This window comes from Xenopus tropicalis, chromosome 3 (assembly GCF_000004195.4).
Source record: "Xenopus tropicalis strain Nigerian chromosome 3, UCB_Xtro_10.0, whole genome shotgun sequence".
Taxonomy (NCBI): Eukaryota; Metazoa; Chordata; class Amphibia; order Anura; family Pipidae; genus Xenopus; species Xenopus tropicalis.
Genome location: NC_030679.2, coordinates 153,404,034 through 153,535,897, shown reverse-complemented (window position 1 = coordinate 153,535,897; position 131,864 = coordinate 153,404,034). Strand labels below are relative to the sequence as shown.

Sequence of the window (131,864 nt, the reverse complement as noted above, 5' to 3'; positions counted from 1 at the left end):
TCCATTAATATACACGGTAGGCAGCTCTCTCATTAATATACACGGTAGGCAGCGCTCTGCTCATTAATATACACGGTAGGCAGCTCTCTGCTCATTAATATACACGGTAGGCAGCGCTCTGCTCATTAATATACAAGGTAGGCAGCTCTCTGCTCATTAATATACAAGGTAGGCAGCTCTCTGCTCATTAATATACAAGGTAGGCAGCTCTCTGCTCATTAATATACAAGGTAGGCAGCTCTCTGCTCATTAATATACAAGGTAGGCAGCTCTCTGCTCATTAATATACAAGGTAGGCAGCTCTCTGCTCATTAATATACACGGTAGGCAGCTCTCTGCTCATTAATATACACGGTAGGCAGCTTCTGCTCATTAATATACACGGTAGCAGCTCTCTCCTCATTAATATACACGGTAGGCAGCTCTCTCCTCATTAATATACACGGTAGGCAGCTCTCTGCTCATTAATATACACGGTAGGCAGCTCTCTGCTCATTAATATACACGGTAGGCAGCTCTCTGCTCATTAATATACACGGTAGGCAGCTCTCTCCTCATTAATATACACGGTAGGCAGCTCTCTGCTCATTAATATACACGGTAGGCAGCTCTCTGCTCATTAATATACACGGTAGGCAGCTCTCTCCTCATTAATATACAAGGTAGGCAGCTCTCTGCTCATTAATATACAAGGTAGGCAGCTCTCTGCTCATTAATATACAAGGTAGGCAGCTCTCTGCTCATTAATATACACGGTAGGCAGCTCTCTGCTCATTAATATACACGGTAGGCAGCTCTCTGCTCATTAATATACACGGTAGGCAGCTCTCTCCTCATTAATATACACGGTAGGCAGCTCTCTGCTCATTAATATACAAGGTAGGCAGCTCTCTGCTCATTAATATACACGGTAGGCAGCTCTCTGCTCATTAATATACACGGTAGGCAGCTCTCTGCTCATTAATATACACGGTAGGCAGCTCTCTCCATTAATATACACGGTAGGCAGCTCTCTGCTCATTAATATACACGGTAGGCAGCTCTCTCCTCATTAATATACACGGTAGGGACAGCTCTGCTCATTAATATACACGGTAGGCAGCTCTCTGCTCATTAATATACACGGTAGGCAGCTCTCTGCTCATTAATATACACGGTAGGCAGCTCTCTCCTCATTAATATACACGGTAGGCAGCTCTCTGCTCATTAATATACACGGTAGGCAGCTCTCTGCTCATTAATATACACGGTAGGCAGCGCTCTGCTCATTAATATACACGGTAGGCAGCGCTCTGCTCATTAATATGTACGGTAGGCAGCTCTCTGCTCATTAATATACAAGGTAGGCAGCTCTCTGCTCATTAATATACACGGTAGGCAGCTCTCTGCTCATTAATATACACGGTAGGCAGCTCTCTGCTCATTAATATACACGGTAGGCAGCTCTCTCCTCATTAATATACACGGTAGGCAGCTCTCTGCTCATTAATATACACGGTAGGCAGCACTCTGCTCATTAATATACAAGGTAGGCAGCTCTCTGCTCATTAATATACACGGTAGGCAGCTCTCTCATTAATATACACGGTAGGCAGCGCTCTGCTCATTAATATACACGGTAGGCAGCTCTCTGCTCATTAATATACACGGTAGGCAGCGCTCTGCTCATTAATATACAAGGTAGGCAGCTCTCTGCTCATTAATATACAAGGTAGGCAGCTCTCTGCTCATTAATATACAAGGTAGGCAGCTCTCTGCTCATTAATATACAAGGTAGGCAGCTCTCTGCTCATTAATATACAAGGTAGGCAGCTCTCTGCTCATTAATATACAAGGTAGGCAGCTCTCTGCTCATTAATATACACGGTAGGCAGCTCTCTGCTCATTAATATACACGGTAGGCAGCTCTCTGCTCATTAATATACACGGTAGGCAGCTCTCTCCTCATTAATATACACGGTAGGCAGCTCTCTGCTCATTAATATACACGGTAGGCAGCTCTCTCCTCATTAATATACACGGTAGGCAGCGCTCTGCTCATTAATATACACGGTAGGCAGCTCTCTGCTCATTAATATACACGGTAGGCAGCTCTCTGCTCATTAATATACACGGTAGGCAGCTCTCTCCTCATTAATATACACGGTAGGCAGCTCTCTGCTCATTAATATACACGGTAGGCAGCTCTCTGCTCATTAATATACACGGTAGGCAGCAACTCTGCTCATTAATATACACGGTAGGCAGCACTCTGCTCATTAATATACACGGTAGGCAGCACTCTGCTCATTAATATACAAGGTAGGCAGCTCTCTGCTCATTAATATACACGGTAGCAGCACTCTGCTCATTAATATACAAGGTAGGCAGCTCTCTCATTAATATACACGGTAGGCAGCTCTCTGCTCATTAATATACACGGTAGGCAGCTCTCTGCTCATTAATATACACGGTAGGCAGCTCTCTGCTCATTAATATACACGGTAGGCAGCTCTCTGCTCATTAATATACACGGTAGGCAGCTCTCTGCTCATTAATATACACGGTAGGCAGCTCTCTCCTCATTAATATACACGGTAGGCAGCGCTCTGCTCATTAATATACACGGTAGGCAGCTCTCTGCTCATTAATATACAAGGTAGGCAGCTCTCTGCTCATTAATATACAAGGTAGGCAGCCTCTCATGCTCATTAATATACACGGTAGGCAGCTCTTTGCTCATTAATATACAAGGTAGGCAGCTCTCTCATTAATATACACGGTAGGCAGCGCTCTGCTCATTAATATACACGGTAGGCAGCGCTCTGCTCATTAATATACACGGTAGGCAGCGCTCTGCTCATTAATATACACGGTAGGCAGCTCTCTGCTCATTAATATACAAGGTAGGCAGCTCTCTGCTCATTAATATACACGGTAGGCAGCTCTCTGCTCATTAATAACCGGTAGGCAGCTCTCTGCTCATTAATATACACGGTAGGCAGCTCTCTGCTCATTAATATACACGGTAGGCAGCTCTCTGCTCATTAATATACACGGTAGGCAGCTCTCTCTCATTAATATACACGGTAGGCAGCGCTCTGCTCATTAATATACACGGTAGGCAGCTCTCTGCTCATTAATATACAAGGTAGGCAGCTCTCTGCTCATTAATATACAAGGTAGGCAGCTCTCTGCTCATTAATATACACGGTAGGCAGCTCTCTGCTCATTAATATACAAGGTAGGCAGCTCTCTCATTAATATACACGGTAGGCAGCGCTCTGCTCATTAATATACACGGTAGGCAGCGCTCTGCTCATTAATATACACGGTAGGCAGCGCTCTGCTCATTAATATACACGGTAGGCAGCTCTCTGCTCATTAATATACAAGGTAGGCAGCTCTCTGCTCATTAATATACACGGTAGGCAGCTCTCTGCTCATTAATATACACGGTAGGCAGCTCTCTGCTCATTAATATACAAGGTAGGCAGCTCTCTGCTCATTAATATACACGGTAGGCAGCTCTCTGCTCATTAATATACACGGTAGGCAGCGCTCTGCTCATTAATATACACGGTAGGCAGCGCTCTGCTCATTAATATACACGGTAGGCAGCTCTCTGCTCATTAATATACACGGTAGGCAGCTCTCTGCTCATTAATATACACGGTAGGCAGCTCTCTGCTCATTAATATACACGGTAGGCAGCTCTCTGCTCATTAATATACAAGGTAGGCAGCTCTCTCATTAATATACACGGTAGGCAGCGCTCTGCTCATTAATATACACGGTAGGCAGCGGCTCTGCTCATTAATATACACGGTAGGCAGCTCTCTGCTCATTAATATACACGGTAGGCAGCTCTCTGCTCATTAATATACACGGTAGGCAGCGCTCTGCTCATAATATACCGGTAGGCAGCTCTCTGCTCATTAATATACAAGGTAGGCAGCTCTCTGCTCATTAATATACACGGTAGGCAGCTCTCTGCTCATTAATATACACGGTAGGCAGCTCTCTCCTCATTAATATACACGGTAGGCAGCGCTCTGCTCATTAATATACACGGTAGGCAGCGCTCTGCTCATTAATATACACGGTAGGCAGCTCTCTGCTCATTAATATACACGGTAGGCAGGCTCTCTCTCTCATTAATATACACGGTAGGCAGCTCTCTCCTCATTAATATACACGGTAGGCAGCTCTCTGCTCATTAATATACACGGTAGGCAGCTCTCTGCTCATTAATATACACGGTAGGCAGCTCTCTCCTCATTAATATACACGGTAGGCAGCGGCTCTTGCTCATTAATATACACGGTAGGTGCAGCGCTCTGCTCATTAATATACACGGTAGGCAGCTCTCTGCTCATTAATATACACGGTAGGCAGCTCTCTCCTCATTAATATACACGTAGGCAGCGCTCTGCTCATTAATATACAAGGTAGGCAGCTCTCTGCTCATTAATATAACACGTAGGCAGCTCTCTCCTCATTAATATACACGGTAGGCAGCGCTCTGCTCATTAATATACACGGTAGGCAGCTCTCTGCTCATTATATAACACGGTAGGCAGCTCTCTGCTCATTAATATACACGGTAGGCAGCTCTCTCTATTAATATACACGGTAGGCAGCTCTCTGCTCATTAATATACAAGGTAGGCAGCTCTCTCATTAATATACACGGTAGGCAGCGCTCTGCTCATTAATATACACGGTAGGCAGCTCTCTGCTCATTAATATACAGGTAGGCAGCTCTCTGCTCATTAATATACACGGTAGGCAGCTCTCTGCTCATTAATATACAAGGTAGGAGCTTATTAAATATACACGGTAGGCAGCGCTCTGCTCATTAATATACACGGTAGGCAGCGCTCTGCTCATTAATATACACGGTAGGCAGCTCTCTGCTCATTAATATACACGGTAGGCAGCTCTCTGCTCATTAATATACACGGTAGGCAGCGCTCTGCTCATTAATATACACGGTAGGCAGCTCTCTGCTCATTAATATACACGGTAGGCAGCGCTCTGCTCATTAACTATACACGGTAGGCAGCGCTCTGCTCATATAAATGTAAAGGTAGGCAGCTCTCTGCTCATTAATATACAAGGTAGGCAGCTCTCTGCTCATTAATATACACGGTAGGCAGCGCTCTGCTCATTAATATACACGGTAGGCAGCTCTCTGCTCATTAATATACACGGTAGGCAGCTCTCTGCTCATTAATATACACGGTAGGCAGCTCTCTCCTCATTAATATACACGGTAGGCAGCTCTCTGCTCATTAATATACACGGTAGGCAGCACTCTGCTCATTAATATACAAGGTAGGCAGCTCTCTCCTCATTAATATACACGGTAGGCAGCGCTCTGCTCATTAATATACACGGTAGGCAGCTCTCTGCTCATTAATATACAAGGTAGGCAGCTCTCTGCTCATTAATATACACGGTAGGCAGCTCTCTGCTCATTAATATACAAGGTAGGCAGCTCTCTGCTCATTAATATACACGGTAGGCAGCTCTCTCCTCATTAATATACACGGTAGGCAGCTCTCTGCTCATTAATATACAAGGTAGGCAGCTCTCTGCTCATTAATATACAAGGTAGGCAGCTCTCTGCTCATTAATATACAAGGTAGGCAGCTCTCTGCTCATTAATATACACGGTAGGCAGCTCTCTGCTCATTAATATACAAGGTAGGCAGCTCTCTTATTAATATACACGGTAGGCAGCCTCTGCTCATTAATATACACGGTAGGCAGCGTCTGCTCATTAATATACACGGTAGGCAGCGCTCTGCTCATTAATATACAAGGTAGGCAGCTCTCTCCTCATTAATATACACGGTAGGCAGCTCTCTGCTCATTAATATACACGGTAGGCAGCTCTCTGCTCATTAATATACAAGGTAGGCAGCTCTCTGCTCATTAATATACACGGTAGGCAGCTCTCTGCTCATTAATATACACGGTAGGCAGCTCTCTGCTCATTAATATACAAGGTAGGCAGCTCTCTGCTCATTAATATCACGGTAGGCAGCTCTCTGCTCATTAATATACACGGTAGGCAGCGCTCTGCTCATTAATATACACGGTAGGCAGCTCTCTGCTCATTAATATACACGGTAGGCAGCGCTCTGCTCATTAATATACACGGTAGGCAGCTCTCTGCTCATTAATATACACGGTAGGCAGCTCTCTGCTCATTAATATACACGGTAGGCAGCGCTCTGCTCATTAATATACACGGTAGGCCAGAGCTCTCTGCTCTTATATGTACGTGAGCAGCTCTCTGCTCATTAATATACACGGTAGGCAGCGCTCTGCTCATTAATATACACGGTAGGCAGCTCTCTGCTCATTAATATACACGGTAGGCAGCGCTCTGCTCATTAATATACACGGTAGGCAGCGCTCTGCTCATTAATATGTACGGTAGGCAGCTCTCTGCTCATTAATATACAAGGTAGGCAGCTCTCTGCTCATTAATATACACGGTAGGCAGCGCTCTGCTCATTAATATACACGGTAGGCAGCGCTCTGCTCATTAATATACACGGTAGGCAGCTCTCTCCTCATTAATATACACGGTAGGCAGCTCTCTGCTCATTAATATACACGGTAGGCAGCTCTCTGCTCATTAATATACAAGGTAGGCAGCTCTCTCATTAATATACACGGTAGGCAGCTCTCTGCTCATTAATATACAAGGTAGGCAGCTCTCTGCTCATTAATATACACGGTAGGCAGCTCTCTGCTCATTAATATACACGGTAGGCAGCTCTCTGCTCATTAATATACACGGTAGGCAGCTCTCTGCTCATTAATATACACGGTAGGCAGCTCTCTGCTCATTAATATACACGGTAGGCAGCTCTCTGCTCATTAATATACACGGTAGGCAGCTCTCTGCTCATTAATATACAAGGTAGGCAGCTCTCTGCTCATTAATATACACGGTAGGCAGCTCTCTCCTCATTAATATACACGGTAGGCAGCGCTCTGCTCATTAATATACCGGTAGGCAGCTCTCTGTCATTAATATCACGGTAGGCAGCTCTCTGCTCATTAATATACAAGGTAGGCAGCTCTCTGCTCATTAATATACACGGTAGGCAGCTCTCTGCTCATTAATATACAAGGTAGGCAGCTTCTCATTAATATACACGGTAGGCAGCTCTCTCCTCATTAATATACACGGTAGGCAGCTCTCTGCTCATTAATATACACGGTAGGCAGCTCTCTCTCATTAATATACACGGTAGGCAGCTCTCTGCTCATTAATATACACGGTAGGCAGCTCTCTGCTCATTAATATACAAGGTAGGCAGCTCTCTGCTCATTAATATACAAGGTAGGCAGCGCTCTGCTCATTAATATACACGGTAGGCAGTCTGCTCATTAATATACACGGTAGGCAGCCTCTGCTCATTAATATACACGGTAGGCAGCTCTCTGCTCATTAATATACAAGGTAGGCAGCTCTCTGCTCATTAATATACACGGTAGGCAGCTCTCTCCTCATTAATATACAAGGTAGGCAGCTCTCTCCTCATTAATATACAAGGTAGGCAGCGCTTGGCTCATTAATATACAAGGTAGGCAGCGCTCTGCTCATTAATATACACGGTAGGCAGCTCTCTCCTCATTAATATACAGGTAGGCAGCTCTCTCCTCATTAATATACACGGTAGGCAGCTCTCTGCTCATTAATATACACGGTAGGCAGCTCTCTGCTCATTAATATACACGGTAGGCAGCTCTCTGCTCATTAATATACAAGGTAGGCAGCTCTCTGCTCATTAATATACAAGGTAGGCAGCTCTCTGCTCATTAATATACACGGTAGGCAGCTCTCTGCTCATTAATATACACGGTAGGCAGCTCTCTGCTCATTAATATACACGGTAGGCAGCTCTCTCCTCATTAATATACACGGTAGGCAGCTCTCTGCTCATTAATATACAAGGTAGGCAGCGCTCTGCTCATTAATATACACGGTAGGCAGCGCTCTGCTCATTAATATACAAGGTAGGCAGCTCTCTCATTAATATACACGGTAGGCAGCGCTCTGCTCATTAATATACACGGTAGGCAGCGCTCTGCTCATTAATATACACGGTAGGCAGCGCTCTGCTCATTAATATACACGGTAGGCAGCTCTCTGCTCATTAATATACAAGGTAGGCAGCTCTCTGCTCATTAATATACACGGTAGGCAGCTCTCTCCTCATTAATATACAAGGTAGGCAGCTCTCTGCTCATTAATATACAAGGTAGGCAGCTCTCTGCTCATTAATATACACGGTAGGCAGCGCTCTGCTCATTAATATACAAGGTAGGCAGCTCTCTCCTCATTAATATACACGGTAGGCAGCGCTCTGCTCATTAATATACACGGTAGGCAGCTCTCTGCTCATTAATATACACGGTAGGCAGCTCTCTCCTCATTAATATACAAGGTAGGCAGCGCTCTGCTCATTAATATACAAGGTAGGCAGCGCTCTGCTCATTAATATACACGGTAGGCAGCGCTCTGCTCATTAATATACACGGTAGGCAGCGCTCTGCTCATTAATATACAAGGTAGGCAGCTCTCTGCTCATTAATATACACGGTAGGCAGCTCTCTGCTCATTAATATACAAGGTAGGCAGCTCTCTGCTCATTAATATACACGGTAGGCAGCGCTCTGCTCATTAATATACACGGTAGGCAGCGCTCTGCTCATTAATATACACGGTAGGCAGCTCTCTGCTCATTAATATACAAGGTAGGCAGCTCTCTGCTCATTAATATACACGGTAGGCAGCTCTCTCCTCATTAATATACAAGGTAGGCAGCTCTCTGCTCATTAATATACAAGGTAGGCAGCGCTCTGCTCATTAATATACACGGTAGGCAGCTCTCTGCTCATTAATATACACGGTAGGCAGCTCTCTCCTCATTAATATACAAGGTAGGCAGCTCTCTCCTCATTAATATACACGGGGGTAGCAGCTCTCTCCTCATTAATATACACGGTAGGCAGCTCTCTGCTCATTAATATACACGGTAGGCAGCGCTCTGCTCATTAATATACAAGGTAGCAGCTCTCTCATTAATATACACGGTAGGCAGCTCTCTGCTCATTAATATACAAGGTAGGCAGCTCTCTGCTCATTAATATACACGGTAGGCAGCTCTCTCCTCATTAATATACACGGTAGGCAGCTCTCTGCTCATAATATACACGGTAGGCAGCTCTCTGCCTCATTAATATACAACGGTAGGCAGCTCTCCTGCTCATTAATATACACGGTAGCAGCTCTCTGCCTCATTAATATACACGGTAGGCAGCTCTCTGCTCATTAATATACACGGTAGGCAGCCTCTGCTCATTAATATCAAGGTTAAAAGCAGCTTCTCTCATTAATATACACGGTAGGCAGCTGCTCTGCTCATTAATATACAAGGTAGGCAGCTCTCTGCTCATTAATATACAGCGGTAAGGCAAGCTCTCTGCTCATTAATATACAAGGTAGGCAGCTCTCTGCTCATTAATATACACGGTAGGCAGCTCTCTCCTCATTAATATACACGGTAGGCAGCTCTCTGCTCATTAATATACACGGTAGGCAGCGCTCTGCTCATTAATATACAAGGTAGGCAGCTCTCTCATTAATATACACGGTAGGCAGCTCTCTGCTCATTAATATACAAGGTAGGCAGCTCTCTGCTCATTAATATACAAGGTAGGCAGCGCTCTGCTCATTAATATACACGGTAGGCAGCGCTCGCTCATTAATATACACGGTAGGCAGCGCTCTGCTCATTAATATACACGGTAGGCAGCTCTCTGCTCATTAATATACACGGTAGGCAGCTCTCTCCTCATTAATATACACGGTAGGCAGCTCTCTCCTCATTAATATACACGGTAGGCAGCTCTCTGCTCATTAATATACAAGGTAGGCAGCTCTCTGCTCATTAATACACAAGGTAGGCAGCTCTCTCCTCATTAATATACACGGTAGGCAGCTCTCTCCTCATTAATATACAAGGTAGGCAGCTCTCTGCTCATTAATATACACGGTAGGCAGCTCTCTGCTCATTAATACACATAGGCAGCGCTCTCCTCATTAATATACAAGGTAGGCAGCTCTCTGCTCATTAATATACAGGTAGGCAGCTCTCTGCTCATTAATATACACGGTAGGCAGCTCTCTGCTCATTAATATACAAGGTAGGCAGCTCTCTGCTCATTAATATACACGGTAGGCAGCTCTCTCTCATTAATATACAAGTAGGCAGCTCTCTGCTCATTAATATACACGGTAGGCAGCTCTCTGCTCATTAATATACAAGGTAGGCAGCTCTCTCCTCATTAATATACACGGTAGGCAGCTCTCTGCTCATTAATATCGGTAGGCAGCTCTCTCCTCATTAATATACACGGTAGGCAGCTCTCTGCTCATTAATATACACGGTAGGCAGCTCTCTGCTCTTATATACAAGTGGCAGCTCTCTCTCATAATATACAAGGTAGGCAGCTCTCTCTCATTAATATACAAGGTAGGGAGCTCTCTGCTCATTAATATACACGGTAGGCAGCGCTCTCCTCATTAATATACACGGTAGGCAGCTCTCTGCTCATTAATATACACGGTAGGCAGCTCTCTGCTCATTAATATACACGGTAGGCAGCTCTCTGCTCATTAATATACACGGTAGGCAGCTCTCTGCTCATTAATATACAAGGTAGGCAGCTCTCTCCTCATTAATATACACGGTAGGCAGCTCTCTGCTCATTAATATACACGGCAGGCAGCTCTCTGCTCATTAATATACACGGCAGGCAGCTCTCTGCTCATTAATATACACGGCAGGCAGCTCTCTGCTCATTAATATACACGGTAGGCAGCTCTCTGCTCATTAATATACACGGTAGGCAGCTCTCTGCTCATTAATATACACGGCAGGCAGCTCTCTGCTCATTAATATACACGGTAGGGTCTCCTGATCTCTCCGTATGTTTGTGTTTCTCAGGTAGCCCAGGAGGTCACTCTCGGCCCGGCCCACTTTTGTCAGATCGAGCCAAGCAGATGTTTGGGCCCCCAGTCATTGCTGTAAGTCATATAAATCTGCCCCCTCCCCCTAATCATTGTGCCCTTCCCTTGTGATTACCCCCTTTTGCCTCTTACCCTTACTGTTCTGTTACAGGGGGGCTAACCCACAGCAATGCGGGGGGCTAACCCGCAGCGATACGGGGGGCTAACCCGCAGCGATTCGGGGGGCTAACCCACAGAGATACGGGGGGGCCAACCCACAGAGATACGGGGGGGCCAACCCACAGAGATACGGGGGGGCTAACCCACAGAGATACGGGGGGGCTAACCCACAGAGATGGGGGGGGGCTAACCCACAGAGATACGGGGGGGGCTTACCCACAGCGATACAGGGGGGCTAACCCACAGAGATACATGGGGGCTAACCCACAGAGATACGGGGGGGCTAACCCACAGAGATACGGGGGGGGGCTTACCCACAGCAATACAGGGGGGCTAACCCACAGAGATACATGGGGGCTAACCCACAGAGATACGGGGGGGCTAACCCACAGAGATACGGGGGGGGGCTAACCCACAGAGATACATGGGGGCTAACCCACAGAGATACGGGGGGGCTAACCCACAGAGATACGGGGGGGGGCTAACCCACAGAGATACGGGGGGGCTAACCCACAGAGATACGGGGGGGGGCTTACCCACAGCAATACAGGGGGGCTAACCCACAGAGATACATGGGGGCTAACCCACAGAGATACGGGGGGGCTAACCCACAGAGATACGGGGGGGCTAACCCACAGAGATACATGGGGGCTAACCCACAGAGATACGGGGGGGCTAACCCACAGAGATACATGGGGGGGCTAACCCACAGTGATGGAGATGGGGTATAAGTTATACAGATATTAGATAAATATTGGGTGATGGGGGGCAGACCATAGAAGACTTCTCCCCTCCATTTCCTCCCTCTTGGACTCTCCCTGTCTCACCATATCTTCCCTACCCCCCCCCCCCATATACTGATTTTGCCTCTCTCCCCCCCTCAGGGGCGCCACTACCCTTCCCAGACCTCCTTCAGCCCCACAGCAGCAGAGCATGGCCAGTACCAGAGCAGCCAATCCAGCCACAGCCCTTACACTGTAAGCCAATCACAGCATAGCTTTGGACCAGGACAGGCCGGCCCAGTCAATTATGCAGGGAGTCAGCCAATAAGAGGTAAGAACCTACCATTCTTGGTTTTTCCAATGAAAGGCCCTGTCTGTGTTTGTAAATATAACTCTTACTGTGTAACTGCTGCTCCTGACTCTCTAATCAATGTTGCAACAGTCAGACCCTCCGGCACAGACAGGTCCCCGTGCTACATTGGTGCAACTGTCAGACCCTCCAGCACAGACAGGTCCCCGTGCTACATTGGTGCAACAGTCAGACCCTCCGGCACAGACAGGTCCCCGTGCTACATTGGTGCAACAGTCAGACCCTCCGGCACAGACAGGTTCCCCCCCGTGCTACATTGGTGCAACAGTCAGACCCTCCGGCACAGACAGGTCCCCGTGCTACATTGGTGCAACAGTCAGACCCTCCGGCACAGACAGGTTCCCCCCCGTGCTACATTGGTGCAACAGTCAGACCCTCCGGCACAGACAGGTCCCCGTGCTACATTGGTGCAACAGTCAGACCCTCCGGCACAGACAGGTTCCCCCCCGTGCTACATTGGTGCAACAGTCAGACCCTCCGGCACAGACAGGTCCCCGTGCTACATTGGTGCAACAGTCAGACCCTCTGGCACAGACAGGTCCCCGTGCTACATTGGTGCAACAGTCAGACCCTCCGGCACAGACAGGTTCCCCCCCGTGCTACATTGGTGCAACAGTCAGACCCTCCGGCACAGACAGGTCCCCGTGCTACATTGGTGCAACAGTCAGACCCTCTGGCACAGACAGGTCCCCGTGCTACATTGGTGCAACAGTCAGACCCTCCGGCACAGACAGGTCCCCCCCGTGCTACATTGGTGCAACAGTCAGACCCTCCGGCACAGACAGGTCCCGTGCTACATTGGTGCAACAGTCAGACCCTCCGGCACAGACAGGTCCCGTGCTACATTGGTGCAACAGTCAGACCCTCCGGCACAGACAGGTCCCCGTGCTACATTGGTGCAACAGTCAGACCCTCCGGCACAGACAGGTTCCCCCCGTGCTACATTGGTGCAACAGTCAGACCCTCCGGCACAGACAGGTCCCCGTGCTACATTGGTGCAACAGTCAGACCCTCCTGCACAGACAGGTCCCCGTGCTACATTGGTGCAACAGTCAGACCCTCCAGCACAGACAGGTCCCCGTGCTACATTGGTGCAACAGTCAGACCCTCCGGCACAGACAGGTCCCCGTGCTACATTGGTGCAACAGTCAGACCCTCCGGCACAGACAGGTTCCCCCCCGTGCTACATTGGTGCAACAGTCAGACCCTCCTGCACAGACAGGTCCCCGTGCTACATTGGTGCAACAGTCGGACCCTCCGGCACAGACAGGTCCCCGTGCTACATTGGTGCAACAGTCAGACCCTCCGGCACAGACAGGTCCCCGTGCTACATTGGTGCAACAGTCAGACCCTCCGGCACAGACAGGTCCCCGTGCTACATTGGTGCAACAGTCAGACCCTCCGGCACAGACAGGTCCCCGTGCTACATTGGTGCAACAGTCAGACCCTCCGGCACAGACAGGTCCCGTGCTACATTGGTGCAACAGTCGGACCCTCCGGCACAGACAGGTACCGTGCTACATTGGTGCAACAGTCAGACCCTCCGGCACAGACAGGTCCCCGTGCTACATTGGTGCAACAGTCGGACCCTCCGGCACAGACAGGTCCCCGTGCTACATTGGTGCAACAGTCAGACCCTCCCCTGTGTGAATAATTATTAACCGTTTGACTGCTGCTAGAAATAAAGCTTGTGTTTAAATGACATTAACTCCATGTTCCCTGTTTGCCCTTTGTATAAAGTACAGAATCCTTTGATGCAACATTAACCCCTTTCTCTCCTTTCTGTGAATAAATTTAACCCGTCTCTCCCCTGTGTCCCCCTGTGCAGGACCCTCGGCCTTCCAGACCATGCAGTACCTCTCCCACCAGCAGCCGGGATTCGCCGTACACAGTCACTATACTGGGGCCCATGCAGGTGAGCGGCCGCGTCTCTCACTTACCCTTTACTGCCCCAGGGCAACATTGTGGGGAGAAACACGAGGGAAGAATTTGCCAATCCGAGGCTTTAGTAGCCATGTCATGTGACCCTAAGGCCTAGAGACTAAATCTTCACCCGTGGACTAATGGGCCCCACAGAGCCCAAATATGTCAGGTCCAGAATCACCCCCAGCTCATCTCTATTACAGGATTGCCCACGTGCCACAAGGCAGAATCACCTCTAACCCCCAGCTCATCTCTATTACAGGAGTGCCCACGTGCCACAAGGCAGAGTCACCTCTAACCCCCAGCTCATCTCTATTACAGGATTGCCCACGTGCCACAAGGCAGAGTCACCTCTAACCCCCAGCTCATCTCTATTACAGGATTGCCCATGTGCCACAAGGCAGAGTCACCTCTAACCCCCAGCTCATCTCTATTACAGGAGTGCCCACGTGCCACAAGGCAGAGTCACCTCTAACCCCCAGCTCATCTCTATTACAGGAGTGCCCACGTGCCAGATTTAGGCAACAGTATCTAAGTTACTTGCCCTCTGAGCTGTGACTGGGGCAGTGAGCAGTAAGGAACCCTATGAGACTGGCAGGGGCAGAAATAAGTAATAATGCGGGTTGGCACTAGGTGGCAGTGTGCCCTTCCCACCATGTGATCTGACAGTCCATTTATAGCCCCCGACAGCCGGCACATTTCTATTTATACGGCCAGGGCTTAATTGTACCTCAGTTCAGCTTTTATTGGCTTAATGGTGACTAAAGGAACAGGGAGTGATTCCTAAACTCTGCCCATCCAATCAGATTTCAGCTGTAACCATGTGATCTCCTCCAACCAGCGTTGGTCCCTACTTACTCCATCTTTTTCTTCCTGACTTCCTGATGCCTTGGTCCCTACTTCCTGGTGCCTTGGTTCCCTACTTCCTGGTGTCTTGGTCCATCTTTTTCTTCCTGATGCCTCTGACCCTACTTACTCCATCTTTTTCTTACCGACTTCCTGATGCCTCGGTCCCTACTTCCTGGTGCTTCAGTCCCTACGTGCTGGTGCCCCTGTCCCTACTTCCTGATGCCCCTGTTCCTACCTCCTGTGCCCCTGTCCCTACTTCCTGATCCCTTTGTTCCTACTTCCTGATGCCCCTGTCCCTACTTCCTGATAGCTCTGCCTCTACTTCCTGTTCCCTTTGTTCTTACTTCCTAATGCCTCTGTCCCTACTTCCTGCTGCCTCAGTCCTTACTTCCTAATGCCTCTGTCCCTACTTCCTGATGCCCCTGTCCCTACTTCCTGGTTCCTCGGTCCTTACATCCTGGTGCCTCAGTCCTTTCCTGATGCCTCTGTCCCTACTTCCTGGTGCCTCTGTCCCTACTTATTGGTGCCTCAGTCCTTACTTCCTGATGCCTCAGTCCCTATTTCTCCATCTTTTTCTTCCCTACTTCCTGATGCCTCTGTCCCTACTTCCTGATGCCCCTGTCCCTACTTCCTGATGCCTCTGTCCCTACTTCCTGATGCCTCTGTCCCTACTTCCTGATGCCTCTGTCCCTACTTCCTGATGCCCCTGTCCCTACTTCCTGATGCCTCTGTCCCTACTTCCTGATGCCTCTGTCCCTACTTCCTGATGCCTCTGTCCCTACTTCCTGATGCCTCTGTCCCTACTTCCTGATGCCCCTGTCCCTACTTCCTGTACCCATATTACCTTTAGTCCTACTTCCTGGTGTGTATGTCGGTGCTTCCTGGCGATGCTTAGTTGCTGCACCATAGAAGTCTCCCAGCTCTGTGCCTCCCTGTCTCTATATCATTTCTTTTCCCTTGTGACCCCTCTCACTATATTCTAATACTTGTGGCGCTCTCTCTTTCCTTCTCTCTCCATTTCATGTTGGCTGTCTCTTCACTTCCTACTGATACCCAGTGCCCAATGTATTTGCCACTGCCCACAGACCCTTCTCACTCTCACCCCCTGTACGTTTTGCTGTCTCGCAGGTTTCATGCCCACGAGCACTGGCATCCCCCTACAGAAGCAGCTGGAACACGCCAACCAGCAGTCTGGATTCACCGACTCCGTGAGTGCCAACCTCTCCCCCCTGTCCTACAGCTGCTAGGAGACCCCCGGCCAATTACAGTACAGGGAGGCTGCTAATAGTCCAATCTCTTCTCTCTCTCCCCAGTCCACCCTGCGTCCCATGCACCCCCAGGCTCTGCACCCGGCGCAGACTCTCCTTCCCGCTCCGCAGATAGCGGTGCCCATGCAGCCGGCCAAGGTAAGCCTGCCCCCTCAGCCTGGCATTACTGTGGGCACAATGGCGGGCATCTCACCCTGTGTGGGAACCCGTTTATTGTGTGCCACTGACTCCGCTTGATTGTGTAGTCTCCGCCCACATTCACCTTTGCTATGGGCACAGAGACCCCCAGTCAGTGTGGCATCTTGGTGCTTCTCAATACTCCTCCCCCCATTAAAGCCCCTCAGCTAAATGGGCCAACCAGGTTTCTATTAACTGCCACCTATGGGGCTCTTCTCCTCCCACCTAAGGCAACAACATCAGGATACTTTCCTTATCCACCAAGTCATGTGACATTGTTGCCCCACCCACCAAGGACAAACATGGAGCTTGGCCACCCACCTAACCAACTACATGGAGTGTCTTCCCACTACTAACCAACTACACTGAGTTTCTGCCCCCTTACTTACCCAACTGAAATACCCGGAGTTCCTCTAACTCACATCTAAACAATCCCAGCTGAGTTCCTACTCCACCCACCTAAGCCAACCATACGGAGTTCCTGTCACATGGCACGGCGGCCCATCCCCACATACTGAGAGTCCCGCCTAAGCCAACCATACGGAGTTCCTGTCACATGGCACGGCGGCCCATCCCCACATACTGAGAGTCCCACCTAAGCCAACCATACGGAGTTCCTGTCACATGGCACGGCGGCCCATCCCCACATAATGAGAGTCCCACCTAAGCCAACCATACGGAGTTCCTGTCACATGGCACGGCGGCCCATCCCCACATAATGAGAGTCCCGCCTAAGCCAACCATACGGAGTTCCTGTCACATGGCACGGCGGCCCATCCCCACATACTGAGAGTCCCACCTAAGCCAACCATACGGAGTTCCTGTCACATGGCACGGCGGCCCATCCCCACATACTGAGAGTCCCACCTAAGCCAACCATACGGAGTTCCTGTCACATGGCACGGCGGCCCATCCCCACATAATGAGAGTCCCACCTAAGCCAACCATACGGAGTTCCTGTCACATGGCACGGCGGCCCATCCCCACATACTGAGAGTCCCACCTAAGCCAACCATACGGAGTTCCTGTCACATGGCACGGCGGCCCATCCCCACATACTGAGAGTCCCACCTAAGCCAACCATACGGAGTTCCTGTCACATGGCACGGCGGCCCATCCCCACATAATGAGAGTCCCACCTAAGCCAACCATACGGAGTTCCTGTCACATGGCACGGCGGCCCATCCCCACATACTGAGAGTCCCGCCTAAGCCAACCATACGGAGTTCCTGTCACATGGTACGGCGGCCCATCCCCACATACTGAGAGTCCCACCTAAGCCAACCATACGGAGTTCCTGTCACATGGTACGGCGGCCCATCCCCACATACTGAGAGTCCCGCCTAAGCCAACCATACGGAGTTCCTGTCACATGGCACTGCGGCCCATCCCCACATACTGAGAGTCCCACCTAAGCCAACCATACGGAGTTCCTGTCACATGGCACGGCGGCCCATCCCCACATAATGAGAGTCCCGCCTAAGCCAACCATACGGAGTTCCTGTCACATGGCACGGCGGCCCATCCCCACATAATGAGAGTCCCGCCTAAGCCAACCATACGGAGTTCCTGTCACATGGCACGGCGGCCCATCCCCACATACTGAGAGTCCCACCTAAGCCAACCATACGGAGTTCCTGTCACATGGCACGGCGGCCCATCCCCACATACTGAGAGTCCCACCTAAGCCAACCATACGGAGTTCCTGTCACATGGCACGGCGGCCCATCCCCACATACTGAGAGTCCCACCTAAGCCAACCATACGGAGTTCCTGTCCCACCCACATGGACATCCACCAATAGCCATTTAGACATGTATCGGCACGTGCTTATTGGCTCTCAGTTCCTCCAGTAGTAGGAGTGTGTGGCACTTCTCTCCCCAACTGTCAGTCTCTTCTTCATTGCTCCGCCCTCTTATCTCTACCTCATTTCTATTCTACACCCACTCTCCTGGTTTTACCCCAAATACCCCATTTTGCTCCACTTTCCTAAACCTCCTTGTGCCCTGTGCCACCTCTTTACCCCATATATTTATTTGCCTCCCATACTAAATGCCTCTGTTGTGTTCTCTCTGCAGTCTGCCCTGTCCTACACCCACCCTTCCCGCTCCGCCTCCCCCGGCGGGTACCCCCATGGGACGCCCCCTCAGCAGCCGCACACGGTAAGATTCCCGCCTCCATGGTTTCCCTGGGCTGGTGCTTGGTGCCCCTGTGTGAGTGCCCCCATTAGCTGCCATACTAAGCCTGCCCCTGTGTGAGTGCCCCCATTAGCTGCCATACTAAGCCTGCCCCTGTGTGAGTGCCCCCCTTAAGCCTGCCCCTGTGTGAGTGCCCCATTAGCTGCCATACTAAGCCTGCCCCTGTGTGAGTGCCCCCCATTAGCTGCCATACTAAGCCTGCCCCTGTGTGAGTGCCCCCCATTAGCTGCCATACTAAGCCTGCCCTGTGTGAGTGCCCCCATTAGCTGCCATACTAAGCCTGCCCCTGTGTGAGTGCCCCCATTAGCTGCCATACTAAGCCTGCCCCTGTGTGAGTGCCCCCATTAGCTGCCATACTAAGCCTGCCCCTGTGTGAGTGCCCCCATTAGCTGCCATACTAAGCCTGCCCCTGTGTGAGTGCCCCCATTAGCTGCCATACTAAGCCTGCCCCTGTGTGAGTACCCCCATTAGCTGCCATACTAAGCCTGCCCCTGTGTGAGTGCCCCCATTAGCTGCCATACTAAGCCTGCCCCTGTGTGAGTGCCCCCATTAGCTGCCATACTAAGCCTGCCCCTGTGTGAGTGCCCCCATTAGCTGCCATACTAAGCCTGCCCCTGTGTGAGTGCCCCATTAGCTGCCATACTAAGCCTGCCCCTGTGTGAGTGCCCCCCATTAGCTGCATACTAAGCCTGCCCCTGTGTGAGTGCCCCCATTAGCTGCCATACTAAGCCTGCCCTGTGTGAGTGCCCCCCATTAGCTGCCATAATAAGCCTGCCCCTGTGTGAGTGCCCCCCATTAGCTGCCATACTAAGCCTGCCCCTGTGTGAGTGCCCCCCATTAGCTGCCATACTAAAGCTGCCTGCCCCTGTGTGAGTGCCCCCCATTAGCTGCCATACTAAGCCTGCCCCTGTGTGAGTGCCCCCCATTAGCTGCCCCCATTAGCTGCCCCCATTAGCTGCCATACTAAGCCTGCCCCTGTGTGAGTGCCCCCATTAGCTGCCATACTAAGCCTGCCCCTGTGTGTGTGCCCCCCATTAGCTGCCATACTAAGCCTGCCCCTGTGTGAGTGCCCCCCATTAGCTGCCATACTAAGCCTGCCCCTGTGTGAGTGCCCCCATTAGCTGCCCCCATTAGCTGCCATACTAAGCCTGCCCCTGTGTGAGTGCCCCCCATTAGCTGCCATACTAAGCCTGCCCCTGTGTGAGTGCCCCATTAGCTGCCCCCATTAGCTGCCATACTAAGCCTGCCCCTGTGTGAGTGCCCCCATTAGCTGCCATACTAAGCCTGCCCCTGTGTGAGTGCCCCCCATTAGCTGCCATACTAAGCCTGCCCCTGTGTGAGTGCCCCCATTAGCTGCCATACTAAGCCTGCCCCTGTGTGAGTGCCCCCCATTAGCTGCCATACTAAGCCTGCCCCTGTGTGAGTGCCCCCCATTAGCTGCCATACTAAGCCTGCCCCTGTGTGAGTGCCCCCCATTAGCTGCCATACTAAGCCTGCCCCTGTGTGAGTGCCCCCCATTAGCTGCCATACTAAGCCTGCCCCTGTGTGAGTGCCCCCATTAGCTGCCATACTAGCCTGCCCCCCATTACTATGCCAGCTGGGTAAGGAGGGGTACTTAAGTGGCAGAATGATGGCGCAGTGGGTGGAGCTTCGCACTAATTTCTCTCTCTCTCTCTCAGTCTGGGTTCCAGGCTTCCCCCCAGCAGAACCCCCGTCTCCCCTTCATGCAACATGGACAGAACCAGCGCTTTTACCACAAATAATGGCTCCAGGCTCCTACTGACTCCTGATTGGGCAGGAGTTTGTCCCTCTCTCTGTCCCCCAGCGTCTCACTTCTTGCCTACGTCTGTGCCGTGTCGGACTGGGGTGCCAAGGGACCAGCGAAGAACCCCATTGGCCCACTCTCCCCCACCCTCAAGTACCCAAGTCTCTTCCCTTTCCGCCATTTATTCTTCCCTGTAGCCTCCTGCTTCCCATACAGATATAGGGACTGATGGTTAGAAGCAGGAGGGCCCCCGGGAGTTTACCTGGTATCTCCTGACACCCCCTCTCTGTGAGCTCTGCACCCCCAGACCCACGGTCTCCATGCAGATGAGGGTCTTACACTGAATAAAGTGCTTCTACCCAGCCTGGCCGAGTGTACTTCTTTATTACAGGCGTGGCCTATCATGGATAGCCACACCCACTCTTTTACACTTAGGTTTTGCCACACCCACTTGAAGAATAACTTGAGTAAGCCACACCCACTGATGTAATAAGCCTCGCCCACCAACACTCTCTGGTTTGGCCAAGTGGGCGTGTGTATATTCATTTATAACCAATAGGATTGTACAGTCTTTTAACAACATGGGTTAGAGAGTAAAAATAGGGTCAGAGAGCACTAGTCACAAGAGCTTACACTCTAACAGCTTCAGGTTTAGAGGTAGGAACCGTAGAGTGCAGTGTGGGGTGGGTTCTGGTTGGAAGTAGGAACCGGACAGTGCCGTGGGGGGGTCTGGTTGGAGGCAGGAACAGTAGAGTGCAGTGTTGGGTGGGGGGGGTTCTGGTTGGAAGTAGGAACCGGACAGTGCCGTGGGGGGGTCTGGTTGGAGGCAGGAACCGTAGAGTGCAGTGTGGGGGGGTTCTGGTTGGAGGCAGGAACCGTAGAGTGCAGTGTGGGGGGGGTTCTGGTTGGAGGCAGGAACCGTAGAGTGCAGTGTGGGGGGGGGGGGGGTTCTGGTTGGAGGCAGTTACCGTAGAGTGCAGTGTGGGGGGGGGGGTTCTGGTTGGAGGCAGGAACCGTAGAGTGCAGTGTGTGGGGTGGTTCTGGTTGGAGGCAGGAACCGTAGAGTGCAGTGTGGGGGGGGGGGTTCTGGTTGGAGGCAGGAACCGTAGAGTGCAGTGTGGGGGGGGGGTTCTGGTTGGAGGCAGTTACCGTAGAGTGCAGTGTGGGGGGGGGGGTTCTGGTTGGAGGCAGGAACCGTAGAGTGCAGAGTGTGGGGGGGTTCTGGTTGGAGGCAGGAACCGTAGAGTGCAGAGTGTGGGGGGGTTCTGGTTGGAGGCAGGAACCGTAGAGTGCAGTGTGGGGGGGGTTCTGGTTGGAGGCAGGAACCGTAGAGTGCAGTGTGGGGGGGGGTTCTGGTTGGAGGCAGGAACCGTAGAGTGCAGAGTGTGGGGGGGTTCTGGTTGGAGGCAGGAACCGTAGAGTGCAGTGTGGGGGGGGTTCTGGTTGGAGGCAGGAACCGTAGAGTGCAGTGTGGGGGGGGGTTCTGGTTGGAGGCAGGAACCGTAGAGTGCAGTGTGGGGGGGGGTTCTGGTTGGAGGCAGGAACCGTAGAGTGCAGTGTGTGGGGGGGTTCTGGTTGGAGGCAGGAACCGTAGAGTGCAGTGTGGGGGGGTTCTGGTTGGAGGCAGGAACCGTAGAGTGCAGTGTGGGGGGGGTTCTGGTTGGAGGCAGGAACCGTAGAGTGCAGTTTGGGGGGGGGGTTCTGGTTGGAGGCAGGAACCGTAGAGTGCAGTGTGGGGGGGTTCTGGTTGGAGGCAGGAACCGTAGAGTGCAGTGGGGGGGGGGGGGTTCTGGTTGGAGGCAGGAACCGTAGAGTGCAGTGTGGGGGGGGGGGTTCTGGTTGGAGGCAGGAACCGTAGAGTGCAGTTTGGGGGGGGTTCTGGTTGGAGGCAGGAACCGTAGAGTGCAGTGTGGGGGGGGGTTCTGGTTGGAGGCAGGAACCGTAGAGTGTGGGGGGGGGGTTCTGGTTGGTGCTTCTCAATACTCCTCCCCCCATTAAAGCCCCTCAGCTAAATGGGCCAACCAGGTTTCTATTAACTGCCACCTATGGGGCTCTTCTCCTCCCACCTAAGGCAACAACATCAGGATACTTTCCTTATCCACCAAGTCATGTGACATTGTTGCCCCACCCACCAAGGACAAACATGGAGCTTGGCCACCCACCTAACCAACTACATGGAGTGTCTTCCCACTACTAACCAACTACACTGAGTTTCTGCCCCCTTACTTACCCAACTGAAATACCCGGAGTTCCTCTAACTCACATCTAAACAATCCCAGCTGAGTTCCTACTCCACCCACCTAAGCCAACCATACGGAGTTCCTGTCACATGGCACGGCGGCCCATCCCCACATACTGAGAGTCCCGCCTAAGCCAACCATACGGAGTTCCTGTCACATGGCACGGCGGCCCATCCCCACATACTGAGAGTCCCACCTAAGCCAACCATACGGAGTTCCTGTCACATGGCACGGCGGCCCATCCCCACATAATGAGAGTCCCACCTAAGCCAACCATACGGAGTTCCTGTCACATGGCACGGCGGCCCATCCCCACATAATGAGAGTCCCGCCTAAGCCAACCATACGGAGTTCCTGTCACATGGCACGGCGGCCCATCCCCACATACTGAGAGTCCCACCTAAGCCAACCATACGGAGTTCCTGTCACATGGCACGGCGCCCATCCCCACATACTGAGAGTCCCACCTAAGCCAACCATACGGAGTTCCTGTCACATGGCACGGCGGCCCATCCCCACATAATGAGAGTCCCACCTAAGCCAACCATACGGAGTTCCTGTCACATGGCACGGCGGCCCATCCCCACATACTGAGAGTCCCACCTAAGCCAACCATACGGAGTTCCTGTCACATGGCACGGCGGCCCATCCCCACATACTGAGAGTCCCACCTAAGCCAACCATACGGAGTTCCTGTCACATGGCACGGCGGCCCATCCCCACATAATGAGAGTCCCACCTAAGCCAACCATACGGAGTTCCTGTCACATGGCACGGCGGCCCATCCCCACATACTGAGAGTCCCACCTAAGCCAACCATACGGAGTTCCTGTCACATGGTACGGCGGCCCATCCCCACATACTGAGAGTCCCACCTAAGCCAACCATACGGAGTTCCTGTCACATGGTACGGCGGCCCATCCCCACATACTGAGAGTCCCGCCTAAGCCAACCATACGGAGTTCCTGTCACATGGCACTGCGGCCCATCCCCACATACTGAGAGTCCCACCTAAGCCAACCCATACGGAGTTCCTGTCACATGGCACGGCGGCCCATCCCCACATAATGAGAGTCCCGCCTAAGCCAACCATACGGAGTTCCTGTCACATGGCACGGCGGCCCATCCCCACATAATGAGAGTCCCGCCTAAGCCAACCATACGGAGTTCCTGTCACATGGCACGGCGGCCCATCCCCACATACTGAGAGTCCCACCTAAGCCAACCATACGGAGTTCCTGTCACATGGCACGGCGGCCCATCCCCACATACTGAGAGTCCCACCTAAGCCAACCATACGGAGTTCCTGTCACATGGCACGGCGGCCCATCCCCACATACTGAGAGTCCCACCTAAGCCAACCATACGGAGTTCCTGTCCCACCCACATGGACATCCACCAATAGCCATTTAGACATGTATCGGCACGTGCTTATTGGCTCTCAGTTCCTCCAGTAGTAGGAGTGTGTGGCACTTCTCTCCCCAACTGTCAGTCTCTTCTTCATTGCTCCGCCCTCTTATCTCTACCTCATTTCTATTCTACACCCACTCTCCTGGTTTTACCCCAAATACCCCATTTTGCTCCACTTTCCTAAACCTCCTTGTGCCCTGTGCCACCTCTTTACCCCATATATTTATTTGCCTCCCATACTAAATGCCTCTGTTGTGTTCTCTCTGCAGTCTGCCCTGTCCTACACCCACCCTTCCCGCTCCGCCTCCCCCGGCGGGTACCCCCATGGGACGCCCCCTCAGCAGCCGCACACGGTAAGATTCCCGCCTCCATGGTTTCCCTGGGCTGGTGCTTGGTGCCCCTGTGTGAGTGCCCCCATTAGCTGCCATACTAAGCCTGCCCCTGTGTGAGTGCCCCCATTAGCTGCCATACTAAGCCTGCCCCTGTGTGAGTGCCCCCCATTAGCTGCCATACTAAGCCTGCCCCTGTGTGAGTGCCCCCATTAGCTGCCATACTAAGCCTGCCCCTGTGTGAGTGCCCCCCATTAGCTGCCATACTAAGCCTGCCCCTGTGTGAGTGCCCCCCATTAGCTGCCATACTAAGCCTGCCCCTGTGTGAGTGCCCCCATTAGCTGCCATACTAAGCCTGCCCCTGTGTGAGTGCCCCCATTAGCTGCCATACTAAGCCTGCCCCTGTGTGAGTGCCCCCCATTAGCTGCCATACTAAGCCTGCCCCTGTGTGAGTGCCCCCATTAGCTGCCATACTAAGCCTGCCCCTGTGTGAGTGCCCCCATTAGCTGCCATACTAAGCCTGCCCTGTGTGAGTGCCCCCCATTAGCTGCCATACTAAGCCTGCCCCTGTGTGAGTGCCCCCCATTAGCTGCCATACTAAGCCTGCCCCTGTGTGAGTGCCCCCCATTAGCTGCCATACTAAGCCTGCCCCTGTGTGAGTGGCCCCCATTAGCTGCCATACTAAGCCTGCCCCTGTGTGAGTGCCCCCATTAGCTGCCATACTAAGCCTGCCCCTGTGTGAGTGCCCCCATTAGCTGCCATACTAAGCCTGCCCCTGTGTGAGTGCCCCCATTAGCTGCCATACTAAGCCTGCCCCTGTGTGAGTGCCCCCATTAGCTGCCATACTAAGCCTGCCCCTGTGTGAGTGCCCCCATTAGCTGCCATACTAAGCCTGCCCCTGTGTGAGTACCCCCATTAGCTGCCATACTAAGCCTGCCCCTGTGTGAGTGCCCCCCATTAGCTGCCATACTAAGCCTGCCCCTGTGTGAGTGCCCCCATTAGCTGCCATACTAAGCCTGCCCCTGTGTGAGTGCCCCCATTAGCTGCCATACTAAGCCTGCCCCTGTGTGAGTGCCCCCATTAGCTGCCCCCATTAGCTGCCATACTAAGCCTGCCCCTGTGTGAGTGCCCCCCATTAGCTGCCATACTAAGCCTGCCCCTGTGTGAGTGCCCCCATTAGCTGCCATACTAAGCCTGCCCCTGTGTGAGTGCCCCCATTAGCTGCCCCCATTAGCTGCCATACTAAGCCTGCCCCTGTGTGAGTGCCCCCCATTAGCTGCCATACTAAGCCTGCCCCTGTGTGAGTGCCCCCATTAGCTGCCATACTAAGCCTGCCCTGTGTGAGTGCCCCCCATTAGCTGCCATAATAAGCCTGCCCCTGTGTGAGTGCCCCCCATTAGCTGCCATACTAAGCCTGCCCCTGTGTGAGTGCCCCCCATTAGCTGCCATACTAAGCCTGCCCCTGTGTGAGTGCCCCCCATTAGCTGCCATACTAAGCCTGCCCCTGTGTGAGTGCCCCCCATTAGCTGCCCCATTAGCTGCCCCCATTAGCTGCCATACTAAGCCTGCCCCTGTGTGAGTGCCCCCATTAGCTGCCATACTAAGCCTGCCCCTGTGTGTGTGCCCCCCATTAGCTGCCATACTAAGCCTGCCCCTGTGTGAGTGCCCCCCATTAGCTGCCATACTAAGCCTGCCCCTGTGTGAGTGCCCCCATTAGCTGCCCCCATTAGCTGCCATACTAAGCCTGCCCCTGTGTGAGTGCCCCCCATTAGCTGCCATACTAAGCCTGCCCCTGTGTGAGTGCCCCCATTAGCTGCCCCCATTAGCTGCCATACTAAGCCTGCCCCTGTGTGAGTGCCCCCATTAGCTGCCATACTAAGCCTGCCCCTGTGTGAGTGCCCCCCATTAGCTGCCATACTAAGCCTGCCCCTGTGTGAGTGCCCCCCATTAGCTGCCATACTAAGCCTGCCCCTGTGTGAGTGCCCCCATTAGCTGCCATACTAAGCCTGCCCCCCATTACTATGCCAGCTGGGTAAGGAGGGTACTTAAGTGGCAGAATGATGGCGCAGTGGGTGGAGCTTCGCACTAATTTCTCTCTCTCTCTCTCAGTCTGGGTTCCAGGCTTCCCCCCAGCAGAACCCCCGTCTCCCCTTCATGCAACATGGACAGAACCAGCGCTTTTACCACAAATAATGGCTCCAGGCTCCTACTGACTCCTGATTGGGCAGGAGTTTGTCCCTCTCTCTGTCCCCCAGCGTCTCACTTCTTGCCTACGTCTGTGCCGTGTCGGACTGGGGTGCCAAGGGACCAGCGAAGAACCCCATTGGCCCACTCTCCCCCACCCTCAAGTACCCAAGTCTCTTCCCTTTCCGCCATTTATTCTTCCCTGTAGCCTCCTGCTTCCCATACAGATATAGGGACTGATGGTTAGAAGCAGGAGGGCCCCCGGGAGTTTACCTGGTATCTCCTGACACCCCCTCTCTGTGAGCTCTGCACCCCCAGACCCACGGTCTCCATGCAGATGAGGGTCTTACACTGAATAAAGTGCTTCTACCCAGCCTGGCCGAGTGTACTTCTTTATTACAGGCGTGGCCTATCATGGATAGCCACACCCACTCTTTTACACTTAGGTTTTGCCACACCCACTTGAAGAATAACTTGAGTAAGCCACACCCACTGATGTAATAAGCCTCGCCCACCAACACTCTCTGGTTTGGCCAAGTGGGCGTGTGTATATTCATTTATAACCAATAGGATTGTACAGTCTTTTAACAACATGGGTTAGAGAGTAAAAATAGGGTCAGAGAGCACTAGTCACAAGAGCTTACACTCTAACAGCTTCAGGTTTAGAGGTAGGAACCGTAGAGTGCAGTGTGGGGTGGGTTCTGGTTGGAAGTAGGAACCGGACAGTGCCGTGGGGGGGTCTGGTTGGAGGCAGGAACAGTAGAGTGCAGTGTTGGGTGGGGGGGGTTCTGGTTGGAAGTAGGAACCGGACAGTGCCGTGGGGGGGTCTGGTTGGAGGCAGGAACCGTAGAGTGCAGTGTGGGGGGGGTTCTGGTTGGAGGCAGGAACCGTAGAGTGCAGTGTGGGGGGGGTTCTGGTTGGAGGCAGGAACCGTAGAGTGCAGTGTGGGGGGGGGGGTTCTGGTTGGAGGCAGTTACCGTAGAGTGCAGTGTGGGGGGGGGGGTTCTGGTTGGAGGCAGGAACCGTAGAGTGCAGTGTGTGGGGGGGTTCTGGTTGGAGGCAGGAACCGTAGAGTGCAGTGTGGGGGGGGGGGGTTCTGGTTGGAGGCAGGAACCGTAGAGTGCAGTGTGGGGGGGGGGGTTCTGGTTGGAGGCAGTTACCGTAGAGTGCAGTGTGGGGGGGGGGTTCTGGTTGGAGGCAGGAACCGTAGAGTGCAGAGTGTGGGGGGGTTCTGGTTGGAGGCAGGAACCGTAGAGTGCAGAGTGTGGGGGGGTTCTGGTTGGAGGCAGGAACCGTAGAGTGCAGTGTGGGGGGGGTTCTGGTTGGAGGCAGGAACCGTAGAGTGCAGTGTGGGGGGGGGTTCTGGTTGGAGGCAGGAACCGTAGAGTGCAGAGTGTGGGGGGGTTCTGGTTGGAGGCAGGAACCGTAGAGTGCAGTGTGGGGGGGGTTCTGGTTGGAGGCAGGAACCGTAGAGTGCAGTGTGGGGGGGGTTCTGGTTGGAGGCAGGAACCGTAGAGTGCAGTGTGGGGGGGGGTTCTGGTTGGAGGCAGGAACCGTAGAGTGCAGTGTGTGGGGGGGTTCTGGTTGGAGGCAGGAACCGTAGAGTGCAGTGTGGGGGGGTTCTGGTTGGAGGCAGGAACCGTAGAGTGCAGTGTGGGGGGGGTTCTGGTTGGAGGCAGGAACCGTAGAGTGCAGTTTGGGGGGGGGGTTCTGGTTGGAGGCAGGAACCGTAGAGTGCAGTGTGGGGGGGTTCTGGTTGGAGGCAGGAACCGTAGAGTGCAGTGGGGGGGGGGGGGGTTCTGGTTGGAGGCAGGAACCGTAGAGTGCAGTGTGGGGGGGGGGGTTCTGGTTGGAGGCAGGAACCGTAGAGTGCAGTTTGGGGGGGTTCTGGTTGGAGGCAGGAACCGTAGAGTGCAGTGTGGGGGGGGGTTCTGGTTGGAGGCAGGAACCGTAGAGTGCAGTGTGGGGGGGTTCTGGTTGGAGGCAGGAACCGTAGAGTGCAGTGTGGGGGGGGGGGTTCTGGTTGGAGGCAGGAACCGTAGAGTGCAGTGTGGGGGGGTTCTGGTTGGAGGCAGGAACCGTAGAGTGCAGTGTGGGGGGGGGGTTCTGGTTGGAGGCAGGAACCGTAGAGTGCAGTGTGTGGGGGGGGGTTCTGGTTGGAGGCAGGAACCGTAGAGTGCAGTGTGGGGGGGTTTCTGGTTGGAGGCAGGAACCGTAGAGTGCAGTGTGTGTGTGTGGGGGGGGTTCTGGTTGGAGGCAGGAACCGTAGAGTGCAGTGTGGGGGGGGGGTTCTGGTTGGAGGCAGGAACCGTAGAGTGCAGTGTGTGTGGGGGGGGGGGTTCTGGTTGGAGGCAGGAACCGTAGAGTGCAGTGTGGGGGGGTTCTGGTTGGAGGCAGGAACCGTAGAGTGCAGTGTGGGGGGGTTCTGGTTGGAGGCAGGAACCGTAGAGTGCAGTGTGGGGGGGGGGGGGGGGGTTCTGGTTGGAGGCAGGAACCGTAGAGTGCAGTGTGGGGGGGTTTCTGGTTGGAGGCAGGAACCGTAGAGTGCAGTGTGGGGGGGTTCTGGTTGGAGGCAGGAACCGTAGAGTGCAGTGTGGGGGGGTTCTGGTTGGAGGCAGGAACCGTAGAGTGCAGTGTGGGGGGGGTTCTGGTTGGAGGCAGGAACCGTAGAGTGCAGTGTGGGGGGGGTTCTGGTTGGAGGCAGGAACCGTAGAGTGCAGTTTGGGGGGGGGTTCTGGTTGGAGGCAGGAACCGTAGAGTGCAGTGTGGGAGGGTTCTGGTTGGAGGCAGGAACCGTAGAGTGCAGTGTGGGGGGGGGGGGGTTCTGGTTGGAGGCAGGAACCGTAGAGTGCAGTGTGGGGGGGTTCTGGTTGGAGGCAGGAACCGTAGAGTGCAGTTTGGGGGGGGTTCTGGTTGGAGGCAGGAACCGTAGAGTGCAGTGTGGGGGGGGGTTCTGGTTGGAGGCAGGAACCGTAGAGTGCAGTGTGGGGGGGGTTCTGGTTGGAGGCAGGAACCGTAGAGTGCAGTGTGGGGGGGGGGTTCTGGTTGGAGGCAGGAACCGTAGAGTGCAGTGTGGGGGGGTTCTGGTTGGAGGCAGGAACCGTAGAGTGCAGTGTGGGGGGGGGGTTCTGGTTGGAGGCAGGAACCGTAGAGTGCAGTGTGTGTGGGGGGGGGGGGGTTCTGGTTGGAGGCAGGAACCGTAGAGTGCAGTGTGGGGGGGGTTCTGGTTGGAGGCAGGAACCGTAGAGTGCAGTGTGTGTGGGGGGGGGTTCTGGTTGGAGGCAGGAACCGTAGAGTGCAGTGTGGGGGGGTTCTGGTTGGAGGCAGGAACCGTAGAGTGCAGTGTGGGGGGGGGGGGGGGGTTCTGGTTGGAGGCAGGAACCGTAGAGTGCAGTGTGGGGGGGTTCTGGTTGGAGGCAGGAACCGTAGAGTGCAGTGTGGGGGGGTTCTGGTTGGAGGCAGGAACCGTAGAGTGCAGTGTGGGGGGGTTCTGGTTGGAGGCAGGAACCGTAGAGTGCAGTGTGGGGGGGGGGGTTCTGGTTGGAGGCAGGAACCGTAGAGTGCAGTGTGGGGGGGTTCTGGTTGGAGGCAGGAACCGTAGAGTGCAGTGTGGGGGGGTTCTGGTTGGAGGCAGGAACCGTAGAGTGCAGTGTGGGGGGGGGGGGTTCTGGTTGGAGGCAGGAACCGTAGAGTGCAGTGTGGGGGGTTCTGGTTGGAGGCAGGAACCGTAGAGTGCAGTGTGGGGGGTTCTGGTTGGAGGCAGGAACCGTAGAGTGCAGTGTGGGGGGGGGGTTCTGGTTGGAGGCAGGAACCGTAGAGTGCAGTGTGGGGGGTTCTGGTTGGAGGCAGGAACCGTAGAGTGCAGTGGGGGGGTTCTGGTTGGAGGCAGGAACCGTAGAGTGCAGTGTGGGGGGGTTCTGGTTGGAGGCAGGAACCGTAGAGTGCAGTGTGGGGGGTTCTGGTTGGAGGCAGGAACCGTAGAGTGCAGTGTGGGGGGGTTCTGGTTGGAGGCAGGAACCGGACATATGCAAATCTGGAGATACTGGACAGACTGCCTTGGTACCCCAGTCCCCTTTGCCCCAGGTGACCCCCCCCCCCCGACAGCTACTGCCCCCTAGTAAATTCCCCAAGACTCTCAACCATACAGAACTTCTCAGGGTTTGGACTCTTAGTATCACCGGCATTCATTTTCTACCAGTGCTATTTTTGTATGTCTTGTTGTTCAATAAAGATATTATTTGGGGGGGAAAAAAAAGTGATGGGACCAGGGCAGTTTCAATAAAGGGGCAAAGGGGGCATTTGCCCAGGGCCCACCAGTATAGGGGCCCCGCTAGTACCCATCTAGGGTAACATTTGGCAGGACCCTCATGTAAATCAATAAGAAGAAATCTACGGTTTATTTTAACTTTCCCTTTTTCTGTGGGCGGCACCATTTTGTTCTGCCCCCGGGGCTGTTGGGGCAGGTGGCACAGCCGGGCATCATGCCCACTTCAGTAAGCCCAGCCCATTATTCTCCCTGCCCCAATTCCAGCACCGATTGAGTCATCTGGGGGCAATGTGGGGCAGGTAGGGCATCAGAATCTCACTCTAAATGAAGCTCCGCCCCTGATGGGCAAAGTGGGGAGGGGCAGTACCCCCTACTCCATGTGAACTGCTGGTGCCCCAAAGTGGTTGTTGAGAAGGGATCTTGCCCCATGGGGCCCCTCCCACAGGAAGTGCCGAGTCCGACTCATGGGGCATTTCTCTAGCTGAGGGCAATAAGGAAGATCAATGTGGCACAAGTACAATAATATGTTGATGGGTGAGACCCCCTTAGTGCCCCTGTGTTTCACTGAGACAAATACAATTTATTAGCAGGGTTTAGTTTCCCTTTAATGCGCTGAGGGGCAGCAGACACACCCATAATATCCATTCAGAGGGAAAAGGGCGGGCCTCAGGCTCTGAGGAAGAGGTTATTGGCCTGACAGGAGGGGGCGGGGACATCTTGGCGTCACATGTCTGGCCGCAGCCAATCAGCTTGCAAAGCTTTCCCACCTTACCTGCGCCACGCGTGTGGCGGTTGCGTCTGAGGATTTGTAATTCCCGCCTTCCCTGCGCAGAACCAATCATAAGAGTGAAAGGCGGAGCCAATCGGAAGATCTCCCAATGGAAGGGCGCTGTTGTGTGACGGACAGCTGTGCGGCCAGTGAAATCCTTCTGGCGGTTAGACTCAGGTATATAAGGCGGGTACGCAGGTGGGGCCGGGCTCTCCGTTACAGGTGGGGGGAGGGGCCCAGAGAGCGACAAACGCCGGTACCGTCACCCCGAGGAGGAGCATGAGTGAGGCGGAACCCCGGGAGCCCGAACCGGTGCTGGAACCGGAATCGGCACCAGAGATCCAAAAGCCAACGATATCCGCGGCTCGGAACCAGCCCAACAAGAAAGTCCTGGGTGAGTGGCGCCGTCGGGTGCGTAGGGGGGCAGTAAGGGAGGGGGGCAGTAAGGGAGGGGGCAAATAATACTTGCACTGTAGCTTGGTACCCCATGGGGCGGGGCGTACACTTGCACGGGGGCGGGGCGTGGGCGGGACCCGCGTCTTTCTAGTCGGGCTTCTCTCATTGGTTGGGATGTTGCTCCTCCTTTATTCCTCTATTTATAGGGAGAATTAGAGATCCCACCCCTTTAACCATTTATTGACGGTGTCCCTTTAACTCTGTGACCCCTTCCCATTAACTATTTATGTACCGGTTTGTTCCTTTATGGATAGAGAATAAGCCCCTTCCCATTAACTATTTATGTACCGGTTTGTTCCTTTATGGATAGAGAATAAGCCCCTTCCCATTAACTATTTATGTACCGGTTTGTTCCTTTATGGATAGAGAATAAGCCCCTTCCCATTAACTATTTATGTACCGGTTTGTTCCTTTATGGATAGCGAATAAGCCCCTTCCCATTAACTATTTATATACCTGTTTGTTCATTTATCTCCATGAATAGAGAATAAGCCCCTTCCCATTAACTATTTATGTACCGGTTTGTTCCTTTATGGATAGAGAATAAGCCCCTTCCCATTAACTATTTATGTACCGGTTTGTTCCTTTATGGATAGAGAATAAGCCCCTTCCCATTAACTATTTATGTACCGGTTTGTTCCTTTATGGATAGAGAATAAGCCCCTTCCCATTAACTATTTATATACCTGTTTGTTCATTTATGGATAGAGAATAAGCCCCTTCCCATTAACTATTCATATGCCGGTTCCATTAGCCATTTTTTCACCTGGTTTTGGGAATGTATTCCTTTAACTCTATAGAGACTAAACCCCTCCCCAAGTCGCTTGGCCCCGCCCTCACTGTATGAACTGCCCCCATGTGAGTCTCACTAACTGTCGCTTTGCTTTGCAGCCACCCAAGTGCAAGGGACAGTGAAGTGGTTTAACGTTCGGAATGGCTACGGATTTATCAACAGGTATGGGACTTACCCGCGGCTCCGCCCAATCAGTGCACTTGTAGTGTGACTGTGAGGCACCAATCCGCTGTGGGCAACGGGTTTAGCTACTGGGGGGTAGAGATAAGCTGGGGCAATAGTTTTAGTGGGGCTTTATGTACCTTAGTTGTGGGGCAAGTGTCAGCTCCTGTGGCTGCCGCAGCCGTTAATGACTAAATGCATGGATTGGTCCCTCTGGGCTCCCTTACTCACCTGTTGGCTTTTCCTCACAGAAACGACACCAAGGAAGATGTGTTTGTGCATCAGGTAAGTGCCTCGTCCTCTTCATACAGGTTCTGGGGCGCCTCCATGTGTCATGGCTTCTGGGCAATCTGTGTGACTAGCCTAGGGGCTTCCCCTGTACGCTGCTCCTATTGGCACTGAGAATGGCATGCTGGGTACCGGGGGCACTGTATCCGTACGTCTGTCTCATTGGGCCCCGCATGGCATTCTCTTGGCTCCCAGTGAGCTTGGGTAACTGGCCCCTAGGCCTGCCAGTGAGTCTGTGCAGTGATTCATTGGGGTGGGGAGGAAAGGAGATCTCACCATCAGCATAGGAAGGGGTTCCTTACTGTAAGGGCAGTCGGGTTATGGGATTCCCTACCCAGAGAGGGGGAATGAGTGATACATTGGGGGTGGGGAGGAAAGGAGATCTCACCATCAGCATAGGAAGGGGTTCCTTACTGTAAGGGCAGTCATGTTATGGGGTTCCCTACCAAGAGAGGGGGAATGAGTGATACATTGGGGGTGGGGAGGAAAGGAGATCTCACCATCAGCATAGGGAGGGGTTCCTTACTGTAAGGGCAGTCAGGTTATGGGGTTCCCTACCCAGAGAGGGGGAATGAGTGATACATTGGGGGTGGGGAGGAAAGGGGATCTCACCATCAGCATAGGAAGGGGTTCCTTACTGTAAGGGCAGTCGGGTTATGGGGTTCCCTACCCAGAGAGGGGGAATGAGTGATACATTGGGGGTGGGGAGGAAACGGGATCTCACCATTAGCATAGGAAGGGGTTCCTTACTGTAAGGGCAGTCAGGTTATGGGGTTCCCTACCCAGAGAGGGGGAATGAGTGATACATTGGGGGTGGGGAGGAAACGGGATCTCACCATTAGCATAGGAAGGGGTTCCTTACTGTAAGGGCAGTCAGGTTATGGGGTTCCCTACCAAGAGAGGGGGAATGAGTGATACATTGGGGGTGGGGAGGAAAGGGGATCTCACCATCAGCATAGGAAGGGGTTCCTTACTGTAAGGGCAGTCAGGTTATGGGATTCCCTACCTAGAGAGGGGGAATGAATGATACATTGGGGGTGGGGAGGAAAGGGGATCTCACCATCAGCATAGGAAGGGGTTCCTTACTGTAAGGGCAGTCGGGTTATGGGGTTCCCTACCAAGAGAGGGGGAATGAGTGATGCATTGGGGGTGGGGAGGAAAGGGGATCTCACCATCAGCATAGGAAGGGGGTCTTTACTACCAAAGAGGCCCCTGGGGGACTGACTGTGTGACATGGAATTGCTGATGTTCTGTCCCCCCCCCCCCCCAGACTGCAATAAAAAGGAACAATCCGCGGAAGTTTCTGCGCAGTGTGGGTGATGGCGAGACGGTGGAGTTTGATGTGGTAGAAGGAGAGAAGGTGAGAGCTGCCCCAGTGCATGGTGGGATAGGCCCCTGAGCGCTGCGGCCCCCAATCATCTCTTCCTTCCCATGCAGGGAGCAGAGGCGGCCAATGTGACCGGCCCCGGGGGGGTCCCAGTGAAAGGAAGCCGCTTTGCCCCAAACAGACGAAGGTTTCGCCGACGTTTCTACCGCCCGCGTGCGGATACTGCGGGGGAGTCTGGCGGGGAAGGGGTTAGTCCGGAACAGATGAGTGAAGGGGAGAGAGGGGAGGAGGGGTCCCCCCAGCAACAGCAGAGACCCCAGCGTCGGCGCCCCCCTCCTTTCTTCTATAGAAGGCGTTTCCGGAGGGGTCCCCGGCCCCCCAACCAGCAGAGCCAGGGATCGGAGGTAAGTGTGTCTGGGGGGAACCTACTGACAGAATGGGGCTCCGGCACCTCCATTGGCAAAGGGGAATGTTTATTCAGGGCACAGACAGCCAACGTTTCGCCCCTTCTCATATATGTGTGTGTATGCTATGATATATACACTTCTAATTGCAGCCATAGATTGTAAGCTCTTGGGAGAAGCCCCCATCCTGTAACCTTCATTAAATGAGCTCTCTCCTTTGTAGGCCAATGACCAATCAGAGAATAAGGATCCGGCTGCTCCAGTGTCGGAAGTCTCGGCTAGTGGTGACGACCAGCAGAGACCGCCCCCTCGCAGGTTCCGACAGAGATTTCGCAGGTTTGGCCCCTATATGGGGCAGCGGCTAGCTGGGGTATGGGGCAGCGGCTAGCTGGGGTATGGGGCGGGGGCTAGCTGGGGTATGGGGCTAGCTGGGGTATGGGGCTAGCTGGGGTATGGGGCGGGGGCTAGCTGGGGTATGGGGCGGGGGCTAGCTGGGGTATGGGGCGGGGGCTAGCTGGGGTATGGGGCTAGCTGGGGTATGGGGCGGGGTCTAGCTGGGGTATGGGGCGGGGCAGGGGCGAGCTGGGGTGTGGGGCAGGGGCAATATCTCTACCCCAGGTTTGCCCCCCTAGCTAGGGTATGTAGAGGGACATGGTCTCCGTAGCAACATCCTAACGCTGCCACCCCCAATGACAGGCCATTCCGCCCTCGCCCCTCACCTCAGCAGACCCCAGAAGGGGGTGATGGAGAGCCCAAAGCTGCCCCGGGGGAAGGCCCCCGCCCGGAGCCCCAGCGGCAACGCACCAGACCGTATTTTCAGCGGCGCAGGCGCCAAGGAGCGGCCCCAGTGCAGCCCACAGCCCAGGTGTGTTGGTTACTGGGAATCATGGGAGAGGAGGCGGGGCCTATATGATGCACTTACTGACTTATCCCCATTCTGTAGGGTGACGGCAAAGCGGAACCAACGCAGCACCCTGTTTCCGAAGGGCCCCCCGCTGACTCCCCCACAGATGGTGACGCAGCAGATCAGGTATGAGGTGGGGCCCTCGGCCGGGGGGGGTACCAAGCGGGGCGTGGGAGGGGCCTGTATTGCACTTACTCTGCTTTGTTCTGTTAGACCTCTGCACCGGAGCCCGGGATGGCAGATACCCCTGCCCCAGAGTGACCGCCTCCACCGCTAGACATGGGGCATCTTTCAGGGGCAACAGGTAGGAACATTTCCCACAGTTATGTTATTGCCCCATACTGGCTGATTTGTGTTGCTTGTACCCCTTCCACCCTGTGTTTGTGCCCCATCCCACGGAATTCACCCCCTCGATCATGTGCTTCTCTGTATGGTCCCCTTTGCCCCAGGGCAGGGCAGTTTGTCAGTATGGCCCCCTTTGCCCCAGGGCAGGGCAGTTTGTCAGTATGGCCCCCTTTGCCCCAGGGCAGGGCAGTTTGTCAGTATGGCCCCCTTTGCCCCAGGGCAGGGCAGCTTCTCTGTATGGTCCCCTTTGCCCCAGGGCAGGGCAGCTTCTCTGTATGGTCCCCTTTGCCCCAGGGCAGGGCAACTTCTGTGTATGGTCCCCTTTGCCCCAGGGCAGGGCAGCTTCTGTGTATGGTCCCCTTTGCCCCAGGGCAGGGCAGCTTCTCTGTATGTTCCCCTTTGCCCCAGGGCAGGGCAGCTTCTCTGTATGGTCCCCTTTGCCCCAGGGCAGGGCAGCTTCTCTGTATGGTCCCCTTTGCCCCAGGGCAGGGCAGTTTGCCTGTATGTTCCCCTTTGCACCAGGGCAGGGCAGCTTCTGTGTATGGTCCCCTTTGCCCCAGGGCAGGGCAGCTTCTGTGTATGGTCCCCTTTGCCCCAGGGCAGGGCAGCTTCTCTGTATGTTCCCCTTTGCCCCAGGGCAGGGCAGTTTGCCTGTATGTTCCCCTTTGCTCCAGGGCAGGGCAGCTTCTCTGTATGGTCCCCTTTACCCCAGGGCAGGGCAGTTTCTCTGTATGGTCCCCTTTGCCCCAGGGCAGGGCAGCTTCTCTGTATGGTCCCCTTTGCCCCAGGGCAGGGCAGCTTCTCTGTATGGTTCCCTTTACCCCAGGGCAGGGCAGTTTCTCTGTATGGTCCCCTTTGCCCCAGGGCAGGGCAGCTTCTCTGTATGGTCCCCTTTGCCCCAGGGCAGGGCAGTTTCTCTGTATGGTCCCCTTTGCCCCAGGGCAGGGCAGTTTCTCTGTATGGTCCCCTTTGCCCCAGGGCAGGGCAGTTTCTCTGTATGGTCCCCTTTGCCCCAGGGCAGGGCAGTTTCTCTGTATGGTCCCCTTTGCCCCAGGGCAGGGCAGTTTCTCTGTATGGTCCCCTTTGCCCCAGGGCAGGGCAGTTTCTCTGTATGGTCCCCTTTGCCCCAGGGCAGGGCAGCTTCTCTGTATGGTCCCCTTTGCCCCAGGGCAGGGCAGTTTCTCTGTATGGTCCCCTTTGCCCCAGGGCAGGGCAGCTTCTCTGTATGGTCCCCTTTACCCCAGGGCAGGGCAGTTTCTCTGTATGGTCCCCTTGCCCCAGGGCAGGGCAGCTTCTCTGTATGGTCCCCTTTGCCCCAGGGCAGGGCAGTTTCTCTGTATGGTCCCCTTTGCTCCAGGGCAGGGCAGCTTCTCTGTATGGTTCCCTTTACCCCAGGGCAGGGCAGTTTCTCTGTATGGTCCCCTTTGCCCCAGGGCAGGGCAGCTTCTCTGTATGGTCCCCTTTGCCCCAGGGCAGGGCAGTTTCTCTGTATGGTCCCCTTTGCACCAGGGCAGGGCAGCTTCTCTGTATGGTCCCCTTTGCCCCAGGGCAGGGCAGTTTCTCTGTATAGTCCCCTTTGCCCCAGGGCAGTTTGCCTGTATGTTCCCGTTTGCCCCTGGGGGGTCCCTGAGTACAAGAGCTGACGCTCCTTTCTTTCCTTATGCAGGTTCCAGCGCATTTCCGTCTTCGGCTGCACCGGGTTCGTGGGAATTCTTGGGGTACTGCAATCGTTCACTTTAAATAGGGGGGTGTCCCCCCCACACTGTTTGTATTGGTGGGAGGGGCTTGTTTGCACTTTGTTTGGGGGTTATGTTTTATTGCACAGGGGGTGCAGCAGTAAAGATGGAACTGCAGATCCCGTGTCCGTGTCTTTCTTGCCCTGGGGGGGGGGGGGGGGGCTGTGTGGCACAATGAGTTGGATCTGAATGGGCAGCAGGGCACCTACCCCCCAGCTGCGAGTGGGGGGGGGGGCGCCTGAGGCTGCGGGTGCGAGTGGGGGGGGCGCCCGAGGCTGCGGGTGCGAGTGGGGGGGGGGCGCCCGAGGCTGCGGGTGCGAGTGGGGGGGGCGCCCGAGGCTGCGGGTGCGAGTGGGGGGGGGGCGCCCGAGGCTGCGGGTGCGAGTGGGGGGGGGCGCCCGAGGCTGCGGGTGCGAGTGGGGGGGCGCCCGAGGCTGCGGGTGCGAGTGGGGGGGGGGGGGGGGCGCCCGAGGCTGCGGGTGGGGGGGGGGGCGCCCGAGGCTGCGGGTGCGAGTGGGGGGGGGGGGGGGGGCGCCCGAGGCTGCGGGTGCGAGTGCGAGTGGGGGGGCTGCCCTTGGTCCTCTGATGCCTCTTGGGGTTAAGGCAGGGGTCAGGAACCTTTTTGGCAGAGAGAGCCATAAACACCACATAATTTAAAATGTAATTCCGTGAGAGCCAAACAATATGATTGGCCGCGGGTCCCAAGGATGCCGGATGTGGAGGAGGGCGTGGCCTGTGCTTGGCGGATAGAAGACGTGTTCTAAGGCTTAAAACACATCTATCTGCCAAGCGCAGGCCACGCCCCCGTTGTTGTTTTTTTTATTAAAGATTTGGCAGCGAGCCAGATGCAGCCATCAAAGAGCCACAGGCCCCCTGCCCCTGCCCCCGCCCCTGCCCTTGGGCTCCTAGTTGGCGCCATTATCTACAGGCATTTCCCAGACTCCATTAGGGGCCACTTGTTGGGTTTCTTGCTCCAATTAAGGTTTTGGGCCCTATGTTCTGTTTGTATATGTGCCCCCCCCCCCAATTAGTTGGGTCTGGGTGGTGAATGGCAGTGAGTTGGGGTATTATTGGGTTTTCCCGCTTTCGGGGTCTCCCTGGCCCCCAGGGGCTGCTGTGCCTGAGTGACCCCTCTCTGGTCCCCCCTTGCCATTATGGGTGGGTAGATTGGGGGGGCATGTGGGTGGCTCAATAAAATGATACGAGGTAGCCCTCCCCCTTAGTCACGGTGGGTCCGGCCCTGCAGCTTAGGGAGCCAAGCAGGAATACAGGGGGGCAGCAGGCTCCTTCATGCAGTTGGTCTTTATGTTCTAGTGCAAATACTGATCGTTCATGTGTGAGGTTCCCCCTTAGCAACCCCCCTTAGCAACCGGGGTTTCACAGAATAGCAGTTTTGTTGCTGGTTCTGATAACTAACTGCAGGGTTGCTCAGCCTCCCAGAGTGCATTGGGGTTCCGGCAGGCAGCTCCTCAGGTAGGGGGCGCTGCTGGGTAACGGATCTGTGGAGAAATGATCTGATCTGGTTAAAGGAACAGTAACACCAAAAAATGAAAGTGTATAAAAGTAACTAAAATATAATGTGCTGCTGCCTGCACTGGTAAAAGTTGTGTGTTTACTTCAGAAACCCTACTATAGTTTATATAAATACCCCGCTGTGTAGCCCCGGGGGCAGCCATTCCTGCACTGGTACAGCTGGGGTGTTTGCTACAGAAACCCTACTATAGTTTATATAAATACCCCGCTGTGTAGCCCCGGGGGCAGCCATTCCTGCACTGGTACAGCTGGGGTGTTTGCTACAGAAACCCTACTATAGTTTATATAAATACCCCGCTGTGTAGCCCCGGGGCAGCCATTCCTGCACTGGGTACAGCTGGGGTGTTTGCTACAGAAACCCTACTATAGTTTATATAAATACCCCGCTGTGTAGCCCCGGGGGCAGCCATTCCTGCACTGGTACAGCTGGGGTGTTTGCTACAGAAACCCTACTATAGTTTATATAAATACCCCGCTGTGTAGCCCCGGGGGCAGCCATTCCTGCACTGGTACAGCTGGGGTGTTTGCTACAGAAACCCTACTATAGTTTATATAAATACCCCGCTGTGTAGCCCCGGGGGCAGCCGTTCAAAGGAGAAAAGGCACAGGCACACAGCAGATAACAGATAGAACACTATTGTATTCTACAGGACTTATTAGTTATCTGCTATGTAACCTGTGCCTTTTCTCCTTTTTTCCAGCTTGAATGGCTGCCCCCGGGGCTACACAGCGGGGTATTTATATAAACTATAGTAGGGTTTCTGTAGCAAACACCCCAGCTGTACCAGTGCAGGAATGGCTGCCTCCCCCCCCGGGGCTACACAGCGGGGTATTTATATAAACTATAGTAGGGTTTCTGTAGCAAACACCCCAGCTGTACCAGTGCAGGAATGGCTGCCCCCGGGGCTACACAGCGGGGTATTTATATAAACTATAGTAGGGTTTCTGTAGCAAACACCCCAGCTGTACCAGTGCAGGAACGGCTGCCCCCGGGGCTACACAGCGGGGTATTTATATAAACTATAGTAGGGTTTCTGTAGCAAACACCCCAGCTGTACCAGTGCAGGAATGGCTGCCTCCCCCCCCGGGGCTACACAGCGGGGATTTATATAAACTATAGTAGGGTTTCTGTAGCAAACACCCCAGCTGTACCAGTGCAGGAATGGCTTGCCTCCCCCCCGGGGCTACACAGCGGGGTATTTATATAAACTATAGTAGGGTTTCTGTAGCAAACACCCCAGCTGTACCAGTGCAGGAATGGCTGCCCCCGGGGCTACACAGCGGGGTATTTATATAAACATATAGTAGGGTTTCTGTAGCAAACCACCCCAGCTGTACCAGTGCAGGAATGGCTGCCCCCGGGGCTACACAGCGGGGGTATTTATATAAACTATAGTAGGGTTTCTGTAGGCAAACACCCCAGCTGTACCAGTGCAGGAATGGCTACCCCGGGGCTACACAGCGGGGTATTTATATAAACTATAGTAGGGTTTCTGTAGCAAACACCCCAGCTGTACCAGTGCAGGAATGGCTGCCTCCCCCCCGGGGCTACACAGCGGGGTATTTATATAAACTATAGTAGGGTTTCTGTAGCAAACACCCCCAGCTGTAACCGGTGCAGGAACGGCTGCCCCCGGGGCTACACAGCGGGGTATTTATATAAACTATAGTAGGGTTTCTGTAGCAAACACCCAGCTGTACCAGTGCAGGAATGGGCTTGGCCCCCGGGCTACACAGCGGGGTATTTATATAAACTATAGTAGGGTTTCTGTAGCAAACACCCCAGCTGTACCAGTGCAGGAATGGCTGCCCCCGGGGCTACACAGCGGGGTATTTATATAAACTATAGTAGGGTTTCTGTAGCAAACACACCCCAGCTGTACCAGTGCAGGAATGGCTGCCTCCCCCCCCGGGGCTCCACAGCGGGGTATTTATATAAACTATAGTAGGGTTTCTGTAGCAAACACCCCAGCTGTACCGGTGCAGGAATGGCTGCCCCCGGGGCTACACAGCGGGGTATTTATATAAACTATAGTAGGGTTTCTGTAGCAAACACCCCAGCTGTACCAGTGCAGGAATGGCTGCCCCCGGGGCTACACAGCGGGGTATTTATATAAACTATAGTAGGGTTTCTGTAGCAAACACCCCAGCTGTACCAGTGCAGGAATGGCTGCCCCCGGGGCTACACAGCGGGGTATTTATATAAACTATAGTAGGGTTTCTGTAGCAAACACCCCAGCTGTACCAGTGCAGGAATGGCTGCCCCCGGGGCTACACAGCGGGGTTATTTATATAAACTATAGTAGGGTTTCTGTAGCAAACACCCCAGCTGTACCAGTGCAGGAATGGCTGCCCCCGGGGCTTACACAGCGGGGTATTTATATAACTATAGTAGGGTTCTGTAGCAAACACCCCAGCTGTACCAGTGCAGGAATGGCTGCCCCGGGGGCTACACAGCGGGGTATTTATATAAACTATAGTAGGGTTTCTGTAGCAAACACCCCAGCTTGTACCAGTTGCAGGAACGGCTGCCCCCGGGGCTACACAGCGGGGTATTTATATAAACTATAGTAGGGTTTCTGTAGCAAACACCCCAGCTGTACCGGTGCAGGAACGACTGCCCCCGGGGCTACACAGCGGGGTATTTATATAAACTATAGTAGGGTTACTGTAGCAAACACACCAGTTTTGCCAGTGCAGGAATGGCTGCCCCCGGGGCTACACAGCGGGGTATTTATATAAACTATAGTAGGGTTACTGTAGCAAACACACCAGTTTTGCCAGTGCAGGGCAACAGTGCATTATATTTTTATTACTTTAACGCTCTTTCATTTTTTAGTGTTACTGTTCCTTTAAGGCTGGATCCAGGGTGGCTCTGTGCAGCCAATGAGAATCAGAGAACACTGCCCTATGGGAAATACCCCTGGATGTGAAACTACCCAGCATTCCCTGTAAGTCAGAGCTCCATGTGGGGGCCCAGCACATTCATCTTACTGGCAGTACCTGGGGCAGCCAATTGGGTGTGTCGCCCTGTGGTGGGAGGGGCCGACTCCCAGCATCTGTGTGTCGCCCTGCGGTGGGAGGGGCCGACTCACAGCATCTCTGTGTGTCACCCTGCGGGGGTAAGGGCCAACTCCCAGCACCCTGCCACAGCTATCAGTCCCCCCCCCCCCCACATTTCCATGCCAGCAGGCCGTTCCTCCATGTGACCAATGGCCGCAGGCGCAGTGAGTAATTCCTGGTGCCACGTTGGGTCACGCCCCCTGGCCAATCAGGTTGTGCCATTTCCCAGTGGCGGGATTCTCATGCTGAAGGGCCCTCAGTTTGGCACTGGCACAGGTTGGTACCCACAGGTGTCACTGTGTCACCGTGTCACCCTGCAGGGGGTGGGGAAAGAGGTGTAGCCTTTGCGAAGGAGGCGGGACTTATTCCTCATATAACAGATATATTTGGCACTAGTGAGAAGCACACATAATAACAATAATATATATATATATATATGTACATAAAATAATAATAATATATACCTGACTGTACCCCAGGCCCCACCCTCATACATATATACTGCCCCTGGGGGGGACAAAGGCAGGAAAGTGAGTCCCATTAGCGCTCAGTCCCTTCTCTGTAAGGAAGGTACGGTGGCTCCGAGGGCTCAGTGCCTGAATGTTCCGCCCCAGGCTGGGCCTATGCGTCGTCGGGGCCCCCCAGGCTCTCCATCTCCGTACTGGCCTTCACCTCATGGTCCAGCAGAGACGGGTTCCGCCTGCGGAAGGCGTGGGAAATCTCATCGAATGATCGGCCCCGAGTCTCCGGCACCCGGAAATACGTGAAGATGAGGAAGGCGAAGAGTAAGGCCCCGAACAGCAGGAACACGTAAGGGCCACACAGCTCCTAGGGGCCACAGAGAGGGAACGTGAGTGGGCACAGTATGTACATGGCCAACTGGGCAACTACTGGCCCTCCTGTCACTGTCATAATGACTTGTGTTTGTGTGGCTGTTCCTCAGTGCCACCTACTGCCCAAACCCACTCCCTATAGCCACTCCCCAAGCCACTCCCCAAACCAGCTCCCATAGCCACTCCCCAAACCAGCTCCCATAGCCACTCTCATACCCACTGCCCTTACCCACTGCCCAAATTGTACCGTCTCCCATAGCCACTCCCACAGCCTCTCCCCAAATCAACTCCCTATATCCAGTCCCTATAGCCACTCCCATACCCACTCCCCATACCCACTCCCTATATCCAGTCCCATACCACTCCCTACAGCCACTCCCATACCCACTCCCTATATCCAGTCCCATACCACTCCCTACAGCCACTCCCATACCCACTCCCTATATCCAGTCCCATACCACTCCCTACAGCCACTCCCATACCCACTCCCTATATCCAGTCCCATACCACTCCCTACAGCCACTCCCATACCCACTCCCCATACCCAGTCCCATACCACTCCTACAGCCACTCCCATACCCACTCCCATACCCACTCCCTATATCCAGTCCCATACCACTCCCTACAGCCACTCCCATACCCACTCCCCATACCCACTCCCCATACCCACTCCCTATATCCAGTCCCATACCACTCCCTACAGCCACTCCCATACCCACTCCCCATACCCACTCCCTATATCCAGTCCCATACCACTCCCCATACCACTCCCCATACCCACTCCCTATATCCAGTCCCATACTCACTCCCCATACCCACTCCCTACAGCCACTCCCTACAGCCACTCCCTATAGCCACTCCCTATAGCCACTCCCTATATCCAGTTCCATACTCACTCCCTACAGCCACTCCCCATACCCACTCCCTATAGCCACTCCCTATAGCCACTCCCTATAGCCACTCCCACAGCCTCTCCCCATACCCACTCCCTATAGCCACTCCCTACAGCCACTCCCCATACCCACTCCCTATAGCCACTCCCCATACCCACTCCCTATAGCCACTCCCCATACCCACTCCCTATAGCCACTCCCTATAGCCACTCCCATACCACTCCCCATACCCACTCCCTATAGCCACTCCCATACCCACTCCCTATAGCCACTCCCCATACCCCACTCCCTATAGCCACTCCCACAGCCTCTCCCCATACCCACTCCCTATAGCCACTCCCACAGCCTCTCCCCATACCCACTCCCTATACCCACTCCCTATAGCCACTCCTTATATCCAGTCCCATACCCACTCCCTACAGCCACTCCCATACCCACTCCCCATACCCACTCCCTATAGCCACTCCCCATACCCACTCCCTATAGCCACTCCCCATACCCACTCCCTATAGCCACTCCCCATACCCACTCCCTATAGCCACTCCCTATAGCCACTCCCACAGCCTCTCCCCATACCCACTCCCTATACCCACTCCCTATAGCCACTCCCACAGCCTCTCCCCATACCCACTCCCTATACCCACTCCCTATAGCCACTCCTTATATCCAGTCCCATACCCACTCCCTACAGCCACTCCCATACCCACTCCCTATAGCCACTCCCCATACCCACTCCCTATAGCCACTCCTTATATCCAGTCCCATACCCACTCCCTACAGCCACTCCCATACCACTCCCCATACCCACTCCCTATAGCCACTCCTTATATCCAGTCCCATACCCACTCCCTACAGCCACTCCCATACCACTCCCATACCCACTCCTATAGCCACTCCCATACCCACTCCCTATATCCAGTCCCATACCCACTCCCTATAGCCACTCCCTATAGCCACTCCCATACCCACTCCCTATAGCCACTCCTTATATCCAGTCCCATACCCACTCCCTACAGCCACTCCCATACCCACTCCCCATACCCACTCCCTATAGCCACTCCCCATACCCACTCCCTATAGCCACTCCCCATACCCACTCCTATAGCCACTCCCCATACCCACTCCCTATAGCCACTCCCTATAGCCACTCCCACAGCCTCTCCCCATACCCACTCCCTATACCCACTCCCTATACCCACTCCCTATAGCCACTCCCACAGCCTCTCCCCATACCCACTCCCTATACCCACTCCCTATAGCCACTCCTTATATCCAGTCCCATACCCACTCCCTACAGCCACTCCCATACCCCACTCCTATAGCCACTCCCATACCCACTCCCTATAGCCACTCCTTATATCCAGTCCCATACCCACTCCCTACAGCCACTCCCATACCACTCCCCATACCCACTCCCTATAGCCACTCCTTATATCCAGTCCCATACCCACTCCCTACAGCCACTCCCATACCACTCCCCATACCCACTCCCTATAGCCACTCCCATACCCACTCCCTATATCCAGTCCCATACCCACTCCCTATAGCCACTCCCATACCACTCCCCATACCCACTCCCATACCACTCCCCATACCCACTCCCTATAGCCACTCCCATACCCACTCCCTATAGCCACTCCCCATACCCACTCCCTATAGCCACTCCCTATATCCAGTCCCATACCCACTCCCTACAGCCACTCCCATACCACTCCCCATACCCACTCCCCATACCCACTCCCTATAGCCACTCCCATACCCACTCCCTATAGCCACTCCTTATATCCAGTCCCATACCCACTCCCTATAGCCACTCCCTATATCCAGTCCCATACTCACTCCCCATACCCACTCCCTATAGCCACTCCCATACCCACTCCCTATAGCCACTCCTTATATCCAGTTCCATACCCACTCCCTATAGCCACTCCTTATATCCAGTCCCATACTCACTCCCCATACCCACTCCCTATAGCCACTCCCATACCCACTCTGTATAGCCACTCCCATACCCACTCCCCATACCCACTCCCTATATCCAGTCCCATACCCACTCCCTACAGCCACTCCCATACCACTCCACATACCCACTCCCTATAGCCACTCCCTATATCCAGTCCCATACCCACTCCCTATAGCCACTCCCACAGCCTCTCCCCATACCCACTCCCCATACCCACTCCCTATAGACACTCCCCATACCCACTCCCTATAGCCACTCCCTATAGCCACTCCCTATATCCAGTCCCATACCCACTCCCTATAGCCACTCCCACAGCCTCTCCCCATACCCACTCCCTATAGACACTCCCCATACCCACTCCCTATAGCCACTCCCTATAGCCACTCCCTATAGACACTCCCTATAGACACTCCCCATACCCACTCCCTATAGACACTCCCCATACCCACTCCCTATAGCCACTCCCTATAGCCACTCCCCATACCCACTCCCTATAGCCACTCCCTATATCCAGTCCCATACCCACTCCCTATAGCCACTCCCACAGCCTCTCCCCATACCCACTCCCCATACCCACTCCCCATACCCACTCCCTATAGACACTCCCCATACCCACTCCCTATAGCCACTCCCTATATCCAGTCCCATACCCACTCCCTACAGCCACTCCCATACCACTCCCCATACCCACTCCCTATAGCCACTCCCCATACCCACTCCCCATACCCACTCCCTATAGCCACTCCCATACCACTCCCCATACCCACTCCCTATAGCCACTCCCACAGCCTCTCCCCATACCCACTCCCTATAGCCACTCCCCATACCCACTCCCTATAGCCACTCCTTATATCCAGTCCCATACCCACTCCCTACAGCCACTCCCATACCACTCCCCATACCCACTCCCTATAGCCACTCCCTATAGCCACTCCCTATATCCAGTCCCATACCCACTCCCTACAGCCACTCCCATACCACTCCCCATACCCACTCCCTATAGCCACTCCCTATAGCCACTCCCATACCACTCCCCAAACCCACTCCCTATAGCCACTCCCTATATCCAGTCCCATACTCACTCCCTATAGCCACTCCCATACCCACTCCCCATACCCACTCCCTATAGCCACTCCCTATATCCAGTCCCATACCCACTCCCTACAGCCACTCCCATACCACTCCCCATACCCACTCCCTATAGCCACTCCCTATAGCCACTCCCATACCACTCCCCAAACCCACTCCCTATAGCCACTCCCTATATCCAGTCCCATACCCACTCCCTACAGCCACTCCCTATATCCAGTCCCATACCCACTCCCTACAGCCACTCCCATACCACTCCCCATACCCACTCCCTATAGCCACTCCTTATATCCAGTCCCATACCCACTCCCTACAGCCACTCCCATACCACTCCCCATACCCACTCCCTATAGCCACTCCCATAGCCACTCCCTACAGCCACTCCCATACCCACTCCCTATAGCCACTCCCATACCACTCCCATACCCACTCCCTATAGCCACTCCCATACCACTCCCCATACCCACTCCCTATAGCCACTCCCTATAGCCACTCCCATACCACTCCCCATACCCACTCCCTATATCCAGTCCCATACCCACTCCCTACAGCCACTCCCACAGCCTCACCCCATACCCACTCCCTATAGCCACTCCCATAGGCACTTCCTAAAATGGCTTCCCATTAGCACTAGTACAAATTGAACCTTCACCCGCACACCCTTAGCTCCCCAACAATCACTCACCGCTCGGTGCACAATGCTCAGGGGGACCGGCACCCCCTCCACAAACTCCAGACAAACAAACGGCACTCAGGAGCTTCCGACGGGACTGAGCCCTTAAAAATCTTTATTGCGGAAAAATGCAACGTTTCGAGGCAAGAACTGCCCCTTTGTCAAAGCCTCGAAACGTTGCATTTTTCCGCAATAGCCACTCCTATACGCCCTTGGCTACATGCCGTAATGCCCCCCACTGTGCCACTACCTAGGGCTCCTAACTGCCACTTACCGCCACGTACTGGAAGCCCATTCCTATGATGAAGTTTGAGGTCCAGTTGGTACAACCTGCAATCGCCATGGCAGCCGGCCGGGGGCCCTGGCTAAACAGCTCCGCCACAATGAACCATGGAATTGGGCCAGGGCCAATCTCAAAGAAGGCCACAAAGCCAAAGATGGCGGCCATGCTGAGATAGCTGAGAGATGGCACGCTCTCCTGCCGAGAGAAACAGAGTCTGTCTGAGATACAGGGTTGGCCATTTGGGCACCTCGGCCCCCTACCAGCATTTATATTGTCATCTCTCTCTCTCTAATCATAACTGTATCCCCCTCTCTCTCTCTCCTCATAATTGTATCCTTCCCTCTCTCTCTCCTCATAACTGTATCCCCCTCTCTCTCTAATCATAACTGTATCCTTCCCTCTCTCTCTAATCATAACTGTATCCTTCCCTCTCTCTCTAATCATAACTTTATCCTTCTCTCTCTCTCTCCTCATAACTGTATCCCCCTCTCTCTCTCCTCATAATTGTATCCTTCCCTCTCTCTCTCCTCATAACTGTATCCCCCTCTCTCTCTAATCATAACTGTATCCTTCCCTCTCTCTCTCTCCTCATAACTGTATCCTTCCCTCTCTCTCTAATCATAACTGTATCCTTCCCTCTCTCTCTCCTCATAACTGTATCCCCCTCTCTCTCTCTCCTCATAACTGTATCCTTCCCTCTCTCTCTAATCATAACTGTATCCTTCCCTCTCTCTCTCCTCATAACTGTATCCCCCTCTCTCTCTCTCCTCATAATTGTATCCTTCCCTCTCTCTCTCCTCATAACTGTATCCCCCTCTCTCTCTAATCATAACTGTATCCTTCCCTCTCTCTCTCTCCTCATAACTGTATCCTTCCCTCTCTCTCTAATCATAACTGTATCCTTCCCTCTCTCTCTCCTCATAACTGTATCCCCCTCTCTCTCTCTCCTCATAATTGTATCCTTCCCTCTCTCTCTCCTCATAACTGTATCCCCCTCTCTCTCTCCTCATAACTGTATCCCCCTCTCTCTCTCTCCTCATAATTGTATCCTTCCCTCTCTCTCTCCTCATAACTGTATCCCCCTCTCTCTCTAATCATAACTGTATCCTTCCCTCTCTCTCTCTCTAATCATAACTGTATCCTTCCCTCTCTCTCTAATCATAACTGTATCCTTCCCTCTCTCTCTAATCATAACTGTATCCTTCCCTCTCTCTCTCTAATCATAACTGTATCCTTCCCTCTCTCTCTCTCCTCATAACTGTATCCTTCCCTCTCTCTCTCTTCATAACTGTATCCTTCCCTCTCTCTCCTCATAATTGTATCCTTCCCTCTCTCTCTCCTCATAACTGTATCCTTCCCTCTCTCTCTCCTCATAACTGTATCCTTCCCTCTCTCTCTCCTCATAACTGTATCCTTCCCTCTCTCTCTAATCATAACTGTATCCCCCTCTCTCTCTCTCCTCATAATTGTATCCTTCCCTCTCTCTCTCCTCATAACTGTATCCTTCCCTCTCTCTCTAATCATAACTGTATCCTTCCCTCTCTCTCCTCATAACTGTATCCTTCCCTCTCTCTCTAATCATAACTGTATCCTTCCCTCTCTCTCCTCATAACTGTATCCCCCTCTCTCTCTCTCTCCTCATAATTGTATCCTTCCCTCTCTCTCTCCTCATAACTGTATCCTTCCCTCTCTCTCTCCTCATAACTGTATCCTTCCCTCTCTCTCTAATCATAACTGTATCCTTCCCTCTCTCTCTAATCATAACTGTATCCTTCCCTCTCTCTCTAATCATAACTGTATCCTTCCCTCTCTCTCTCTAATCATAACTGTATCCTTCCCTCTCTCTCTCTCCTCATAACTGTATCCTTCCCCTCTCTCTCTCTCCTCATAACTGTATCCTTCCCTCTCTCTCTCTCCTCATAACTGTATCCTTCCCTCTCTCTCTAATCATAACTGTATCCTTCCCTCTCTCTCTAATCATAACTGTATCCTTCCCTCTCTCTCTAATCATAACTGTATCCCCCTCTCTCTCTCTCCTCATAACTGTATCCCCCCCCCTCTCTCTCTCCTCATAACTGTATCCTTCCCTCTCTCTCTAATCATAACTGTATCCTTCCCTCTCTCTCTAATCATAACTGTATCCTTCCCTCTCTCTAATCATAACTGTATCCTTCCCTCTCTCTCTCTCTAATCATAACTGTATCCCCCTCTCTCTCTCTCTCCTCATAACTGTATCCTTCCCTCTCTCTCTAATCATAACTGTATCCTTCCCTCTCTCTCTCTCCTCATAATTGTATCCTTCCCTCTCTCTCTCCTCATAACTGTATCCCCCTCTCTCTCTCCTCATAACTGTATCCCCCTCTCTCTCTCTCCTCATAATTGTATCCTTCCCTCTCTCTCTCCTCATAACTGTATCCCCCTCTCTCTCTAATCATAACTGTATCCTTCCCTCTCTCTCTCTCTAATCATAACTGTATCCTTCCCTCTCTCTCTAATCATAACTGTATCCTTCCCTCTCTCTCTAATCATAACTGTATCCTTCCCTCTCTCTCTCTAATCATAACTGTATCCTTCCCTCTCTCTCTCTCCTCATAACTGTATCCTTCCCTCTCTCTCTCTTCATAACTGTATCCTTCCCTCTCTCTCCTCATAATTGTATCCTTCCCTCTCTCTCTCCTCATAACTGTATCCCCCTCTCTCTCTAATCATAACTGTATCCTTCCCTCTCTCTCTCTCTAATCATAACTGTATCCTTCCCTCTCTCTCTCCTCATAACTGTATCCTTCTCTCTCTCCTCATAACTGTATCCTTCCCTCTCTCTCTAATCATAACTGTATCCCCCTCTCTCTCTCTCCTCATAATTGTATCCTTCCCTCTCTCTCTCCTCATAACTGTATCCTTCCCTCTCTCTCTAATCATAACTGTATCCTTCCCTCTCTCTCCTCATAACTGTATCCTTCCCTCTCTCTCTAATCATAACTGTATCCTTCCCTCTCTCTCCTCATAACTGTATCCCCCTCTCTCTCTCTCCTCATAATTGTATCCTTCCCTCTCTCTCTCCTCATAACTGTATCCTTCCCTCTCTCTCTCCTCATAACTGTATCCTTCCCTCTCTCTCTAATCATAACTGTATCCTTCCCTCTCTCTCTAATCATAACTGTATCCTTCCCTCTCTCTCTAATCATAACTGTATCCTTCCCTCTCTCTCTCTAATCATAACTGTATCCTTCCCTCTCTCTCTCTCCTCATAACTGTATCCTTCCCTCTCTCTCTCTCCTCATAACTGTATCCTTCCCTCTCTCTCTAATCATAACTGTATCCTTCCCTCTCTCTCTAATCATAACTGTATCCTTCCCTCTCTCTCTAATCATAACTGTATCCCCCTCTCTCTCTCTCCTCATAACTGTATCCCCCCCCCTCTCTCTCTCCTCATAACTGTATCCTTCCTCTCTCTCTAATTCATAACTGTATCCTTCCCTCTCTCTCTAATCATAACTGTATCCTTCCCTCTCTCTAATCATAACTGTATCCTTCCCTCTCTCTAATCATAACTGTATCCCCCTCTCTCTCTCTCTCCTCATAACTGTATCCTTCCCTCTCTCTCTAATCATAACTGTATCCTTCCCTCTCTCTCTCTCCTCATAATTGTATCCTTCCCTCTCTCTCTCCTCATAACTGTATCCCCCTCTCTCTCTCCTCATAACTGTATCCCCCTCTCTCTCTCTCCTCATAATTGTATCCTTCCCTCTCTCTCTCCTCATAACTGTATCCCCTCTCTCTCTAATCATAACTGTATCCTTCCCTCTCTCTAATCATAACTGTATCCTTCCCTCTCTCTCTAATCATAACTGTATCCTTCCCTCTCTCTCTAATCATAACTGTATCCTTCCCTCTCTCTCTCTAATCATAACTGTATCCTTCCCTCTCTCTCTCTAATCATAACTGTATCCTTCCCTCTCTCTCTCTCCTCATAACTGTATCCTTCCCTCTCTCTCTCTTCATAACTGTATCCTTCCCTCTCTCTCCTCATAATTGTATCCTTCCCTCTCTCTCTCCTCATAACTGTATCCTTCCCTCTCTCTCTCCTCATAACTGTATCCTTCCCTCTCTCTCTCCTCATAACTGTATCCTTCCCTCTCTCTCTAATCATAACTGTATCCCCCTCTCTCTCTCTCCTCATAATTGTATCCTTCCCTCTCTCTCTAATCATAACTGTATCCCCCTCTCTCTCTCTCCTCATAATTGTATCCTTCCCTCTCTCTCTCCTCATAACTGTATCCTTCCCTCTCTCTCCTCATAACTCTATCCTTCCCTCTCTCTCTAATCATAACTGTATCCTTCCCTCTCTCTCCTCATAACTGTATCCCCCTCTCTCTCTCTCCTCATAATTGTATCCTTCCCTCTCTCTCTCCTCATAACTGTATCCTTCCCTCTCTCTCTCCTCATAACTGTATCCTCCCCTCTCTCTCTAATCATAACTGATATCCTTCCCTCTCTCTCTAATCATAACTGTATCCTTCCCTCTCTCTCTAATCATAACTGTATCCTTCCCTCTCTCTCTCTAATCATAACTGTATCCTTCCCTCCTCTCTCTCTCTCTCATAACTGTATCCTTCCCTCTCTCTCTAATCATAACTGTATCCTTCCCTCTCTCTCTAATCATAACTGTATCCTTCCCTCTCTCTCTAATCATAACTGTATCCCCCTCTCTCTCTCTCCTCATAACTGTATCCCCCCCTCTCTCTCTCCTCATAACTGTATCCTTCCCTCTCTCTCTAATCATAACTGTATCCTTCCCTCTCTCTCTAATCATAACTGTATCCTTCCCTCTCTCTAATCATAACTGTATCCTTCCCTCTCTCTCTCTAATCATAACTGTATCCCCCCCTCTCTCTCTCTCCTCATAACTGTATCCTTCCCTCTCTCTCTAATCATAACTGTATCCTTCCCTCTCTCTCTAATCATAACTGTATCCTTCCCTCTCTCTCTAATCATAACTGTATCCTTCCCTCTCTCTCTAATCATAACTGTATCCTTCCCTCTCTCTCCTCATAACTGTATCCTTCCCTCTCTCTCTCCTCATAACTGTATCCTTCCCTCTCTCTCTAATCATAACTGTATCCTTCCCTCTCTCTCTAATCATAACTGTATCCTTCCCTCTCTCTCTAATCATAACTGTATCCTTCCCTCTCTCTCTAATCATAACTGTATCCTTCCCTCTCTCTCTAATCATAACTGTATCCTTCCCTCTCTCTCTAATCATAACTGTATCCTTCCCTCTCTCTCTAATCATAACTGTATCCTTCCCTCTCTCTCTAATCATAACTGTATCCTTCCCTCTCTCTCTAATCATAACTGTATCCTTCCCTCTCTCTCTCCTCATAACTGTATCCTTCCCTCTCTCTCTAATCATAACTGTATCCTTCCCTCTCTCTCTAATCATAACTGTATCCTTCCCTCTCTCTCTAATCATAACTGTATCCTTCCCTCTCTCTCTCATCATAATTGTATCCTTACCTCTCTCTCTCTCTAATCATAACTGTATCCTTCCCTCTCTCTCTCCTCATAACTGTATCCTTCCCTCTCTCTCTCCTCATAACTGTATCCTTCCCTCTCTCTCTAATCATAACTGTATCCTTCCCTCTCTCTCTCCTCATAACTGTATCCTTCCCTCTCTCTCTCTCTAATCATAACTGTATCCTTCCCTCTCTCTCTCCTCATAACTGTATCCTTCCCTCTCTCTCTCCTCATAACTGTATCCTTCCCTCTCTCTCTAATCATAACTGTATCCTTCCCTCTCTCTCTCCTCATAACTGTATCCTTCCCTCTCTCTCTAATCATAACTGTATCCTTCCCTCTCTCTCTAATCATAACTGTATCCTTCCCTCTCTCTCTAATCATAACTGTATCCTTCCCTCTCTCTCTAATCATAACTGTATCCTTCCCTCTCTCTCTAATCATAACTGTATCCTTCCCTCTCTCTCTAATCATAACTGTATCCTTCCCTCTCTCTCTAATCATACTGTATCCTTCCTCTCTCTCTAATCATAACTGTAATCCTTCCCTCTCTCTCTAATCATAACTGTATCCTTCCTCTCTCTCTCCTCATAACTGTATCCTTCCCTCTCTCTCTAATCATAACTGTATCCTTCCCTCTCTCTCTAATCATAACTGTATCCTTCCCTCTCTCTCTAATCATAACTGTATCCTTCCCTCTCTCTCCTCATAACTGTATCCTTCCTCTCTCTCTCCTCATAACTGTATCCTTCCCTCTCTCTCTAATCATAACTGTATCCTTCCCTCTCTCTCTAATCAAAACTGTATCCTTCCCTCTCTCTCTAATCATAACTGTATCCTTCCCTCTCTCTCTAATCATAACTGTATCCTTCCCTCTCTCTCTAATCATAACTGTATCCTTCCCTCTCTCTCTAATCATAACTGTATCTTCCCTCTCTCTCTAATCATAACTGTATCCTTCCCTCTCTCTCTAATCATAACTGTATCCTTCCCTCTCTCTCTAATCATAACTGTATCCTCCCTCTCTCTCTCCTCATAACTGTATCCTTCCCTCTCTCTCTAATCATAACTGTATCCTTCCCTCTCTCTCTAATCATAACTGTATCCTTCCTCTCTCTCTAATCATAACTGTATCCTTCCCTCTCTCTCTAATCATAACTGTATCCTTCCCTCTCTCTCTCATCATAATTGTATCCTTACCTCTCTCTCTCTCTAATCATAACTGTATCCTTCCTCTCTCTCTCCTCATAACTGTATCCTTCCTCTCTCTCTCCTCATAACTGTATCCTTCCCTCTCTCTCTAATCATAACTGTATCCTTCCCTCTCTCTCTCCTCATAACTGTATCCTTCCCTCTCTCTCTCTCTAATCATAACTGTATCCTTCCCTCTCTCTCTCCTCATAACTGTATCCTTCCCTCTCTCTCTCCTCATAACTGTATCCTTCCCTCTCTCTCTAATCATAACTGTATCCTTCCCTCTCTCTCTCCTCATAACTGTATCCTTCCCTCTCTCTCTAATCATAACTGTATCCTTCCCTCTCTCTCTAATCATAACTGTATCCTTCCCTCTCTCTCTAATCATAACTGTATCCTCCCTCTCTCTCTAATCATAACTGTATCCCTCCCTCTCTCTCTAATCATAACTGTATCCTTCCCTCTCTCTCTAATCATAACTGTATCCTTCCCTCTCTCTCTCCTCATAACTGTATCCTTCCCTCTCTCTCTAATCATAACTGTATCCTCCTCTCTCTCTAATCATAACTGTATCCTTCCCTCTCTCTCTAATCATAACTGTATCCTTCCCTCTCTCTCTAATCATAACTGTATCCTTCCCTCTCTCTCTCATCATAATTGTATCCTTACCTCTCTCTCTCTCTAATCATAACTGTATCCTTCCCTCTCTCTCTCCTCATAACTGTATCCTTCCCTCTCTCTCTCCTCATACTGTATCATTCCCTCTCTCTCTCTCTAATCATAACTGTATCCTTCCCTCTCTCTCTCCTCATAACTGTATCCTTCCCTCTCTCTCTCATCATAATTGTATCCTTACCTCTCTCTCTCTCTAATCATAACTGTATCCTTCCCTCTCTCTCTAATCATAACTGTATCCTTCCTCTCTCTCTAATCATAACTGTATCCTTCCCTCTCTCTCTAATCATAACTGTATCCTCCCTCTCTCTCTAATCATAACTGTATCCTTCCCTCTCTCTCTCCTCATAACTGTATCATTCCCTCTCTCTCTAATCATAACTGTATCCTTCCCTCTCTCTCTCCTCATAACTGTATCCTTCCCTCTCTCTCTCCTCATAACTGTATCCTTCCCTCTCTCTCCTCATAACTGTATCCTTCCCTCTCTCTCTCCTCATAACTGTATCCCCCTCTCTCTCTAATCATAACTGTATCCTTCCCTCTCTCTCTCCTCATAACTGTATCCTTCCCTCTCTCTCTAATCATAACTGTATCCTTCCCTCTCTCTCTCCTCATAACTGTATCCTTCCCTCTCTCTCTCTAATCATAACTGTATCCTTCCCTCTCTCTCTCCTCCATACTGTATCCTTCCCTCTCTCTCTCCTCATAACTGTATCCTTCCCTCTCTCTCTAATCATAACTGTATCCTTCCCTCTCTCTCTCCTCATAACTGTATCCTTCCCTCTCTCTCTAATCATAACTGTATCCTTCCCTCTCTCTCTCATCATAATTGTATCCTTACCTCTCTCTCTCTCTAATCATAACTGTATCCTTCCCTCTCTCTCTCCTCATAACTGTATCCTTCCATCTCTCTCTAATCATAACTGTATCCTTCCCTCTCTCTCTAATCATAACTGTATCCTTCCCTCTCTCTCTAATCATAACTGTATCCTTCCCTCTCTCTCTCATCATAAATTTTTTTTTTTTTTGTATCCGTACCTCTCTCTCTCTCTAATCATAACTGTATCGCTTCCTCTCTCTCTAATCATAACTGTATCCTTCCCTCTCTCTCTCATCATAATTGTATCCTTACCTCTCTCTCTCTCTAATCATAACTGTATCCTTCCCTCTCTCTCTCCTCATAACTGTATCCTTCCCTCTCTCTCTAATCATAACTGTATCCTTCCCTCTCTCTCTAATCATAACTGTATCCTTCCCTCTCTCTCTCCTCATAACTGTATCCTTCCCTCTCTCTCTCCTCATAACTGTATCCTTCCCTCTCTCTCTAATCATAACTGTATCCTTCCCTCTCTCTCTCCTCATAACTGTATCCTTCCCTCTCTCTCTCCTCATAACTGTATCCTTCCCTCTCTCTCTAATCATAACTGTATCCTTCCCTCTCTCTCTAATCATAACTGTATCCTCCTCTCTCTCTAATCATAACTGTATCCTTCCCTCTCTCTCTAATCATAACTGTATCCTTCCCTCTCTCTCTAATCATAACTGTATCCTTCCCTCTCTCTCTAATCATAACTGTATCCTTCCCTCTCTCTCTAATCATAACTGTATCCTTCCCTCTCTCTCTAATCATAACTGTATCCTTCCCCTCTCTCTCTAATCATAACTGTATCCCCTCTCTCTCTAATCATAACTGTATCCTTCCCTCTCTCTGTAATCATAACTGTATCCTTCCCTCTCTCTCTCCTCATAACTGTATCCTTCCCTCTCTTCTCTAATCATAACTGTATCCTTCCCTCTCTCTCTAATCATAACTGTATCCTTCCCTCTCTCTCTAATCATAACTGTATCCTTCCCTCTCTCTCTAATCATAACTGTATCCTTCCCTCTCTCTCTCATCATAATTGTATCCTTACTCTCTCTCTCTCTCTCTAATCATAACTGTATCCTTCCCTCTCTCTCTCCTCATAACTGTATCATTCCCTCTCTCTCTCCTCATAACTGTATCCTTCCCTCTCTCCTAAATCATAACTGTATCCTTCTCTCTCTCTCCTCATAACTGTATCCTTCCTTCTCTCTCTCTAATCATAACTGTATCCTTCCCTCTCTCTCTCCTCATAACTGTATCCTTCCCTCTCTCTCTCCTCATAACTGTATCCTTCCCTCTCTCTCTAATCATAACTGTATCCTTCCCTCTCTCTCTCCTCATAACTGTATCCTTCCCTCTCTCTCTAATCATAATGTATCCTTCCCTCTCTCTCTAATCATAACTGTATCCTTCCCTCTCTCTCTAATCATAACTGTATCCTTCCCTCTCTCTCTAATCATAACTGTATCCTTCCCTCTCTCTCTAATCATAACTGTATCCTTCCCTCTCTCTCTAATCATAACTGTATCCTTCCCTCTCTCTCTCCTCATAACTGTATCCTTCCCTCTCTCTCTAATCATAACTGTATCCTTCCCTCTCTCTCTAATCATAACTGTATCCTTTCCTCTCTCTCTAATCATAACTGTATCCTTCCCTCTCTCTCTAATCATAACTGTATCCTTCCCTCTCTCTCTCATCATAATTGTATCCTTACCTCTCTCTCTCTCTAATCATAACTGTATCCTTCCCTCTCTCTCTCCTCATAACTGTATCCTTCCCCTCTCTCTCTCCTCATAACTGTATCCTCCTCTCTCTCTCTCATCATAATTGTATCCTTACCTCTCTCTCTCTCTAATCATAACTGTATCCTTCCCTCTCTCTCTAATCATAACTGTATCCTTCCCTCTCTCTCTAATCATAACTGTATCCTTCCCTCTCTCTCTAATCATAACTGTATCCTTCCCTCTCTCTCTAATCATAACTGTATCCTTCCCTCTCTCTCTCCTCATAACTGTATCCTTCCCTCTCTCTCTAATCATAACTGTATCCTTCCCTCTCTCTCTAATCATAACTGTATCCTTCCCTCTTCTCTCCTCATAACTGTATCCTTCCCTCTCTCTCTCCTCATAACTGTATCCTTCCTCTCTCTCCTCATAACTGTATCCTTCCCTCTCTCTCTCCTCATAACTGTACCCCCTCTCTCTCTAATCATAACTGTATCCTTCCCTCTCTCTCTCCTCATAACTGTATCCTTCCCTCTCTCTCTAATCATAACTGTATCCTTCCCTCTCTCTCTCCTCATAACTGTATCCTTCCCTCTCTCTCTCTAATCATAACTGTATCCTTCCCTCTCTCTCTCCTCATAACTGTATCCTTCCCTCTCTCTCTCCTCATAACTGTATCCTTCCCTCTCTCTCTAATCATAACTGTATCCTTCCCTCTCTCCCCCCTCATAACTGTATCCTTCCCTCTCTCTCTAATCATAACTGTATCCTTCCCTCTCTCTCTCATCATAATTGTATCCTTACCTCTCTCTCTCTCTAATCATAACTGTATCCTTCCCTCTCTCTCTCCTCATAACTGTATCCTTCCCTCTCTCTCTAATCATAACTGTATCCTTCCTTCCCTCTCTCTCTAATCATAACTGTATCCTTCCCTCTCTCTCTAATCATAACTGTATCCTTCCCTCTCTCTCTCATCATAATTGTATCCTTACCTCTCTCTCTCTCTAATCATAACTGTATCCTTCCCTCTCTCTCTCCTCATAACTGTATCCTTCCCTCTCTCTCTAATCATAACTGTATCCTTCCCTCTCTCTCTAATCATAACTGTATCCTTCCCTCTCTCTCTCCTCATAACTGTATCCTTCCCTCTCTCTCTCCTCATAACTGTATCCTTCCCTCTCTCCCATCTCTTTCCATCTGTCTCCTCTAATGTCTCTTTCATTCTCTCTCTCTTTCTCTCTCTCATCCAGCCATCTCGCTACTGATATTTTAATTCACCCGTTCGTCTCTCTGTTTCACGTCTCTGCCCATCGCTTTCTCTCTAGTGATGGAAAAATCTGATGTTTTAGTAACGAGTATGTGGGACCCCCAGGCTCAGCCGAGTTATTACCTGTAGCACCATCGCCGCCGTCATTAGTAATGCGCAAACGATCATTCCAGCCAATCCCAGGAGCTGCAGTGTGCGCCGTCCCGCCCTCTCTACTAGGAATAACTGCCAGCAAGAGACAACTGTCAGTAATAAGCGGTACCACTGGGAGGCCCATTCCCCACCCGGCAGATAATATGCCGGTACCACTGGGAGGCCCATTCCCCACCCGGGAGATAATACGCCGGTACCACTGGGAGGCCCATTCCCCACCCAGGAGAAAATACGCCTGTACCACTTCGAGGCCCATTCCCCACCCAGGAGATAATATGCCGGTACCACTGGGAGGCCCCTTCCCCACCCAGCAGAAAATACGCCGGTACCACTGGGAGGCCCATTCCCCACCCGGGAGATACTATGCCGGTACCACTGGGAGGCCCATTCCCCACCCGGGAGATACTATGCCGGTACCACTGGGAGGCCCATTCCCCACCCAGGAGATAATACGCCGGTACCACTGGGAGGCCCATTCCCCACCCAGGAGATAATACGCCGGTACCACTGGGAGGCCCATTCCCCACCCGGGAGATAATACGCCGGTACCACTGGGAGGTCCACTTACCGATACCACAGTAAATGCTGTGTTGACGATTCCGGCGCCGATCGTGGCATAGATTGGCTGCTCCACTCCCGCCTTAGAGAAAATATCCGTGGAGTAATAGAATATCTGGAGGCAAATGATATTGAGTTACTCCTTGTTGGGAGGGGCAAGTTAGTAGCCCCGGGGGCCAGTGACCCTGCTGGTACTCACAGCGTTAATGCCCGACAGTTGCTGGGACAGTTGCAGGACGATGGCCACCAGGATTGGCTGCCTGTAGTTGCGGGAGCGGAAGATTTGCAGGATGGAGACCTTTGGCTCCGAGTCCATCTGCCTCTTCTCCTCCTTCATGTCCGACAGGTCGTCCGTAACGTCGGGGAGCCCAGTGAGGCGCCGCAGGCCTGAGGGGGGGATAGAGAGAATTGGGGTACCCATAAAGCCTTACAGCAGGGGGCACCCCCCATATATACATACAGGCTCTATATAATATCAAATGCCCTCCCCGGGGCAATAAGGAGCCGCCCCCACATGGAATGCATTGGGCTCCAACAAGGATGAACTGGAACCCACAGAACCCAACTCCTAGGAACCAGGTCACTCGTAAGGCCCCTCACTCAGTATCGAGGGCACTCAATCCGTATCAAGGGCACTCACTCATTATCAAGGGCACTCACTCCGTATATAGGGCACCCACTCAGTATCAAGGGCGCTCACTTAGTATTGAGGGCACTCAGTATCAAAGGAGCTCACTTAGTATCAAGGGCACTCACTCAGTATCAAGGGCGCTCACTCATTCTCGAGGGCACTCACTCAGTATCAAGGGCGCTCACTCAGTATCAAGGGCGCTCACTTAGTATCAAGGGCGCTCACTTAGTATCAAGGGCGCTCACTCAGTACCAAGGGCGCTCACTCAGTATAAAGGGCACTCACTCAGTATCAAAGGCACTCACTCAGTATCAAAGGCACTCACTCAGTATCAAGGGCACTCACTCAGTATCAAGGGTGCTCACTTAGTATCAAGGGCGCTCACTTAGTATCAAGGGCGCTCACTCAGTAACAAGGGCGCTCACTCAGTATAAAGGGCACTCACTCAGTATCAAAGGCACTCACTCAGTATCAAAGGCACTCACTCAGTATCAAAGGCACTCACTCAGTATCAAGGGCACTCACTCAGTATAAAGGGCACTCACTCAGTATCAAGGGCACTCACTCAGTATAAAGGGCACTCACTCAGTATCAAGGGCGCTCACTCATTCTTGAGGGCACTCACTCAGTATCAAAGGCACTCACTCAGTATCAAGGGCATTCACTCAGTATCAAGGGCACTCACTCAGTATCAAAGGCGCTCACTCAGTATCAAGGGCATTCACTCAGTATCAAGGGCATTCACTCAGTATCAAGGGCACTCACTCAGTATCAAGGGCACTCACTCAGTATCAAGGGCATTCACTCAGTATCAAGGGCACTCACTCCGTATCAAGGGCACTCACTCAGTATCAAGGGCACTCACTTAGTATTGAGGGCACTAACTCAGTATCAAGGGCGCTCATTAAAGTATCAAGGGCACTCACTCCGTATCAAGGGCATCACTCAGTATCAAGGGCACTCACTCCGTATCAAGGGCACTCACTCCGTATCAAGGGCATTCACTCAGTATCAAGGGCACTCACTCAGTATCAAAGGCACTCACTCAGTATCAAGGGCATTCACTCAGTAATCAGGGCACTACATCGTACTAAGGGCACTCACTCAGTATCAAGGGCACTCACTTAGTATGAGGGCACTAACTCAGTATCAAAGGGCGCTCACTAAGTATCAAGGGCACTCACTCAGTATCAAGGGCGCTCACTTAGTATTGAGGCACTCAGTATGCAAAAGGAGCTCCACTCTTAGATCAAGGGCACTCACTCAGTATCAAGGGCGCTCACTCAGTATCAAGGGTGCTCACTAGTATCAACGGCACTCACTTAGTATCAAGGGCGCTCACTTTAGTATCAAGGGCATTCACTCAGTACCAAGGGCGTTCACTCAGTAATAAAGGGCCTCACTCAGTATAAGGGCACTCACTCAGTATCAAAAGGCACTCACTCAGTACCAAGGGCGCTCACTCAGTATCAAGGGCACTCACTCAGTATCAAGGGCACTCACTCAGTATCAAGGGCACTCACTCAGTATAGAAGGGCACTCACTCAGTATCAAGGGCATTCACTCAGTATAAAGGGCACTCACTCAGTATCAGGGCACTCACTCAGTAATAAGGGCACTCACTCAGTATCAAGGGCGCCACCTCCAATTCACTCAGTATCAAAGGCACTCACTCAGTATCAAGGGCATTCACTCAGTATCAAGGGCACTCACTCAGTATCAAAGGCACTCACTCAGTATCAAGGGCATTCACTCAGTATCAAGGGCACTCAATCAGTATCAAAGGCACTCACTCAGTATCAAGGGCATTCACTCAGTATCAAGGGCACTCACTCCGTATCAAGGGCACTCACTCAGTATCAAGGGCACTTACTCAGTATCAAAGGCGCTCACTTAGTATCAAGGGCATTCACTCAGTATCAAGGGCGCTCACTTAGTATTGAGGGCACTCACTCAGTATCAAGGGCGCTCACTTAGTATCAAGGGCACTCACTCAGTATCAAGGGCGCTCACTTGTATCAAGGGCGCTCACTCAGTATCCAAGGGCACTCACTTAGTATTGAGGGCATTCACTCAGTATCAAGGGCGTCACTTAGTATTGAGGGCACTCACTCAGTATCAAGGGCACTCACTAGTATCAAGGGCACTCACTCAGTACCTAAGGGCGCCTCACTCAGTATAAAGGGCACTCACTCAGTATCGGGCGCTCACTCAGTAAAGGGCACTCACTCAGTATCAAGGGCACTCACTCAGTATAAAGGGCACTCACTCAGTATCAAGGGCGCTCACTCAATAAAGGCACTCACTCAGTATCAAGGGCGCTCACTTAGTATCAAGGGCGCTCACTCAGTATCAAGGGCACTCACTTAGTATCAAGGGCACTCACTCAGTATCAAGGGCACTCACTTAGTATCAAGGGCACTCACTCAGTATCAAGGGCACTCACTTAGTATCAAGGGCACTCACTCAGTACCAAGGGCACTCACTTAGTATAAAGGGCACTCACTCAGTATCAAGGGCACTCACTTAGTATCAAGGGTGCTCACTTAGTATCAAGGGCGCTCACTCAGTATCAAGGGCACTCACTCAGTATCAAGGGCGCTCACTCAGTATCAAGGGCACTCACTCAGTATCAAGGGCGCTCACTCAGTATCAAGGGCACTCACTCAGTATCAAGGGTGCTCACTCAGTATCAAGGGCACTCACTTAGTATCAAGGGCACTCACTCAGTATCAAGGGCACTCACTTAGTATCAAGGGCACTCACTTAGTATCAAGGGCACTCACTTAGTATCAAGGGCACTCACTCAGTATCAAGGGCACTCACTTAGTATCAAGGGCACTCACTCAGTATCAAGGGCACTCACTTAGTATCAAGGGCACTCACTCAGTATCAAGGGCGCTCACTCAGTATCAAGGGCACTCACTCAGTATCAAGGGCGCTCACTCAGTATCAAGGGCGCTCACTCAGTATCAAGGGCGCTCACTTAGTATCAAGGGCACTCACTTAGTATCAAGGGTGCTCACTTAGTATCAAGGGCATTCACTCAGTATCAAGGGCGCTCACTCAGTATCAAGGGCGCTCACTTAGTATCAAGGGCACTCACTTAGTATCAAGGGTGCTCACTTAGTATCAAGGGCACTCACTCAGTATCAAGGGTGCTCACTTAGTATCAAGGGCATTCACTCAGTATCAAGGGCATTCACTCAGTATCAAGGGCACTCACTCAGTATCAAAGGCACTCACTCAGTATCAAGGGCATTCACTCAGTATCAAAGGCACTCACTCAGTATCAAGGGCACTCACTCAGTATCAAAGGCACTCACTCAGTATCAAGGGCATTCACTCAGTATCAAGGGCACTCACTCAGTATCAAAGGCACTCACTAAGTATCAAGGGCATTCACTCAGTATCAAAGGCACTCACTCAGTATCAAAGCGCTACTCATGTAATAGCAACTCACTCAGTATCAAGGGAATTCACTCAGTATCAAAGGCACTCACTCAGTATCAAGGGCACTCACTCAGTATCAAGGGCACTCACTCAGTATCAAGGGCATTCACTCAGTATCAAGGGCACTCACTCAGTATCAAGGCGCTCACTCAGTATCAAAGGCACTCACTCAGTATCAAGGGCATTCACTCAGTATCAAAGGCACTCACTTAGTATCAAGGGCATTCACTCAGTATCAAGGGCACTCACTCAGTATCAAAGGCACTCACTCAGTATCAAGGGCATTCACTCAGTATCAAGGGCACTCACTCAGTATCAAAGGCACTCACTCAGTATCAAAGGCACTCACTCAGTATCAAGGGCACTCACTCAGTATCAAGGGCACTCACTCAGTATCAAGGGCACTCACTCAGTATCAAGGGCACTCACTCAGTATCAAGGGCATTCACTCAGTATCAAAGGCGCTCACTCAGTATCAAAGGCACTCACTAGTATTCAAGGCATTCACTCAGTATCAAAGCACTCACTAAGTATCAAGGGCATTCACTCAGTATCAAGGGCACTCACTCAGTATCAAGGGCAATCACTCAGTATCAAGGGCACTCACTAAGTATCAAGGGCAACTCCACTCAGTATCAAAGGCACTCACTAAGTATCAAGGGCATTCACTCAGTATCAAGGGCACTCACTCAGTATCAAGGGCATTCACTCAGTATCAAGGGCACTCACTAAGTATCAAGGGCACTCACTCAGTATCAAAGGCACTCACTCAGTATCAAGGGCATTCACTCAGTATCAAAGGCACTCACTAAGTATCAAGGGCACTCACTCAGTATCAAAGGCACTCACTCAGTATCAAGGGCATTCACTCAGTATCAAGGGCACTCACTCAGTATCAAAGGCACTCACTCAGTATCAAGGCGCCTGCACTTAGTATCAAGGCAATTCACTCAGTATCAAGGGCACTCACTCAGTATCAAAGGCACTCACTCAGTATCAAGGGCATTCACTCAGTATCAAGGGCACTCACTCAGTATCAAGGGCACTCACTTAGTAATCAAGGCCTCACTAAGTATCAAGGGCGCTCACTTAGTATCAAAGGCGCTCACTCAGTATCAAAGGACACTGTCACTCAGTATCAAGGGCACTCACTCAGTATCAAAGGCACTCACTCAGTATCAAGGGCATTCACTCAGTATCAAGGGCACTCACTCAGTATCAAAGGCACTCACTCAGTATCAAGGGCATTCACTCAGTATCAAGGGCACTCACTCAGTATCAAAGGCACTCACTCAGTATCAAGGGCATTCACTCAGTATCAAGGGCACTCACTCAGTATCAAGGGCACTCACTCAGTATCAAAGGCACTCACTCAGTATCAAGGGCACTCACTCAGTATCAAAGGCACTCACTCAGTATCAAGGGCACTCACTCAGTATCAAGGGCACTCACTCAGTATCAAAGGCACTCACTCAGTATCAAAGGCACTCACTCAGTATCAAAGGCACTCACTCAGTATCAAGGGCATTCACTCAGTATCAAGGGCATTCACTCAGTATCAAAGGCGCTCACTCAGTATCAAAGGCGTTCACTAAGTATCAAGGCATTTCACTCAGTATCAAGGGCATTCACTCAGTATCAAAGGCACTCACTCAGTATCAAGGGCACTCACTCAGTATCAAAGGCACTCACTCAGTATCAAGGGCACTCACTCAGTATCAAGGGCATTCACTCAGTATCAAGGGCACTCACTCAGTATCAAAGGCACTCACTCAGTATCAAAGGCACTCACTCAGTATCAAGGGCATTCACTCAGTATCAAGGGCACTCACTCAGTATCAAGGGCATTCACTCAGTATCAAAAGGCAACTCACTCAGTATCAAGGCCTCACTCAGTATCAAGGGCATTCACTCAGTATAAAGGGCGCTCACTTAGTATCAAGGGCGCTAACTCAGTATCAAGGGCGCTCACTCAGTATCAAGGGCACTCAATTAGTATCAAGGGCGCTCACTTAGTATCAAGGGCACTCACTCAGTATCAAGGGCACTCACTTAGTATCAAGGGCACTCACTCACTCACTCAGTATCAAAGGCACTCACTCAGTATCAAGGGCGCTCCTTAGTATCAAGGGCACTCACTCAGTATCAAGGGCGTCCATCAAGGCACTCACTCAGTATCAAGGGCGCTCACTCAGTATCAAGGGCAGTCACTCAGTATCAAGGGCACTCACTCAGTATCAAAGGCACTCACTCAGTATCAAGGGCACTCACTCAGTATCAAGGGCGCTCACTCAGTATCAGGGCACTCACTCAGTATGAGGCCATCTCATCAAGAGCGCTCACTCAGTATCAAGGGCGCTCACTTAGTATCAAGGGCACTCACTCAGTATCAAGGGCGCTCACTTAGTATCAAGGGCACTCACTCAGTATCAAGGGCGTCACTCAGTATCAAGGGCGCTCACTCAGTATCAAGGCACTCACTCAGTATCAAGGGCGCTCACTTAGTATCAAGGGCACTCACTCAATATCAAGGGCACTCACTCAGTATTGAGGGCACTCACTCAGTATCAAGGGCGCTCACTCAATATCAAGGGTGCTCACTCAGTATCGATGGCACTCACTCAGTATCAAGGGCACTCACTCAGTATTGAGGGCACTCACTCAGTATCAAGGGCACTCAGTTAGTATCAAGGGCACTCACTCAGTATCAAGGGCGCTCACATAGTATCAAGGGCACTCACTCAGTATTAAGGGCACTCACTCAGTATCGAGGGCACTCACTCAGTATCAAGGACGCTCACTTAGTATCAAGGGCACTAACTCAGTATTAAGGGCACTCACTCAGTATTAAGGGCACTCACTCAGTATCAGGGCACTCACTCAGTATCAAGGGCACTCACTTAGTATCAAGGCCGCTCACTCAGTATTGAGGGCGCTCACTCAGTATCGAGGGCACTCACTCAGTATCGAGGGCACTCAGTCACTATTGAGGGCACTCACTCAGTATCAAGGACGCTCACTTAGTATCAAGGGCACTCACTCAGTATTGAGGGCACTCACTCAGTATTGAGGGCACTAACTCAGTATTGAGGGCACTCACTCAGTATCAAGGGCACTCACTTAGTATTGAGGGCACTCACTCAGTATCAAGGGCACTAACTCAGTATTGAGGGAACTCACTCAGTATCGAGGGCACTCACTCAGTATCGAGGGCACTCAGTCACTATTGAGGGTACTTAGTATCGAGGGCACTTAGTATTGAGGGCACTCACTCAGTATCGAGGGCGCTCACTCAGTATCAAAGACGCTCACTTAGTATCAAGGGCGCTCACTTAGTATCAAGGGCACTCACTCAGTATCAAGGGCACTCACTTAGTATCAAGGGAACTCACTCAGTATCAAGGGCGCTCACTTAGTATTAAGGGCGCTCACTTAGTATTAAGGGCACTCACTTAGTATCAAGGGCACTCACTCAGTATCAAGGGCACTCACTCAGTATCAAGGGCACTCACTCAGTATCAAGGGCGCTCACTTAGTATTAAGGGCACTCACTCAGTATTAAGGGCGCTCACTCAGTATCAAGGGCGCTCACTCAGTATCAAGGGCGCTCACTCAGTATCAAGGGCTCTCACTCAGTATCAAGGGCACTCACTCAGTATCAAGGGCACTCACTCAGTATCAAGGGCACTCACTCAGTATCAAGGGCACTCACTCAGTATCAAGGGCGCTCACTTAGTATCAAGGGCGCTCACTTAGTATCAAGGGCATTCACTCAGTATCAAGGGCACTCACTCAGTATCAAGGGCATTCACTTAGTATTGAGGGCACTCACTCAGTATCAAGGGCACTAACTCAGTATTGAGGGCGCTCACTCAGTATCGAGGGCACTCACTCAGTATCGAGGGCACTCGGTCACTATTGAGGGTACTTATTATCGAGGGCACTTAGTATCGAGGGCGCTCACTCAGTATCGAGGGCACTCAGTCACTATTGAGGGTACTTATTATCGAGGGCACTTAGTATCGAGGGCGCTCACTTAGTATCAAGGGCGCTCACTCAGTATCAAGGGCGCTCACTCAGTATCAAGGGCGCTCACTCAGTATCAAGGGCGCTCACTCAGTATCAAGGGCGCTCACTCAGTATCAAGGGCGCTCACTCAGTATCAAGGGTGCTCACTCAGTATCAAGGGCACTCACTCAGTATCAAGGGCACTCACTCAGTATCAAGGGCATTCACTCAGTATCAAGGGTGCTCACTCAGTATCAAGGGCGCTCACTCAGTATCAAGGGCGCTCACTCAGTATCAAGGGCACTCACTCAGTATCAAGGGCGCTCACTCAGTATCAAGGGCACTCACTCAGTATCAAGGGCGCTCACTCAGTATCAAGGGCGCTCACTCAGTATCAAGGGCGCTCACTCAGTATCAAGGGCACTCACTCAGTATCAAGGGCACTCACTCAGTATCAAGGGCGCTCACTCAGTATCAAGGGCGCTCACTCAGTATCAAGGGCACTCACTCAGTATCAAGGGCGCTCACTCAGTATCAAGGGCACTCACTTAGTATCAAAGGACGCTTACTCAGTATAAAGGGCGCTCACTCAGTATCAAGGGCGCTCACTCAGTATCAAGGGCACTCACTTAGTACTGAGAGCACTCACTCAGTATCAAGGGCACTAACTCAGTATTGAGGGCGCTCACTCAGTATCGAGGGCACTCACTCAGTATCGAGGGCACTCAGTCACTATTGAGGGTACTTATTATCGAGGGCACTTAGTATCGAGGGCACTCACTTAGTATCAAGGGCGCTCACTCAGTATCGAGGCGCTCACTCAGTATCGAGGGCGCTCACTCAGTATCGAGGGCGCTCACTCAGTATCGAGGGCACTCACTCAGTATCGAGGGCACTCAGTCACTATTGAGGGTACTTATTATCGAGGGCACTTAGTATCGAGGGCACTCACTTAGTATCAAGGGCGCTCACTCAGTATCGAGGGCGCTCACTCAGTATCGAGGGCGCTCACTCAGTATCGAGGGCGCTCACTCAGTATCAAGGGCGCTCACTCAGTATCGAGGGCGCTCACTCAGTATCGAGGGCGCTCACTCAGTATCGAGGGCGCTCACTCAGTATCAAGGGCGCTCACTCAGTATCAAGGGCACTCACTCAGTATCAAGGGCACTCACTCAGTATCAAGGGCATTCACTCAGTATCAAGGGTGCTCACTCAGTATCAAGGGTGCTCACTCAGTATCGAGGGCGCTCACTCAGTATCGAGGGCACTCACTCAGTATCGAGGGCACTCACTTTTCTTGGCCTGTGCCTCCTGCTCGCACACAATGTAGAGGAACCGGGGGCTCTCGGGGCAGAACGGGAGCATCAGACACTGAAGAGCCGCGGGGATCAGAGTCACCCAGAAAAGCGCCGGCCATCTTGTATTGGTTCCCAGGAACAGCTCCAGTCCCAGCACCTAGGGAGGCAAATGGCCCCAGGGAGTGTGAGTAGATAATGATGTCTCTCTAGGGAATGCCCTGTGGGGGCAGAATCCCTTTATTCTAACAAGTTTATTGGAAGGAGGGCAAGATGGAGGGGTAAGAGACAGCTGGGAGGGGTGAGTGAGACGTACCTGAGCTACCAGAATGCCAATGACAAGAGACAGCTGATGTAGGGTCCCCATGGCTCCGCGTAGGTGGGTCGGAGAGATTTCTCCCACGTACATTGGCACCAACCCAGACGCCAGACCTGGAAAAGGGGAGAACAACTCTATATGAGTGGGAAAATGTAAGTCAGATAGGAAAGGGTTAATAGAAAATATTCCCTTAAGGCCGATGCTCTGCAGGTTCCATATAATGAGATATATACTGGCAGAAGGCTCTGCGGGTTCCCTATAATGAGATATATACTGGCAGAAGGCTCTGCGGGTTCCCTATAATGAGATATATACTGGCAGAATGCTCTGCGGGTTCCATATAATGAGATATATACGGGCAGAATGCTCTGCGGGTTCCATATAATGAGATATATACTGGCAGAACGCTCTGCGGGTTCCATATAATGAGATATATACGGGCAGAATGCTCTGCGGGTTCCATATAATGAGATATATACTGGCAGAATGCTCTGCGGGTTCCATATAATGAGATATATACGGGCAGAATGCTCTGCGGGTTCCATATAATGAGATATATACGGGCAGAATGCTCTGCGGGTTCCATATAATGAGATATATACGGGCAGAATGCTCTGCGGGTTCCCTATAATGAGATGTATACTGGCAGAATGCTCTGCAGGTTCCATATAATGAGATATATACGGGCAGAATGCTCTGCAGGTTCCATATAATGAGATATATACTGGCAGAACGCTCTGCGGGTTCCATATAATGAGATATATACGGGCAGAATGCTCTGCGGGTTCCATATAATGAGATATATACTGGCAGAATGCTCTGCGGGTTCCATATAATGAGATATATACGGGCAGAATGCTCTGCAGGTTCCATATAATGAGATATATACTGGCAGAATGCTCTGCGGGGTCCCTATAATGAGATATATACTGGCAGAATGCTCTGCAGGTTCCATATAATGAGATATATACGGGCAGAATGCTCTGCAGGTTCCATATAATGAGATATATACGGGCAGAATGCTCTGCGGGTTCCATATAATGAGATATATACGGGCAGAATGCTCTGTGGGTTCCATATAATGAGATATATATGGGCAGAATGCTCTGCAAGGCTCATTACCTGAATATACACCAATCAGAAACCGTCCCACAATCATCATCTCATACGACTGACAGACCTGGGAGAGGCCCATGAAACTCCCGGCAAGGAAAGCAAAGACGTTGTTGATAACCATCGCCCGCTTCCTGTGGCGCCGCGTGGGGAGGGAAAGAGAAATTCATCATTAGCCGCGGTGAGAAACAGAGCCCGGCACATCCCGAATCTACTGATCTACAGATGGGAGCCCGGCACATCCCGAATCTACTGATCTACAGATGGGAGCCCGGCACATCCCGAATCTACTGATCTACAGATGGGAGCCCGGCACATCCCGAATCTACTGATCTACAGATGGGAGCCCGGCACATCCCGAATCTACTGATCTACAGATGGGAGCCCGGCACATCCCGAATCTACTGATCTACAGATGGGAGCCCGGCACATCCCGAATCTACTGATCTACAGATGGGAGCCCGGCACATCCCGAATCTACTGATCTACAGATGGGAGCCCGGCACGTACTGTATCTACTGATCTACAGATGGGAGCCCGGCACATCCCGAATCTACTGATCTACAGATGGGAGCCCGGCACATCCCGAATCTACTGATCTACAGATGGGAGCCTGGCACGTACTGTATCTACTGATCTACAGATGGGAGCCCGGCACATCCCGAATCTACTGATCTACAGATGGGAGCCCGGCACATCCCGAATCTACTGATCTACAGATGGGAGCCCGGCACGTACTGTATCTACTGATCTACAGATGGGAGCCCGGCACATCCCGAATCTACTGATCTACAGATGGGAGCCCGGCACGTACCGAATCTACTGATCTACAGATGGGAGCCTGGCACGTACTGAATCTACTGATCTACAGATGGGAGCCTGGCACGTACTGTATCTACTGATCTACAGATGGGAGCCTGGCACGTACTGTATCTACTGATCTACAGATGGGAGCCCGGCACATACCGAATCTACTGATCTACAGATGGGAGCCCGGCACATCCCGAATCTACTGATCTACAGATGGGAGCCCGGCACATCCTGAATCTACTGATCTACAGATGGGAGCCCGGCACGTACTGTATCTACTGATCTACAGATGGGAGCCCGGCACATACCGAATCTACTGATCTACAGATGGGAGCCCGGCACATCCCGAATCTACTGATCTACAGATGGGAGCCCGGCACGTACTGTATCTACTGATCTACAGATGGGAGCCCGGCACGTACTGTATCTACTGATCTACAGATGGGAGCCCGGCACATCCCGAATCTACTGATCTACAGATGGGAGCCCGGCACATCCCGAATCTACTGATCTACAGATGGGAGCCCGGCACGTACTGTATCTACTGATCTACAGATGGGAGCCTGGCACGTACTGTATCTACTGACTCTACAGATGGGAGCCCGGCACGTACTGTATCTACTGATCTACAGATGGAGCCCGGCACGTACTGTATCTACTGATCTACAGATGGGAGCCTGGCACGTACTGTATCTACTGATCTACAGATGGGAGCCCGGCACGTACTGTATCTACTGATCTACAGATGGGAGCCCGGCACGTACTGTATCTACTGATCTACAGATGGGAGCCCGGCACGTACTGTATCTACTGATCTACAGATGGGAGCCCGGCACGTACTGTATCTACTGATCTACAGATGGGAGCCCGGCACGTACTGTATCTACTGATCTACAGATGGGAGCCTGGCACGTACGTGTTATTGGCTGAGTTGGGGGCGACACCTATAGAGTCAGGGTGCTAGTGCTATTATTGGCTGAGTTGGGGGCGACACCTATAGAGTCAGGGTGCTAGTGCTATTATTGGCTGAGTTGGGGGTGACACCTATAGAGTCAGGGTGCTAGTGCTATTATTGGCTGAGTTGGAGGTGACACCTATAGAGTCAGGGTGCTAGTGCTATTATTGGCTGAGTTGGGGTGACACCTATAGAGTCAGGGTGCTAGTGCTATTATTGGCTGAGTTGGGGTGACACCTATAGAGTCAGGGTGCTAGTGCTTTTATTGGCTGAGTTGGGGTGACACCTATAGAGTCAGGGTGCTAGTGCTATTATTGGCTGAGTTTGGGGTGACACCTATAGAGTCAGGGTGCTAGTGCTATTATTGGCTGAGTTGGGGGCGACACCTATAGAGTCAGGGTGCTAGTGCTTTTATTGGCTGAGTTGGGGGTGACACCTATAGAGTCAGGGTGCTAGTGCTTTTATTTGCTGAGTTGGGGGTGACACCTATAGAGTCAGGGTGCTAGTGCTATTATTGGCTGAGTTGGGGTGACACCTATAGAGTCAGGGTGCTAGTGCTATTATTGGCTGAGTTGGGGTGACACCTATAGCGTCAGGGTGCTAGTGCTATTATTGGCTGAGTTGGGGTGACACCTATAGAGTCAGGGTGCTAGTGCTATTATTGGCTGAGTTGGGGGTGACACCTATAGCGTCAGGGTGCTAGTGCTATATTGGCTGAGTTGGGGTGACACCTATAGAGTCAGGGTGCTAGTGCTATTATTGGCTGAGTTGGGGGTGACACCTATAGAGTCAGGGAGCTAGTGCTATTATTGGCTGAGTTGGGGTGACACCTATAGAGTCAGGGTGCTAGTGCTATTATTGGCTGAGTTGGGGGTGACACCTATAGCGTCAGGGTGCTAGTGCTATTATTGGCTGAGTTGGGGGTGACACCTATAGAGTCAGGGTGCTAGTGCTATTATTGGCTGAGTTGGGGGCGACACCTATAGAGTCAGGGTGCTAGTGCTATTATTGGCTGAGTTGGGGCGACACCTATAGAGTCAGGGTGCTAGTGCTATTATTGGCTGAGTTGGGGGTGACACCTATAGAGTCAGGGTGCTAGTGCTATTATTGGCTGAGTTGGAGGTGACACCTATAGAGTCAGGGTGCTAGTGCTATTATTGGCTGAGTTGGGGGCGACACCTATAGAGTCAGGGTGCTAGTACTATTATTGGCTGAGTTGGAGGTGACACCTATAGAGTCAGGGTGCTAGTGCTATTATTGGCTGAGTTGGGGGTGACACCTATAGAGTCAGGGTGCTAGTGCTATTATTGGCTGAGTTGGGGTGACACCTATAGAGTCAGGGTGCTAGTGCTATTATTGGCTGAGTTGGGGTGACACCTATAGCGTCAGGGTGCTAGTGCTATTATTGGCTGAGTTGGGGGGTGACACCTATAGAGTCAGGGTGCTAGTGCTATTATTGGCTGAGTTGGGGTGACACCTATAGAGTCAGGGTGCTAGTGTTATTATTGGCTGAGTTGGGGGTGACACCTATAGCGTCAGGGTGCTAGTGCTATTATTGGCTGAGTTGGGGTGACACCTATAGAGTCAGGGTGCTAGTGCTATTATTGGCTGAGTTGGGGTGACACCTATAGAGTCAGGGTGCTAGTGCTATTATTGGCTGAGTTGGGGGTGACACCTATAGCGTCAGGGTGCTAGTGCTATTATTGGCTGAGTTGGGGGTGACACCTATAGAGTCAGGGTGGCTAGTGCTATTATTGCTGAGTTGGGGGTGACACCTATAGAGTCAGGGTGGCTTAGTGGACCTATTATTGGCTGAGTTGGGGTGACACCTATAGAGTCAGGGTGCTAGTGCTATTATTGGCTGAGTTGGGGGTGACACCTATAGAGTCAGGGTGCTAGTGCTAATTATTGGCTGAGTTGGGGTGACACCTATAGAGTCAGGGTGCTAGTGCTATTATGGCTGAGTTGGGGTCACCTATAGATCAGGGTGTAGTGCTAATGGCTGAGTTGGGGTGACACCTATAGCGTCAGGGTGCTAGTGCTATTATTGGCTGAGTTGTTGGTGACACCTATAGAGTCAGGGTGCTAGTGCTATTATTGGCTGAGTTGGGGGTGACACCTATAGCGTCAGGGTGCTAGTGCTATTATTGGCCTGAGTGGGGTGACACCTATAGAGTCGGGTGCTAGTGCTATTATTGGCTGAGTTGGGGGTGACACCTATAGAGTCAGGGAGCTAGTGCTATTATTGGCTGAGTTGGGGTGACACTTATAGAGTCAGGGTGCTAGTGCTATTATTGGCTGAGTTGGGGGTGACACCTATAGCGTCAGGGTGCTAGTGCTATTATTGGCTGAGTTGGGGTGACACCTATAGCGTCAGGGTGCTAGTGCTATTATTGGCTGAGTTGGGGGGTGACACGTATAGAGTCAGGGTGCTAGTGCTATTATTGGCTGAGTTGGGGGTGACACTTATAGCGTCAGGGTGCTAGTGCTATTATTGCTGAGTTGGGGGTGACACTATAGAGTCAGGGTGCTAGTGCTATTATTGGCTGAGTTGGGGGTGACACGTATAGAGTCAGGGTGCTAGTGCTATTATTGGCTGAGTTGGGGGCGACACCTATAGAGTCAGGGTGCTAGTGCTATTATTGGCTGAGTTGGGGGCGACACCTATAGAGTCAGGGTGCTAGTGCTATTATTGGCTGAGTTGGGGTGACACCTATAGAGTCAGGGTGCTAGTGCTATTATTGGCTGAGTTGGGGGTGACACCTATAGAGTCAGGGTGCTAGTGCTATTATTGGCTGAGTTGGAGGTGACACCTATAGAGTCAGGGTGCTAGTGCTATTATTGGCTGAGTTGGGGGACACCTATAGAGTCAGGGTGCTAGTACTATTATTGGCTGAGTTGGAGGTGACACCTATAGAGTCAGGGTGCTAGTGCTATTATTGGCTGAGTTGGGGGTGACACCTATAGAGTCAGGGTGCTAGTGCTATTATTGGCTGAGTTGGGGTGACACCTATAGAGTCAGGGTGCTAGTGCTATTATTGGCTGAGTTGGGGTGACACCTATAGAGGGTGCTAGTGTGCTAGTGCTATTATTGGCTGAGTTGGGGTGACACCTATAGAGTCAGGGTGCTAGTGCTATTATTGGCTGAGTTGGGGGTGACACCTATAGAGTCAGGGTGCTAGTGCTATTATTGGCTGAGTTGGGGTGACACCTATAGAGTCAGGGTGCTAGTGCTATTATTGGCTGAGTTGGGGGTGACACCTATAGAGTCAGGGAGCTAGTGCTATTATTGGCTGAGTTGGGGTGACACCTATAGAGTCAGGTTGCTAGTGCTATTATTGGCTGATTGGGGTGACACCTATAGGTCAGGGTGCTAGTGCTATTATTGGCTGAGTTGGGGGTGACACATATAGAGTCAGGGTGCTAGTGCTATTATTGGCTGAGTTGGGGGTGACACCTATAGCGTCAGGGTGCTAGTGCTATTATTGGCTGAGTTGGGGGTGACACCTATAGCGTCAGGGTGCTAGTGCTATTATTGGCTGAGTTGGGGTGACACCTATAGAGTCAGGGTGCTAGTGCTATTATTGGCTGAGTTGGGGTGACACCTATAGAGTCAGGGTGCTAGTGCTATTATTGGCTGAGTTGGAGGTGACACCTATAGAGTCAGGGTGCTAGTGCTATTATTGGCTGAGTTGGGGGTGACACCTATAGCGTCAGGGTGCTAGTGCTATTATTGGCTGAGTTGGGGGTGACACCTATAGCGTCAGGGTGCTAGTGCTATTATGGCTGAGTTGGGGTGACACCTATAGAGTCAGGGTGCTAGTGCTATTATTGGCTGAGTTGGGGTGACACCTATAGAGTCAGGGTGCTAGTGCTATTATTGGCTGAGTTGGAGGTGACACCTATAGAGTCAGGGTGCTAGTGCTATTATTGGCTGAGTTGGGGGCGACACCTATAGAATCAGGGTGCTAGTGCTATTATTGGCTGAGTTGGGGTGACACCTATAGAGTCAGGGTGCTAGTGCTATTATTGGCTGAGTTGGGGTGACACCTATAGAGTCAGGGTGCTAGTGCTATTATTGGCTGAGTTGGGGTGACACCTATAGAGTCAGGGTGCTAGTGCTATTATTGGCTGAGTTGGGGGTGACACCTATAGAGTCAGGGTGCTAGTGCTATTATTGGCTGAGTTGGGGGTGACACCTATAGAGTCAGGGTGCTAGTGCTTTTATTGGCTGAGTTGGGGGTGACACCTATAGAGTCAGGGTGCTAGTGCTATTATTGGCTGAGTTGGGGGCGACATCTATAGAGTCAGGGTGCTAGTGCTATTATTGGCTGAGTTGGGGGTGACACCTATAGAGTCAGGGTGCTAGTGCTTTTATTGGCTGAGTTGGGGGGTGGCACCTATAGAGTCAGGGTGCTAGTGCTTTTATTGGCTGAGTTGGGGGTGACACCTATAGAGTCAGGGTGCTAGTGCTATTATTGGCTGAGTTGGGGGTGACACCTATAGAGTCAGGGTGCTAGTGCTATTATTGGCTGAGTTGGGGGTGACACCTATAGAGTCAGGGTGCTAGTGCTATTATTGGCTGAGTTGGAGGTGACACCTATAGAGTCAGGGTGCTAGTGCTATTATTGGCTGAGTTGGGGTGACACCTATAGAGTCAGGGTGCTAGTGCTATTATTGGCTGAGTTGGGGTGACACCTATAGAGTCAGGGTGCTAGTGCTATTATTGGCTGAGTTGGGGGTGACACCTATAGCGTCAGGGTGCTAGTGCTATTATTGGCTGAGTTGGGGTGACACCTATAGAGTCAGGGTGCTAGTGCTATTATTGGCTGAGTTGGGGGTGACACCTATAGAGTCAGGGAGCTAGTGCTATTATTGGCTGAGTTGGGGTGACACCTATAGAGTCAGGTTGCTAGTGCTATTATTGGCTGAGTTGGGGGTGACACCTATAGAGTCAGGGTGCTAGTGCTATTATTGGCTGAGTTGGGGGTGACACATATAGAGTCAGGGTGCTAGTGCTATTATTGGCTGAGTTGGGGGTGACACCTATAGCGTCAGGGTGCTAGTGCTATTATTGGCTGAGTTGGGGGTGACACCTATAGCGTCAGGGTGCTAGTGCTATTATTGACTGAGTTGGGGTGACACCTATAGAGTCAGGGTGCTAGTGCTATTATTGGCTGAGTTGGGGTGACACCTATAGAGTCAGGGTGCTAGTGCTATTATTGGCTGAGTTGGGGTGACACCTATAGAGTCAGGGTGCTAGTGCTATTATTGGCTGAGTTGGGGGTGACACCTATAGAGTCAGGGTGCTAGTGCTATTATTGGCTGAGTTGGGGTGACACCTATAGAGTCAGGGTGCTAGTGCTATTATTGGCTGAGTTGGGGTGACACCTATAGAGTCAGGGTGCTAGTGCTATTATTGGCTGAGTTGGAGGTGACACCTATAGAGTCAGGGTGCTAGTGCTATTATTGGCTGAGTTGGGGGTGACACCTATAGCGTCAGGGTGCTAGTGCTATTATTGGCTGAGTTGGGGGTGACACCTATAGCGTCAGGGTGCTAGTGCTATTATTGGCTGAGTTGGGGTGACACCTATAGAGTCAGGGTGCTAGTGCTATTATTGGCTGAGTTGGGGTGACACCTATAGAGTCAGGGTGCTAGTGCTATTATTGGCTGAGTTGGAGGTGACACCTATAGAGTCAGGGTGCTAGTGCTATTATTGGCTGAGTTGGGGGCGACACCTATAGAATCAGGGTGCTAGTGCTATTATTGGCTGAGTTGGGGTGACACCTATAGAGTCAGGGTGCTAGTGCTATTATTGGCTGAGTTGGGGTGACACCTATAGAGTCAGGGTGCTAGTGCTATTATTGGCTGAGTTGGGGTGACAACCTATAGAGTCAGGGTGCTAGTGCTATATTGGCTGAGTTGGGGGTGACACCTAAGAGTCAGGGTGCTAGTGCTATTATTGGCTGAGTTGGGGGTGACACCTATAGAGTCAGGGTGCTAGTGCTTTTATTGGCTGAGTTGGGGGTGACACCTATAGAGTCAGGGTGCTAGTGCTATTATTGGCTGAGTTGGGGGCGACATCTATAGAGTCAGGGTGCTAGTCTATTATTGGCTGAGTTGGGGGTGACACCTATAGAGTCAGGGTGGCTAGTGCTTTTATTGGCTGAGTTGGGGGTGGCACCTATAGAGTCAGGGTGCTAGTGCTTTTATTGGCTGAGTTTGGGGGGTGACACCTATAGAGGTCAGGGTGCTAGTGCTATTATTGGCTGAGTTGGGGGTGACACCTATAGAGTCAGGGTGCTAGTGCTATTATTGGCTGAGTTGGGGGTGACACCTATAGAGTCAGGGTGCTAGTGCTATTATTGGCTGAGTTGGAGGTGACACCTATAGAGTCAGGGTGCTAGTGCTATTATTGGCTGAGTTGGGGTGACACCCTATAGAGTCAGGGTGCTAGTGCTATTATTGGCTGAGTTGGGGTGACACCTATAGAGTCAGGGTGCTAGTGCTATTATTGGCTGAGTTGGGGTGACACCTATAGAGTCAGGGTGCTAGTGCTATTATTGGCTGAGTTGGGGTGACACCTATAGAGTCAGGGTGCTAGTGCTATTATTTTCTGAGTTGGAGGTGACACCTATAGAGTCAGGGTGCTAGTGCTATTATTGGCTGAGTTGGGGTGACACCTATAGAGTCAGGGTGCTAGTGCTATTATTGGCTGAGTTGGGGGTGACACATTCCCTGTTGGACACATTCAGGGACAGGAATTGAGCCAACACTTTTGTTGCTGGGTCCAGTTTCCCTTAGCGACCGGTTGGGGCAGCAGCGCTCACGCGGGTATTTCAGGCCTCTGCCAATGTTTTCATATCAATAATATCTGGGATTTGTGGGGGAAAGAATATTTCCAAGTGGAGCCCAAACACAATGAGCCTGAGCCAATCAGAGGTGGCTCCTTTCATGAGCACATAAGAAATCCTTAGCAGTGAGGCAGGGGGCCCACATCCTGTCAGTGGCATTTAGACTGGGGGGTCGGAAGGGCCCCTCAAAGCTCTCTCTTGGGTTTCACTGAGTAACCGGAGCAGAACCTCCAGTCTAATGTATTTAGCATACAATAATCCTGGCAGAACCTGAACCCAGACGGTGGGGGGTAACAAGAATGTGCCCCCTCCTCTGTTATGTCTGCAGCTGCTCGTGGCATTTATAGTCTTCCCGCCACACGTTCCATGGCTGAGGGCGATGCCAGGAGAGCCGGTGCCACCTTCCCTCTATGTGTCAGTCTGTCCTGGGTGTGAATGGATCTGAGTTTCCTGGCAGTAGAACCCGCTGAGTAATGGGGGGCGCGAGGTGGGTGTGGTTTCCCCTACTAATGACATCTCTCCATCAGTTCCCTCCTCCACTTCTACTAAAACACCTGGATTTTTGGGCACCCATGACAGATGACTCCTACTGGGTGGGAAATAAAAGCCGCTGTTGGACCTTTCCTACATCAGTTGGGCCTGGGCCACAGATATACTCAACAGAAATGAGCAGACCCTCAAAAACTCCAACATGATTGGCCAGTAGCAGTGATGGACCAATAGCCATGAAAAGTCAATTTTATTCAATAACGTTGGCTTTTAAGGAACTTGGGGTCATCTACTCCCTGTGGCTGAAGATTTGGTGCTTCCAACCCAAACCCAACATCTCTATGGGGGTTTGTGTTCTCTTCATATCTGGGCTCCTGTTATGTTCTCCAGCTATGATTCTCCTGTACTGAACTAGCAGGGGGCACCCAGAACAAGGGGCAACAGCAGCCACATGGAACCAGTACTCACCGGCCCAGCCACTGGGACACAACCCCCACAGACAGTGAGGAGACCATTCCACCGATGGAGAAAATGGCGACAGAGAGAGACCAGAGAGTGCGCAGGAGCCCCGGGTCTATAGAGGCGGATCCAGAAGAACTTCGACTTATCCATGACTCGTTGTAGCTTTGCTCTATGATCTGAAATGGGAGGGGGGGCAATGTTACTGAGACAGGCAGGTCCGGTACTAGACTAGAAACCCAATACTGTATGAACACAACCCAAAGATCCCCAACGTGGCACATACTCAATATTCTGGACGGACATCCCCAGTATTTCAAGAACTTAATACTCTTCTAGAAACCCAAAGCTGTACAAACACAAAGAGCCCAAACATGGCACATACTCAATATTCTGGACATTCCCAGGATTCCAAGTACTTAATACTCTTCTAGAAACCCAAAGCTGTATGAACACAACCCAAAGAGCCCAACATGGCACATACTCAATATTCTGGACATTCCCAGGATTCCAAGTACTTAATACTCTTCTAGAAACCCAAAGCTGTATGAACACAACACAAAGAGCCCAAACATGGCACATACTCAATATTCTGGACATTCCCAGGATTCCAAGTACTTAATACTCTTCTAGAAACCCAAAGCTGTATGAACACAACCCAAAGAGCCCAACATGGCACATACTCAATATTTTGGACATTCCCAGGATTCCATGTAATTAATACTGATCTAGAAACCCAAACATACTTAGTATTCTGGACATTTCAAAGGATTCCAAGTACTTAATACTCTTCTAGAACCCCAAAGCTGCATGAACACAACCCAAAGAGCCCAACATGTCACACACACAATATTCTGGACATTCCCAGGATTCCAAGTACTTAATACTCTTCTAGAAACCCAAAGCTGTATGAACACAACCCAAAGAGCTCCAACATGGCACATACTCAATATTCTGAACATCCCTAAGATTCCAAGTACTTAATCCTCTTCTAGAAACCCAAAGCTGTACAAACACAACCCAAAGAGCCCAAACATGGCACATACTCAATATTCTGGACATTCCCAGGATTCCTAGTACTTAATACTGTTCTAGAAACCCAAAGCTGTATGAACACAACCCAAAGAGCCCAAACATGGCACATACTCAATATTCTGGACATTCCCAGTATTTCAAGTACTTAATACTCTTCTAGAAACCCAAAGCTGCATGAACACAACCCAAAGAGCCCAACATGGCACATACTCAATATTCTGGACATTCCCAGGATTCCTAGTACTTAATACTGTTCTAGAAACCCAAAGCTGTATGAACACAACCCAAAGAGCCCAAACATGGCACATACTCAATATTCTGGACATTCCCAGTATTTCAAGTACTTAATACTCTTCTAGAAACCCAAAGCTGCATGAACACAACCCAAAGAGCCCAACATGGCACATACTCAATATTCTGGACATTCCCAGTATTTCAAGTACTTAATACTCTTCTAGAAACCCAAAGCTCTATGAACACAACCCAAAGAGCCCAACATGGCACATACTCAATATTCTGGACATTCCCAGTATTTCAAGTACTTAATACTCTTCTAGAAACCCAAAGCTGCATGAACACAACCCAAAGAGCCCAACATGGCACATACTCAATATTTTGGACATTCCCAGGATTCCATGTAATTAATACTGATCTAGAAACCCAAACATACTTAGTATTCTGGACATTTCAAAGGATTCCAAGTACTTAATACTCTTCTAGAAACCCAAAGCTGTATGAACACAACCCAAGGAGCCACAACATGTCACATACTCAATATTCTGGACATTCCCAGGATTCCTAGTACTTAATACTCTTCTAGAAACCCAAAGCTGCATGAACACAACCCAAAGAGCCCAACATGTCACATACTCAATATTCTGAACATCCCTAAGATTCCAAGTACTTAATACTCTTCTAGAAACCCAAATCTGTATGAACACAACCCAAAGAGCCCCAAACATGGCACATACTCAATATTCTGGACATTCCCAGGATTCCAAGTACTTAATTCTAGTGATGAGCGAATCTGTTCCGTTTCGCTTCGCCGAAAAATTCGCGAATCTTTCAAAAGATCCGCGAAACAGCGAAAAATTCGCTAAACGGCGAAAATGTCGTGCAACAAAAAAAATTTGTCGCCCGCGGCTATTATTTTGTCGCGTGGCTATTATTTTGTCGCCTGCGGCTATTATTTTGTTGCGCGGCTATTGTTTCGTCACCCGCGGCTATTGTTTTGTCGCGCAGCTATTGTTTTGTCACGCGGCTATTGTTTCGTCGCGCGGCTATTGTTTCGTCGCGCGGCTATTGTTTCGTCGCCCGCGGCTATTCTTTTTTGACGCCGGCGACAATTTTTGGACGTGCAGTGAATTTTTCCGCGGCGAAATTTTTCATTCGTTTCGCGAAACAATCCGCCAATGGCGAAACACGGAAATTCGCTGCGAATCCATGCCTACCGAAACTTTTCGCCCATCACTACTTAATACTCTTCTAGAAACCCAAAGCTCTATGAACACAACCCAAAGAGCCCAACATGGCACATACTCAATATTTTGGACATTCCCAGGATTCCAAGTACTTAATACTCTTCTAGAAACCCAAAGCTGCATGAACACAACCCAAAGAGCCCAAACATGGCACATACTCAATATTCTGGACATTCCCAGGATTCCAAATAATTAATACTGATCTAGAAACCCAAACATACTCAGTATTCTGGACATTTCCAAGGATTCCAAGTACTTAATACTCTTCTAGAACCCCAAAGCTGTATAAACACAACCTAAAGAGCCCCAGCACTGCACATACTCAATATTATGGACATTTCCAAGGATTCCAAGTACTTAATACTCTTCTAGAAAGCCAAAGCTGTACAAACTCAACCCAAAGAGCCCAAACATGGCACATACTCAATATTCTGGACATTCCCAGGATTCCAAGTACTTAATACTCTTCTAGAAACCCAAAGCTGCATGAACACAACCCAAAGAGCCCAACATGGCACATACTCAATATTTTGGACATTCCCAGGATTCCAAGTACTTAATACTCTTCTAGAAACCCAAAGCTGCATGAACACAACCCAAAGAGCCCAAACATGGCATATACTCAATATTCTGGACATTCCCAGGATTCCAAATAATTAATACTGATCTAGAAACCCAAACATACTCAGTATTCTGGACATTTCCAAGGATTCCAAGTACTTAATACTCTTCTAGAACCCCAAAGCTGTATAAACACAACCTAAAGAGCCCCAGCACTGCACATACTCAATATTATGGACATTTCCAAGGATTCCAAGTACTTAATACTCTTCTAGAAAGCCAAAGCTGTACAAACTCAACCCAAAGAGCCCAAACATGGCACATACTCAATATTCTGGACATTCCCAGGATTCCAAATAATTAATACTGATCTAGAAACCCAAACATACTCAGTATTCTGGACATTTCCAAGGATTCCAAGTACTTAATACTCTTCTAGAACCCCAAAGCTGTATAAACACAAGCTAAAGAGCCCCAGCACTGCACATACTCAATATTCTGGACATTCCCAGGATTCCAAGTACTTAATACTCTTCTATAAACCCAAAGCTGCATGAACACAACCCAAAGAGCCCAAACATGGCACATACTCAATATTCTGGACATTCCCAGGATTCCTAGTACTTAATACTCTTCTAGGAACCCAAAGCTGTATGAACACAACCCAAAGAGCCCAAACATGGCATATACTCAATATTCTGGACATTCCCAGGATTCCAAGTACTTAATACTCTTCTAGAAACCCAAAGCTGTATGAACACAACCCAAAGAGCCCAAACATGGCACATACTCAATATTCTGAACATCCCTAGGATTCGAAGTACTTTATACTCTTCTAGAAACCCAAAACTGCATGAACACAACCCAAAGACCCCAAACATGGCACATACTCAATATTTTGGACATTCCCAGGATTCCAAGTAATTAATACTGATCTAGAAACCCAAACATACTCAGTATTCTGGACATTTCCAAGGATTCCAAGTACTTAATACTCTTCTAGAACCCCAAAGCTGTATGAACACAACCCAAAGATCCCCAATATGTCACAAATACAATAATCGGGGCATTCAAAGTACTTAATTAGTTTCTAGAATGGCAAAACTTAATGAACACAACCCAAAGAGCCCCAACATGTCACATACTCAATATTTTGGACATTCCCAGTATTTCAAGTACTTAATACTCTTCTAGAAACCCAAAACTGCATGAACACAACTCAAAGAGCCCAACATATTCTTAATATTCTGGACATCCCCAGTATTCCAAGTACTTAATACTCTTCTAGAAACCCAAAGCTGTATTAACACAACCCAAAGAGCCCAACATGGCACATACTCAATATTCTGGACATCCCCAGTATTCCAAGTACTTAATACTCTTCTAGAACCCCAAGCTGTATGAACACAACCCAAAGATCCCCAATATGTCACATATACAATATTCTGGACATTCCCAGGATTCCAAGTACTTAATACTCTTCTAGAAACCCAAAGCTGTACAAACACAACCCAAAGAGCCCCAACATGACACATACTCAATATTTTGGACATTCCCAGTATTCCAAGTACTTAATACTCTTCTAGAAACCCAAATCTGTACAAACACAACCCAAAGAGCCCCAACATGGAACATACCCAGTATTCCAAGTATTCCAATTACTCTTCTAGAAGCCCAATACTTAATACTCTTAAAACAAAACACGCTATAAACAAAACCCAAGAAGTCCAGCATGACACATACTCAATATTGAGGACATTCCCAATATTCCAAGTACTTAATACTCTTCTAGAAACCCAATACTTAATACTTTTGTTGAAACCCAGTCCTGTCTCCATCTGGTCACTATTTGATAAAACCCCAATACTATGTTGCTTATATAAAGAGATGAAGTTGTGTTCTGGGGATCCCTTGGGGTTTCCTTTCCCTAAATTGATGTAACCCCAAGGACAGTAACACCCGCAAGTCTAAATTAATCACTTAGTACAAAAATGGTGACTGGAAGGATGTTCCTTACAGCTGCAGAGAAACCCCATTATTTGGGCAATTGGTCATTATCCAGTGGGGGGGGGGGGGTTGGACTATGCACACTGAGTATAATCTAGAACCTTCTGTTACCCCCCTGCCCTTTAAGTACAGACCCTAAAACCCTCTGCTATAAAACCATAGGAGCCTTAATTTAACACCGCACCCCTTGGGCAATGATACAGGAATAGGACATATTATGCTTGTGACCTGTGGTTTTCTGGATACGGGATCTTTCCATCATTTGGATTTCTGTACCATAAGTCTGCTAAACATCATTTAGTCATGAAATAAACTTATTTTGTCCCCAGTGCGGATTCAGGCAGCTCATTTGGGCTCAAGTACAAGTCATAACAGAGAAAGGGGTTCTGTTTTAGAAATGTGAATTATTTGCTAGTAATGGACCCTACAGGAGATGCCTTCCCATAAGTCTGAGCTTTCTGGATAGCGGGTCACCCCTACGGCTCCCTTATTACCAGGGCAAGAAGAGGTAATTACACTTTTGCATCGTTATATACGGATTCTGCTCCAGCTGGGAATTACCCCATGTTCCTACGGGCCCCAGTAGAACTGGGGGAAACACTGAGGTCCCACTCAGGAATATTACATTAGAAAGATACAGCGCTGGCAATGACGTTAGAGCCCCAATATAATCCCCATTCCGGGAGGGTTAACACACACACACACACACATACACTTGTACCTTTTGGGGGGCATTAATAACCCCAATGTTATATCCAAACTGGAAGGATCCCAAGATGGCAGTGAAGACAGACAGGACGAGGGTCTTGGTCACCCCAGACCGAACCACCTGCTGTAAGAGCCAAAATTAACAGGTCAGATGAGAAATCTCAAACAAACCCTGCCCGGGGGGGTTTATAGTGACCCAACTCTTCCCCCAGGGCCCCCATTTCTAACCTCTGTTCTTCCCTTACACATTGTGGGGCAAAAAATTCTATTGCTCTTAATTCAGAATACTAGCTAGTACTGAACTACAACTCTCAGCATCCCCTGACAGCTGGACAACCCTCATTATTTAGTGTTCCAGTTGCAGTTCCATCCTGGCAATATTCCCTCTGCCACTTACCTGCCCCCCTTCAATGGGCTGGAACCCCCCAGAAGGCATTTTTCCTTTGACCCAAGTAACCCTGAGGGAAATCCTTCAGTGTGGCCTTGTAATGGGAAAGAGGAGGGGGAAGGAGGCAGTCAAGGAGGTCGGAAACACACGGAAAGTTCTGACTGCAGAATATGGGACTGGTCTGTAAGGGGGTGTGGGGGGGCGGGGGGTTAGGGGGAGAGAAAGGGCAGTTAGGGGGTGCAGAGGTAACTGGGAAAAGGGGAGGTAAGTTCAAAACAGAAGAGAGAAGAAAATGCCCCCTAAAGTGAGAGGTCAATGGAGACACTCCCTAAAGTAAGGGATATGGGGGGCAACAGGGAAAGGGGGAGACGGACAGGGGAGAAGCAGCCGGTGGGGAGAGAAGTCCCAGAGACTCAGAGGGGGCAGCAGGCAGGGAGTGGGGCAGAGTGAAGTGACAGGAGAGATTGCCTTCAGCACAGGAGGTGGCTGGGGGTGGAGCTGGCAGGGGGCAGAACCCAAAGACAGGAGGCAATAGAAAGGCAGGAATGAGTGGAGCAGGCAGAAAGGGCAGGGGGTGTGAGACAGGGGCAAGCAGAGGCATGAGTCTATTTCTTCCCTCCGTGCTGACAGACACAAGCAAACAGACCCCACACTTAGTCAGGGAGTAGTAGGTGCATGGAACCGCCTCCCGGTGCTCTGCAAGCAGTATTTATATGTTTGTCCTGGGAAAGGGATCCCCCAAGGGTGGCACAGACCACCCATGTGCCCCAGAATGGGAGGGGCAATTACTGGAAGTGAACAGGGAGAGGTGACAGTGGGAGAAGAACTGACACTCAAATGTTACGCACGCAAATATTATGCAACCGGCACGCATTCCTTCAGCAACAAGGGGGCTTTAAGGGAAGCAGACACCGCAATATGGGCCCCCCTGTCCCCTAGGCACCCCCCCATGGGGTCTGCGTCCTCTATAGTTACACCACTGATACATTTATAGAAAGGGAGGTGGGAGAAGAGCTGTCACTCTACTCTACAAAAGGTCAGGTGCAGTGGTAGAAGAGCTGACAGTCTATAATAGATGGCAGGTACTGGGGGGGCAGAGAGGGGAGGTGCTGGTTGTCATTACAGGGGGCAGTTTTGGGGGGAGTTGTCAGGTGAATGTTCCACTTATCAGTGGGGGATATGTAGCAATAAGGGCCTTTTATCTCCTGTTTTGTGGCCAATGCCCAACTGCCCAACTGGCATGGGGGGGGTTCAGATCCTGATCTCTAACTGCTGCTGGGGGTTACAATGAATTGTGCCAATATCTGGGAGTTCTGGGCTTACTTCTTTCTATACAGAAATATTCTCAGATACCCTTGCCCAGTGCCCTGTACCCTGTGCCCAGTGCCCCCTTCACTGTGCTCTGTACTTATTGGGAACTGCCAACTTCCTGCCAATCAGTCTCACTGCCAATCTCTGCTGCATCCGGTGTCAATAGAGAGGCGGTTCCATCTGTGCAGTTAATATTCTGCCCCGCACCTCATTCTTAATCCGGCCTGACCTTAGATTGTAAGCTCACTGGGGCAGGGGCTGATGGGAATGGGATAGGGGCCTTAGATTGTAAGCTCACTGGGGCAGGGACTGATAGGAATGTGATAGAGACTTTAGATTGTAAGCTCACTGGGGCAGGGACTGATGGGAATGGGATAGGGACCTTAAATTGTAAGCTCACTGGGGCAGGGGCTGATGGGAATGGGATAGGGACTTTACATTGTAAGCTCATTGGGGCAGGGACTGATGGGAATGTGATAGGGATCTTAGATTGTAAGCTCACTGGGGCAGGGGCTGATGGGAATGGGATAGGGACCTTAGATTGTAAGCTCACTGGGGCAGGGACTAATGGGAATGGGATAGGGACCTTAGATTGTAAGCTCATTGGGGCAGGGACTGATAGAATGTGATAGGGACCTTAGATTGTAAGCTCACTGGGGCAGGGGGCTGATGGGAATGTGATAGGGACCTTAGATTGTAAGCTCACTGGGGCAGGGACTGATGGGAATGGGATAGGGACCTTAGATTGTAAGCTCACTGGGGCAAAGGGGCTGATGGGAATGGATAGGGACCTTAGATTGTAAGCTCACTGGGGCAGGGGCTGATGGGAATGTGATAGGGACCTTAGATTGTAAGCTCACTGGGGCAGGGGCTGATGGGAATGTGATAGGGACCTTAGATTGTAAGCTCACTGGGGCAGGGGCTGATGGGAATGGGATAGGGACCTTAGATTGTAAGCTCACTGGGGCAGGGGCTGATGGGAATGTGATAGGGACTTTAGATTGTAACTCACTGGGGCAGGGACTGATGGGAATGGGATAGGGACCTTAGATTGTAAGCTCACTGGGGGCAGGGACTGATGGGAATGTGATAGGGACCTTAGATTGTAAGCTCACTGGGGCAGGGGCTGATGGGAATGGGATAGGGACCTTAGATTGTAAGCTCACTGGGGCAGGGGCTGATGGGAATGGGATAGGGACCTTAGATTGTAAGCTCACTGGGCAGGGACTAATGGGGAATGGGATAGGGACCTTAGATTGTAAGCTCCACTGGGGCAGGGGACTTGATGGGGGAATGTGATAGGGACCTTAGATTGTAAGCTCACTGGGCCAGGGACTGACGGAATGGGATAGGGACCTTAGATTGTAAGCTCACTGGGGCAGGGACTAATGGGAATGGGATAGGGACCTTTAGATTGTAAGCTCACTGCGGCAGGGACTGATGGAATGTGATAGGGACCTTAGATGTAAGCTCTCTGGGGCAGGGCCTGATGGGAATGGGATAGGGCCTTAGAGTGTAAGCTCACTGGGGCAGGGGCTGATGGGAATGGGATAGGGACCTTAGATTGTAAGCTCACTGCGGAAGGGGACTGATGGGAATGGGATAGGGACCTTAGATTGTAAGCTCACTGGGGCAGGGACTGATGGGAATGGGTAGGGGCTTTAGAGTGTAAGCTCACTGGGCAGGGGCTGATGGAATGGGATAGGGACCTTAGATTGTAAGCTCACTGGGGCAGGGCCTGATGGGAATGGGATAGGGGCCTTAGAGTGTAAGCTCACTGGGGGCAGGGGCTGATGGGAATGGGATAGGGACCTTAGATTGTAAGCTCACTGGGGAAGGGACTGATGGGAATGGGATAGGGACCTTAGATTGTAAGCTCACTGGGGCAGGGACTAATGGGAATGGGATAGGAACCTTAGATTGTAAGCTCATTGGGGCAGGGACTGATAGGAATGTGATAGGGACCTTCGATTGTAAGCTCACTGGGGCAGGAGCTGATGGGAATGTGATAGGGACCTTAGATTGTAAGCTCACTGGGGCAGGGAGTGATGGGAATGGGATAGGGACCTTAGATTGTAAGTTCACTGGGGCAGGGACTGATGGGAATGGGATAGGGACCTTAGATTCTAAACTCACTGGGGCAGGGACTGATGGGAATGTGAAAGGGACCTTAGATTGTAAGCTCACTGGGGCAGGGACTGATGGGAATGGGATAGGGACCTTCGATTGTAAGCTCACTGGGGCAGGAGCTGATGGGAATGGGATAGGGACCTTAGATTGTAAGCTCACTGGGGCAGGGACTGAAGGGAATGGGATAGGGATATTAGATTGTAAGCTAACTGGGGCAGGGGCTGATGGGAATGTGATAGGGACCTTAGATTGTAAGCTCACTGGTGCAAAGAATGATGGGAATGTGATAGGGACTTTAGATTGTAAGCTCACTGGGGCAGGGGCTGATAGGAATGTGATAGGGATCTTAGATTGTAAGCTCACTGGCGCAGGGACTGATGGGAATGTGATAGGGACTTTAGATTGTAAGCTCACTGGGGCAGGGGCTGATGGGAATGTGAAAGGGACTTTAGATTGTAAGCTCACTGGGGCAGGGACTGATGGGAATGGGATAGGGACCTTAGATTGTAAGCTCACTGGGGCAGGGCCTGATGAGAATGGGATAGGGACCTTAGATTGTAAGCTCACTGGGCCAGGGACTGATGGGAATGGGATAGGGACCTTAGATTGTAAGCTCACTGGGGCAGGGACTAATAGGAATGTGATAGGGACCTTAGATTGTAAGCTCACTGGGGCAGGGCCTGATGGGAATGGGATAGGGACCTTAGATTGTAAGCTCACTGGGGCAGGGACTAATGGGAATGGGATAGGTACCTTAGATTGTAAGCTCATTGGGGCAGGGACTAATAGGAATGTGATAGGGACCTTAGATTGTAAGCTCACTGGGGCAGGGGCTGATGGGAATGTGATAGGGACCGTAGACTGTAAGCTCACTGGGGCAGGGACTGATGGGAATGGGATAGGGACCTTAGATTGTAAGCTCAATGGGGCAGGGACTAATGGGAATGGGATAGGGACCTTAGATTGTAAGCTCACTGGGGCAGGGACTGATGGGAATGGGATAGGGACCTTAGATTGTAAGCTCACTGGGGCAGGGACTGATGGGAATGGGATAGGGACCTTAGATTGTAAGCTCACTGGGGCAGGGACTGATGGGAATGGGATAGGGACCTTAGATTGTAAGCTCAATGGGGCAGGGACTAATGGGAATGGGATAGGGACCTTAGATTGTAAGCTCACTGGGGCAGGGACTGATGGGAATGGGATAGGGACCTTAGATTGTAAGCTCACTGGGGCAGGGACTGATGGGAATGGGATAGGGATATTAGATTGTAAGCTCACTGGGGCAGGGACTGATGGGAATGGGATAGGGATATTAGATTGTAAGCTCACTGGGGCAGGGACTGATGGGAATGGGATAGGGACCTTAGATTGTAAGTTCACTGGGGCAGGGACTGATGGGAATGGGATAGGGACCTTAGATTGTAAGCTCAATGGGGCAGGGACTAATGGGAATGGGATAGGGACCTTAGATTGTAAGCTCACTGGGGCAGGGACTGATGGGAATGGGATAGGGACCTTAGATTGTAAGCTCAATGGGGCAGGGACTAATGGGAATGGGATAGGGACCTTAGATTGTAAGCTCACTGGGGCAGGGACTGATGGGAATGGGATAGGGACCTTAGATTGTAAGCTCACTGGGGCAGGGACTGATGGGAATGGGATAGGGACCTTAGATTGTAAGCTCACTGGGGCAGGGGCTGATGGGAATGGGATAGGGACCTTAGAGTGTAAGCTCACTGGGGCAGGGACTAATGGGAATGTGATAGGGACCTTAGATTGTAAGCTCACTGGGCCAGGGGCTGATGGGAATGGGATAGGGACCTTAGATTGTAAGCTCAATGGGGCAGGGACTGATGGGAATGGGATAGGGACCTTAGATTGTAAGCTCACTGGGGCAGGGACTAATGGGAATGGGATAGGAACGTTAGATTGTAAGCTCACTGGGGCAGGGACTGATGGGAATTTGATAGGGACCTTAGATTGTAAGCTCACTGGGGCAGGGGCTGATGGGAATGTGATAGGGACCTTAGATTGTAAGCTCACTGGGGCAGGGACTGATGGGAATGGGATAGGGACCTTAGATTGTAAGCTCACTGGGGCAGGGACTGATGGGAATGGGATAGGGATATTAGATTGTAAGCTCACTGGGGCAGGGACTGATGGGAATGTGATAGGGATATTAGATTGTAAGCTCACTGGGGCAGGGACTGATAGGAATGGGATAGGGACCTTAGATTGTAAGCTCACTGGGGCAGGGGCTGATGGGAATGGGATAGGGACCTTAGATTGTAAGCTCACTGGGGCAGGGGCTGATGGGAATGGGATAGGGACCTTAGATTGTAAGCTCACTGGGGCAGGGACTGATGGGAATGGGATAGGGATATTAGATAGTAAGCTCACTGGGGCAGGGACTGATGGGAATGGGATAGGGATATTAGATTGTAAGCTCACTGGGGCAGGGACTGATGGGAATGGGATAGGGATATTAGATTGTAAGCTCACTGGGGCAGGGACTGATGGGAATGGGATAGGGATATTAGATTGTAAGCTCACTGGGGCAGGGACTGATGGGAATGGGATAGGGATATTAGATTGTAAGCTCACTGGAGTGGAACAGTAACTGGGGCGGGGGGAGTAGGTATGGGGGTTCCTCTCTCATTTCTGTGACTGGATTCCCCTCCTTATGTCTCTTTATGTTTCTCTGTCTCTTATCACATTTGCTGTCTGTGTCCCTCTCTCAGGTACCTGTCTCTCCCCCTCCCCAGGCCACTCTCTCCCCCCCCCCCCGCGCACGTCAGTGAAAGGTCGGGGGGTGCCAGCGCAGCTGTTGTGCCGGGTTGGTGCCGAGGGGCACCGTGTCCTTGGCTTGTGACTGTGACTAAAATACCAGGGTAAGTTGATCCTGAGCGGGAGGGGGCAGGGGCTGCACGAGACCCGTGGGAGGGGGTCTCCCAACAGGAGCAATGGGGTTAATAATGTCTTTCTGCACACCAATTCCCCTGTAGATTGTAAGCTCTGTGTACCAGACTGCCACTATACTGTTAGATTGTAAGCTCTCTGTACCAGACTGCCATTATACTGCTAGATTGTAAGCTCTCTGTACCAGACTGCCGCTATACTGCTAGATTGTAAGCTCTCTGTACCAGACTGCCACTATACTGCTAGATTGTAAGCTCTCTGTACCAGACTGCCACTATACTGCTAGATTGTAAGCTCTCTGTACCAGACTGCCACTATACTGCTAGATTGTAAGCTCTGTGTACCAGACTGCCACTATACTGTTAGATTGTAAACTCTGTGTACCAGACTGCCACTATACTGCTAGATTGTAAGCTCTCTGTACCAGACTGCCACTATACTGCTAGATTGTAAGCTCTGTGTACCAGACTGCCACTATACTGCTAGATTGTAAGCTCTTTGTACCAGACTGTCACTATACTGCTAGATTGTAAGCTTTTTGTACCAGACTGACACTATACTGCTAGATTGTAAGCTCTCTGTACCAGACTGACACTATACTGCTAGATTGTAAGCTCTCTGTACCAGACTGACACTATACTGCTAGATTGTAAGCTCTGTGTACCAGACTGTCACTATACTGCTAGATTGTAAGCTCTCTGTACCAGACTGACACTATACTGCTAGATTGTAAGCTCTGTGTACCAGACTGTCACTATACTGCTAGATTGTAAGCTCTGTGTACCAGACTGACACTATACTGCTAGATTGTAAGCTCTCTGTACCAGACTGACACTATACTGCTAGATTGTAAGCTCTGTGTACCAGACTGTCACTATACTGCTAGATTGTAAGCTCTTTGTACCAGACTGACACTATACTGCTAGATTGTAAGCTCTGTGTACCAGACTGTCACTATACTGCTAGATTGTAAGCTCTGTGTACCAGACTGACACTATACTGCTAGATTGTAAGCTCTCTGTACCAGACTGACACTATACTGCTAGATTGTAAGCTCTGTGTACCAGACTGACACTATACTGCTAGATTGTAAGCTCTGTGTACCAGACTGACACTATACTGCTAGATTGTAAGCTCTCTGTACCAGACTGACACTATACTGCTAGATTGTAAGCTCTTTGTACCAGACTGACACTATACTGCTAGATTGTAAGCTCTGTGTACCAGACTGACACTATACTGCTAGATTGTAAGCTCTCTGTACCAGACTGACACTATACTGCTAGATTGTAAGCTCTGTGTACCAGACTGTCACCATACTGCTAGATTGTAAGCTCTTTGTACCAGACTGACACTATACTGCTAGATTGTAAGCTCTGTGTACCAGACTGTCACTATACTGCTAGATTGTAAGCTCTTTGTACCAGACTGACACTATACTGCTAGATTGTAAGCTCTTTGTACCAGACTGACACTATACTGCTAGATTGTAAGCTCTGTGTACCAGACTGTCACTATACTGCTAGATTGTAAGCTCTTTGTACCAGACTGACACTATACTGCTAGATTGTAAGCTCTGTGTACCAGACTGTCACTATACTGCTAGATTGTAAGCTCTTTGTACCAGACTGACACTATACTGCTAGATTGTAAGCTCTTTGTACCAGACTGACACTATACTGCTAGATTGTAAGCTCTTTGTACCAGACTGACACTATACTGCTAGATTGTAAGCTCTGTGTACCAGACTGACACTATACTGCTAGATTGTAAGCTCTCTGTACCAGACTGACACTATACTGCTAGATTGTAAGCTCTGTGTACCAGACTGTCACTATACTGCTAGATTGTAAGCTCTTTGTACCAGACTGACACTATACTGCTAGATTGTAAGCTCTGTGTACCAGACTGTCACTATACTGCTAGATTGTAAGCTCTTTGTACCAGACTGACACTATACTGCTAGATTGTAAGCTCTTTGTACCAGACTGACACTATACTGCTAGATTGCAAGCTCTCTGTACCAGACTGACACTATACTGCTAGATTGTAAGCTCTCTGTACCAGACTGCCACTATACTGCTAGATTGTAAGCTCTGTGTACCAGACTGCCACTATACTGCTAGATTGTAAGCTCTTTGTACCAGACTGCCACTATACTGCTAGATTGTAAGCTCTTTGTACCAGACTGCCACTATACTGCTAGATTGTAAGCTCTTTGTACCAGACTGCCACTATACTGCTAGATTGTAAGCTCTTTGTACCAGACTGCCACTATACTGCTAGATTGTAAGCTCTTTGTACCAGACTGCCACTATACTGCTAGATTGTAAGCTCTCTGTACCAGACTGCCACTATACTGCTAGATTGTAAGCTCTTTGTACCAGACTGCCACTATACTGCTAGATTGTAAGCTCTTTGTACCAGACTGCCACTATACTGCTAGATTGTAAGCTCTCTGTACCAGACTGCCACTATACTGCTAGATTGTAAGCTCTTTGTACCAGACTGACACTATACTGCTAGATTGTAAGCTCTCTGTACCAGACTGCCACTATATTGCTAGATTGTAAGCTGTCTGTACCAGACTGCCACTATACTGCTAGATTGTAAGCTCTGTGTACCAGACTGCCACTATACTGCTAGATTGTAAGCTCTCTGTACCAGACTGCCACTATACTGCTAGATTGTAAGCTCTGTGTACCAGACTGCCACTATACTGCTAGATTGTAAGCTCTCTGTACCAGACTTCCACTATACTGCTAGATTGTAAGCTCTGTGTACCAGACTGCCACTATACTGCTAGATTGTAAGCTCTGTGTACCAGACTGCCACTATACTGCTAGATTGTAAGCTCTGTGTACCAGACTGCCACTATACTGCTAGATTGTAAGCTCTGTGTACCAGACTGCCACTATACTGCTAGATTGTAAGCTCTGTGTACCAGACTGCCACTATACTGCTAGATTGTAAGCTTTCTGTACCAGACTGCCACTATACTGCTAGATTGTAAGCTCTCTGTACCAGACTGTCACTATACTGCTAGATTGTAAGCTCTCTGTACCAGACTGCCACTATACTGCTAGATTGTAAGTTCTCTGTACCAGACTGCCACTATACTGCTAGATTGTAAGCTCTGTGTACCAGACTGACACTATACTGCTAGATTGTAAGCTCTGTGTACCAGACTGACACTATACTGCTAGATTGTAAGCTCTCTGTACCAGACTGCCACTATACTGCTAGATTGTAAACTCTGTGTACCAGACTGCCACTATACTGCTAGATTGTAAGCTCTTTGTACCAGACTGCCACTATACTGCTAGATTGTAAGCTCTCTGTACCAGACTGCCACTATACTGCTAGATTGTAAGCTCTTTGTACCAGACTGCCACTATACTGCTAGATTGTAAGCTCTCTGTACCAGACTGCCACTATACTGCTAGATTGTAAGCTCTGTGTACCAGACTGCCACTATACTGCTAGATTGTAAGTTCTCTGTACCAGACTGTCACTATACTGCTAGATTGTAAGCTCTCTGTACCAGACTGCCACTATACTGCTAGATTGTAAGTTCTCTGTACCAGACTGCCACTATACTGCTAGATTGTAAGCTCTCTGTACCAGACTGCCACTATACTGCTAGATTGTAAGCTCTCTGTACCAGACTGCCACTATACTGCTAGATTGTAAGCTCTCTGTACCAGACTGCCACTATACAGCTAGATTGTAAGCTCTCTGTACCAGACTGCCACTATACTGCTAGATTGTAAGCTCTGTGTACCAGACTGCCACTATACTGCTAGATTGTAAGCTCTCTGTACCAGACTGCCACTATACTGCTAGATTGTAAGCTCTCTGTACCAGACTGCCACTATACTGCTAGATTGTAAGCTCTGTGTACCAGACTGACACTATACTGCTAGATTGTAAGCTCTCTGTACCAGACTGACACTATACTGTTAGATTGCAAGCTCTGTGTACCAGACTGCCACTATACTGCTAGATTGTAAGCTCTCTGTACCAGACTGCCACTATACTGCTAGATTGTAAGCTCTGTGTACCAGACTGACACTATACTGCTAGATTGTAAGCTCTTTGTACCAGACTGCCACTATACTGCTAGATTGTAAGCTCTTTGTACCAGACTGCCACTATACTGCTAGATTGTAAGCTCTTTGTACCAGACTGCCACTATACTGCTAGATTGTAAGCTCTTTGTACCAGACTGCCAGTTCGGCAGCAGAACCTCTGAGCATCTGTGAGGGCTCAACCATAGATCACTTGGGCTTACTGTGAGCCGAGGCCTGATTGGTCCATCTCTAGTGTCCTTGCCCAATGGGTCGGCTCCCCTTAGTGCCCAACCATAGTAGAGACAGGCACCCGCAGACCTTTAAAACAGCAACTCCTTTTATTCACACAACCCATAATGCATCACTGCGACAGATTTAAAGGGAAAGCCCTCCCACTGCTGGGGGTCACTGCTGTAGGGAAAATACTTTAACAGCCCCCCCCCATATCACAGCTGGTTCCGATAGCACAGCAAATCCAGCATAGTATGTATCACGTGTCACGTTTCCATCTGGCCATATATTATATTATAATATTATACCCAGGTGATATATTATATTATTATCCCCAGGGATATATTATATTATTATTCCCAGGCGATATATTATATTATATTATTATTCCCAGGCGATATTTTATATTATTATACCCAGGCGATATATGATATTATTATACCCAGGGATATATTATATTATTATACCCAGGCGATATATTATATTATATTATTATTCCCAGGCGATATTTTATATTATTATACCCAGGCGATATATGATATTATTATACCCAGGCGATATATTATATTATTATTCCCAGGCGATATATTATATTATATTATTATTCCCAGGCGATATTTTATATTATTATACCCAGGCGATATATGATATTATTATACCCAGGCGATATATTATTTTATTATACCCAGGCTAAATATTATATTATTATACCCAGGTAATATAATGTATTATCATACCCAGGTGATATATTATATTATTATTCCCAGGCGATATATGATATTATTATTCCCAGGCGATATATGATATTATCATACCCAGGCAATATATTATATTATTATTACCCAGGGATATGTTATATTATTATACCCAGGCGATATATTATATTATTATACCTTATACCTAGGTGACATATGATATTATTATACCCAGGCGATATATTATATTATTATACCCAGGTGATATACCATATTATATTATTATACCTTATACCTAGGCGATATATTATTTTATTATACCCCGGCCATATATTATTATACCCAGGCGATATATGATATTATTATACCCAGGGATATATTATATTATTATACCCAGGTGATATATGATATTATTATACCCAGGTGATATATTAAATTATTATACCCAGGTGATACATGATATTATTATACCCAGGCGATATATTATATTAAGTTATTATACCCAGGTGATATATTATATTATTATACCCAGGCGATATATTATTTTATTATACACAGGCAATATATTATATTATGCTCAGGCGAGATATTAAATCATTATGCCCAGGCAATAAATGATATTATACCCCAGCGATATATGTTATTATACCCAGGCAATATTATAATGTTATGCCCAGGCAATAAATTATATTATACCCAGGCAATATACAGTTGCAAGAAAAAGTATGTGAACCCTTTGGAATTATATGGATTTCTGCACAAATTGGTCATAAAATGTGATCTGATCTTCATCTAAGTCCCAACAATAGCCAATCACAGTCTGCTGAAACTAATCCCACACAAATAATGAAATATAATGAAATTTCCCCGAGACTAATGACATCTCCAAGAGCCAATTGGAGTGAGGTGTCAGCCAACTGGAGTCCAATCAATGAGATGAGATTGGAGGTGTTGGACTGGGCCACTCCAGAAGGCATATTTTCTTCTTTTTAAGCCATTCTGTTGTTGATTTACTTCTATGCTTTGGGTTGTTGTCCTGTTGCAACACTCATGTTCTGCTGAGCTTCAGCTGGGGACACATGGCCTTAAGTTCTCCTGCAAAATGTCTTCATAAAATTGGGAATTCATTTTTCCTTCGATGATAGCAATCAGCCCCAAACCATGATGCCCCCACCACCATACTTCCCAGTTGGGATGAGATTTTGATGTTGGGTGCTGTGCCTCTTTTTCTCCACACTTAGGGGCACATTTACTAATCCACGGATGCTCCGTGAGTATTTTCGGCATCTTTTTCGCACTTGTGACAACATTTGTGCGACAAAATCATATTGTCGCGCAGAGTACAAAAGTTTTGGATTCATTCAAGCTTCATTATCGTGACTTTCCTTGGGCCAGGTTGGAGCTGCAGAGTGCCATTGAGCCCTATGGGAGACTTTCCTTGGGCCGGGTTGGAGCTGCAGAGTGCCATTGAGCCCTATGGGAGACTTTCCTTGGGCCGGGTTGGAGCTGCAGAGTGCCATTGAGCCCTATGGGAGGCTTTCCTTGGGCCGGGTTGGAGCTGCAGAGTGCCATTGAGCCCTATGGGAGGCTTTCCTTAGGCCGGGTTGGAGCTGCAGAGTGCCATTGAGCCCTATGGGAGGCTTTCCTTGGGTCGGGTTGGAGCTGCAGAGTGCCATTGAGCCCTATGGAAGACTTTCCTTGGGCCGGGTTGGAGCTGCAGAGTGCCATTGAGCCCTATGGGAGGCTTTCCTTGGGCCGGGTTGGAGCTGCAGAGTGCCATTGAGCCCTATGGGAGGCTTTCCTTGGGCCGGGTTGGAGCTGCAGAGTGCCATTGAGCCCTATGGGAGGCTTTCCTTGGGCCAGGTTGGAGCTGCAGAGTGCCATTGAGCCCTATGGGAGGCTTTCCTTGGGCCGGGTTGGAGCTGCAGAGTGCCATTGAGCCCTATGGGAGGCTTTCCTTGGGCCGGGTTGGAGCTGCAGAGTGCCATTGAGCCCTATGGGAGACTTTCCTTGGGCCGGGTTGGAGCTGCAGAGTGCCATTGAGCCCTATGGGAGACTTTCCTTGGGCCGGGTTGGAGCTGCAGAGTGCCATTGAGCCCTATGGGAGACTTTCCTTGGGCCGGGTTGGAGCTGCAGAGTGCCATTGAGCCCTATGGGAGACTTTCCTTGGGCCGGGTTGGAGCTGCAGAGTGCCATTGAGCCCTATGGGAGACTTTCCTTGGGCCGGGTTGGAGCTGCAGAGTGCCATTGAGCCCTATGGGAGACTTTCCTTGGGCCGGGTTGGAGCTGCAGAGTGCCATTGAGCCCTATGGGAGACTTTCCTTGCCGGGGGCCAGGGCCATTGAGCCAGGGGCTTCCTGGCCGGGGAGTGCAGTGCCATTGAGCCCTATGGGAGACTTTCCTTGGGCCGGGTTGGAGCTGCAGAGTGCCATTGAGCCCTATGGGAGGCTTTCCTTGGGCCGGGTTGGAGCTGCAGAGTGCCATTGAGCCCTATGGGAGACTTTCCTTGGGCCGGGTTGGAGCTGCAGAGTGCCATTGAGCCCTATGGGAGACTTTCCTTGGGCCGGGTTGGAGCTGCAGAGTGCCATTGAGCCCTATGGGAGACTTTCCTTGGGCCGGGTTGGAGCTGCAGAGTGCCATTGAGCCCTATGGGAGGCTTTCCTTGGGCCGGGTTGGAGCTGCAGAGTGCCATTGAGCCCTATGGGAGGCTTTCCTTGGGCCGGGTTGGAGCTGCAGAGTGCCATTGAGCCCTATGGGAGGCTTTCCTTGGGCCGGGTTGGAGCTGCAGAGTGCCATTGAGCCCTATGGGAGGCTTTCCTTGGGCCAGTTTGGAGCTGCAGAGTGCCATTGAGCCCTATGGGAGGCTTTCCTTGGGCCGGGTTGGAGCTGCAGAGTGCCATTGAGCCCTATGGGAGACTTTCCTTGGGCCGGGTTGGAGCTGCAGAGTGCCATTGAGCCCTATGGGAGACTTTCCTTGGGCCGGGTTGGAGCTGCAGAGTGCCATTGAGCCCTATGGGAGACTTTCCTTGGGCCGGGTTGGAGCTGCAGAGTGCCATTGAGCCCTATGGGAGACTTTCCTTGGGCCAGGTTGGAGCTGCAGAGTGCCATTGAGCCCTATGGGAGACTTTCCTTGGGCCGGGTTGGAGCTACAGAGTGCCATTGAGCCCTATGGGAGACTTTCCTTGGGCCGGGTTGGAGCTGCAGAGTGCCATTGAGCCCTATGGGAGACTTTCCTTGGGCCGGGTTGGAGCTGCAGAGTGCCATTGAGCCCTATGGGAGACTTTCCTTGGGCCGGGTTGGAGCTGCAGAGTGCCATTGAGCCCTATGGGAGACTTTCCTTGGGCCGGGTTGGAGCTGCAGAGTGCCATTGAGCCCTATGGGAGACTTTCCTTGGGTCGGGTTGGAGCTGCAGAGTGCCATTGAGCCCTATGGGAGGCTTTCCTTGGGCCAGGTTGGAGCTGCAGAGTGCCATTGAGTCCTATGGGAGGCTTTCCTTGGGTCGGGTTGGAGCTGCAGAGTGCCATTGAGCCCTATGGGAGACTTTCCTTGGGCCGGGTTGGAGCTGCAGAGTGCCATTGAGCCCTGTGGGAGGGTTCCCTTGGGCCGGGTTGGAGCTGCAGAGTGCCATTGAGCCCTATGGGAGACTTTCCTTGGGCCGGGTTGGAGCTGCAGAGTGCCATTGAGCCCTATGGGAGGCTTTCCTTGGGCCAGGTTGGAGCTGCAGAGTGCCATTGAGTCCTATGGGAGGCTTTCCTTGGGTCGGGTTGGAGCTGCAGAGTGCCATTGAGCCCTATGGGAGACTTTCCTTGGGCCGGGTTGGAGCTGCAGAGTGCCATTGAGCCCTATGGGAGGGTTCCCTTGGGCCGGGTTGGAGCTGCAGAGTGCCATTGAGCCCTATGGGAGACTTTCCTTGGGCTGGGTTGGAGCTGCAGAGTGCCATTGAGCCCTATGGGAGACTTTCCTTGGGCCGGGTTGGAGTTGCAGAGTGCCATTGAGCCCTATGGGAGACTTTCCTTGGGCCGGAGCTGCAGAGTGCCATTGAGCCCTATGGGAGACTTTCCTTGGGCCGGGTTGGAGCTGCAGAGTGCCATTGAGCCCTATGGGAGACTTTCCTTGGGCCGGGTTGGAGCTGCAGAGTGCCATTGAGCCCTATGGGAGACTTTCCTTGGGCCGGGTTGGAGCTGCAGAGTGCCATTGAGCCCTATGGGAGACTTTCCTTGGGCCGGGTTGGAGCTGCAGAGTGCCATTGAGCCCTATGGGAGGCTTTCCTTGGGCCAGGTTGGAGCTGCAGAGTGCCATTGAGCCCTATGGGAGACTTTCCTTGGGCCGGGTTGGAGCTGCAGAGTGCCATTGAGCCCTATGGGAGGCTTTCCTTGGGTCGGGTTGGAGCTGCAGAGTGCCATTGAGCCCTATGGGAGACTTTCCTTGGGCCGGGTTGGAGCTGCAGAGTGCCATTGAGCCCTGTGGGAGGCTTCCCTTGGGCCGGGTTGGAGCTGCAGAGTGCCATTGAGCCCTATGGGAGACTTTCCTTGGGCCGGGTTGGAGCTGCAGAGTGCCATTGAGCCCTATGGGAGGGTTCCCTTGGGCCGGGTTGGAGCTGCAGAGTGCCATTGAGCCCTATGGGAGACTTTCCTTGGGTCGGGTTGGAGTTGCAGAGTGCCATTGAGCCCTATGGGAGACTTTCCTTGGGCCGGAGCTGCAGAGTGCCATTGAGCCCTATGGGAGACTTTCCTTGGGCCGGGTTGGAGCTGCAGAGTGCCATTGAGCCCTATGGGAGACTTTCCTTGGGCCGGGTTGGAGCTGCAGAGTGCCATTGAGCCCTATGGGAGACTTTCCTTGGGCCGGGTTGGAGCTGCAGAGTGCCATTGAGCCCTATGGGAGACTTTCCTTGGGCCGGGTTGGAGCTGCAGAGTGCCATTGAGCCCTATGGGAGGCTTTCCTTGGGCCGGGTTGGAGCTGCAGAGTGCCATTGAGCCCTATGGGAGACTTTCCTTGGGCCGGGTTGGAGCTGCAGAGTGCCATTGAGCCCTATGGGAGGGTTCCCTTGGGCCGGGTTGGAGCTGCAGAGTGCCATTGAGCCCTATGGGAGACTTTCCTTGGGCCGGGTTGGAGCTGCAGAGTGCCATTGAGCCCTATGGGAGGCTTTCCTTGGGCCGGGTTGGAGCTGCAGAGTGCCATTGAGCCCTATGGGAGACTTTCCTTGGGCCGGGTTGGAGCTGCAGAGTGCCATTGAGCCCTATGGGAGACTTTCCTTGGGCCGGGTTGGAGCTGCAGAGTGCCATTGAGCCCTATGGGAGACTTTCCTTGGGCCGGAGCTGCAGAGTGCCATTGAGCCCTATGGGAGACTTTCCTTGGGCCGGGTTGGAGCTGCAGAGTGCCATTGAGCCCTATGGGAGACTTTCCTTGGGCCGGGTTGGAGCTACAGATTGCCATTGAGCCCTATGGGAGACTTTCCTTGGGCCGGGTTGGAGCTGCAGACTGCCATTGAGCCCTATGGGAGACTTTCCTTGGGCCGGGTTGGAGCTGCAGAGTGCCATTGAGCCCTATGGGAGACTTTCCTTGGGTCGGGTTGGAGCTGCAGAGTGCCATTGAGCCCTATGGGAGGCTTTCCTTGGGCCAGGTTGGAGCTGCAGAGTGCCATTGAGTCCTATGGGAGGCTTTCCTTGGGTCGGGTTGGAGCTGCAGAGTGCCATTGAGCCCTTTGGGAGACTTTCCTTGGGCCGGGTTGGAGCTGCAGAGTGCCATTGAGCCCTGTGGGAGGGTTCCCTTGGGCCGGGTTGGAGCTGCAGAGTGCCATTGAGCCCTATGGGAGACTTTCCTTGGGCCGGGTTGGAGCTGCAGAGTGCCATTGAGCCCTATGGGAGGCTTTCCTTGGGCCAGGTTGGAGCTGCAGAGTGCCATTGAGTCCTATGGGAGGCTTTCCTTGGGTCGGGTTGGAGCTGCAGAGTGCCATTGAGCCCTATGGGAGACTTTCCTTGGGCCGGGTTGGAGCTGCAGAGTGCCATTGAGCCCTATGGGAGGGTTCCCTTGGGCCGGGTTGGAGCTGCAGAGTGCCATTGAGCCCTATGGGAGACTTTCCTTGGGCTGGGTTGGAGCTGCAGAGTGCCATTGAGCCCTATGGGAGACTTTCCTTGGGCCGGGTTGGAGTTGCAGAGTGCCATTGAGCCCTATGGGAGACTTTCCTTGGGCCGGAGCTGCAGAGTGCCATTGAGCCCTATGGGAGACTTTCCTTGGGCCGGGTTGGAGCTGCAGAGTGCCATTGAGCCCTATGGGAGACTTTCCTTGGGCCGGGTTGGAGCTGCAGAGTGCCATTGAGCCCTATGGGAGACTTTCCTTGGGCCGGGTTGGAGCTGCAGAGTGCCATTGAGCCCTATGGGAGGGTTCCCTTGGGCCGGGTTGGAGCTGCAGAGTGCCATTGAGCCCTATGGGAGACTTTCCTTGGGCCGGGTTGGAGCTGCAGAGTGCCATTGAGCCCTATGGGAGGCTTTCCTTGGGCCGGGTTGGAGCTGCAGAGTGCCATTGAGCCCTATGGGAGACTTTCCTTGGGCCGGGTTGGAGCTGCAGAGTGCCATTGAGCCCTATGGGAGGGTTCCCTTGGGCCGGGTTGGAGCTGCAGAGTGCCATTGAGCCCTATGGGAGACTTTCCTTGGGCCGGGTTGGAGCTGCAGAGTGCCATTGAGCCCTATGGGAGGCTTTCCTTGGGCCGGGTTGGAGCTGCAGAGTGCCATTGAGCCCTATGGGAGACTTTCCTTGGGCCGGGTTGGAGCTGCAGAGTGCCATTGAGCCCTATGGGAGACTTTCCTTGGGCCGGGTTGGAGCTGCAGAGTGCCATTGAGCCCTATGGGAGACTTTCCTTGGGCCGGAGCTGCAGAGTGCCATTGAGCCCTATGGGAGACTTTCCTTGGGCCGGGTTGGAGCTGCAGAGTGCCATTGAGCCCTATGGGAGACTTTCCTTGGGCCGGGTTGGAGCTGCAGAGTGCCATTGAGCCCTATGGGAGACTTTCCTTGGGACAGGTTGGAGCTGCAGAGTGCCATTGAGCCCTATGGGAGACTTTCCTTGGGCCGGGTTGGAGCTGCAGAGTGCCATTGAGCCCTATGGGACTCTTTCCTTGGGCCGGGTTGGAGCTGCAGAGTGCCATTGAGCCCTATGGGAGACGTTCCTTGGGCCGGGTTGGAGCTGCAGAGTGCCATTGAGCCCTATGGGAGGCTTTCCTTGGGCCGGGTTGGAGCTGCAGAGTGCCATTGAGCCCTATGGGAGACTTTCCTTGGGCCGGGTTGGAGCTGCAGAGTGCCATTGAGCCCTATGGGAGACTTTCCTTGGGCCGGGTTGGAGCTGCAGAGTGCCATTGAGCCCTATGGGAGACGTTCCTTGGGCCGGGTTGGAGCTGCAGAGTGCCATTGAGCCCTATGGGAGACTTTCCTTGGGCCGGAGCTGCAGAGTGCCATTGAGCCCTATGGGAGACTTTCCTTGGGCCAGGTTGGAGCTGCAGAGTGCCATTGAGCCCTATGGGAGACTTTCCTTGGGCCGGGTTGGAGCTGCAGAGTGCCATTGAGCCCTATGGGAGACTTTCCTTGGGCCGGGTTGGAGCTGCAGAGTGCCATTGAGCCCTATGGGAGACTTCCAAAATCATGCACAGAAGGATCAAAGTAGGAAAGGTTTTCCCGCTGTTTACAATCGTTCGGTATGAAAATTTCGGATCGCCAATACGATATTATCGTGACTAATACGATTTTTACGTGATTTTTGTGATCTTCAGAAATTATCGTATCCAATCCGAATTTGTCCCATTCGGGATTCGAACTCGTGTTTTCATGAATCGGCCCCATAGTGTTGTGCGTTTCTTCCAAACAACTCAGCTTTGGTTCCATCTGCCCACAGAATATTGTGCCGGTGCTGCTGTGGAACATCCGCGTGCAGCAATGATTTGGGCAGCAGTGGCTTCCTCTGTGGTCTCCTCCCATGAAATCCATTCTTGGTTAGTGCTTTACGTATCGCTGATTCGCTAACAGGGACAATGGCCGATGCCGGACACTTGTGTAAGTCTTTAGCCAACACTCCAGGGTTCTCCTTCCCCTCACTGAGCATTCTGCCCTCTTGCTCTTTACAGGGAGAGTAGCCGCTAGGGAGAGTAGCCGCTAGGGAGAGTAGCTCCTAGGGAGAGTAGCCGCTAGGGAGAGTAGCCCCTAGGGAGAGTAGCCGCTAGGGAGAGTAGCCGCTAGGGAGAGTAGCTCCTAGGGAGAGTAGCCGCTAGGGAGAGTAGCCGCTAGGGAGAGTAGCTCCTAGGGAGAGTAGCCGCTAGGGAGAGTAGCCGCTAGGGAGAGTAGCCCCTAGGGAGAGTAGCCGCTAGGGAGAGTAGCCGCTAGGGAGAGTAGCCGCTAGGGAGAGTAGCTCCTAGGGAGAGTAGCCGCTAGGGAGAGTAGCTCCTAGGGAGAGTAGCTGCTAGGGAGAGTAGCTGCTATGGAGAGTAGCTGCTGAACTTTCCCCATTTATAGACAATTCTGTTACCTTGGGCTGAGGAACAGCGAGGCTTTGGGAGATACTCGTTTAACCCTTTCCAGCTTTAGGCAACTCAACAATTCTTAATGGTAGGTCTTCTGGGAGCTCTTTGGTGCGCGGCATCATTCCCATCAGGCACTGCTTCTGGGGAAAAGCAAACCCAAAACTGCTGTGTGTGTGTTTATAGGGCAGTTGTAACCAACACCTCCAATCTCATCTCATTGATTGGACTCCAGTTGGCCGACACCTCGCTCCAATTGGCTCTTGGAGATGTCGTTAGTCTCGGGGTTCACGTACTTTCCCCCCCCGTGCTGTGATTGGTTACACGGTGAGTTCAATACAAACATGGAAACAATTAATTATTTGTGTGGGATTAGTTTCAGCCGACTGTGATTGGCTATTGTTTTGACTTAGATGAAGATCAGATCATATTTTATGACCAATTTGTGCAGAAATCCATATAATTCCAAAGGGTTCAAATACTTTTTCTTGCAACTGTATTATATTATACCCAGGCAATATATTATATTATACCCAGCCAATAAATTATATTATACCCAGGCAATATATTATATTATACCCAGCCAATAAATTATATTGTACCCAGGCAATATATTATATTATACCCAGCCAATAAATTATATTTTCCCTGGTTACCATGGCAGCCTCCACACCTCTGGGTTTCCCCGCCCTCTAACCAGTGATAGGACAGAAAGTGCAATTAACCCATTACCCCCTGTATATAACCTCCCCTCTCCCATTAGCCCATGTCTTTTTTCTGTCCTCGCCAAGGATAGGACAAAGGATTTTTTTTTTTGAGTTTAAATAATTTTTCGTGGCTCACCTGGACCCGTAGGGGATCCCACACCTGGGGAGTTCAGCCTCTCTCCCTGGAAGGATCTGGCAGGAGTATTTCCTCGTAGAGGAGATCAGCGGATCACCCCCGTTACTAGGCAGCCCGGGGATCATGTCAGGACCTCACCTTGGTTATCTGGAGTATCCAGTTTAAGCGACGAGGTAAACCAGCTATACGTCTCAGACGATAGCAGAGGGCGGCACCTGGTCTTTCCACATGCGTTCCAGGCTGGGACGCATAGCTAGTGAGTGCGCATGCGTCAGGAGCGCTTCTTCCGGTTTCCGGCGCTGAGCGGGGGAAGTGACGTCAGTGGAACGCATATATGCGTTCCAAAATGCGACGGCGGCGCTTCCGGACGCAGCGGCGGTCTTTTTGAATTGCCTAAGCAGGTTGGCGTTTTGTTTACAGTCTGGTAAGTGAGAAAGCCATCGTTATATTAATATTAATATGCAGAATTGCTAAATTTTTGGTTTACAAATACCTTTCTATGCCGTATTCAGTTAGATTCAATACTAATGGTATTATTTTCCATATTAAGATTCTTCCACCTGCTGTGCTTGTTATGCTTTCTATGGTTTTAGGCTAGCATCACCATGCTATATTAATTGGATTACTGCTCAGGGCATTTGTTTTGCGGGAGCAGTTTGTTATTGCATTTTGTGATTGTGTGGTTTGTGATTGTGCAGTTTTGTGTAGACAGAGATGGAAGACCAGGTGCCCAGTAGCCCAGACAATGCTGCCAATGATGATAGGAGGTGAGTCACAGTTGGTGTAGTGTATGTAGGCAGGAAAAGAGTGCATATATTACAAATTGTATTATTATTATTAATCTCTTGCAGTGTGTCCCCCCCCAGAAAGAGAACTAGTAAAGAGAGAAACAAGGTGTGTGTAGCATGCGAAAATCCAGCAATGAAGCATTCAAGATTATGTCAAAGATGCACACGGAGACTGTCTGGAGATGCAGCGGCGGATACTTCAAAAGTAATGAAGTGGATAAGAGAGGCTGTAGCAGAGGGATTAAAATCAGCTAAACACTCCAGAGAGGAGGCTAAACAGAATCCCATACGTGAAGAAAGTATTGATTCCTCAAGAGAGGAGGAGAGAGAGGATTCAGAAGGAGAGGACAACTTGGAGGAAGAAACGTATTCCTCATTTAATATGTCATTAGTGGAACCATTAATTAAGGCTATTAGGTCCCAATTGAATTTACCAGAAGTGGTGGAGCCGCAACAATCGTCCTCTAATCCATTTAAATTCCTGAAGAAGGAAAGATCTACTTTTCCGTTACATGAAACAATAAAAGAAGTAATAGTTAAAGAATGGGAGAAAACGGATGCAAAATTTCCAATACCCTCAAAGGTTCAAAAATTATATCCATTTCCGTCTGAGGAGGAACAAATTTGGGACAAAGCACCAAAGGTGGATGCAGCGGTTTCGCGACTTTCAAGAAAGACATTGTTACCAGTGGAGGATGTAGTGTCTTTCCTAAATCCAATGGATAGAAAGATAGAAGCTTCTCTGAAAAAGTCGTATTTAGCATTAGGAGCGACTTGCAGACCGGCATTGGCGCTTACATCGGTATCAAGAGCAATGCAGATGTGGATACAAAATGTGGAATCAGCATTGAGAGAAGGTGTGGATAGAAGAGATATAATCGGGGCTCTCGCAGAAATGAGATTGGCAACAGATTTTCTCACAGAATCCTCAGTGGATTTAGTCAGATCCTCATCAAGAGCTATGGCATTGTCAGTAGCGGCAAGGAGAGCTTTATGGTTGAGAGCATGGAACGCAGACAAGGCGTCTAAGATGAATTTGTGTAATCTGCCATTTGAGGGACAGATGCTGTTCGGTCCGAAACTAGATGAAATCATTAAGAAGGTTACAGGTGGTAAAAGCGTTTTTCTTCCCCAAGAAAGAAGAACTACAAGATTCCAGGAAGCAGCACAAGATCGTCGGTCCTTTCGAGGAAGAACTTCTTTTAGAGCGGATCAGAAGCCCAGAAGACAAGATAAGCAACCACAATGGAGAGGTGGTCAAGCAGCTTTATTCAAGATGCAGAAGCCAAAAGCGGAAGCTTCAAGATTTTCAAGAAAATCAGTCTGAAAGATTGACAGCTCAAACTTCAAGGATACCCAGAAGACTGCAACAGTTTGTAGAGGTTTGGGCGAAGTCCATTTCGGATCACTGGGTTCTTCAGACATTGGAGGAAGGTTATTATTTGGAGTTCAAGAAAACACCAAAAGAAAATCTGTTTGTAATTTCACAAGTTCCTCTTCAAGCAGAGAAACAGGAGGTAATGATGTCATACATACACCAGCTTCTCGAGGAGGGAGCAATAAGTCCAGTACCACAGAAGTTTTGGGGAAAAGGCATATATTCAGTTTTGTTCATGCTGAAAAAGAAGACTGGGGATTTTCGGCCGGTGTTGGATCTCAGACCGATAAATTCATTTTTGCGAATAAAGACGTTCAGGATGGAATCTATCTTTTCAATAGTGAAGGAAATACGACCAAAAGACTGGCTGTTGTCGGTAGATCTAAAGGATGCATACCTCCACGTACCAGTAGCAATCACACATCAGAGATTCCTAAGGTTCGCCATTGCTCGCAATCTACATTACCAGTTTACATGTCTACCCTTCGGGCTAGCGACTTCTCCGAGAGTATTTACAAAGGTCCTACAACCGTTAATAGCACTGTTGAGAAAACAAGGCATTCTAATTTATCATTACTTAGACGACATCCTGCTCAAAGCCAAGAATGTAGAAACCCTGCTACGCCACAGAGAGGTGGTTATAAAGACGTTACAAAGTCATGGATGGGTGTTAAATACACAAAAGAGTCACTTAGAACCAACACAGGATTTGGTCTATCTAGGAGCAAGGTTCCAAACACTCCAAGCAAGAGTCACATTGCCACAAGAAAAGAAGGACAAAATAAAGATGGTGATATCCAGTTTGCTGAGATCAGACTCGATGTCAGCAAGAGAGGTCAGCAGTATCCTAGGGTTATTGAACTCAACGGCTCCCATGGTAATGTGGGCGAGGTGGCATACCAGGCCACTACAAGCGGCCTTTTTGAAACAATGGAAGAGAAAGAAGCAGAATTGGAATCAGACCATTCACATAGATCGACAGGTGAAAGCAGAGATGAGGTGGTGGTTGGAAGATTCCAGTTTAGCCAGAGGCCAAACACTGAAAGATATTCAGTGGAAAATTCTGACGACCGACTCCAGCCCCAGAGGATGGGGGGCTCATATAGAAGAAAGAGGCATTCAAGGAAGATGGTCCAGAGAAGAACAATCTCTTCCAGCGAATGTTCTGGAACTAAGAGCAGTGTGGAAAGCAGTCCAAGTATTGGCCAGTCACCTGAAAGGTACAGCACTGTTGGTAAAGATAGACAATTTGGCGGCAGTAGCTTACCTGAAGAAGCAAGGAGGTACGCACAGTCAAAGTCTGATGGAGGAACTGCGGCCAATCATGCAGTGGGCCGAAAGTTACCTACAAAACATATCGGCAGTACATGTGCCGGGAATACAAAATGTGGCAGCGGACTTCTTGAGCAGAGTAACAATAGACAATCACGAATGGGAATTGAATCATCAAGTATTCCTTCAAATAGTACAGAAGTGGGGTTGGCCAGAGACAGACTTGATGGCATCCCCAACCAATTGCAAAGTGAGGAAATTCTTTTCGAGGGCCATAGATGCCTTGATACAGGATTGGAGCAGGGGCCTCTTATACATATTCCCACCAATACCGTTAATTACAAGAGTATTGAGAAAAATAAGAGCGGACAAGGCAAATGTCATTGCCGTCATCCCAGATTGGCCAAGGAGACAATGGTATCCACTTCTCAAATCCATGTTAGTGGACAAGCCTCTGACACTTCAAGCCAGAGAGGACTTATTGAGTCAGGGGCCAATCTTGCATCCAGCTCCGCAAACACTAGCCCTAAAGGCTTGGAGATTGAGAGGCGAAGGCTAGTTACAGAAGGAATTTCTGCTTCAGTGATAGATATCATGCTGGCAGCTAGGAAAACATCTACAAACAAAACGTATGATAGAGTTTGGAAAGTTTTTCTACCATGGCTGCAACACAAAGAGATAACACTGGCAGAATTGTCAGTTATACGTGTCCTAGATTTTCTCCAAGCAGGTTATGAAAAGAATTTGAGCTTGAGGACATTGAAGTTACAAGTTTCGGCTATTTCAGCTTTAACCGAAATTCAATGGGCAAAAGACCCAAAAATAATTAAATTTTTGACAGGGGTGATGCATCTCAGACCTCCAAGCAGAACTTTCTCGGCAGCATGGGATTTGCAGCTAGTGTTGGAGGCATTAACTTCACAACCCTTTGAGCCTCTAGAAGAGGTATCTGACATGTTACTAACACTAAAAATTGTTTTCTTAACGGCAGTAGTATCTGCTAGAAGGGTGAGCGATCTACAAGCATTATCGGCAGAGCCACCATTCACAATTATCCAACAGGATAGAGTCATTATGAGAGCAGTACCAGAATATCTACCTAAGGTAGTAAAGACATTTCATCTCAATCAAGAGACGATTTTGCCTTCTTTTTTTCCAGAATATACTTCGGAGCAAGAGGAAAGGTGGCATAAGCTCGACATGGTCAGATGTATCATGACCTATTTGGAAAGAACTAAGACCTGGAGAAAGTCGGATAGACTTTTTGTCATACCCAGTGGTAACAGAAGAGGTCATGCAGCATCAATTCCTACCATTAGTAGGTGGATAGTCAACTGTATAAGGTTGGCATACCGGAAAAGAGAAAAACCATTTCCTAAGGGGGTAAGGGCACACTCCACAAGAGCTCTAAGTACGTCATGGGCATTTCAGGCAGAAGTGTCAACAGAACAGATCTGTAAAACAGCGTCATGGAGCTCAGCAAGGACATTCTTGAAGCACTATCAAGTTGATGTGCGAACCAAATCTCAGGAAGAGTTTGGAAATAAACTGTTGAAAGCAGTATGCTGCGGTAGCAGTACTTAAATAAATAAGATTCGTTGTTTTCCGCAGATAAAGTGTATTGTTATGTTTTAACCCACCCGTCCTGATTGCTTGGGTATTGACCCAGAGGTGTGGAGGCTGCCATGGTAACCAGGGAAAAGGGAAAATTTAAATCAATACTTACCGAAATTTTCCTTTCCTGGTTGCCATGGGCAGCCTTCACACCGACTCCCTCCCAGAGTGTTGGCTCGGACACAAAGACATGGGCTAATGGGAGAGGGGAGGTTATATACAGGGGGTAATGGGTTAATTGCACTTTCTGTCCTATCACTGGTTAGAGGGCGGGGAAACCCAGAGGTGTGAAGGCTGCCCATGGCAACCAGGAAAGGAAAATTTCGGTAAGTATTGATTTAAATTTTCCCTTATACCCGGCCAATAAATTATATTATACCCAGGCAATATATTATATTATACCCAGCCAATAAATTATATTATACCCAGCCAATAAATTATATTATACCCGGCCAATAAATTATATTATACCCAGGCAATTAATTATATTATACCCGGCCAATAAATTATATTATACCCAGGCAATATATTATATTATACCCAGCCAATAAATTATATTATACCCGGCCAATAAATTATATTATACCCAGGCAATATATTATATTATACCCAGCCAATAAATTATATTATACCTGGCCAATAAATTATATTATACCCAGGCAATATATTATATTATACCCAGCCAATAAATTATATTATACCCAGGCAATATATTATATTATACCCAGCCAATAAATTATATTATACCCAGGCAATAAATTATATTATACCCAGCCAATAAATTATATTATACCCAGGCAATATATTATATTATACCCGGCCAATAAATTATATTATACCCGGCCAATAAATTATATTATACCAAGGCAATATATTTTATTATACCCAGCCAATAAATTATATTATACCCAGGCAAAAAATTATATTATACCCGGCCAATAAATTATATTATACCCAGGCAATAAATTATATTATACCCAGCCAATAAATTATATTATACCCAGCCAATACATTTTATTATACCCAGGCAATATATTATATTATACCCAGGCAATATTATAATGTTATGCCCAGGCAATAAATTATATTATACCCAGGCAATATACAGTTGCAAGAAAAAGTATGTGAACCCTTTGTATGTTATACCCAGGGAATACATTTTATTATACCCAGGCAATATATTATATTATGCCCAGGCAATATATTATATTATACCCAGGGAATACATTTTATTATACCCAGGCAATATATTATACCCAGGCAATATATGATATTATGCCCAGGGAATACATTTTATTATACCCAGGCAATATATTATATTATACCCAGGGAATACATTTTATTATACCCAGGCAATATATTATATTATACCCAGGGAATATATGATATTATGCCCAGGGAATACATTTTATTATACCCAGGCAATATATTATATTATGCCTAGGCAATATATTATATTATACCCAGGGAATACATTTTATTATACCCAGGCAATATATTATATTATACCCAGGGAATACATTTTATTATACCCAGGCAATATATTATATTATACCCAGGGAATACATTTTATTATACCCAGGCAATATATTATACCCAGGCAATATATGATATTATGCCCAGGGAATACATTTTATTATACCCAGGCAATATATTATATTATACCCAGGGAATACATTTTATTATACCCAGGCAATATATGATATTATGCCCAGGGAATACATTTTATTATACCCAGGCAATATATTATATTATACCCAGGGAATACATTTTATTATACCCAGGCAATATATTATATTATGCCCAGGGAATACATTTTATAATACCCAGGCAATATATTATACCCAGGCAATATATTATATTATGCCCAGGGAATACATTTTATTATACCCAGGCAATACATTAAAGAGCAGCAGAAACAAAGCCAAAGTCAATTTATTCAGAGCAACTGCCCAACCCGTAACATTAGCCTCGGCCTATAGTAGGTGGCAATAGCGCCAGGCTCGGGCAGCCAATCATTAGCTGTAAATATAAAGGAGAAAATATTCTCATAACGGCAGGAGATCTTATATTTTACAGTCACGGAAAAGCTACAAAACCCCACATAATCGCCCATATTCGCCCATAATCACCATATAATCGCCAATAATCTCCTGTAATCGCCACATAATCTCCAGTAATCGCCCATAATCTCCCGTAATCGCTCATAATCTCCAGTAATCGCCCATAATCTCCCGTAATCGCTCATAATCTCCCGTAATCGCTCATAATCTCCAGTAATCGCCCATAATCTCCAGTAATCACCACATAATCACCCATAATCGCCCGTAATCACCACATAATCACCCATAATCTCCCGTAATCGCCACATAATCTCCAGTAATCGCTCATAATCTCCTGTAATCGCCCATAATCTCCCGTAATTGCTCATAATCTCCAGTAATCACTCATAATCTCCAGTAATCGCCCATAATCTCCAGTAATCACCACATAATCACCCATAATCGCCCGTAATCACCACGTAATCACCACATAATCACCCATATTCGCCCGTAATCACCACATAATCACCACATATTGCTCATAATCTCCAGTAATCGCCCATAATCTCCAGTAATCACCACATAATCACCCATAATCGCCCGTAATCACCACATAATCACCCATAATCTCCCGTAATCGCCACATAATCTCTCGTAATCGCCACATAATCTCCTGTAATCGCCCATAATCTCCTGTAATCACCCATATTCACCCATAATCACCACATAATCACTCATAATCGCCCGTAATCATCACATAATCTCCTGTAATCACCCATATTCACCACATAATCACTCATAATCGCCCGTAATCATCACATAATCTCCTGTAATCGCCCATATTCACCCATAATCACCACATAATCACCCATAATCTCCCATAATCATCACATAATCTCCTGTAATCGCCCATATTAACCCATAATCACCACATAATCACCCATAATCTCCCGTAATCATCACATAATCTCCTGTAATCGCCCATATTCACCCATAATCACCACATAATCTCCCATAATCACCCGTAATCATCACATAATCTCCTGTAATCGCCCATATTCACCCATAATCACCACATAATCTCCCATAATCACCCGTAATCATCACATAATCTCCTGTAATCGCCCATATTCACCCATAATCACCACATAATCACTCATAATCGCCCGTAATCATCACATAATCTCCTGTAATCGCCCATATTCACCCATAATCACCACATAATCACCCATAATCGCCCGTAATCATCACATAATCTCCTGTAATCGCCCATATTCACCCATAATCACCACATAATCACCCATAATCTCCCGTAATCATCACATAATCTCCAGTAATCATCACATAATCTCCTGTAATCGCCCATATTCACCCATAATCACCACATAATCTCCCATAATCACCCGTAATCATCACATAATCTCCTGTAATCGCCCATATTCACCCATAATCACCACATAATCTCCAGTAATCATCACATAATCACCCATAATCTCCCGTAATCATCACATAATCTCCAGTAATCATCACATAATCTCCTGTAATCGCCCATATTCACCCATAATCACCACATAATCTCCCATAATCACCCGTAATCATCACATAATCTCCTGTAATCGCCCATATTCACCCATAATCACCACATAATCTCCAGTAATCATCACATAATCTCCTGTAATCACCCATAATCACCACATAATCACTCATAATCGCCCGTAATCATCACATAATCTCCTGTAATCACCACATAATCACCCATAATCTCCCGTAATCATCACATAATCTCCCGTAATCATCACATAATCTCCAGTAATCATCACATAATCTCCTGTAATCGCCCATATTCGCCCATAATCACCACATAATCGCTCATAATCTCCAGTAGACGCTCATAATCTCCCGTAATCGCTCATGATCTCCAGTAATCGCTCATAATCTCCCGTAATAGCCTATAATCTCCTGTAATCGCCCATAATCTCCCGTAATCGCCCATAATCTCCCGTAATAGCCCATAATCTCCCGAAATAGCCTCTCTCATAATCTCCTGTAATCGCCCATAATCGCCACATAATCTCCCGTAATCGCTCATAATCGCTCATAATCTCCTGTAATCGCCCATAATCGCCACATAATCTCCCGTAATCGCTCATAATCTCCAGTAGACGCTCATAATCTCCCGTAATCGCTCATGATCTCCAGTAATCGCTCATAATCTCCCGTAATAGCCTATAATCTCCTGTAATCGCCCATAATCTCCCGTAATCGCCCATAATATCCCGTAATAGCCCATAATCTCCCGAAATAGCCCATAATCTCCCGTAATCGCTCATAATCTCCCGTAATCGCTCATAATCTCCAGTAATCGCCCATAATCTCCCGTAATCGTTCATAATCTCCCGTAATCACCCATAATTACCACATAATCACCTGTAATAGCCCCATAATCTCCAGTAATCGCTCATAATCTCCCGTAATCGCCCATAATCTCCTGTAATCGTTCATAATCTCCCGTAATCACCCATAATTACCACATAATCACCCGTAATAGCCCCATAATCTCCCGTAATTGCCACATAATCACCCGTAATAGCCCCATAATCGCCCGTAATTGCCACATAATCACCCGCAATAGCCCCATAATCTCCTGTAATTGCCACATAATCACCCGTAATAGCCCCATAATCTCCCGTAATTGCCACATAATCACCCGTAATAGCCCCATAATCTCCCGTAATAGCCCCATAATCTCCTGTAATTGCCACATAATCACCCGTAATAGCCCCATAATCTCCTGTAATTGCCACATAATCACCCGTAATAGCCCCATAATCGCCCTGGGGAAAGGGCAATGGGGCTGGGAAAATGGGCAGATTGGGGGGGAGTTATAGGCGGGCAGTGTTGGTCTTGAGTTTATAAAAGGTTGAGAAGAACCTCGCACTATAGCTTGCTCTATGGGTGCACTTGAATGTAGTAAATAAATGGTTTAGATGCAAAGGACAGACACACACTTAATCAAGGCACACCATATAGGAAATTAAAATAATTATTTATTTCAATTACTTCTAAAAATTGATTAATTTAAAATAGCAAATGGGGGAAACAGGAAAGGTTAAAGAGGGAAAGGCCCTATGTTTGTTGGAATTGAAACAATTTCACATTCTATGTAGCAACGTGATAACAATTGGCTTTATTGCTGTAATTGCTAGATCTACTAGATCACAAGTCCCGAGTATTAGCGAGTATTAATAAGAGATCGATATTAACGACTTTGCTACAATAGTACCTCTACCCTAGGTCATCTACATAAACAGTCTTTTGTAGTTTGAGTGGAAGTTTATGGGAGTTATAGTTGCACGTTATTCATTACTATAGAGCAGGCTAGCTCTCTATAATACCCAAGAGTTATCATTGGAAAGCTGAGCACAATTCAGCCTGTCTGTTCAGCTGTTTCAATTCCAACAATTTCCCTCTTTAACCCTTCCTGTTTCCCCCATTTGCTATTTTAAATGAATCAATTTTTAGAAGTAATTGAAATAAATAATTATTTTAATTTCCTATATGGCGTGCCTTAAGGGGCACATTTACTAACCCACGAACGGGCCGAATGCGTCCGATTGCGTTTTTTTCGTAATGATCGGTATTTTGCGATTTTTTCGGAAAATTGTCGCGACTTTTTCGTTACCAATACAATTTGCGAGTTTTTCGTAGCCGTTCTGAAAGGTGCGCAAAATCTGGCAATTTTTTCGTAGTGTTAAAACTTGCGCGAAACGTCGCGCCTTTTAAGTTTTAACGCTACGAAAAAGGGGTGACTTTTCGCACAAGTTTTAATGCTACGAAAAAATCGCCAGATTTTGCGCACCTTTCGGAACGGCTACGAAAAACTCACGTTTTTTTGCGCAAATCGTATTGTTAATGAAAAAGTCGCAATAATTTCCGAAGAGTCGTAAAGGCGCCGAAAAAATCGCAAAAAATATGAAAAAGTCGCAAAATGTTCGTTTTCCAATCGGAATTTTTCCAATTCGGATTCGATTTCGTGTCTTAGTAAATCAGCCCCCAAGTGTGTGTCTGTCCTTTGCATCTAAATGAGTTTATAAAAGCTGATTGGCAGCGGAGAAGGTGGGGAAGGGGCGGGGTCTAAGGGGTAGTACTAATTTATAATACTAGTCACAGGGCCCCCCAACGCGCTAGGGGCCAATTACTAATTGCGGCGCAGTTACACGCCAACTGCCTCTCAGTTGCGCCTATTGCCGCAGGGCAACCCTGGATCTACCGCCATTTCCCAGGCACAGAGACCCCGGAACATTATGGCCGGACTCAGCGCAATTGCACCCATTAACTAAAGTGACCCCCCCCCGGCTACAGTTACATGGGGCACATTAACCCCCGGCAACCGCAATGGCACTGGAACTCTGAGAAACACTGCTGCATTGTGGGTAATAACATGGCAACAGGTTGCTATGGGCCCCCAACCAGGATCCCTACACTATTGGCCAAGCAGCCTGTGGGCCTGCTGTCTCTGCTTAGCTCCTCCCAGGTCAGGCTGGGGGGGGGCCCAAGGTGAGTGGGTGAAGGTCGGTTTATTTGCTGCTCTCGGAGGGGAAATCCATTCTTGTCAGCAGGAAACCCAATAGCCGACTTGCCTCCCAAGCTATTCCTTTGATAAATGCCCCGACCCTGAGGGGTAACAGCTGTGACTCACAGGTCTCTAAAAGGGGCACCCGGGGGGGGGGGGTTAATTGTCTGCAGGAAAGGTTATTTGCCTTTATCATCCTGTGCCCCCCGGCTCCATATCTGCCCTGCAGCACCGGGGGGGGGGGGGGGGGGGGGCTCCTGCTATTATATGTACACAGTAAGTACTCCCAGCAGCCCCCCATAGCCTGTACTCCCAGCAGCCCCCCCATAGTCTGTACTCCCAGCAGCCCCCCCATAGCCTGTACTCCCAGCAGCCCCCCCATAGCCTGTACTCCCAGCAGCCCCCCCATAGCCTGTACTCCCAGCAGCCCCCCATAGCCTGTACTCCCAGCAGCCCCCCCATAGTCTGTACTCCCAGCAGCCCCCCCATAGCCTGTACTCCCAGCAGCCCCCCCATAGCCTGTACTCCCAGCAGCCCCCCCATAGTCTGTACTCCCAGCAGCCCCCCATAGCCTGTACTCCCAGCAGCCCCCCCCATAGCCTGTACTCCCAGCAGCCCCCCCATAGCCTGTACTCCCAGCAGCCCCCCCATAGCCTGTACTCCCAGCATCCCCCCATAGCCTGTACTCCCAGCATCCCCCCATAGCCTGTACTCCCAGCAACCCCCCATAACCCTGTATTCCCAGCAACCCCCCATAAGCCTGTACTCCAGCAGCCCCCCATAGCCTGTACTCCCAGCAGCCCCCCCATAACCTGTACTCCCAGCAGCCCCCCCATAACCTGTACTCCCAGCAGCCCCCCCATTAACCTGTACTCCCAGCAGCCCCCCCATAACCTGTACTCCCAGCAGCCCCCCCATAACCTGTACTCCCAGCAGCCCCCCATAGCCTGTACTCCAGCAGCCCCCCATAGCCTGTACTCATAGCATCCCCCCCATAAACCTGTACTCCCAGCAGCCCCCCCATAGCTTACTCCCAGCAGCCCCCCCTGCCTGTACTCCCAGCAGCCCCCCCATAGCCTGTACTCCCAGCAGGCCCCCCCATAGCCTGTACTCCCAGCAGCCCCCCATAGTCCTGTACTCCCAGCAGCCCCCCCATAGCCTGTACTCCCAGCAGCCCCCCATAGCCTGTACTCCCAGCAGCCCCCCCATAGTCTGTACTCCCAGCAGCCCCCCCATAGCCTGTACTCCAGCAGCCCCCCCATAGCCTGTACTCCCAGCAGCCCCCCCATAGTCTGTACTCAGCAGCCCCCCATAGCCTGTACTCCCAGCAGCCCCCCCATAGCCTGTACTCCCAGCAGCCCCCCATAGCCTGTACTCCCAGCAGCCCCCCATAGCCTGTACTCCCAGCAAGCCTGTACTCCCAGCATCCCCCCATAGCCTGTACTCCCAGCATCCCCCCATAGCCTGTACTCCAGCAAGCCCCCCCATAGCCTGTACTCCCAGCAGCCCCCCCATAGCCTGTACTCCAGCAGCCCCCCCATAGCCTGTACTCCCAGCATCCCCCCATAGCCTGTACTCCCAGCATCCCCCCATAGCCTGTACTCCCAGCAGCCCCCCATAGCCTGTACTCCCAGCAGCCCCCCATAGTCTGTACTCCCAGCAGCCCCCCATAGCCTGTACTCCCAGCAGCCCCCCCATAGTCTGTACTCCCAGCAGCCCCCCATAGCCTGTACTCCCAGCAGCCCCCCCATAGCCTGTACTCCCAGCATCCCCCCATAGCCTGTACTCCCAGCAACCCCCCATAACCTGTATTCCCAGCAACCCCCCATAACCTGTACTCCCAGCAGCCCCCCCATAGCCTGTACTCCCAGCAGCCCCCCCATAACCTGTACTCCCAGTCAGCCCCCATAACCTGTACTCCCAGCAGCCCCCCATAACCTGTACTCCCAGCAGCCCCCCCATAACCTGTACTCCCAGCAGCCCCCCCATAACCTGTACTCCCAGCAGCCCCCCATAGCCTGTACTCCCGCAGCCCCCATAGCCTGTACTCAATCCCCCCCATAACCTGTACTCCAGCAGCCCCCCCATAACCTGTACTCCCAGCAGCCCCCCCATAGCCTGTACTCCCAGCAGCCCCCCATAGCCTGTACTCCCAGGCAGCCCCCCCATAGCCTGTACTCCCAAGCAGCCCCCCCATAGCCTGTACTCCCAGCAGCCCCCCCATAGCCTGTACTCCCAGCAGCCCCCCCATAGCCTGTACTCCCAGCAGCCCCCCCATAGCCTGTACTCCCAGCAGCCCCCCATAGCCTTGTACTCCCAGCAGCCCCCCATAGCCTGTACTCCCAGCAGCCCCCCCATAGCCTGTACTCCCAGCAGCCCCCCCATAGCCTGTACTCCCAGCAGCCCCCCCATAGCCTGTACTCCCAGCAGCCCCCCATAGCCTGTACTCCCAGCAGCCCCCCATAGCCTGTACTCCCAGCAGCCCCCCCATAACCTGTACTCCCAGCAGCCCCCCATAACCTGTACTCCCAGCAGCCCCCCCATAGCCTGTACTCATAGCATCCCCCCCCATAGCCTGTACTCCCAGCAGCCCCCCCATAGCCTGTACTCACAGCAGCCCCCCCATAGCCTGTACTCCCAGCAGCCCCCCATAACCTGTACTCCCAGCAGCCCCCCCCATAACCTGTACTCATAGCATCCCCCCCATAGCCTGTACTCCCAGCAGCCCCCCCATAGCCTGTACTCCCAGCAGCCCCCCATAACCTGTACTCATAGCATCCCCCCATAGCCTGTACTCCCAGCAGCCCCCCCATAGCCTGTACTCCCAGCAGCCCCCCCCATAACCTGTACTCCCAGCAGCCCCCCCATAGCCTGTACTCCCAGCAGCCCCCCCATAGCCTGTACTCCAGCAGCCCCCCCATAGCCTGTACTCCCAGCAGCCCCCCATAGCCTATACTCCCAGCAGCCCCCCCATAGCCTGTACTCCCAGCAGTCCCCCCATAGCCTGTACTCATAGCATCCCCCCATAGGGGCCCACAGGAAGATTAGGGTTAGGAACCCACGGAGAGATTAGGGTTAGGGGCCCCCCATAGGGAGATTGGGGTTAGGGGCCCCCCATAGGGAGATTGGGGTTAGGGGCCCCCCATAGGGAGATTGGGGTTAGGGGCCCCCCATAGGGAGATTGGGGTTAGGGGCCGCCCATAGGGAGATTAGGGTTAGGGCCCCATAGGGAGATTGGGGTTAGGGGCCCCCCATAGGGAGATTGGGGTTAGGGGCCCCCCATAGGGAGATTGGGGTTAGGGGCCCATAGGGAGATTAGGGTTAGGGGCCCATAGGGAGATTAGGGTTAGGGGCCCATAGGGAGATTAGGGTTAGGGGCCCGTGGGGAGATTAGGGTTAGGGGCCCATAGGGAGATTAGGGTTAGGAGCCCCCCATAGGGAGATTGGGGTTAGGGGCCCCCCTTAGGGAGATTGGGGTTAGGGGCCCCCCATAGGGAGATTGGGGTTAGGGGCCCATAGGGAGATTAGGGTTAGGGGCCCCCATAGGGAGATTGGGGTTAGGACCCCCATAGGGAGATTGGGGTTAGCGGCCCCATAGGGAGAATTGGGTTAGGGGCCCATAGGGAGATTAGGGTTAGGGGCCATAGGGAGATTAGGGTTAGGGGCCCATAGGGAGATTAGGGTTAGGGGCCCATGGGGGGATTAGGGTTAGGGGCCCCCCATAGGGAGATTAGGGTTAGGGGCCCATAGGGAGATTAGGGTTAGGGACCCATAGGGAGATTAGGGTTAGGGGCCCATAGGGAGATTAGGGTTAGGGGCCCATAGGGAGATTAGGGTTAGGGGCCCATGGGGGGATTAGGGTTAGGGGCCCCCCATAGGGAGATTAGGGTTAGGGGCCCATAGGGAGATTGGGGTTAGGGGCCCCCCATAGGGAGATTAGGGTTAGGGGCCCCCCATAGGGAAATTAGGGTTAGGGGCCCATAGGGAGATTAGGGTTAGGGACCCATAGGGAGATTAGGGTTAGGGGCCCGCGGGGAGATTAGGGTTAGGGGCCCATTAGGGAGGTTAGGGTTAGGGGCCCCCCATACGGAGATTGGGGTTAGGGGCCCCCCATAGGGAGATTAGGGTTAGGGGCCCCCCATAGGGAGATTAGGGTTAGGGGCCCCCCATAGGGAGATTAGGGTTAGGGGCCCCCCATAGGGAGATTGGGGGTTTAGGGGCCCCATAGGGAGATTGGGGTTAGGGGCCGCCCATAGGGAGATTAGGGTTAGGGGCCCATAGGGAGATTAGGGTTAGGGGCCCATAGGGAGATTAGGGTTAGGGGCCCATAGGGAGATTAGGGTAGGGGCCCATAGGGAGATTAGGGTTAGGGGCCCGCGGGAGATTAGGGTTAGGGCCCCCATAGGGAGATTGGGGTTAGGGGCCGCCCATAGGGAGATTAGGGTTAGGGGCCTAGGGAGATTAGGGTTTGGGGGCCATAGGGAGATTAGGGTTAGGGGCCATAGGGAGATTAGGGTTAGGGGCCCATAGGGAGATTAGGGTTAGGGGCCCATAGGGAGATTAGGGTTAGGGGCCCATAGGGAGATTAGGGTTAGGGGCCCGTGGGGAGATTAGGGTTAGGGGCCCGTGGGGAGATTAGGGTTAGGGGCCCATAGGGAGATTAGGGTTAGGAGCCCCCCATAGGGAGATTGGGGTAGGGGCCCCCCTTAGGGAGATTGGGGTTAGGGGCCCCCCATAGGGAGAATTGGGGGTTAGGGGCCCCCCATAGGGAGATTGGGTTTAGGGGCCCATAGGGAGATTAGGGTTAGGGGCCCATAGGGAGATTAGGGTTAGGAACCCACGGGGAGATTAGGGTTAGGGGCCCCCATAGGGAGATTGGGGTTAGGGGCCCCCATAGGGAGAATTGGGGTTAGGGGCCCCATAGGGGAAGATTAGGGTTAGGGGGCCCCATAGGGAGATTAGGGATGGGGCCATAGGGAAGATTGGGTTAGGGGGCCCATAGGGAGATAGGGTTAGGGCCCATAGGGAGATAAGGGTTAGGGGCCCACGGGGAGATTAGGGTTAGGGGCCATGGGGGGATTAGGGTTTAGGGGCCCCCATAGGGAGATTAGGGTTAGGGGCCCCCCATAGGGAGATTAGGGTTAGGGGCCCATAGGGAGATTAGGGTTGGGGCCCCCCATAGGGAGATTAGGGTTAGGGGCCATAGGGAGATTAGGGTTAGGGACCCATAGGGAGATTAGGGTTAGGGGCCCATAGGGAGATTAGGGTTAGGGGCCCATAGGGAGATTAGGGTTAGGGGCCCGGGGAGATTAGGGGTTAGGGCCCATAGGGAGGTTAGGGTTAGGGGCCCCCCATAGGGAGATTAGGGTTAGGGGCCCATAGGGAGATTAGGGTTAGGGGCCCATGGGGAGATTAGGGTTAGGGGCCCAGAGGGAGATTAGGGTTAGGGGCCCAGAGGGAGATTAGGGTTAGGGGCCCATAGGGAGATTAGGGTTAGGGGCCCATAGGGAGATTAGAGTTAGGGCCCAGAGGGAGATTAGGGTTAGGGGCCCATAGGGAGATTAGGGTTAGGGGCCCATAGGGAGATTAGGGTTAGGGGCCCATAGGGAGATTAGGGTTAGGGGCCCGCGGGGAGATTAGGTTAGGGGCCCATAGGGAGGTTAGGGTTAGGGGCCCCCATAGGGAGATTAGGGTTAGGGGCCCATAGGGAGATTAGGGTTAGGGGCCCAAGAGGGAGATTAGGGTTAGGGGCCAGAGGGAGATTAGGGTTAGGGGCCCATAGGGAGATTAGGGTTAGGGGCCCATAGGGAGATTAGGGTTAGGGGCCCATAGGGAGATTAGGGTTAGGGGCCCATAGGGAGATTAGAGTTAGGGGCCCATAGGGAGATTAGGGTTAGGGGCCCATAGGGAGATTAGGGTTAGGGGCCCGCGGAGAGATTAGGGTTAGGGGCCCATAGGGAGATTAGGGTTAGGGGCCCATAGGGAGATTAGGGTTAGGGGCCCGCGGGGAGATTAGGGTTAGGGGCCCCCCATAGGGAGATGGGGTTAGGGGCCCCCCATAGGGAGATTAGGGTTAGGGGCCCATAGGGAGATGGGGTTAGGGGCCCCCCATAGGGAGATTAGGGTTAGGGGCCCATAGGGAGATTAGGGTTACGGGGCCCATAGGGAGATTAGGGTTAGGGGCCCGCGGGGAGATTAGGGTTAGGGGCCCCCCATAGGGAGATTGGGGTTAGGGGCCGCCCATAGGGAGATTAGGGTTAGGGGCCCATAGGGAGATTAGGGTTAGGGGCCCATAGGGAGATTAGGGTTAGGGGCCCATAGGGAGATTAGGGTTAGGGGCCCATAGGGAGATTAGGGTTAGGGGCCCATAGGGAGATTAGGGTTAGGGGCCCGTGGGGAGATTAGGGTTAGGGGCCCGTGGGGAGATTAGGGTTAGGGGCCCATAGGGAGATTAGGGTTAGGAGCCCCCCATAGGGAGATTGGGGTTAGGGGCCCCCCTTAGGGAGATTGGGGTTAGGGGCCCCCCATAGGGAGATTGGGGTTAGGGGCCCCCCATAGGGAGATTGGGGTTAGGGGCCCATAGGGAGATTAGGGTTAGGGGCCCATAGGGAGATTAGGGTTAGGAACCCACGGGGAGATTAGGGTTAGGGGCCCCCATAGGGAGATTGGGGTTAGGGGCCCCCATAGGGAGATTGGGGTTAGGGGCCCCCCATAGGGAGATGGTGGGCCGGGTTAGGGGCCCATAGGGAGATTAGGGTTAGGGGCCCATAGGGAGATTAGGGATGGGGCCCATAGGGAGATTAGGGTTAGGGGCCCATAGGGAGATTAGGGTTAGGGGCCCATAGGGAGATAAGGGTTAGGGGCCCACGGGGAGATTAGGGTTAGGGGCCCATGGGGGGATTAGGGTTAGGGGCCCCCCATAGGGAGATTAGGGTTAGGGGCCCCCCATAGGGAGATTGGGGTTAGGGGCCCCCCATAGGGAGATTAGGGTTAGGGGCCCCCCATAGGGAGATTAGGGTTAGGGGCCCATAGGGAGATTAGGGTTAGGGACCCATAGGGAGATTAGGGTTAGGGGCCCATAGGGAGATTAGGGTTAGGGGCCCATAGGGAGATTAGGGTTAGGGGCGCCGGCGCGGGGAGATTAGGGTTAGGGCCCTGGAGGTTAGGGTTAGGGGCCCCAATAGGGAGATTAGGGTTAGGGGCCATAGGGAGATTAGGGTTAGGGGCCCATGGGGAGATTAGGGTTAGGGCCCAGAGGGAGATTAGGGTTAGGGGGCCCAGAGGGAGATTAGGGTTAGGGCCCATAGGGAGATTAGGGTTAGGGGCCCATAGGGAGATTAGGGTTAGGGGCCCATAGGGAGATTAGGGTTCGGGGCCCATAGGGAGATTAGAGTTAGGGGCCCAGAGGGAGATTAGGGTTAGGGGCCCATAGGGAGATTAGGGTTAGGGGCCCATAGGGAGATTAGGGTTAGGGGCCCATAGGGAGATTAGGGTTAGGGGCCCGCGGGGAGATTAGGGTTAGGGGCCCATAGGGAGGTTAGGGTTAGGGGCCCCCCATAGGGAGATTAGGGTTAGGGGCCCATAGGGAGATTAGGGTTAGGGGCCCAGAGGGAGATTAGGGTTAGGGCCCAGAGGGAGATTAGGGTTAGGGGCCCATAGGGAGATTAGGGTTAGGGGCCCATAGGGAGATTAGGGTTAGGGGCCCATAGGGAGATTAGAGTTAGGGGCCCATAGGGAGATTAGGGTTAGGGGCCCATAGGGAGATTAGGGTTAGGGGCCCGCGGAGAGATTAGGGTTAGGGGCCCATAGGGAGATTAGGGTTAGGGGCCCATAGGGAGATTAGGGTTAGGGGCCCGCGGGGAGATTAGGGTTAGGGGCCCGCGGGGAGATTAGGGTTAGGGGCCCATAGGGAGATTAGGGTTAGGGGCTGAATGGTCGGATATTGGGGCAGAAACAGTAGGAATTTTACCCCCGTCTGACGGATTTTGCAGATTTTGAGCCCAAAAAGAACCAGAACCCAAGGCTTTGGGGTATCAGTGGCCCCAGGCTCCGCCCTATATGCACCGAATATTGTACAAAGCGAGGGGTACGGCCGGCCCCCCATACTGCCAACCAATCACCCAGTGACCCCCGTCAGTTTGTGCCCCTCCCCCCCAACCTTCCCAGTCACATCACCTGCCCCCTGTCATACACCCGAGTGGCCCCATTGCCCCTATCAGCTGACTCCTGGGGCCCTCTGGCGCCCCCTGTCATACACCCGAGTGGCCCCATTGCCCCTATCAGCTGACTCCTGGGGCCCTCTGGCGCCCCCTGTCATACACCCAAGTGACCCCACTGCCCCCTATCAGCTGACTCCTGGCGCCCCCTGTCATACACCCGAGTGGCCCCATTGCCCCTATCAGCTGACTCCTGGGGCCCTCTGGCGCCCCCTGTCATACACCCGAGTGGCCCCATTGCCCCTATCAGCTGACTCCTGGGGCCCTCTGGCGCCCCCTGTCATACACCCGAGTGACCCCACTGCCCCCTATCAGCTGACTCCTGGGGCCCTCTGGCGCCCCCTGTCATACACCCGAGTGGCCCCACTGCCCCTATCAGCTGACTCCTGGCGCCCCCTGTCATACACCCGAGTGACCCCACTGCCCCTATCAGCTGACTCCTGGGGCCCTCTGGCGCCCCCTGTCATACACCCGAGTGGCCCCACTGCCCCCTATCAGCTGACTCCTGGCGCCCCCTGTCATACACCCGAGTGACCCCACTGCCCCTATCAGCTGACTCCTGGGGCCCTCTGGCGCCCCCTGTTCATACACGCCGAGTGGCCCCACTGCCCCTATCAGCCTGACTCCTGGCGCCCGCCTGTCATACACCCGAGTGACCCCACTGCCCCTATCAGCTGACTTCCTGGGGCCCTCTGGCGCCCCCTGTCATACACCCGAGTGGCCCCACTGCCCCTATCAGCTGACTCCTGGCGCCCCCTGTCATACACCCGAGTGACCCCATTGCCCCTATCAGCTGACTCCTGGGGCCCTCTGGCGCCCCCTGTCATACACCCGAGTGACCCCACTGCCCCCTATCAGCTGACTCCTGGGGCCCTCTGGCGCCCCCTGTCATACACCCGAGTGACCCCACTGCCCCTATCAGCTGACTCCTGGGGCCCTCTGGCGCCCCCTGTCATACACCCGAGTGACCCCACTGCCCCTATCAGCTGACTCCTGGGCCCTCTGGCGCCCCCTGTCATACACCCGAGTGACCCCACTGCCCCCTATCAGCTGACTCCTGGGCCCTCTGGCGCCCCCTGCTGGCGGAGAGCTCGGTAACCCAAACCCACAGGTTCCGTGTGTGAGACTGTCGGTACCGCCGGGAGTTACTGGGATGTGAGTCGGTCCGTTATGTGTCGGTACCGCCGGGAGTTACTGGGATGTGAGTCGGTCCGTTATGTGTCGGTACCTCCGCAGGGAGTAGTGTGTAACTGGGCGGCGCAGGGATCGGTACCACAGTCACTGTAAATAGTCCGACCCACAGGGAAAATTGTTCCGTTACTAGAAGGGCTCCGACCAATCACATGAGGAACTAAGCTCCTATGGCCGCTCTCATTGGTTAAACTTCCATTAATCCGATTCTTATTGGTCAGGTTCTCATTGGTCAGGTTCTTTTAGAGGAGATTCTCATTGGTTAGTTTCTCCCGCTACACTCTATGGCTTTATGTTGCCAAACAAACAGGTAGAAACCGAATGTGCGGGAGAATCTGTAGCGACAGTCGCGCCCTGAGGCAGCGGCACAAATTGTGTCCCATAATATAACGCACCGACCCTCCTACTCCCGCCCTAGAGGGACTGGGGGGCACAGCCGGGAGCCCATTCATATCGCGGCCTGGGGGGCACTAATAACCGGATCCGTGCCAAATCCCCTCCCTCTGTGCTTTGGGGGTACCCGGGCGTTACATTGGGGGGTACCCGGGCGTTACATTGGGGGGTACCCGGGCGTTACATTGGGGGGGGGGATGGGGGTACCCTGGCGTTACATTGGGGGGGGGGGGGGTACCCGGGCGTTACATTGGGGGGGGGGGGGGGGGGTACCCGGGCGTTACATTGGGGGGTACCCGGGCGTTACATGGGGGGGTACCCGGGCGTTACATTGGGGGGGTACCCGGGCGTTACATTGGGGGTACCCGGGCGTTACATGGGGGGGGGGGGGGTACCCGGGCGTTACATTGGGGGGTACCCGGGCGTTACATTGGGGGTACCCGGGCGTTACATTGGGGGTACCCGGGCGTTACATTGGGGTGTACCCGGGCGTTACATGGGGGGGGGGGGGGGGTACCCGGGCGTTACATTGGGGGGGTACCCGGGCGTTACATTGGGGGGGGTACCCGGGCGTTACATTGGGGGGGGGGGGGGGGGTACCCGGACGTTACATTGTGGGGGGTACCCGGGCGTTACATTGGGGGTACCCGGGCGTTACATTGGGGTGTACCCGGGCGTTACATGGGGGGGGGGGGGGGGGGGGTACCCGGGCGTTACATGGGGGGGGGGTACCCGGGCGTTACATTGGGGGGGTACCCGGGCGTTACATTGGGGGGGTACCCGGGCGTTACATTGGGGGGGGGGGGGGGTACCCGGACGTTACATTGTGGGGGGTACCCGGGCGTTACATTGGGGGGTACCCGGGCGTTACAGTGGGGGGGGGGGGGGGGGTACCCGGGCGTTACAGTGTGGGGGGGGGTACTCGGGCGTTACATTGGGGGGGGGGGGGGTACCCGGGCGTTACATTGGGGGGTACTCGGGCGTTACATGGGGGGGGGGGTACCCGGGCGTTACATTGGGGGTACCCGGGCGTTACACTGGGGGGTACCCGGGTGTTACATTGGGGGGTACCCGGGCGTTACACTGGGGGGTACCCGGGCGTTACATTAGTAAGCTGCTAGTAACCCGATAATTACCCGTTAGTAAGCTGCTAGTAACCCGATAGTTACCCGTTAGTAAGCTGCTAGTAACCCGATAGTTACCCGTTAGTAAGCTGCTAGTAACCCGATAGTTACCCGTTAGTAAGCTGCTAGTAACCCGATAGTTACCCGTTAGTAAGCTGCTAGTAACCCGATAGTTACCTGCTAGTAAGCTGATAGTTACCTGTTAGTAAGCTGCTAGTAACCCGATAGTTACTCGTTAGTAAGCTGCTAGTAACCCGATAGTTACCTGCTAGTAAGCTTATAGTAACCTGTTAGTAAGCTGCTAGTAACCCGATAGTTACCCGTTAGTAAGCTGCTAGTAACCCACACAGGGAGTAGATACAGTGTATCAGGGGATATTACTATAAAGTTACACAGGGAGTAGATACAGTATATCAGGGGATATTACTATAAAGTTACACAGGGAGTAGATACAGTGTATCAGGGGATATTACTATAAAGTTACACAGGGAGTAGATACAGTATATCAGGGGATATTACTATAAAGTTACACAGGGAGTAGATACAGTGTATCAGGGGATATTACTATAAAGTTACAGGGAGTAGATACAGTGTATCAGGGGATATTACTATAAAGTTACAGGGAGTAGATACAGTGTATCAGGGGATATTACTATAAAGTTACAGGGAGTAGATACAGCGTATCAGGGGATATTACTATAAAGTTACAGGGAGTAGATACAGTGTATCAGGGGATATTACTATAAAGTTACACAGGGAGTAGATACAGTGTATCAGGGGATATTACTATAAAGTTACACAGGGAGTAGATACAGTGTATCAGGGGATATTACTATAAAGTTACACAGAGTAGTAGATACAGCGTATCAGGGGATATTACTATAAAGTTACACAGGGAGTAGATACAGTGTATCAGGGGATATTACCATAAAGTTACACAGAGTAGTAGATACAGTGTATCAGGGGATATTACTATAAAGTTACACAGGGAGTAGATACAGTGTATCAGGGGATATTACTATAAAGTTACACAGGGAGTAGATACAGCGTATCAGGGGATATTACTATAAAGTTACACAGGGAGTAGATACAGCGTATCAGGGGATATTACCATAAAGTTACACAGGGAGTAGATACAGCGTATCAGGGGATATTACTATAAAGTTACACAGGGAGTAGATACAGTGTATCAGGGGATATTACTATAAAGTTACACAGGGAGTAGATACAGCGTATCAGGGGATATTACTATAAAGTTACACAGGGAGTAGATACAGCGTATCAGGGGATATTACCATAAAGTTACACAGGGAGTAGATACAGCGTATCAGGGGATATTACTATAAAGTTACACAGGGAGTAGATACAGTGTATCAGGGGATATTACTATAAAGTTACACAGGGAGTAGATACAGCGTATCAGGGGATATTACTATAAAGTTACACAGGAGTAGATACAGCGTATCAGGGGATATTACCATAAAGTTACACAGGGAGTAGATACAGCGTATCAGGGGATATTACTATAAAGTTACACAGGGAGTAGATACAGCGTATCAGGGGATATTACTATAAAGTTACACAGGGAGTAGATACAGTGTATCAGGGGATATTACTATAAAGTTATACAGG

At 50.6% G+C, this 131,864-nt stretch overlaps 3 protein-coding genes and 1 long non-coding RNA gene across 5 annotated transcripts; 3 read left to right on the top strand and 1 right to left on the bottom strand.

Annotated features, from left to right (window-relative positions):
- Positions 1-11,020: 11,020 nt before the first annotated feature.
- On the top strand, positions 11,021-20,837 carry gps2 (G protein pathway suppressor 2; the record flags this gene model as incomplete). The annotated part of the gene is given in 7 exon segments (NM_001114246.1): positions 11,021-11,100; positions 12,087-12,255; positions 14,123-14,209; positions 16,195-16,274; positions 16,380-16,472; positions 18,590-18,673; positions 20,389-20,837. Coding segments are annotated over 7 exon segments (677 nt in total), but the record flags the coding sequence as incomplete, so codon positions are not given.
- Positions 20,838-23,764: 2,927 nt separating this feature from the next.
- On the top strand, positions 23,765-27,015 carry LOC116409861. The gene is made up of 2 exons (XR_004222121.1): positions 23,765-24,477; positions 26,563-27,015. It is a non-coding gene; the product is annotated as an uncharacterized LOC116409861 (long non-coding RNA).
- A 4,794-nt stretch (positions 27,016-31,809) lies between these two features.
- ybx2 (Y-box binding protein 2) lies at positions 31,810-38,207 on the top strand. 2 transcript variants are annotated; one of them, XM_031897677.1, is made up of 10 exons: positions 31,810-32,067; positions 33,021-33,084; positions 33,336-33,369; positions 34,643-34,732; positions 34,810-35,103; positions 35,327-35,418; positions 35,800-35,968; positions 36,047-36,133; positions 36,221-36,311; positions 38,019-38,207. In XM_031897677.1, the coding sequence occupies exons 1-9, from the start codon at positions 31,953-31,955 to the stop codon at positions 36,266-36,268; spliced, it is 993 nt and encodes a 330-aa protein (XP_031753537.1). In that variant the 5' UTR covers positions 31,810-31,952; the 3' UTR covers positions 36,269-36,311; positions 38,019-38,207. The 2 variants fall into 2 exon arrangements, with proteins under 2 accessions (XP_031753537.1, NP_001123667.1); NM_001130195.1 differs by having other exon boundaries at positions 31,948-32,067; positions 35,327-35,439; positions 38,019-38,205.
- A 4,839-nt stretch (positions 38,208-43,046) lies between these two features.
- Positions 43,047-87,592, bottom strand: slc2a4 (solute carrier family 2 member 4). The gene is made up of 11 exons (XM_031899653.1): positions 86,948-87,592; positions 86,564-86,674; positions 80,768-80,937; positions 71,200-71,324; positions 70,075-70,190; positions 69,756-69,918; positions 60,571-60,758; positions 60,382-60,486; positions 59,784-59,885; positions 48,410-48,613; positions 43,047-43,512 (listed from the first exon to the last, which is right to left on the bottom strand). Exons 1-11 carry the CDS (start codon positions 86,984-86,986, stop codon positions 43,306-43,308), a joined length of 1,530 nt encoding a protein of 509 aa, XP_031755513.1. The 5' UTR covers positions 86,987-87,592; the 3' UTR covers positions 43,047-43,305.
- Between the last annotated feature and the right edge of the window lie 44,272 nt (positions 87,593-131,864).

Bases quoted from the DNA above. Each gene is read 5' to 3' on its own strand.
- ybx2 (NM_001130195.1), top strand. From the start codon at position 31,953: ATGAGTGAGGCGGAACCCCGGGAGCCCGAACCGGTGCTGGAACCGGAA. The intron at 34,733-34,809 runs GTGAGAGCTGCC...CTTCCCATGCAG, and splicing joins ATGTGGTAGAAGGAGAGAAG to GGAGCAGAGGCGGCCAATGT. The intron at 35,104-35,326 runs GTAAGTGTGTCT...TCTCCTTTGTAG, and splicing joins AGCAGAGCCAGGGATCGGAG to GCCAATGACCAATCAGAGAA.
- slc2a4 (XM_031899653.1), bottom strand. From the start codon at position 86,986: ATGCCTTCTGGGGGGTTCCAGCCCATTGAAGGGGGGCAG. The intron at 71,325-80,767 runs GTGAGTACTGGT...GCGGCGCCACAG, and splicing joins GTGTCCCAGTGGCTGGGCCG to GAAGCGGGCGATGGTTATCA. The intron at 60,759-69,755 runs GTGAGTGCCCTC...TCCCCCCCTCAG, and splicing joins GGAGGCACAGGCCAAGAAAA to GCCTGCGGCGCCTCACTGGG.